We start from the raw sequence: 135,000 nt of genomic DNA, 5'->3' as shown, positions 1-135,000 counted from the left end.
AACATTTTAATGTGGGAATTCACAAATATGATAAAACTAAATAAATAAATAAAAAATTGAAATAAAAGCTAGTATTTAGTATTTATTCACTCTTTTTATTAGGTTTTTCTTGATATAGCATAATAAATATATTCTTCCCCTTATGAAAATAATGTACAATTACATAAATATATTATAATTAAAAAGAAATATGTCAAATACATACATACACATATACAGTACATACGATGTTTTTACACATTTTGTAGTTGGTTTGTCAATTGGAAAGATCTTAAATTGTTATTCCTGTTACTATGATTGTTTACAGAAACAACTGATGGTTAGAAAGTAAATATTTGTAGAAATATCCCCATTAAATTATCTTTCTAATAAACACCTTGTACTAGTGTCATGACATGAGCATAAATATACCTAAATCAACCGTTACTGTTATAAACGCATAGACACACCCCAAACAATTCTGCATTTAACTTGAGATGGCACAGTGCAAATCAATAACACTTGTAATGTATAAAATCAGTATTTTAAAAATCACCTTTTAAAATGGAAAAAGACACCGTCGATAACCCTCTAATCTTTCAACCCCCCCTAGTGGCAGAAACCTTGAAATATAGAACATGATGTACATGATTTGAGTTAAAACTCAATTATATATTCATGTCTTAACAGAATCTGAATCCATTTTCTTTGCAGAGCGAGCTTCGAACCGGCGTCTCCGGCACGGGAGATGGGCGTGCTAACGAGGAGGCTACCGTTACACTCAACTACAGCTAAGTAATGCAGATTAATATGTCGCAATAAGCAAGACATCTTATTAATATGTGAACAAAATTCCCTACTTTTAAGGGAGTAAATAAAGGCAATAGGTGTCGTAAGATCTAACTATTGTTAAATATTCTAGTCAGAAGGGAATGCTTTTGTTTTCACACTAAATGCCCTCTAGAATTCCTCAATCTAGAACACACCGGTGATGTAATGGCATAGCTATCCCACTGCGACAGCGGCCTTTGACCATATTAGGGCAAGGGGGAAAAAAAGTAGACACGCAGTAACTGTTTTTCCAGCAAAGGAATGCTGCTCTCCATATCAGAGCTGCACACACAAAGATCTCTTGTTCCAAGTATTCTGTGGTTTTGTATTTTCCGAGGTAACGACGAGTTCTAGAGTGAATTCTTGGACTTAGAGAGAAAATGAAAGTGTGTGAAGAAGCCTATGATTTATGACATAATGTGAGAACTTGAAACCTTAATGGAAAAGAGATTGAAAGAGACACACACACACACACACACACACACACAGAGAGAGAGAGAGGAGAGAGGATTAGCATTAACTTTACTTTATCCAAATACCAGCTCCTCCTTTTTTACTGTTATTGTACAAACTTGGATTTCGATTTTTTTTCCTGAAAATTCTGTCACTATTTACTCATTGCTTTATCATTGAAGTTTTATTTTTTTTGGCGAATATCTGAGTTAAGGTTCATAAAATGAGGTAAATTGGTCTTTATTTAACAATAAGCATCCCCGGGATCTGGGTAGCTCAGCGAGTATTGTCACTGACTATCACACCTGGAGTCGTGAGTTTGAATCCAGGGCATGCTGAGCGACTCCAGTCAGGTCTCCTTAGCAACCAAATTGGCCCGGTTGCTAGGGAGGGTAGAGTCACATGGGGTAACATCCTCGTGGTGGTGATTAGTGGTTCTCTCAATGGGGCGTGTAGTGAGTTGTGTGTGGATCGTGGAGAGTAGCATGAGGCTCCACATGCTGTGAGTCTCCGCGGTGTCAGATGCGCGGATTGACGGTCTCAGAAGCTGAGGCAACTGAGACTTGTCCTTCCCCACATGGATTGAGATGAGTAACCGCGCCATCATGAGTAGAGTGAATTGGGCGTTCCAAATTGGGAGAAAATGGGATACATAATTTTTTTTATAAACGATAAACATTCCCATCTGCTGTAACAGTAAGATCCCGACCCGTGCTATATTAACCTTCCTTTTTTAGGTCATTCTTGACCTAAATCAATTTTTCAGATGTAATAAAAATAGTTACAGGACTAAGTGGCGTTTCCTCCAATTGGCATCTGAACATACAAAAACATTTGAAATTGATTCGATAAGTCTAAGTGGTCGTAAAAATAAAAGTGACACCTTTGCTGTTCGCGGTCAAAATCGACCGATCATAGGGAATTAAAGTGACTTTTTTTCAGCTACAATGCAGATAAAATACAAACAGAAATTAAGGTGTGAGACTCTACAACATGCAGAGTGCAGAACATACCCCCGCCCCCCACCCACACACACACACACAAAAATGAACTGGTGGAAGGTTTTAGGTACTTCTCCCTTGACGAGTACTTTTCGTTGCTTTTGCATCTGAGAAACTTCAGTACTACTGAGCCGTATTGGGGGATTTTTAGCTCCTACTCTGGGGTAGGTACTTTTGGGGTATATAAGGACTGTGGGAGACTGTGGGGGGTCCTGCCACCTGTGATTGGGCAAAAATCTATGACACACCAATAGCTTGGCTTTAAGAAATGCAAGGAGTCTGCAGCCGCATTAGTAAACTAAGTTTTGGCTGCTAGCTTGCTACTCAGAGGATTGCACTAATTCCCTTAACAGAAATAACATATAACAATCAAAGTATCCAAAGAGGGTTATATGGAGACATGCTTTGTGTGTTCATCTCATCTGAACTGTTTGTACTATGTGACTATATAGAAAATAAAGTGATTTCTGGATTACTACATTGAGCTTTTCCTGGGATGATGAATATAAATAATCAGATGTTTACGAGAGTGGGTAATTTAACTCAATGGGAAGTATTGAGGCTGGTAGATACTGTTTCAGATATGGGTAGTGCAGCGAGCAACACACGCACACTTTGGTTCCGTCTCTAGAGCCCCCGCAGCAGGGCATTTGGGTGACGCCTCGACACCACTCTCCCATTCCTATTAGGGATTACAATCGATTCTCCCCACTCACTGATGCACCCATTGAGAATCATGTTGAAAAAGCCTTAATAATTGATGATTCAATTGTAAAGAATGTGGAAATAGAGACTCCAGCCACCATTGTTAAATGCATTTCCGGGGCTCGAGCATCTGACATCAGATCAAATATACAAGTGATGGCTAATGCTAAATCCTAATGCTAGGATTTATAGACAATTGGAAGAGTTTTTGGGGAAGATCTGAACTGCTAATGAGAGACGGACTCCATCCCTCCAGGGAAGGTGGCACTCTCCTCTCTAGTAATTTGGCTCATAGTCTTAATAATTATAGTATTTGGCTAACTGGGGCCCAGGTCAGGAAGCAGACAAACTGGTTAATCCGAACATCTGCTAGCTGCCTTGAGACATCACACAGGTCACATAAACTACAACACATAGATACTGTATCACCTTGATATCCCATAGAGACTGTGTCTGTTCCCCGAACAACCAACCACAAAACCCTCAGTAAATCATTTAGAAAAAATTTAATTAAGGTCAAACTTGAAAAAATAAAATAAACATCATATAAAAATAGGGCTACTAAACATTCAATCTTTTTCTACCAAAGCACTAATTGTTAATGAAATGATTACAGATCATAGTTTAGATGTGCTCTGTTTGACTGAAACCTGCTTAAACCGGATGACTATATTAGTTTAATTGAATCTACTCCCCCAGGTTATTGTTATAAACATGAGCCTCGTCTGAAGGGTCGAGGAGGAGGTGTTGCTACAATTTACAGGGAAGTTTTTGGTGTTACTCAGAGGACAAGATATAAGTTTAAGTCTTTTGAACTAATAATGCTTAATGTGACACCGTCAGATATAAATAAAAAAAAACTCTTGCTACAGTGTATAGATCACCTGGACCGTATTCTGATTTCCTTTTGAATTTGCTAATTTATCAGATCTAGTAGTTACTGTAGATAGAGCTTTAATTGCTGGTGACTTCAACATTCACATCGATATTCTCAACTCTCTTGGAGTCAGACAAAATGTGACAGGACCAACTCATCGCCATAATCATATGCTAGATTTAATTCTGTCATATGGGGTTGATGTTGATACTATAGATATTCTGTAGCAGAGCGATGACATCACGTATCATTACCTCGTCTCTTATATGCTGCAATCAGCTAATGTTACTCAATCTACACCCGCTATCGTTCAGGTAGAACGATATAATGATAGCTTCACTAATAATCTTCCAGAATTGTCTCACATACTCAGTAAGCCAAAAAGTCTATAAGAACTTGATGTAATAACAGAAAATATAAAAAAGTCTTCTCTTGTAATCTTGATAGTGTCAAGGGGGGCCCCCCCCCCCCCCCTCAATAAAAGAAAATTCAAGAAATTTGGTTTTGGTTTTGGTTTGACTAAAAGTTGTATGTATTTGCACAACACAACTTTGTATGATTTATCCATCTCGTACAAATAAAACAATATTTCATGAGATCAGGTTGGCTATTACAACTACAAGGTATTTGAGGTATTTGAGTTCATAAATGTGTAACAAAGGAAACTCTGCGGTTTGACACCTTGAGACACACAAAGTTTTCTATCTTTGTAGGCACAGAACACCTTTTCCATTCCTCAAACTATCCTGCTGTCAAAAATGTTCATATTTCAAAGACATCAGCATGATTTTATCTGTCAAGAAAAAAAGACGAGTATGTTGAAGAATTTGTGATGCCTTCTACATTAACCTGCATTAAAAGATTTCTTCTGCACATACCTGATCACACAGTGTTTCACGACTGAATGTGGCACGTTGCCACAATTTAGAATTGTAACACTCAATCTGTAACAGACTTTACAAAGTTGCGATTTGAGATTTATTACTTTGTTACAGTGTGACATCATCATGAAATTAAAATTCTTTTAAAACTTTTTGGGAGACCTCCATTTGAGAAATTAAAGATATTGCTTGTGTTATTGTTTCAACAGGGCAAATGCAAGCCATAACTTTCATGAAGTTTTCTAGAATATTCTGTGGCTTTCAGCTGTGTGCAGAGCATGACATGCAGTCTATCACAGGAAACATGCAGAGGGACTGATACAGCGCATGTGTTTTCATTTCAAACACAACTGACATCAAAATCCAATTTTTACACCACCCATGTCACCATGTACTCATGAGCGTCCATGAAAAAACAACATTTTAGTGACACGAAAAGTGGGCCGGTATACACCTTGGTACGCTGTCCCAGCAATGATGTGCACTTTGTGTCATAGTAATGGCAGCTATTCTTACAACTAGTACAATGACATCAGCAATGCAATTCCTACAAGTGAAAATACTCATTTTTGTTACCTGTTAATTAATTTTTAACATGTAAGATTCAGTATTTCAGATATCGGTAAATTGCAAAGTAATTCAATACCTTAAAATTAAAAAATATTAGTAGTAACAATAATATTAAAGATAAGTAAAATCAACATTGCAACAAGTGAAAACCAAATTGCAGATGTCAAAAAATGTGTCTTTTTGCTATAGTTGTAATTCTGTTGTTGATATCAGGAATGGACATTTGCAATAGTTACAATGTAATTATTGATATAACAAATTATTGTTTTTACTAATAATTACTACATTGCTGATATGTGTATTTGGAATTTGATCATGTAAGAAATTAATTATAGATCTCTGTAACTGCAGTTTGAACAGGAGTGAATGAGAGTTACAGGCACAAAAAAAATCTTTAAAAAAGTATTTTATTAGTTAAAACGTTTATTTTAATGTAGGTGATGTGCTCGTCCATAGACATTCAGTCTAATGTTCAGTTCAAGCAGCACCCTCATTATTTCATTGGATATCTCGGCCTCTGAGTGGACTACAAGCTCGATCTAGGGGTCTTTAGAAAGCTGAGGCCCTCTTTGTGATTATATATAATGTTTTATCATCAACAGTTGAAAACATTTTCTGATGATTTGTTTTGCATGCTTTTCCTTCTGGATGGCATATTTTGTTCTGGACGTCTAAGATATAACATTTGATTATTCAGCCAAGTAAGCTCAGAGACAAGTTAAAAATTACTTATGTTTTAGAAAACTGAGGTAAAAGCCGATATAAAGTTTTTAGGTATTTGTAGCTGACAGCAGAGCATAAAAGCATAAAATCAGAGCATAAAAGAGACGTTTGTATTTGATAACTTACAGAAATCGTATGTCACTTTGTGAATCTTTTGACAATCTTTTGAACTGTGATATTACAGCAAATAATAATAATAAACTTTGCAGTCATTTTCCTGAGATTAAGAGCTTTCATTTGATATATGACTTGTCCATTTAGGTGCTATGTGAAGGACTTTTATTTTCAGATAAATATAATTACCTCTAGGGGGCACTCATTTTCAACATAAAGGATTTGGGGCTTTTCTTTGTTATTTTAAGTAACATAAATGCAGAAGTGATGGTTATCTCTGAAAAGTTCACATTCTAAGCTTTCAAATGATACCTCACATGTCTGACTTATTTATACAGAGACTTTAACATTTTAAGCGTAAACGTTTTTCACGATATAGCGCCGCCGGTGGGTCAATATATTTTAAGGGATGTGAAGATTAGAATTTTAATAAAAGCAGGTACTTCTGTTAAAACTCACTCTATCATTTGACCTGTAAAGCTGTTTAAATTGTTTTTGCGCGATTATAGGATTTACTACATTACATCGCCATGGCAATGATGTTTTAAAATTGTACATAACTTTACACAGAAAAGGTTAGTATGAGATTTTATCACATTAAAATCATGCAAACACATGTTGTTTACATCTTGTGTCTATACTTTTGAAACAGTGAGTATTTGAATGTGTATGGATTGAACCCCATTGACATCCATAGAAAGTGTCTCATCATAATACAGATTTTTGCTTTATTTAAAGAAAATGAGAGTACTGAGAGTAATTGTACTCTACTCAAGTACATAAACACAAATGATTCTAGCAAAGCAAGCTGGAATACCATGTGTTGTTATGTCCCAATGTGTCAGACCACAATTCACAACAATACAACCACACGTTGCATTATTACAGCAGTATTTTAACAGTGTGAACTATCTTGTTCTTCAGTCAGTTTTCTCTTTAAAGTCAAGTACTGTCATGGCGGAGATAAGGAACTGACTTGGAATCAACATGTCAACATGTTATAACAAGCTTCCTGAATACTAACAGATCTGGTTTAATGGCACAGAAACATCTGAAGGAAGCTCTATCACCCCCTTGAGTTCTGATGATTGCGTACAGCATGTTTCTGGCCTGAATCCCAACAGTGCTCATTTGGAGTGTTACACAATGCACCACTGTGTAAATACATGTGCATTTTGTGGCATTTCCATACTCCAAAATGTGATAGGAAGTTTAAGTGCAAAATCATCGCAGTCACGTCAAATAATCACGACCAGGCGACGGCATAATAATCACAACAGCAGGCACTAGCGTGCAAAATGGCCTTATTTGCAGACGAGCAGTTTCAGTCTCAGATCAGTGTGCTAGATCCCAACAGGAAGTGCAGTGTTGACAGAGTTTAACAGACCTTTTAGTCTAGCTGACATCACTTCCTGTATCTCTCCCTTGAGGAGGCATTACACTTCTCCAAACGAGAGCAAATTAAGTAAAATATCGCACAAAGTGTGAGGATTGAGAATATGATATTTTTGAGCAATGTATATTTAGCATACTATACAACTATTTGCATTCATTTATGCATATTAAGTGTTCAAAATGGCCGTGGCAATCACACACAAATCGTTCACTATGTTCTTGGCATGTTCTATATATTTTCTTTGCATGTCAAACATGAGGATGTGGTAATGCATAGAGGCTTCACAGTGATAATGCCACTTAAACCAGACTGTGCTCTTGCAACTTCATTTAAGATGTGTCCTCTGGAAATAAGTTGTATCCTCAAGTAAACTGATGCTGCCAGGGATGTTGTCAGGGAAATCTCAGATAGAAGAGAGAGTTGTGTGTGTTTGAGAGTGTGCAATTGATCAAAAAACATTTTAATTTGTGTATATGAGTGTGTGGATCACACGTCTGAGCAGCGCTGCCAACCAGCTGAGCTTCAGGGAAGTTCCTGCGACACATACTTTAAAGTGTTTTTGCTCGGTAACTTCCTCCATCCGCTCTTTGTGTGTGTGTGTGTGTGTGTGTGTGTGTGTGTGTGTGTGTGTGTGTGTGTGTGTGTGTTTCTCTGTTCCTCCTACATGAACTTATTTCCTGTATTTACAGCATCAGCTGAAAACAACACACAGATCATGTTCAGTTCAACCGAGCACAACAGAAACAAACTTCAGCTTATAAATGTCAGATAATGCAGAATTATTCCTGATTGTTTGCAGCAGTTAATGCACCTTTGTTGCAGTTTGCAGAACTAGAGCACTCAGTGAGGAAGTGAAAGACGCCATTTAATGTGTCGCGCTTTTGTTAGCAAGGGTCCCCAAAAGCACACTTGACATGATATCACAACCATCAGCCAATCCATTGTGGCAGACCCCTTATATTACCTAAAGAGACGCTGGCAATTTGGAGGGTCAGAGTAACAGTTTTATTTTATTTTATTTTTTTATCACGGCCATGTGCATGACACGTATCTGAACAAATCTATCTTCATGTGTGTTGAACTTTCACATGTAACACTTCCTCACAAACCTCAGTTTAAAACCCACAATGGCTTTTTTCCCATGAGGACAGTTGGTTTCATATCTGTTAGATGTTCTCTTTATACGGGAGGATCACCATGATGCGGAGGATGCATCTTTCACCGGTTTCCTAAGTGTATTTGACATTCCTGAGACCTGGGAGGAGGACATGACAGTCACTAAATGTTTTGAAATAAGCAAACTTATCTTGATAAGCAAATTATAAAGAAAAAAGCCACGAGAGCTGAGCATTACAGTTCATACGATACAAAATGTAGTGTCTAAAACCTCCTTAATTGTGGTAAAATCACTAACACAAGGCCTCAAGTGGCTCATTGCTTTTATAAAGACACAAATGTTCAATAACTTGAAGGAGCTTTCGTCTGATGTCGGCATGACGTGGCGATGCCAGTGTAGACAGCATTGTTAATTATAATAGGAGCTATTTGCTTCTTGCACGATGCTCGCGTCTGGTGTAGACAGTGTGTTAGTATGTGTTCTTTACGGTCACCAAGCAACTCGATGCATTAATATTCACAGTTTTCCTGAGCAACCTCTGAGCAGCCATGATGATTCTGATTTCTCCATAAGAAACTAAACTTAGTAAAAACTACCAACATGAGTGATCCAGGTAGAGAACAACAACCATTTTAAGTGTTAGTTGGAGTAAAAAATGAGTTCAGGCTCAACTTGCCCATTGTACAAAGGGGCCTCAGTTTGTTCCTGGGAGGCAGCAGATGCCCTAACCCCACCCTAATCCTAACCATAAGGTGTACCCTGCCAGGAACAAACTGAGGCACCTTTCTACCCTCATCGGTCAACTTGTGCAGTTGTTGTCATAACTAGGAATCACCAAAATGGTTTTTTAATGACCGATACAATACCGACACAATACTGTGTATAAGTGTCCTAAAACCGATATGCATGACGTTTGTTTTTTTTTTTTTACTTTTATTTTATCCCCTTTTTTCCCAATTTTGGAATGCACAGTTCCCACTACTTAGTAGGTCCTCATGGTGGCGCAGTTACTCTCCTCAATCCGGGTCTTCCGCTTCTGAGACCGTCAATCGGCACATCTGATCACGTGACTCATTGTGCATGACACCGCGGAGACTCGCAGCATGTGGAGGCTCATGCTACTCTCCACGATCCACACACAACTCACCACACGCCCCATTGAGAGAACCACTAATCACCACCACGAGGAGGTTACCCCATGTGACTCTACCCTCCCTAGCAATTTGGTTACTTAGGAGACCTGGCTGGAGTCACTCAGTACACCCTGGATTCAAACTCACGACTCCAGGGGTGATAGTCAGCGTCAATACTCGCTGAGATACCCAGACCCCCTGCATGATCGATTTTTAATTCTTGTTTGGCACATTAACAACTTTATCATTTGTCACTATTCTCTGGTGAACTGCTATACCAAACTAATATTGCACACAGTCTACAAATAATTACTTTGACTAGTTTTAGTTGTAATATACAAGTCTTAAATATCACAAAAAAGACATTTCTGTCTGCAAGTGCTTTTCGTGTGGAGTTTAAAACACCGCATGACGCTGGCGTTGCCACCCTGATGCGAATCAAGAATCCGGCTGCTTGATTGCTGTAGTAAAGCGGATTGTCACCGTCTTCCGGCAGATTATTATTGTGAAGATGAGAGTTTAAGAGATTTCATGTGCTTTGCAATATATATGCAACCTATGTGAGGACTAGTTCTTTCAAATAGTCAAACTTCCACTTAGACTTTGGGAAACATTTAATGATACATGAATTGGTGATATTTGAGTGCATTTCTATCTTTATACTGTGGAAGGCAGGAAACCGATGGAGTGCGTACTCCAGGTAGGGAAGGAGGTATTGCCCCAAGTGAAGGAGTTCAAGTACCTCGGGGTCTTGTTCACGAGTGAGGGGACAATGGAGCGGGAGGTTGGCCGGAGAATCGGGGCAGTGGGGGCGGTATTGCACTCACTCTATCGCACCGTTATCACGAAAAGAGAGCTGAGCCGGAAGGCAAAGCTCTCGATCTACTGTTCAATTTTTGTTCCTACCCTCACCTATGGTCATGAAGGCTGGGTCATGACCGAAAGAACTAGGTCACGAGTACAAGCGGCTGAAATGGGCTTAATCAGAAGGGTGCCGGGCTTCTCCCTTAGAGATAGGGTGAGGAGCTCAGTCATCCGTGAGGAGCTCGGAGTAGAGCCGCTGCTCCTTTGCGTCGAAAGGAGTCAGTTGAGATGGTATGATTAACTGTGAAAATTACGTGATTAATCGTGATTACAAATTTGAATCGACTGACAGCAATAATATCAACGTAACTAACCTCGGGCCTAATGTCATCTACCCACTCGGGTGAGGCACTGTAAAAATATGCTCATCACGACAAGTATCAGCATTATGGAACCATATGTTTTTATATGGCACATTTAATACACTAAACATCACAATCTAAACATCTGGGGGTCGAACCAGCAACCTTCTGATTACCAGTTATGTGCTTTAGCCCACTACACCACCACCACACCACCATAAAAGTCAGTATAAATCTACTTAGTCGTTTTTGAATACTTGGCATGATAAGTGAACGGCATGCTTGGGTTTGTTCAACATTGAATGGTTGTGGTCTAAAACTGAGCGCTCCCTAAATCCAACAGCTCAGGCATTCTCTGGGAAAGCTTTTCTTCTATTGTATGTATTAAACCAGGCTGAAAAGGTTACATAAAAGTGTGAAATGGATCTTGTAATTGATATGTGATGCCAATTTTGTGATATAGTCATTTGCTTTCTGTCGTCTATAGATTAACAGCCTCTTTTTACCAATTGTGTAATCCATTTTCTATGTATAACCTTAATTTTACAACCAAACATCTTTGTCCGAAAAAGTCCTGAACCGTACTCTACATAAGTATGTAAACACAAACACTTCTAGCTACACAAGCTTGATTTTGTGGGTTGTTGCATCTCGAAAGGTGTCAGATTGCAATTAATAATGCAAATAATATCTCTGCTGAACAACTTAAACTGTTGGCATGGTTACAGCTAGCTAGCTGAACAATAATTACATTTAATTACATTAAAGCCACAGATTTTTGAAGGAACTCTATCGCCCCCTTGAGTACTGAGGTTTGTTTCCGCCACAGTAACACAAGAGCGCACGTTAAGCGCCAACAGGCAACAAACCAGTGAATCTGTTGATTTGAATCGTGATGATGTGTTGGATGGATGTACAGGGAAAATTGACCCTGCATCATGTGACCAAAAGTTGAGAAATTTTCACTTTTGCTGCAATATTTTCAAAGAGACAGGTCCAGTTGTGTTTTCAGTAGAGCTTTCAGAATTAACGCATGCACATTTATTGCTAATAAAGCATAAACACTGGTGTAAACGGCAGAACATTTGTAATGTGTCCGCCTGGAGTCATTACACGGACACACTCACCACAGTGCCAAAGGCCTTCTACTAAGAAGAGCCTACAAGCTTAACATATGCGGCGGCCCCGTTGACATTCTCTGGGAGGAACATGCTAAAGTTGACCGTTATGCTCTCTCCTATGATAGAGCCGTGAAGGTTGATAGTGCTTCCCTGTCAGTGATAAAATGATGGAGAAAGAAGCTCTTAGAGCCATTTAATGCACAAAACAACCAAGATGGGACTTGTGATGAAATCAAGCCTATGTAAGGTGCATGGTGAGTTCAAAGCGGCGCTCAACCCTGGTGTGAATCACGAACGCAGCTTCACGATTGCTGTAGGAAAGTGGATAGCCACAGTATACCGGGAGATTAATATAGGGGAGGAGTTTAAAGGGGTCATGACATGAGCAACCAAATTTGCCTTGATCTTTTGGTATATAAGAGGTCTTTGTATCATTAAAACGTCCTGCAAGTTTAATATTTTAAGACGTCCTCCCCATTCTAAACGAATCATTTATTTAATCAAGCTCAAAATACAGCTCGTTCTGGATTCATGGTTAGAAGTGACGTGACGGTTAGAAGTGACGTACCAGCGTTTGCATATGACCGCCTCCAGCACAAGATAACTACGCTTTAAGCGCAAGACTACGCTCATTTCAGTATCGCCGTGCGCCTCACAAGTGTTCAGTCGATGGACAGCGAGCTCTGACAGAGACTACTTGTGCACAGGAAAATTACGATGCCACACAGATGTGCTGTTCCTGGCTGTGGTCAAACAAAACCTCTGAATAAGCTGCCGAAAGATCCAGACGTCAGGGAAAAATGGATGCAGTTTATTTTTTGCGGACGTCCCAGTCATGGCAGTGTTAACTTAAGCGTTTGTTCTGTACATTTTAAGGATGACTGTTTTGAGAACAAATCTCAATATGATGCTGGCTTTGCCAGAAAACTGTTGCTCAAAGATAAGTCCGTGCTGACTATTCTGGGAACAACGACGACGCTAAACTGTAAGTAATCTATTTTAAACTTGAAACTACTTTTTAAAGCGCAATTTCATTCATTATGAATAATCACAGTGTTTTTACTTAGTTTACTTGCATATTGTTCTGGCTGGGAGCGTCAATAATTGATACATAGGCACTGACGTTAGCCAATCATAACAGTGGGCGTTAATACTGAAGTCTTAAATGGAAAACGCCCCCAAAACAGACTGTTTGAATCAGAGGATGAGAAACAGGGTGGGAAAAGGTCATAAATCACTAGATTTTAAAAGTTTTTCTTAAAAAAAAATATATTAATACTATAATTGCACCTAAGGGAACATAATAATACAATAAAAAAACCCATGTCATGACCCCTTTAAGAGATTTAATATGAATATGCAATCTATGTGGGGACTAGTTCTTTCAATTATCAAACTCCCACTTAGACTTTGGGAAGCGTTTAATGTTACTCGAATTGGTGCTATTTTAATATGAATATTCATATGACTATGAATACAAATGTATTGCTTCATATTGTTTTGTTTTCTTCCTAAAATGGAAATAAATATATTTTGTCAAGAAAATAAGTATATATAGTGTCAAATCTGTGATTTATCGCGATTAACAACAAAAATATGCGATTAATCGAACTAGTTTTCAGGAATCCAATTCTTGGTATTTCCGCCTGATTTCGACATCCTCAAAACACGTTACGAAGTCCTTTCGTCACACGCTCTGTCAGTAGTCTTCATTTTCGGTCCAGAACTCGCCTTTCTAAGTATACTCTTTTAAAGCAGAAGTCCTCCCTTACAAAAAAACTAAACTAGCTTTTTATTTTCACATGCAAATTAGCTTTTGATTCGCTGCAGAGGTTTGCCAGAAGTTTGCAGCTCTTCGCCGATAGTGGTGTAACCTCCGGCAAACCTTTGGCAATAATAGACAGTTTTCCGCAAATTTGGCATGAACTCTACATTTTCGTAAGGGTGGTTAGCTGGTTAACTTCTGAAGCTAACTAGCATTAGCATTAAATTTTTCTCCAGTCCAAGAAACAAAATGTACTGTATGTCGAAGAGGTTGCTCTGCCGTATATATTTTTTAAATATCAAAATGAAATCATCGCAAGTTTGATGCAAAGCTCATTTGCAAATTTGCCACGAACTCTCGATTTTCGTAATGGCTTATGGACGCATTCGACACGTGCAGCTTTGGGGCGGCTGTGGCTCAGGTGGTAGAGCGGGTCGGCCACTAATCGCAGGGTTGGTGGTTTGATTCCCGGCCCACATGCCGAAGTGTCCTTGGGCAAGACACTGAACCCCAAGTTGCTCCCAATGGCAGGCTAGCACCTTACATCATTGGTGTGTGAATGTGAGTGTAAAGCGCTTCGGTAACCTCTAAGGTTAAAAAGGTGCTATATAAGTGCAGACCATTTACCATTTACATGCACTCTACAGTAGGACTACATTTTTACACAGGTACCAACCATAGACTGTAAAAAAAGATGGCCGACTCCCCTTCGCTCTTTTCCATTGGTGAGAACTGAAGCCGCCAGTGTCCCGATATGGCGCTGACATCTTGGGATTTGAGTCTGCGCAGTTGCGATTTTGGGACCAGACCTGCGCAGTAGTGAGCAGGAAGTAAAGCCGCGAAATCAAGGCCCCGCCCTCACTCTCGCTGAATCAATCGCAAGCACACGCCCCTGCACTTTTGACTTTTGACTTATGACGGTGTGAAATAATTAATTATAGAAATTTCGATATTAAATTTAAAGCTCCAATCTCCTCAGTCCTCCGAAGATCCCGAAAAAAAGTCAGTTGGTGCTTCAGTGACTACTTCGCTCAGAGAACCTGTCAATCACAGCTGTCAATCATGATGTCACAGCAGCGTTTTTATAGCATCAAATACCTAAAAACAAACTTATTTTGAAAACAAACACTTGAAATGACATCAACGTGATAGAAACGACAGTAAATGACAGAAACTATCTTTGGAAAAAAGATATGTGAAGTGTAATTTAATTGTTTAGTTGGCCTCACGTCCCGTTGAATAACATGGGGAGGCGGGGTTTATGACCTATACTAGGACCAGCCACTGGGGGGGCGATAGAGACGTTTTGGCTTCACTTTTGAGGGCTTGTGCGGCACACTTGGTACCAACAGGTGCACACATTGACAATGCGCAAAAACATGCTTACTGTTGCGAATTTAATAAACTGTGGCCTTTAGTATGTTAAACAGGACCACACAAATACCTTGACATAGAGTAGCCCATTTTTCAATCATACGAACGATGTTTTCACAATATTTTGTTAATTCTTAGTCATAAAATCTGAGATTCTGTGTATAACTATATTCTCTTCCACAACCAAGAACAAACACCTCTTTGACTCGTCTTTGTAATGCCCTGAATGCACTACAGGACGCTGGCAGTTCACATGAGGTTATGCAGCTACAGTACTCTGTCCGGTGTATTTGTGTTTTGTGTTGAGCTGGTCTGTGCAGATGCGAGCTGCAGGCGGTCAGATGCATTGGGAGCAGCACAGCGACAGTAACAGCTGTCCTCTTGAGCACATTCACACAAGCAGATGGACAGACAGGAAGAGACGTCCCACTGCCCATCCCCCCACTTACGTAACACAGTTTCACTCTTTAATGGTTTGTCAATAAGTAAAGCAGTTTGAAAGTTATTTGAGTGGTGCAAAACATTGGTAATGGGGAGGCGTGTTTTGTGTGGTTGTTAACTGCTGATGGATGTGCACAATCCCAGTAGACTCGCAACAACAATCGAGAGCACAACCAGGAAATGAGACATTAGAATCAGTTCAGTGGCTCTGTTCCAAAACACATCGACCTGCCTACATAGGCTGTACTTTGCTCTACGTGTGACGATTGTTTTTGAAGGTTGGCATTATAATTATGATATTAAGTCGCCTCATTTTGACCAAAATCTGAGGCAGTATTGCATGTATACTTTACAGAGAAGACATGAGAGAAATGCATTGCAAAAATGGTGGACAAAGCAAGAAAAATTATGATAATATAAATCTATAGAGGCTATTAGCCCTTTCCAAGGTATATAAATATACTCATAATTCACTCAGGAAAGTATTTATTAAAAATAGCTTAATCTAATTCAAATCATGTATTTTGATATTTATAAAAAGCTATGGTAGAGCAACCTATTAACAACACATCTTTCCTCTTGGACAAGAGCAAAATGGTATGCTAATGCGTTTAGCTTCAGGAATTTACCAGCTAATCAGTGCTGTAATCTATCTACATTGAAGCTATGCTAGAACAACCTTTTAACAATACATGTTTCCTCAAGGCAAAAGCAAAATAGCTTGCTAATGTTAGGATAGTTAGCTTCAGGAGTTCACGAGCAACCACAATCTGCATGATTTTATTTTGATACACATTTTTAAACCTCTTAGGAAGTTGCCCCTTTCACTAGCGCAAAATGGCTTGCTAATTCTTGTTAGCCTCAGGGGTTAATCAGCTAGTCAGTGCTATAATCTATACATGAAAGATATTGTGGAGTGACGTCTAAGCAAACATTACCTCTTTGACACAAGCAAAATGGCTTGCTAATGCTAGTTAGCTTTGTGAATTAACCAGCAGTGCAACAATGTTAAAGGATTTCATTATGATATATATATATATATATATATATATATATATATATATATATATATATATATATATATATATATAAATATGGTAAAGCAAACTCTTAGCAAACATTTTTACTCTTGCCCTTACAAAAAAATCAAACCTTGCCACAAACTTGCCATTCGTTATTTTGACAATTAGCTTGTGATTTGCCACAGATGTTTGCCAGAAGTTTGCAGCTCTTCACCAATAGTGTTGAACCTCTGCTAAACCTTTGGTAACAATGGTTAACAATGGTTGTTCTTCTAACAACATGTTGCCTCTTGGACAAGAATAAAATAGTATGCTAATGCTAGCTATCTTCAAAAGTTAACCAGCTAACCACCATAACGGAAATTTGCGGCTAATTGGCCAGTGATCATTTTTACATGCAAATGAGCTTTACGGCAAACTTGCGGAAAATTGTCCATTGTTGCCAAAGATTTACCAGAGGTTCACCACTATCGGCAAAGACCTGCAAACTTCTGGCAAACATTTGTGGCAAATCAAAAGTTAATTTGCATGTGAAAATAACAAGCAGCAAGTTTGAGGCTAGTTTAGATTTTTTTGTAAGGGCAGTGATGTGTTCCTAATTGGATATTCATATTAGCGGTGGACAGAAACGGGGCTTCAGTGGTCTATTCTTAAACCAGTATAATAAACATTAATTAAAACATTTATTAAAATGGTTGGATTTATTGTATTAGTGTTTACTACAAAGCAGGAAAAAAGAAAATGCATATTCATTGCTTTGTTTGAGTTTTAGCAATGGCTGTAATTTATCTTAAGATGAATATTGATAGTAATAAAATTGTCATTATATATAAAAATGGATATGGGACTGTTTATTTTGCACTCCCTTGTTTCAGTTGCTTTACTTGAAAAAATATTAAACAATTAAGGCAAGTAAGATTCAAAGTTTGTTAAATTTGCTCAATGCTATAGGTTAGTCTCAGATGGATTTTTCCGAATATTGACGCTGACTATCACACCTGGAGTCGCGTGTTTTAATTCAGGGCGTGCTGAGTGACTCCAGCCTGGTCTCCATAGCAACCAAATTGGGCCGGTTGCTAGGGAGGGTAGAGTCACATGGGGTAACCAAATTGGGCCGGTTGCTAGGGAAGGTAGAGTCACATGGGGTAACCAAATTGGTCCGGTTGCTAGGGAGGGTAGAGTCACATGGGGTAACCAAATTGGGCCGGTTGCTAGGGAAGGTAGAGTTACATGGGGTAACCAAATTGGGCTGGTTGCTAGGGAGGGTAGAGTCACATGGGGTAACCTCCTCGTGGTGGTGATTAGTGGTTCTCTCAATGGGGCGTGTGGTGAGTTGTGTGTGGATCGTGGAGAGTAGCATGAGCCTCCACATGCTGTGAGTCTCCGCGGTGTCATGCACAACGAGTCACGTGATCAGATGCGCCGATTGACGGTCTCAGAAGCGGAGGCCCCCGGATCCACCACCCGGATTGAGGCGAGTAATCGTGCCACCACGAGGACCTACTAAGTAGTGGGAATTGGGCATTCTAAATTGGGAGAGAATGGGATATTTTGTTACGTAATTCAAATCCATATCTTAAAAATAAGCTGAACATTTTATGTGTATTGATGTTACTCTTTTAGTGAAATAAATACTATACGTATAGTAGTTTCCATATCAAACAAGGAGTAAACAATCATAAAGAATATGTTTTATTTCTTGTATGATAAGTTCTTTGGTCATTGATCAAGAGTCCAGGAATATTAAGGGGTCGAGGTGGCAACCCTAGCTATGGTAGGGTCACGTATAAGCAAATATTGTTCCTCATGGACATGAGCGTGTTTTAAAATGGCTTGCTAATGCTAGTTAGCTTCAGGAGTTATCCAGTAAACGACTGCTTGAATGATTTCACACAAGCCTAATATCCACTATCTGTTGAACACTTGCAGGTCAGCATGGCAGTGTGTACTGCTTCTCTCTGATCAAACCTCCCACTCAGATCAGGATGTGGTCACGTTGAGGTTTCGAAATAACTCTTTACTCATTCTGCCTCCGCTCCTTTTATAGGCAAAGACAGCGAGAGACATTGTGTTTTTTTCTCATTGTTGCTAACAAGCGATTGTTGTACAGTCAGTCATTCAATCTGGGTCTTGGTGCATCATCAGCTCTTTAATTATAGAGCATTATGGGAACAACCATGTCTGAAGAGAGTTTCTCGCGGAGCTGTTTTTGGACTTAAAATGTTATTAATCAGAAGTTGCTCTTAATGGAGCTCAGTTGTGTACTTTGTCTCACATGTGTCATCTAATATTCGAATAAAGCAATAGTGGGACTCATATAAAACAGCAAAGACACACAGTAATATGGAGTTATAAAAATGTAAGTGGATAGAAGTTTCACATGCAAATGAGCGTTTGATTTTTGAAGTTTGCCGCTCTTCAACAGTCACCAAAATTCAGCATTATTGCATTAATGTATGTTTTCTGACTTGATTTCCAAAATGGCTTGGTGCTCAAACAACACAGTGTGTGCAAATAACTTGAATTTCATTCATTCTCGCTGAACTCCCCCTGGGAGAAACAATAGAGATATTAAAGAGATCTGCATTGTGATTTTTTTTACTCTCATGGGGTGATTTGTTTTCAGTAGGCTGTTTAAATTACTCCAGAGAGACTCATTAGCACAAGACTGGCGAATATCGAAGGTGCTCGTCTTAAGAAGGAACAAATAATATGGCTTTCCTGCTCTGCTTCATTAAACTCACAATGGTTAATGATTTTCGATTGTATCAGACTCCTTCCCTGTTCAACTTTAAACCTGCTGAAGGCCTCACAATAAATATCTGAACATCTACTCTCTTTAAACTTCCTCAAATCAGCAGACAGAATGTTAAACAGAGAGTGACCTCTAGTGATCATCTAGTCATCCGGTATATATCCACTAGTTTAGTCTGGTAAAATTCCATTACCAATAACCTACTGACAGCAGTTCCGGCATCTACCCGTAGTGACTTACAGGGACATGCAAACCAGCTAATTCCTGACCCCCTGGTCTGAGTGCCCATTGTATGAAGGTGCCTGGAATTGTTCCTGGCAGACAGCATGGCTGAGTAGCCTATCAGGAACAACTCAAGGCACTTTTCTACTATAGTGGGTCTGAGTGTGGCTTGAGAAAATATGTGCAAGGACCAAAAACATTTGCTGACTGCTGACCCCTTGTGGATGGATTGCAGTCATACAGGAGAAACATTGAGCATCCTATTAGTACTTCCAGTCTGGCAGGTTGCAGGTCTGTTCTTGATAGAGTCATGAACAGCATGGTAAAAATGCTAAATCCAATTAATGAATCTGCATAACATCCATAACACCCAAGCAAAATGGCTATGCACGCATATTTTCTATAGAAAATGAAAAGAGCTACTTTACATTTTGCTATTTCTTTTTCCGGTGCTGATGCGCTTCATTCTACGTCTCCAAGTTCATGTCATCACAGTGTGAATCATGCTGCAGTTAGCTGATAGCAAAGGTCAAACGTTTGTGACATCATTCACATGCCAGGCTGGGCATAGAAATGCATCAATTCTTTGACTACAAACTCTTCAGACATGTTTAGTAAGTTATGTTCTCTGTTTTGTGTGCAGTTGTGTTCTGTTGTCACTATCACTGTTTTTATATAAATAAAACGAGTTTTCTCTTGAACGCCCCAATGTCGTGAGGGGTGCGTGAACTGTTGCTCTCGTGTCCTATCATGAACACACACAGGAGATCAATGGTCAGTGAACATTTACACTAAATATCACATTATATTTCAGTTTCTCATCAAATCTAATCATATACTTTCATAACAATCATGAGTCTCATGAATAATTAATTAGACTTCTGAATGATACTTTTGTGTTCTTTTGAAGCTTGAAGAGGTGTCACCATAAACTGCCATTGTATGACATCACTTGAACACAACATTTATTCACAGTTTCTCCCTTGTTTAGATTTGTTAAAACATAGGGATGAGTAAACAATGACTGAATTTTAATTTGGGGGGGAACTTATACTTTAACATTAGTACTTAGTAGTTAAAGACACCTAATATTAAGTTGGACCAAGAAAGAACAAACTCCATATACTTTCAGGATTCAGACATCACCGCACCTTCCTTCTAAGTACATACCAGTTTAAACACAAACCATGTTCTGCAACTATAATGTCTAACCTAAGATAATTTAGCCTGATAGAAAATGATGTTCTTTTGTTGTTTCAGTCTTACTCTTGGTGTCAGGTAGCGGCATATTTCAGGCTCTTGGACAAATTCAAGCTTGTTTCTTCCTCGTGTTGCACTGAAAATAATCTGCTCTCTGAGCAGCTCTGAGTCTGTCTCTGCCTCGAAGGAGCAAACGAACAAAGAAAACATTAGGAACTTGACTGCTGGACGTTTAAAGAAACCTGCAGCTACATGTAGGCTTTCCTTCCAGATACACCTCACCAGATGCTTTTTAATGTGTGGGTAATTTCATTCATGGAAATATGATACATGATGTCACTTATTAAAGCCTAAAATGAAAGTTCTGTCATCATTTATTCACCGTCATGTCATTCCAAACATTCTAAAACCTTTAATCATACTGTCCAAGGTCACTGGCTAGAACCTAATTTGAGTGACAGAAATGTGTGATTTTTACATGAGATTTTCAACAGGGTTTCGTTCAAGGGTGCAGAACCATAAAAACGTTTTAATGATTTATATTCTCTTCTCTTGAACAACTAGGCTTGAGACTTAATAATTATGAGAAACACTTCAAAGAACATTCCAGCTGGTGACGACAAGCCCAAACAAGAGCTCTGCTGATAACCGAACAGAATGCAGCCAAATATAACCAAAGACAGTCAAGACCGTTTGAGGTAATGTGAACTACAATGTGCATTATACTGACTATTCCATTAGCTGGAACACATGTTAAGTGGCTAGATGAGTATGCAGGAACATGAACTGTAGGGTACTATGGGTCTTGAAGCCCACCTTAAGGAAAATTCACTTTTTTTTCTGGTCAAAAAGTGTATATAAAATTATTTTTATTGAACATTTTTCAGAGAACCCTCCAAGTAATAAAAAAAGACTCAAATTATTCATAAATATATTGTATGTGTTAATAATCTTATGAGAAACATAAATTTAAACATGTAATTCTGGTTCTGTTCACTCTACCTCACTTTGAAAGGTTTTATTTTATTCCACTAGAGGGCAGAAAGCACTAGAATTTATTTTCTCTCTAATATATTCCATCACAATATACAGATGTGAACTGTAGGTGACGCTCTAACACATTTTATCCCTCACAGATGTGCTCGTCCATGGACATTCAGTCTAATTTTCAGTTCAAGCAACACCCTCATTATTTCATTGGATATCTCGGCCTCTGAGTGGACTATAAGCTCAATCTAGGTGTCATTAGAAAGCTGAGATCCTCCCCTTAGCAATGATATATTTGTTGTAACATCAGTAGTCTAAAAAATATGTTTCTGATCATTTCTTTTGCATGCTTTTCCTTCTGGATGGCATATTTTGATATAAGATTGTATTATTCACACAATCAAGCTCACAGACAAGTAAATATTGACAATTTTTTTTGAAAACTGTCTAAGGTAAAAGCTCCTCAACATGGCAGTTCCTGCTCCGCCCCACCACGAGGCCCCACCCACAGGTTCGTCAGATGCGATTGTCCCCTTGGTGCCCCATGCTCAGAGCTTGGAGGCATAGCTAGCACTCTCCAATCTGTCATGCTGGCTGGCAGGACGGCGTCCACTTCATCTCGGTGAGGGGCGAAAATGCCACTACCCTGCATGCTGAGATCGTGATCATTCTGCAGAAGCCTGTCCCTCCAGCTGAGATGCAGAAGGGGTTCTACAGCCCCTAGTTCATCGTGCCAAAGGAAGGCGGTGGGTTGTGGCCAATCTTGGACCTGCAAGTGCTGAACTGGGCCTTACACAGACTCCCGTTCAAGATGCTGATGAAAAAGCCCATTCTGTCACGCGTCCAGCATCAAGATTGGTTTGTAGCGGTAGATGTGAAGGACACGTACTTCCACATCTCGGTTTTATCTTGTCACAGACCCCTTCTGCAGTTCGGCATCGAGGGCCGGGCATATCAGTACAAGGTCCTCCCCTTTGGTCTGTCCCTGTCGCTGAGCATCTTTACGGAAGCCGGTTGGGGCTTCGGGTCAACGGGGAAAAGAGCAAGCTCTCCCCTGTTCAGGCATCTCTTCTTGGAATGGAGTTAGGTGAGTTAGGCTCAATCTCTATGATAGCGCGACTCACAAACGAGCACACGCAGTCGGTGCTGAACTGCCTGAAGTCATTCAGGCTGAGAACGGTGGTCCCACTGAAACAGTTTTAGAGTCTACTTGGGCTCCTGGCGGTGGTCACACCGCTCGGGTTGATGCATATGCGAGCGCTCCAGCACTGGCTTCAGACTCGTGTCCCGAGATGGGCTTTGCGCTGCGGCACGCATCGCATGGCCATCACGCCGATCTGCCACCACACGTTCAGCTCTTGGACGGACCTTGCATTTCTGCAGGCAGGGGTCCCCTTAGTGCAAGTGCCCAGGTGTGTCGTTGTTACGATAGATGCCTCCAAGTTAGGCTGGTGCACCATGTGTAACGGCATGCAGTCGCGGGCTCCTGGACAAGGCTGTGACTGCGTTGGCATATGAAATGCCTTGAGTTGCTGGCAGTTTTGCTGGCCTTGTGGAGGCTTCGGCCATTGATCCATGGCAAGCACACGTTGGTCCGGATGGAGAACATGCTCTTTTCGCCCCATGCGAGTTCACGAGACTGTGAACCCTGGATGTCTTTCCTCCCTAGCCCTGTTGCAGGACAATTCGGCAGAGGAATTCATAGCCGGGCCCAGTACGTGTGCTACTATGCCCTGTAATGGGATAGGTGCTCAAACCTATTTATTTATTTTATTTTTTTTGACCCTGTGAAGTGAGATGTAAGACAAGAAGCCATTAATCAAGACGTCATGGATTAAGTTTCAGAGAGCAGAAGCCTTAGAAACCCTTACAAAAACACTTCCTCCCTTCTATCACTCAACTCAATGACATCTGGGTTTTCAGGAGAGAGAGAGAAAGAGAGAGAGAGGACAGAGAGAGAGAGAGAGAGAGAGAGAGAGAGAGGAGACTCCTTAGAGTTTGGTTTAGACTTTTTACAAAACACTTGTAGGAATTAAACTACAAAGAGAAGAACAACAGAGTCAAAGAGCCCAAACTGGGATTGTTTCTCAAACATGAAATATTTCTCTTGGATTTGTTTTCTCCCATTCCTGTCATACTTTTCATTTAGGACGGCAGATTGCAGGTAAGTGAACTTTTCCTAGTAAAACTTTGCATTTCTATCTTTCATGTAGCACCCCAAAGCAAAGTTTATATCTCACATAAAGACTTTGTGGAGTTGTGTTTCTTTAAAGTATCATCATTGTCTGTGATGTTTCGCCTTGAATTCCTGAGAAGAAATAGAAAGGTTCACAAATGAGTCAGTTGTTGAAATGAATGTGGATAGCATGACTCTCTTGGGATAATTTGATAATACATGTTTGAGTTCATATTGATATCTCTAAGCTTTGGATTCTTGGCAAATCTGAGCACAGTTTGAGACATTGTTGAGACCCTCAGTTTGCTAGTTTCAGCTAGATAGACCTAGAATACAATATCATAAAATATATCAAAGCAAACCAAAAACAGAGGACATTTTTTGCCAGCACATTTGAAATATTTGTGGCATTTTTCGAATTTTTATTCACTTTGATTACGTTTTTGTCCTGTGCCCTGGTTAATTTCTGGGTTGTGGGATTTACAGCACATAGTGAGTTGTTGTGGTGGTGGTGTTGTGTTCACACTTTAAAGCTGTCTGTGGTGATCTGCTAATTTTGGCAAACTTTTAATGTGCAGAGCCACCTGTTCACACCAAATGAGTGGCTCCCATTTGCCTCTTTATGAAGTGTCTTGTAGGAAAGAGTTTATTTACGTCGGTTCACAGATTCCCCCAGTCTCTCTAGACCCCATTCCAAATTTAGGTGCCAACATGAGAAGACATCTGGAGCACTGAATTAGGAACCAGGATAGAGAGAGGATGTTGGTAAAACATTCAGTTTTCTTGGTTATATTGATGTATTTCACTTTGAAACCAGAAGTTGGGGCAAGACAACTTATATACAAACACCTTCCCCTCAAGAATGTTCATTTTTAGCATGAAGAAATCTTTTACCTGCAAAACATCTCATTTGTGGTCATATTTTAAATGGACAATTGTGCTGAAATAAATCACAGATTTTTCAACCAGCTAGTTGGTCGAAATTTTTGCTGCTGCAATCGGCTGTGATTATGCCCCCAGTGGCCGAAGCTGGAAGTGTTACGAATGAATGGGCACGTGTGAGCTCAAGTTCTGTGTGAAATGTCCAGAAAAATGAGTTATAAATTATGTAAAACAGTCAATAGGAATGCTAATTTAATTACCAATAAGCCCAATCCTTAACCTAACCGTCAGTTGAGTAAAAATGTCCTTTTAGAGTAAAAATGCAATCTACGAATCACACTCACCATTGTTTATTTGAACATGATTATTTCAAAGGGACCAGAATGCTTGCCTCAGAGGCTGTTTGCGCAATGCGCCATTAGTCACACCCACCGGTGCCGGAACAGGTTTTGAAGTTGGGGGGGGGCAGCAATCTGGGCTGGTTGTGATGTCATCACAACAACATTCCACAGTCAATATGGCCAATTTATACCAGAACAGCTTCCAAGATTGTCAAAATCACAGTGACTGACTAATTATTTACGTACTTCAAATGCTGACACAATATAACTACAGTAATCAGTCCTGCTCGCCCTGCTCCGAACGGGACTTGAACCGACGTCTCAGGCATGGGAGTAGGATGCGCTAACAAGGAGGCTAAAGGCTACAGCCTCTAGCGACAGTTGCTAATGCACCTCTTGAGGTCAGGAGAGTGAGGTTTATACACTGTGCAGCTATCTAGCCCCCCCTAAACCTCACTCCCATCTGGGTCACGGCACCATTGTAACCGGTCCTGCTCGCCCCGCTCCAAACGAGACTCAAACCAACGTCTCCGGCGTGGGAGTAGGGTGCGCTAACAAGGAGGCTAAAGGCTACAGCCTCTAGCGACAGTTGCTAATGCACCTCTTGAGGTCAGGAGAGTGAGGTTTACACATTGCACAGCTATCTACCAGCTGGCTCCCGTTACACTCACCCCCCTAAACTTCACTCCCATCAGGTCACGGCACAATTGTAACCAGTCCTGCTTGCCCCGCTCCGAACGGGGCCAAACGTCTCCAGCGTGGGAGGCAGGTCCTCTAACAAGGAGGCTAAAGTCGCTAATGCACCTCTTGAGGTCAGGAGAGTGAGGTTTACACATTGCACAGCTATCTACCAGCTGGCTCCTGTTACACCCACGTAGGTTTTAAATCACCGTTATGTTACTTGATTAGCCTGATAACATTGTGCAAACAGTAAATTGGTTCCGGCGCCCCAGGTCCCGCCACAGGAAAAGGTAAACATATTTAAATTGATGATTCGGCTGAATGGGGTACATGAAGTCAGGTTGTCTTCCTGTGTACCAAAATAAGATGAACAATACCCGATTTAAACCTGTTCTACTGACAAATCTCAAAGACAGATCTCATCCAGGTCCAGTTTTCAGTCTTCTCTAATGCACAACCCCAGCACAAGAGAACTGAACTAGCTCACGTTCCATGATCTGCTGTTGAGATGTCCAAGGTTTAATAATAGCTGAAATGTGGTCAAGGTCAATTTGAGGAATCTGTCAAACACTTCAAGAAAGTGTCATATATACAGAGGAGATGCTAGAGGTTCCTACATCCTGTCTGCTCAAATCTACACTGGATTAAGAACTTCTTCTGGATTGTTTCTCTGGTTTAGCGGCGTTTACAGCTTATAAACAGCCAGCTTCACACATTCACTTAGAAGTGCACAGTACGTGCAGACTATTCTTTGTTTATCTAAATTGCAGCCTTTTGCTGTTACTTAACCACACTAAGACAAATCACGATTTTAATTCAATAAATTGTGCATTCAGATATTCATCTTTAACCCATATATGTCAAATTCCATACATGTTTTATGAATTCAATATTTATGACTGTATTCCACGATTCTGCATCGCAGAAAGCCTATGGTCCTACATTAGCTGTCACAGGTCATGTTAAAAGATGTTTACCTTGAAATCATCACTCGCCATGGTGTAACTTTAACCTGTAAAACAACCTTGTGTCTTCTGATAGCCTAACATATCCCATGATGGTCTGGGGGTTTTTCAACCACTGGGTGGAACCCAAAATTGGGATCTTTTCTGTCATGAGAACTAATGACCAATTAGATGGATAGAACTGGACATTTGCTGTGTTTGGGGCAACAGTTACCGTCAGAACAAGGTCTGTCAAATTGATCTTGTTTTAAGGATTATTAGATTTAATTATTAGATAAAAACAATAATAAAATTCTCATCAAGAATATGATCTTACTAGAGAAAAACAAATTATGATCCAACGTGAATTTTCTTGATAATAAATATGATCGTGTCTGGTAACGTGGATGTAAAATGGCTAGAAATAGCATTTTAGCTTAGCGAAAAGCTAACACTTTACGCAAGGTTTATTTGTATTTCTTCTGCTCCAAACTTACTTCAAACGTACTTCTCTGTCTGCTCGTATGAATGTCACACATCATCAGAAAGTGTTTCACCGCTGTTCAAATGCACTTTGGATCATTTATATGTTTACATGTTTTCCATCTGAAAGCACTAAATATTAAATACAACAAATGACAATAACATGCAAAGTAATCTCAACAGTAATCTAAATACTTTTTGAATGTAACTGTACTCTAATTACCAACTATTTAAACTGTAACTGTAGCGGAATACAGTTACTTATATTTTGTATTTTAAATACGTAATCCGGTTACATGTAATCCATTACTCTCCAACACTGCCCTTCTTGCATCGCTGTATAAAACTGACCTCTTCCTGCTTTTTCAGTAACAGACAAAGAAGACAAATCCCAGCTCGGGGTTTAGCAGGTGTGTGTCGCTATGGCAGCCGACTGGAGTGTTGCTACGGCTGGAAGAAAAACAGTAAAGGTCATTGTGAAGGTAAATGAGTAGAAATGTTGTACAAGAACAGTTTTGACAAGAATCAAAAGCTTTTCATGATTGAGAATATTTCATTTGAGTTTAGCTGGTCTTACACTTCAAAACATGGAAACACGGGGCAAATTTTCCATCCACAAACTAATGTGTTATCTTTATTTTTCTGCTGTGGAATGGTGCTCTTACACCACACAAAACTATCTTGGAGACACAGAAGCTAGTTTCCAGACATGGATGGTTTTGTGGTGTCTGTGAACAAACTTGACCTTCCTTTTCTTTACTGATATATCTCTACCGTTGAATGTATTACCAGCTCAGTGCGACTTGGGATGCAAACACGGCGAGTGTGTCGGCCCTAACAAATGCAAGTGTTTTCCTGGATACACCGGAAAGACGTGCAGTCAAGGTTCGCCAGATTATTAATCATTGGAGTCATCTGATGTCGTATGCAGAACTCACTTTATATTGCAGAAATAATAGGATGGCAGTATGTTATTATTATAAAACATTGAGTGTTGTTCTTTTCAGATCTGAATGAGTGCGGTCTGAAGCCTCGACCCTGTGAACATCGCTGCATGAACACGTTTGGCAGCTATATGTGCTACTGTTTGAACGGATACATGCTAATGCCTGACGGGTCCTGTGCAAGTGAGTACTTCTGTTTGAATAGGTGTTAATGTTTAACCCCTACTTGGTCTTAATGATCAAGTCCCTACGTTGTCCTTAAGGGTCAAATTGAATTCAAATTCAATTTCAACTTTTCAAAAACGATCACCTCTGTGGAGGATGTCATACATTGTGCACTATATCCCAAGCCTTCTGAAGCCATACGATAGCTTTGTGAGAGAATCAAGCTCAAATTTAATTTGTTATTCACTTAAAATCTTCCCAATCTACATTAAAAATGTACACATTGCACAAGATTTGATGTTATTGAAGACAAGTGCCACTGGTTCTCACGTGTGTCGTAACAAAACATAATGTGCCAGTACAAATATGTGAAATGGAGAGTGAGATTTAACAGCAATCAGTGATTAATGATATCGTATGGCTTCAGAAGACACGTAATATAGCGCACTAGTTGTATGGACTGCTTTTATGGCGCTACGTGTCTTTTTTGGAGCGTGTTTTTATTAGTGTGATCACTGTGATATGTTGTTGTACGGAGCTGATATGTGTTGTTCTGTGGGCACCTCTTCACAGTGACAAATGTGTTTTGTTGATGTTTTTACGCAGACTCGAGGACGTGTTCTTTGGCTCATTGTCAGTACGGCTGTGAGGAGGTCGAAGGAGAAATTTGTTGTCTCTGTCCTTCTGCTGGTCTTCAGTTGGGACCTGATAGGAAGACCTGTGTCGGTGAGAACAACCAAACAACACCAGCACTTGCTATAACAACCGGACTTTCATTGATGTCAATTATTGGAGCGCTCAATGCAATATAGTTTATAATGCATTCACTAATGCATATGTGCTTAATGCAATTAAAATGTGTTTTTTTTTTTGTGCATATACAACTTATCATCATTTTATTTTAGCAAATGTGAAAATTAACATAAACCAATATGAAAATAGTTTTCACTGTTAGTCATTTTAGTTAATAATGCACACTCAAAAAAATATTTTATATTTTTAGGATTTAAATTTCATTACAAAATTCCATCAAATTGAATTGTGTAATTTAAAAACAAAAATTAAGACGTAAAATATTTAGTTTTCTTATTTATTTATTTGTATTTATTTTTAATCTATTCAGTTTGATGGACTTTGTTATGAAAATGAAATGTGTCAATCTTAAAATAATTTTTTGGGTGCAAATAAAATGTTTAATCATTAAAATGATCATATGTCAACATTAACCAAGATGAATACGTGGTGTAATTAATAATACGTACTGTTCATTGTAAGTTCACGTTAAATGTAGTTAAAGAATACAACTTTACTGCAAAGTGTTATCGAAATGTATTTAGAGAATATATAAACATGTTTTTAATATCATCATAATGTAATTGCAAACAGAATAATCATAAAGCAATTATTACTGTAAAAACATAACTTTATAATCTGATTCTATTGTTTGGCATTAATTAATACATTAGTTATCATGAACTAACAATGAACAATATATTTTTACAGCATTTAATAATTTTAGTTAATGTTCATTTTGTAAATAAACAGCAGGTCATTGTTAGTTTATAATGCATTCAATAATTAACACACTAAAAACACACACTAATAATACAAAATTTGTCTAATTTTAAGATTTACACATTTCAATTTAATTGCAAATTTCCATAAAATCTTATTTTGTAATTTTTGACAAAATGTTATTAATAAAACTACAAATTTTTTATTTATTTATTTTATTTTGATTGCTTAATTCAATTTCATGGAAATCTTAAAATAATGTGCATATACCACTTTTGATCATAAAAATGTTTTAACATATGTTGAAATCAGCATTAAATAAGTGTATAATATTACATTTATCCCCATTTCTCCCAATTTGGAACGCCCAATTCCCACTACTTAGTAGGTCCTCGTGGTGGCGCGGTTACTCGCCTCAATCCGGGTGGTGGATCCGGGGGCCTCCGCTTCTGAGACGTCAATCGGCGCATCTGATCACGTGACTCGTTGTGCATGACACCGCGGAGACTCACAGCATGTGGAGGCTCATGCTACTCTCCACGATCCACACACAACTCACCACACGCCCCATTGAGAGAACCACTAATCACCACCACGAGGAGGTTACCCCATGTGACTCTACCCTCCCTAGCAACCGGGCCAATTTGGTTACCCCATGTGACTCTACCCTCCCTAGCAACCGGGACAATTTGGTTACCCCATGTGACTCTACCCTCCCTAGCAACCGGGACAATTTGGTTACCCCATGTGACTCTACCCTCCCTAGCAACCGGGCCAATTTGGTTACCCCATGTGACTCTACCCTCCCTAGCAACCGGGACAATTTGTTTACCCCATGTGACTCTACCCTCCCTAGCAACCAGGACAATTTGGTTGCTAAGGACACCTGACTGGAGTCACTCACCACACCCTGGATTCAAACTCACGACTCCAGGTGTGATAGTCAGCGTCAATACTCGCTGAGATACCCAGGCCCCGCATATACCATTTTGAATCATAAAATGGTATTAGCATATGTTGAAATCAGCATTATATAATTCTCTACTTGAGTGCAATCTCTATAAAAGTATTTTTAAATATCCTCATACATTAATTACAAACGGCTGGAAAAATCAAGGAAATTCATTTGTCCAAAAGTGTGTGAACTCTGGAGCAAATGACTGCAGACAATAATAATAAGCTGTTGTTTCTCGTTTTCCCTTTAAGACATTGATGAATGTGCAACTGGCAAAAACCAGTGTCCGTTCAATCGGCAGTGTATCAACACGTTTGGAAGCTACTACTGCAAATGCCAGGGCGGTCACGATCTCAAATATATAAATGGCAAATACGACTGTGTTGGTAAGAAAGATGCAATGGATATATGGCCTAATTGTCAGTGGTTTAGTTTGATTAACCACATTTACAGATGTGTTGAATAAATCTAATGTGCAATATAAATATGCTTTTGTCTTGAACATTTCAGTTGGATTAATTCATGCTTTAAATGAAAAACAAAATATATATATATATATATTTTCAGATATAAATGAGTGTGCTGCCAGCATACATAAGTGTTCTCATCACGCTGAGTGCATTAACACACACGGATCCTACAAGTGTAAATGCAAACAGGGTTTCCGTGGCAACGGATTCGACTGTTCAGGTGAGCGATGACAACATTCCAAACTAGATGCAAATCTGAATGAGACACATTTGTAACATGTGTGCATATGTATGTATGCGGAAACATACACAACCAATTGAAACTGAATTTATGTTTCTCATGATTTAATCTAAATCAGGGTCCCATGGGGACGCAAGGGGGCTCTCGGGGGTCCGCAATAAATTTCAGAAAATGTTGATATTATTGTGCATTATTACCGTATCATTCTGAAATCATGAGATTAATTATTATGGTTATTTTATTGTATTTTATTGATTATTTACAGCCATAGAAAAAATAAAAACAGAAATAAAATAACAAATAACATGATATATATTATAATAAATATTTATATTAATAAGAAATAAGAGTTGTAATTAAAGCTGCTTTGCAACATTATTTATTGTTGTTATATACTTCTAAAAATGTATTTAAATAACGCTTTTCATTAATTAATATAAATATTTAAAATTAAATATTATTTTCATTAAATTATTGTTATTTTCTATTTAATTTTAAATTAATTTAATTATATTTTAACATTGAAAATGTTGTTTATTGGGTTTATTCATCTAACATTACTCCAGCATAACAAAGATACACTGTCAACTTAATAAGAAGTAAATATTTTCCGGATGATATGTTAATCATTTATTTTGGTTTTAGTAGAAAGAAAATATAAAAGCTATTTATTTAATTTGTATTATTTTTCTCACACAGGGGATCATCAAGTTTAGGGGTCCTGGGCATCAAAAAGTTTGCAAAATCCTGATCTAAATGTTTAAATACTTGAATTTATTTTTGAAACCAAAAATAAATTGTGCTTGCGTACGAATTACTTTAAAAAAGCAAAAAACGAAAAATTATAAAGTAGAACTTCTTTTATGGTCGCTACATTATCCCATTTATATTATTTCACAGATTTGATCACTTCTGTTCTTTTTATTTATCGATTATTATCTATTATTATTAAAAAAGTATAAAGCAAGTGTAAAATTTGCCATTTTACTCGTGATTTGAGTGAAAGTGAATAAAAGTCGCCTCTGGTGTTTATCTCACCAAGGAGCTGCCACGATACTTACAACGAGCCACGTGAAAATAATTGTGCTGTCGATTTAAGCTGTTAATTCAGTGTTATTATTATTATTATATGGAAAAATAACATGCTTAAAAATGTACGCAATTAACTGTTAGGAATTTTCCTACCATTGGAACAGTTCAAGTTTGAAGGACCGTGTTTTTGCGAGTCTCCGTCAGCAGCAGGGGGCAGTAAGTGCATCTCCAGCTGTATAGGCAACACACCACAGCATACAGCACAAAATGAGGACGTGTTTTGCGTTCGAACCAAGTGTGCCGCACAAGCCCTCAAAAGTGAAGCCAAAACGTCTCGATTGCCCCCCGGTGGCTGGTCGTAGTATAGGTCATAAACCCCGCCTCCCCATGTTATTCAACGGGACGTGAGACCAACTAAACAATTAAATTACACTTCACATATCTTTTTTCCAAAGATAGTTTCTGTCATTTACTGTCGTTTCTATCACGTTGATGTCATTTCAAGTGTTTGTTTTCAAAATAAGTTTGTTTTTAGTTATTTGATGCTATAAAAACGCTGCTGTGACATCATGATTGACAGCTGTGATTGACAGGTTCTCTGAGCGAAGTAGTCACTGAAGCACCAATGGACTTTTTTTCGGGATCTTCTGAGGACTGAGGAGATTGGAGCTTTAAATTTAATATCTAAATTTCTATAATTAATTATTTCACACCGTCATAAGTCAAAAGTCAAAAGTGCAGGGGCGTGTGCTTGCGATTGATTCAGCGAGAGTGAGGGCGGGGCCTTGATTTCGCGGCTTTACTTCCTGCTCACTACTGCGCAGGTCTGGTCCCGAAATCGCAACTGCGCAGACTCAAGTCCCAAGATGTCAGCGCCATATCGGGACACTGGCGGCTTCAGTTCTCACCAATGGAAAAGAGCGAAGGGGCGTCGGCCATCTTTTTTTACAGTCTATGGTTGGAACACAGCTGGACGGAGCACAACTCTGAATGCGGGCATCTCGAGTTTGCACGTGTTTTGCTAAGTTTCGAACTACATTTAACTTGACACAGCTTTCTAATACGCTGTTTAATTCAACGTGAGACGCTCCAAAAGCATCTGTCTGACACCTGCACATCTTTAGAAAGATCTTTACATATTTATTTATATATACAGTAATGTTTTATAATGATATAATAATTCTACTTTGATACGTTTTTATTTGGGGGCCTTTCTCTGGAAATACTGATACGTGTGATTAATTGCGATTCATTTTATTAGTCGATATATGATGTAATTTATTCAATTAAAAATGTAATCGATTGATTGAAGGATGCATTTTTATTAATTACATTATCATTGTTCCTCCCTGCTTTCCATGACCTGCGACCCACCAATTGAGAACCACTTTGTTGTCGCAAAGCATCTGATTGCAAATCTTTTTTATGGCTCTGCAGCGATTCCTGATGCCCCCAACAAAATCCGTATACTGGGGGGCAAATTTGACAACACCATCCCAGAGCCTGTGGTGACCGAGTCTCCACGACATCACATGCAACCCTTCGACTATGATGGCGAGGTCTACATCGGCCCTTCTGATGAAACTCCATTGTTTCCTGAGGGAAAGAAGTTTTACAATGAGGAAGATGAGGAGGAAGAGGGAGAAGACACAGGAAATCAGCTGGAAGGCGAGGAGCTGAACGCCAGAGGAGATGTTTTCTGTGAGTTATCTTCAGCGCTCACTATAAATACTCCCTCCTCTTCATACTGTTGACATGGATGTTCCTTTTAAAGGGCACGTATAGCGATCCCTTGAGACGTGAGTAATGTGCTGACTCAAGTCATAGCAGAGGAAAGTTGATGTGCTTAACAAAATATATTTGGCTACACTTATAGAGCACAACAGTCGGGTTCCAGAAGTAAAAATAATATTGATTTTCTCCTAAGGTGGTGAACGGATTGTTAACAGTAACTTATAAACATATAAAGGCAGATCTACCATGAGCTCCGGGCTTGATAATTGATGGTATATGCTTCTGTTGAAGCCATCAGAAAAAACAAATCTTCTTTAATAGCAGAATTCCTGGTGAAGAACTACACTACCCATAATCCTAAAGAGAGATCCACCAATCAGAGAATCACATCAAAAGAGCTCCGCCCACTCCCATGATGCACTGTGAACGATACGATTGAGTCGCTCTCCCTAACTTCTTAATATATCTGAATGTTTTGCATTGAACTTATAGATTTAGTTTTATATTTTTCCATTATTTTAATTTGATTACATCATTCGCATGGGATTGTAGTTCAATCCTTCACTAAAGATGTTAAGTCTTTTATCTTTGTCTTTTTGTCTGATTTTCTGATACGTTTGAGTTTCAAATCAAAGTTTGTGATGTTGTGATTCACCTCGGAGCTGGTTGTTTTGGTTTATGGCTTGCAACTCTTTTATGAAGGATTTTATGAAATCCCAATGGAAAACATGAATGGGGAAAATACTTTCGGACCCAAGACAGCTGAAATAGTAGACGGCTAATGTTGTGCACTATTAAAGCAAAAATGCACAACAAAAATCAGCTGCAAAATATAAATGTGACCTACTTCTTCATTTTGATTCACATTGACCTAGAATCACATTTAGCATTTTATGCAATAAATGAATTGTTTGTGTATATATATATATATATATACAGTATATATATTTCTAGCGCAAATAGTTTTCCTAAAAATGTATGTCCACATATGTGGACTGCGGGACTAAGTTGTGAAATTTTAAAAAACACCAAGCTATAGAAAGTCAGATTTATTTAATCAAATTAGCATAATTAATTCAGATTCAAATTAACATCCAGCATCATCCAATCACTGTCAACCATGTTCAAATAAAATGATCCATTATAAATGGTGAATCTATGTACTGATGATCATTGTCCCATGTGTGTCAAACATGTTGAGTGATCCAAACATCATCTGCAGCCTGAAACTGAACTTATGATCAGATTTTAGGAGTGAACGCACTTAACTAGAGAGCTATAGAATGCTCCCTTGCTCCCTATTTAGTGCATGACTTAACCTCCAGTGTGCTGTCTGTCTGCACTGGTCTCAGAACAGTTATAGGAGAGATATAGGATGCTCCCTTGCTCCCTATTTAGTGCATGACTTAACCTCCAGTGTGCTGTCTGTCTGCACTGGTCTCAGAACAGTTATAGGAGAGCTATAGGATGCTCCCTTGCTCCCTATTTAGTGCACGACTTGACCTCCAGTGTGCTGTCTGTCTGCACTGGTCTCAGAACAGATATAGGAGAGCTATAGGATGCTCCCTTGCTCCCTATTTAGTGCACGACTTAACCTCCAGTGTGCTGTCTGTCTGCACTGGTCTCAGAACAGTTATAGGAGAGATATAGGATGCTCCCTTGCTCCCTATTTAGTGAATGACTTAACCTCCAGTGTGCTGTCTGTCTGCACTGGTCTCAGAACAGTTATAGGAGAGATATAGGATGCTCCCTTGCTCCCTATTTAGTGCATGACTTCACCTCCAGTGTGCTGTCTGTCTGCACTGGTCTCAGAACAGTTATAGGAGAGTTATAGGATGCTCCCTTGCTCCCTATTTAGTGCATGACTTAACCTCCAATGTGCTGTCTGTCTGCACTGGTCTCAGAACAGTTATAGGAGAGCTATAGGATGCTCCCTTGCTCCCTATTTAGTGCATAACTTAACCTCCAGTGTGCTGTCTGTCTGCACTGGTCTCAGAACAGTTATAGGAGAGATATAGGATGCTCCCTTGCTCCCTATTTAGTGCATGACTTAACCTCCAATGTGCTGTCTGTCTGCACTGGTCTCAGAACAGTTATAGGAGAGTTATAGGATGCTCCCTTGCTCCCTATTTTGTGCATGACTTAACCTCCAATGTGCTGTCTGTCTGCACTGGTCTCAGAACAGTTATAGAGAGCTATAGGATGCTCCCTTGCTCCCTATTTAGTGCATGACTTAACCTCCAGTGTGCTGTCTGTCTGCACTGGTCTCAGAACAGTTATAGGAGAGCTATATGATGTTCCCTTGCTCCCTATTTAGTGCATGACTTAACCTCCAGTGTGCTGTCTGTCTGCACTGGTCTCAGAACAGTTATAGAGAGCTATAGGATGCTCCCTTGCTCCCTATTTAGTGCATGACTTAACCTCCAGTGTGCTGTCTGTCTGCACTGGTCTCAGAACAGTTTGAAATGCATTTTACTTTCATCATAACTCCATATAAAGCCTCTGAAAGACACATTTTCCAGCTTTTGGATGAATACATTCATTCTCAATGTAAATTTAGGATTTCTAAGGAAAGTATGGTACATTGTGTTTATCAGCGTGCCGTTTCACGATATATCACTCAAATTTTTAAAATGGCACATCGGATGAAACTAGAGACTCTAATCTTTAGACTCAAATAGGTTTCAATGTAAAAACTTAATCAGGTTTCTCACCAGATGCAGTTTTGTTGCCGTTTCTCCCAAAGACAAACTCCGCTGTGGTCAGCGCCATGTTGTTTTGTCACATGACTCCGAGCGTTGAACCCTTTACTGAGTCTCCTGAACTGAGATCAGTCAGTTTAAATGAAATTAAATTATGCGTTCTGTATAGTGAAGCTAAAACACAACGTCCACGCATGTGGGGGGGGGGTCGCACGAGGTTGTAGTTTGAATTTCATGACAGCATTAACATCATTTGAAAGCTGAAACTTTGTTTTATCAAAAACAATAAAAAACAAATAATAATTTGACGTTTTTCCAAAAATGGCCCATTGTGATTTCTGACTCATTTCTGATAGAGGACATCACACAAATTCACACCCTACTGGCATCTTTACTGTAAACTTCATTGGCATGTTAAAAAATCAAATTATATAAGGCTCAAGAATCTTGTGCAGCTTGATCTGAAGATAATCTAGAGCAAACCTTTGTGTAAATTGGACAAAAGTTTAATTTGCACTAAAACGTTTGACCGTAGATGGGTCAGGGGTCTATTCTGACCTCTTCCAACCATTGTGCCAAAGTTCATATCTTTCCTCCAAATGGTTCTATGGGTGGAGCTTGTAAGTGTTGGACCCCATTGACTTGCATTGTAAGGACATTCTTCAAAATATCTCAGTCTGTGTTCTGCAGAAGAAAGAAAGTCATGTGAGTTTGAGACGGCATAAGGGTGAGTAAATGATAGGGAATGATCATTTTGGGGTGAACTATTCCATTAAAGTTTCCCTGAAGAGAGGAGAAGAGCTGGATAAGTTGCAGGATAAGTGTTAATGTTTAAGGTAGGAGGAAAATAACGGGTTGTCATGAAATAACTGCTTATTAAACTCGTCTCATGTGCTTGGAGCGGATGTACAGTAGGTGTGGAATGCATCAGAACACCATTATTCTGGAGATTTGATTATGCGGTTGCCAATACTAGAAATAAACTAACCAAAAAGGAAACTGGAGGGTTATTGTGGATTTTGTTATTGTGGATTTTGTAAACTGGCTTTTGGCCATAAGGTGGCTGTAGCGATCACAAAGGCGAGTGTCATTGTTTTTGATTAATTAAAAGTCCCAAGCTGGTCTCATATATAATCATGTTACTACAGTACTTTTTGCAAGATGATTTTATCATGGCTCGTTAACGTTTGCATTACATAAGCAACTACATTTACAAGCTTATGATGTAAAGGAGCGGGATACGAGTCCTGAAGAGCACACGAGTCCACACGTGAACCCAAAGTGTCATAGAAACACCACAAATGACATTCATCTCACATTTGCCCTTTCTGACACTATCGGTTAGGTTTAGGTTTAAGGTTTAGGGTAGGGAGGTCGTTTTTTACTAAAACTGTTTGGGAGAACATTTAACTCGCTTTTAGTGCCACACAGTGGACATTTCTCCTCAGAACTGCCGCGATACGCGTCATGAACTATGTCATGTAATTTTCCGAAAATGTTGCCACATAATTTTCATGAGCTCAAACTCCGATGTCTCCAAGCCACTCTACAATTCTTGCCTATTTCTGGTCTAATAATTTACGTCTATTATTATTATCCTATTTTTAACATTGGAAGCATAATTAACAGCGCGGGATGGGTAAAATTCAAAATGTAACAATGTTTGAAATTATTGGGCCTCATTCATGGAACACGAACAGAACAAATATTTGAGTAAATAGTTCGTAAAAGCATTTCTGACGTAAATTCTCAGATTCATGAATGTTTTCGTATTTCCGAAACGTTAGTTGGTACGAAGGAAATGTACACCTGTGTGTAAGACATCAGAACGTGTTGTGTTGTTTCAGGCAAACTGTCATGACTACGTTTGGATAGAAGTGAAATTAAATAAGTAATGAAAAATTTTAATTAAATTTTAATAAAAATCTAAAAAAATAACATAAATAATTTTTTTTTTTAAAGACGAAGAAATAAAAAATATTTTTAAACTATAGCCTGTTGTTATTTAGAAACTTTTCTTTCCTGCTTGAATAAATGTTTTCGAAGTAAATTTTTTTCTCAACTCTGCTTTTCGTTTTTCCAGCAGAAGTGTTTGATTTTTCTCAATGAAGTAATGCCCACTAACGTGACTGGTTGGACCGTCTTTATATATGTATGATATGAGCTCTATAATTTAGGTTTCATCATTTAATAGGCATCTGTAAATCACGTTAAGTTGATAACGGATGTTCAATTCTAATGCTGTTAAACCTATAAATAAACACATCACAGACAGGAGCGTACACAATACAATGAGGACAATATAGAAACAGCTGCACATAGTTGAATAGCTTGTAAATCTGTGACATCATCTGGCGTTTCGGTCGAAGATGCACTTCATCCATAGAAATAATTTCATTACTGTTCCACATAGATGTTTACTAGCGAGTCTGGTGCCGTCCTTATATGGTGTTTTCATGGGCGTGGATTATGATAATTGTGAATGAACATGCACACGCCAATCTATATACGAATGTTTGGAATTCATTAACATACACACGTTTTACTACCATGTTACGTGCAAATTACTCATACCTTTATGAAAGTTTCATGAATCAGGCCCAATGTGTGTGTTTTTTATTGATTTTGGCCATGCACAGTTGGAGGAATTTACATAAGAGTAATTAAAAGCTAGATGTGTCAAATATGTCAAGACAATTTTTGATGTTTGTTTAAGAATATATATATAGTATGTTTGAATTTTACAGATGGATAAATAGAAAGAAACTAAGAAAGAAAAATATGCAAGAGAGAAACTTAAAGGGTTTGTTTACATTTGAATTTTTAAATGTTTGGAATGTTGGATTTTAATATTCTTGGCCCGTTTGAACATTCCGTCAGTGTAAGTCTATGGGATTTGGGGGATTTTTGATCGCCTCTTGTGTGAAAACCGTAAGTCCAATCGGCTCGAAAAGTCAAAGTAACATGAGTCAGAACAGTCTGAAGGTCTGTGCCAAGTTCAGTGGAAGTGACTTTAAAGCTGTGGGAGGAGTTACAATCAGAAATGTAAGTCCATGTCTGTAGAATAACAGTATGTTGACTTTGTTAAAGCATGTGCAAATAAATGATGTCATGAAGGAATGCAATTCATCCTTCACAAATTCCCCCTCAATCTCTCAACAAGACAAAACTACAGAATCTCCCCTCTGTCCTTGAGAATGTCAGAGAGAAGGCAGGAGGAGACAAGCCCAAGATATACATGAGCTCTGGGTAGACATTCCTCCTCAGGGCCCGTTCCCTTGCCGGAATAACCTGAAGCCTGTTATTAGAACATCTGTTTGACAGTGTGAGGCTCAGTGTCTGTCATCAGTCCAGTAATCTTCTATAAACCCCTGGTTTCTCTTTCAATTAGCCTGAGAACCTCAGAGCTTCAGTCAGACTGCACTTACAGACATGAAGCTGCAGGCAAGTGTCCACTTGCACATCCAAAAAGACCATTCTTGTTTTCTCCATAAGAGGAGATATTTGCTTACTAGTTGGGTTTTCGTTTCTTAAAAAGAAGATTAATCATGCTTATAGTGTTTGCAAGGCAACACTGTATTGATATTCTTCACACATTTGATTAGGATGTGTTCAAAACCTCTAACCCAAAGTATTCTCCAATGAATTCAGCTTGAACTACTTAATCAATATAAAAAAATCTAAATTTAATTATTCATAATGCACTTTCTTGGTATTTTTGTGAACGATTCATTGTCAAAATATTAATAACTTCAGTCTTGACCAACACAAAATAGGTGTCGTTTGAAAGCTTTAGAAGCTCTGGTCGTGGTCACTATAATGTAGCTGTCATTCTTGGTTGGGCGTGTGGAGAGGTGTGTGTGGATTCCACGGAGTATAGCGTGAAGCCTCCATGTGCGCTAAATCTCTGCGCTAACGTGCTCAACAAGCCATGTGATAAAATGCGTGGATTGAGCATCTCAGATGCGGAGGCAACTGAGATTAGTCCCCCGCCACCCAGATTGAGGTGAGACGGGAGAATTTATTTACAAACTTTTAACCAGTTAAAATCCACGATCCCGGTTCCGGGATTTAAAATTACGTCAGTAATAATGTACTTCCAATTTTAAATGTATGCGGAGGAGTTATGAGCTCATATCTGGTACCATTAGAAAGCTTAGAATGTCTACTTTCTTGAGATATGCATCAATTTGGCATTTGTTTTACACTAAGTAACTTATTTACAATAAATTACATAGTTCCACCCATCAAAAGTCGTGTCATAATTATGTGCGTTTTTGGATACATATGTCTCATATCGCTCAAATATGACGCACATGTACAAACCATGTATCAAATGAAAGCTCTCATTGCCAGTAAGAAGTTCCAATAAGTCTTTTTATTGAGGTATTATCACATATCTAATACACTTCGAATGAATCATGAAGTATACAATCATACAAGTGAAATTATTGAATATTTGCCGTGCTACTCGCACTAGACAGCACAGTTAGCCACAAATGCTACATAATCCTTTACTTATTCTCTGCAAAATGAGCCGTTTTTCAGTGTTTTCTGTGGCTGTGTGCCCAAGTAATCCCTCGAGTGCAGAAACACCACAAAGTAATGTTATATGATATTCAACAATCCAGGAAAATATGTAAACATCCGATCCGGATAAAGCATATATTGCCGTAAAGCTTAGACCCTCTGCTTTCCGGCAATGTCTCTCAAGATCAGATAGACCAATCAGGGGCTGTGATATTGCATCCAGACTGTGAAGTGATCACTGGGTAGGTTACGTGCCCAAAACGCACAGACGCGTCTCACCAGACACCAGAGCGCATATTTACCACTTTCAACAGTGTTTTATGTAATGACAAAGGGTTTTCTGTAAAATTACACTGGGATTTTGCATTTATAGCACTGTATATGGGTATGGGGAGACTTTAGATTTGGGTAGGCAGAAAGTACACCAAAAAAAAGGTAATATTCCTCCCTTCAAATAAATTGAAATAGATATTAAATAAAACATGATACAGACAAAATTCCTTTTTCAGGTATTTGCTGACATCTAGTGGAAACAGCCAAAACTGTCTGCTTGCTGCTAGGGTTTACAGGGCTTGAGTTATACACTTTCAAAAATGAATTTATATAAAAAAAATCAAAAAGCGCCTCTTTTTTTAGGAGGGTTATTACTGTTCAGACAACATATATTTAATTTTTTTTTAATTTTTAGCAGTGTTTTATGCAACTTCAAAGGGTTTGCTGTAAAATGACACCAAAACTGTGTATTTAGGCCAAAGTATGTGGGAATGGGAAGCTTTTTAATTTGGGTAGGCCAAATCCAGGCGGAAATCCCCAAAAATGGCAAGGATTTAAAAAGACAAAGAGGGATCAATAAATTATGAACAATTTACTACTTTTGCCTGATTAATATGTAATCATATAATCAAAAAAGTAACTGTAATCTTATTACGAGTATTTTCAAATGTCATTTAATCTAATTACAATTACTTGATTTTTGTAATCAGATTACATTATCCAGATTACATGTGTAAGGGGCACTTATTATAATGTAGAGTGAAGTGCTGCCTTTCTAAGGAACTTTTCACAAGAGGAGTAGACAAATGTAAGTACCAAAATAGTTTACTCAGAACATAGAGCCGGCATTTACTGAACATCAAATATCAACCAGTATAACCTTGTTTATCTTTTCTTTGTAATGTCCTTTTAGTTGTGAAAATTAGTATTTCTCTTAGTTCTCAACTTTTTTTTACACAAGTTGCGAAAATATGAACTAAAATTAACTCAGAGTCAATCTACCCGGGTAGTATGTTTTTTTTTAAAGTGGGGTGAGATCTCGCGCTTATCTGTATGATGCAATGAAGAAATGGTGAGTAGAAGCAGGCAAGATGATCATTCGCGCCCTCCGCAATTCTGCCTCACGTGTCCGATGGTGAATTTGTCCAATGGAACTCCCTCTCGAATCATGCATCAAAAAAACCACCGGAGAAAAATCATAAAAGTAGGTAAACTCCTTGTCGTAATTTCGACCCTTTGCTCTGTTATTCCTGCCTTAAAAGTAGGTTTGGTGGGAAAAACCCTTTTAACTAGCTCTTAAATGTTATTTTATTTTAATTTTTAACTTTATTACTCAGTGTGGAAAATCGAAATAGGGCTTCAGCTCTATCGTTCTGCTGTTCACGATTTCTGTCTTCTTCTCCGAAAATCAGTGTAACAATTTCCCCTCTGTGCAGCGCCACCACTGCCACCTACTGGACAAATACGGTGTGCAGGGAAAACATTACGTAGTTAGTAGGCTATTTTCGAGTGGGTTACACATGTAATCCGTTATTGCCCAGGACTGGCTACAGCACAACTCATTGAAAAATGATATTGTGAACAGCTGAACTACTGTCGCGCTATTGAGAAATGTAGTTACGCTTGTAACATCGCTAATTTTAGTTGACTACTTCCCAACACAATGGTGTCATTGTGACGTCTCCATACTGAATTGCTATTGGTCCTGTCTCTATTTGGTTATTTCCTTCTTGCACAGCCAGCTCATTTTCACTGCAAAGAAAGTATTTTCTTCACAAAATGCAAATGTAGTCTGTGGTGGCAAAGAAATGTTCGGGCAGCATTTTTATATCCAATGACACCTGTGATGGAGAGGTTTGGCGACATTGGCGTGCACACATGTTAAGTTTGTGCATTTGTATAGAGATTTGTATAGAGATGATTACACCTCTAAAGAACTAAATTGTGCCAAAAAATTATCAAAAGAATTGCTAAAACAGCAATTGTGAGTGGGGTGGCCAATGGGGTGGCAAGGCTTCGGTCCATGGTGGCCACGGCCACCCCTGGCCACCCTCTAGCTCCGCCACTGGTGTTAAGTTCAAGTTTATTTAGAAAGCACTTTAAAAACTACAGTGGATACCAAAGTGCTGTACATTAAGATTTGTGTTTTTTATGTGCCGTGTTTATTTTTTATCTGTTCTAGTTCCAGACGACTTTGTGCCTGTTTATGGTTCCGACACAGAGCCGAAAGAGAGTCAAGCGGCGCCACTGAGGGAAAGTAAGAGAACATGAAATCCATTGTAATAAGTATGTGATTAATACGTACATTTTTCAACAATTTTGTGTTTTGTTTGATTAGGGTTCCTGACAGATTGTAATTTTGATCACGGTGCGTGTGAGTGGGTTCAGGATAACGATGATGATTTGGACTGGACCATCAAGTATCATAAAAATGGTACATATTGAACTCTGCTTAAATGTCCACATTTAAAAATATAAATTGTAAGTATGTACAGCCAGGGGTGGATTAAGGGTCAGTGGATATTCGGGGCTGTGTCTAGACCTCTGTGAATGCTTATAGGGCCGTCCTTTGATGTAATATCCGAATATAGTCAACTTTATATTAAAGGTTTAAATGTCATTTATATAATAAATCTTTAAATATTACTAAAACTAAACGATAACTTTTGTATTTGCCTCAGAAAGAACATTTTTACACAGGTGTTTGTTTAGTCATAGTTTTATTCTTTTCTTTATATCTTGCAGTATTATTTATCATCAACATTATGCTTTAATACAAAAGTTTAATTATCGTCATGATTGGGGGTCTGGGTATCTCAGTGAGTATTGACGCTGACTATCACACCTCGAGTCACAAGTTTGAATCCACGGCGTGCTGAGTGACTCCAGTCAGGTCTCCTAAGCAACCAAATTGTCCCGGTTGCTAGAGAGGGTAGAGTCACATGGGGTAACCTCCTCATGGTCACTATAATGTGGTTCTCACTCTCGGTGGGGTACGGGTGAGCTGAGCGTGGATGCCGCGGAGAATAGCGTGAAGCCTCCACACGCGCTACATCTCCACGGTAACACGCTCAACAAGTCACGTGATAAGATGTGCGGATTGACGGTCTCAGACGCGGAGGCAACTGAGATTTATCCTCTGCCGCCCGGACAACGCCACCACGAGGACTTGGAGCGCATTGGGAATTGGGCGTTACACATTGGGGAGAAATTTTTTTTATTATCCTCATGATTAACGTCTTTCTCTTCTCGTATGATGTTTTCATCAGCAATCAGGTTGGCGAGATTAACACCTGCTTTAAGATCAGAATGTGCTTTTATCACAATGTACTAATGTGATTTTAATTTTTTTAAACAATGTTGTCCCTTTTGGCTTTCCGTAGTGCAATTGACAGCTTTTTTCACGCAGCGTCCCGGGCTAGTTCCGGTCTGCTCTGTTGAGTGTTTGTTGGGTATAGAAACGTTCGGTAAGACCACAGGGCAGAATTGCAGTTGCTTTTAATGAACGATTCATAACCTGTCTGTCTCGGGTTCAAATGATTTCCCAGAGATGATGAAACAAAGATGTTTATGTTATATGACTGTATTTATGGTTTCAAGCGAGAGAGTGCATGCATGTGTAAACAACGGAAGTTTCTACACACAACAAACGCTCAACGGAGCGGACCGGAACTAGCCTGCGTGTAAAAGGCCTCATTGATTCGGCGGGTGTTTTAAGTTCGTTTAGAAGATAAAATATGGTGCCTATAAGGAAAAAAAATAATTGTTAGATTTGCCAAAGTTTGCAAGGTTCGCTGGCATCGTGTCTTAATAATAACAGTTTTGCAAAAAACGCAGATGTCCTGCCTTGTGACTTCAAGTTAGTAAATTCCTTGAGCACATCTGTATGTATTACTCACTGTTGTCAGGGTTACATATATTATTGTCTGGTACTTACTGCATCAGGAAGGACCAACTCAACACAGTTTCCAATATCGCAAGACGTTTGTAAACACACATTTTGAGTGTCAACATCCTGCATGCGTGCAGCCACGGTTGGGAACGTCACTTTTAAAATGTATTCCACTACAGATTACAGAATACATGTAATGTAGTCTCAATACTTTGGATTACTTTTTCAGCACTGTCAGATTTTACATTTGGGGCTTAAGCCCTAGCAGCCCATCCCCACCGCCCATGTGCTCAGCCTTGATTCCAGGAGAATTTTCCCATTTATTTTCAGATTTTTATGTAAAAGATGCCAGTAAATGTCATGTACTTTATCATTAGCCTTACTAGGCCCTTTCTTATTTTTAGGAAGAGAATACTTCCTGGCTCTGCACGGACTTATTGGCAGCAGGAAGGAGCAGGCGAGGATGAAGCTGCTTCTGGATGATTACATGCGTCAGAGCGTCTTCTGTCTTAAATTCGATTACCGTATCCTGGGACAGAACATGGGCATCTTACGAGTGACGTGGGACAGCAGCGCCTTTGCCATTTGGGAGAGAAGACAGAGTCACAACCAGGAATGGCAAACAGAAAATATCACAATTACCTGGACGGGAACAGCTCCAGAAGCGGTAAGGATCCGCCAGTCACAGTTTGGTTTTTTTTTTCCGAATTGAGAAGATAATTTATATTGAAATTCTTGAAACTGACAATTGTGTCAATTCTGTACCAACAGCTGCACCAAACAGAATCGCAAAAAAAAAAAAAGCATTTCAGACGCTCCCCTCATCTATCATTGGTCAGGCAATTAGTTAGCCCCGCCCCAAACTCACGCCGTTGGCTGAGCCAGTGTGCTTATGCCCGGCAAAGTCAAGCCGCTCAAATAATCAGATTGCTAATTACTGTTTTCCGCAACTAATGGGACATACGTTGACTGCTTCATTAATCTATATGGAATTCAAATGCAGTTTACTTAATTTATATTTTGCTGCAATGAAAATGAGAGTAATTCACTTCCTGTCATACCTGCTGGAGGGGCATTAAAGGGTGCTTAAAGTCAACATGAAACAGCGTCTAAAACTAATTTGACTTCTGTAGTTTATTCAACGAGAAACAAATGTAGGGAGGAACTTGATTTTATTCATCAGGAATTGATTGGATGGTGAAAAATTGACTCTGTAAGACAAGTAATAACATCTTGAACTTTGTATGGCCATTTTTGATAGACAGACAGATAGACAGACAGATAGACAGACAGACAGACAGACACACAGACAGACAGATATATAGGTAGATAGATAGTCAGACAGACAGAGAGACAGACAGACAGACAGATAGATAGACAGACAGATAGATAGACAGACAGACAGACACACAGACAGACAGATATATAGATAGATAGATAGATAGATAGATAGACAGACAGATAGACAGACAGACAGACTGACAGATAGATAGATAGACAGACAGACTGACAGATGGACAGACAGACAGACAGACAGATAGATAGATAGATACATAGACAGACAGACAGATAAATAGATAGATAGATAGACAGACAGACGGACGGACAGACAGACGGACGGATAGACAGACAGATAGATAGATAGACAGACAGACTGACAGATAGATGGACAGATAGACAGACAGACGGACAGACAGATGGACAGACAGACAGATAGATAGACAGACAGACAGACACACAGACAGATAGACACACAGACAGACAGACAGACAGACAGATTGATCCCCATCTATATTTACATTTAGCCAATGTGTAAACAAATCATTGGCATTGAATGAAAATAATTTGTGACTGTTTTTATTATTCTTCAGCTCATCTTTGAGGCCGAGCGGGGGAAGTCAGTCACTGGAGAAATTGGGCTGGATCATGTAGTTCTCTTCTCAGGGCCCTGTTCAGAAGATAAAGTATTTTAAGGGCACTTCAATGGACATACTTTTGTGTTTGTGTATGTGCGTCCTGTTAAATCATCTTGACAGCAACAAAAAAGACAGATCTTGCTGCTGCTCTTATAATAATAAGCATATATGCATATGAAAACAATGAGGACACATTCATGAAAGTCTTATTAATATTATGATCTTAAGTTTCCTGAAAGGTTTGTTGGTAGTTTCTATTCACTGTTTGTATAATTATATAAACATTTTAACATTATAACAGCTGTAAATTTTGCTTTAATGTTGCCTTGCATTAAAATGTTTTTAAGAGATTCATCATTTTTGTAGATTCTTTTTAATAGTTCAATTCCAAACCAATATTGGGTAGAAAATGTAAACGTGCTGCCTGATTTTCTGTCATTAACACCACAAAGTTGAGTTTTCTGCTTATGGTACATTTACATTCATGCACATGGAATTTAGGGGGGAAAACACACATATATTTATAACATATTTTCACATGTGATGTGTCTGAAGTTTTCAACAGGGGTACATGAAGGTACTGGAGATCATAAGCATTGCTAGAACCTATTTATGAAGGCTAAAGTTAATCTCAGCTGCCCTAAATTTAATCTCAGCTGCCCTAAAATTAATCTCAGCTGCCCTAAAATTAATCTCAGCTGCCCTAAAATTAATCTCAGCTGCCCTAAAATTAATCTCAGCCCCCCTAAAATTAATCTCAGATGCCCTAAAATTAATCTCAGCCCCCTAAATTTAATCTCAGCTGCCCTAAATTTAATCTCAGCTGCCCTAAAATTAATCTCAGCTGCCCTAAATTTAATCTCAGATGCCCTAAAATGAATCTCAGATGCCCTAAATTTAATCTCAGCTGCCCTAAAATTAATCTCAGCCCCCCTAAAATTAATCTCAGATGCCCTAAAATTAATCTCAGCCCCCCTAAAATTAATCTCAGATGCCCTAAAATTAATCTCAGCCCCCCTAAAATTAATCTCAGCCCCCCTAAATTTAATCTCAGATGCCCTAAAATGAATCTCAGCCCCCCTAAAATTAATCTCAGATGCCCTAAAATTAATCTCAGATGCCCTAAATTTAATCTCAGATGCCCTAAAATGAATCTCAGCCCCCTAAATTTAATCTCAGATGCCCTAAAATTAATCTCAGATGCACTAAAATTTATCTCAGCCCCCCTAAAATTAATCTCAGATGCCCTAAAATTAATCTCAGATGCCCTAAATTTAATCTCAGATGCCCTAAATTTAATCTCAGATGCCCTAAAATGAATCTCAGCCCCCTAAATTTAATCTCAGATGCCCTAAAATGAATCTCAGATGCCCTAAATTTAATCTCAGGTGCCCTAAAATGAATCTCAGCCCCCCTAAAATTAATCTCAGATGCCCTAAAATTAATCTCAGCCCCCCTAAAATTAATCTCAGCTGCCCTAAAATTAATCTCAGCCCCCTAAATTTAATCTCAGATGCCCTAAATTTAATCTCAGCCCCCTAAAATGAATCTCAGATGCCCTAAATTTAATCTCAGCTGCCCTAAATTTAATCTCAGATACCCTAAATTTAATCTCAGATGCCCTAAAATGAATCTCAGATGCCCTAAATTTAATCTCAGCTGCCCTAAAATTAATCTCAGCCCCCCTAAAATTAATCTCAGCCCCCCTAAAATTAATCTCAGATGCCCTAAAATGAATCTCAGCCCCCCTAAAATTAATCTCAGATGCCCTAAAATGAATCTCAGCCCCCCTAAAATTAATCTCAGGCCCACTAAAATTAATCTCAGCCCCCCTAAAATTAATCTCAGATGCACTAAATTTAATCTCAGCTGCCCTAAAATTTATCTCAGCCCCCTAAAGTTAATCTCAGACCCCCTAAAGTTAATCTCAGCTGCACTAAATTTAATCTCAGCTGCCCTAAAATTCATCTCAGCCCCCTAAAGTTAATCTCAGACCTCCTAAATTTAATCTCAGCTGCACTAAATTTAATCTCAGCTGCCCTAAAATTCATCTCAGCCCCCTAAAGTTAATCTCAGACCCCCTAAATTTAATCTCAGCTGCACTAAATTTAATCTCAGCTGCCCTAAATTTAATCTCAACTGCCCTAAAATTAATCTCAGCCACCTAAAGTTAATCTCAGACCCCCTAAATTTAATCTCAGCTGCACTAAATTTAATCTCAGCTGCCCTAAATTTAATCTCAGCTGCCCTAAAGTTAATCTCAGCTGCCCTAAAGTTAATCTCAGCTGCCCTAAAGTTAATCTCAGCTGCCCTAAATTTAATCTCAGCTGCCCTAAAGTTAATCTCAGCTGCCCTAAATTTAATCTCAGCTGCCCTAAATTTAATCTCAGCTGCCCTAAAGTTAATCTCAGCTGCCCTAAAGTTAATCTCAGCTGCCCTAAAGTTAATCTCAGCCCCCTAAATTTAATCTCAGCTGCACTAAATTTAATCTCAGCTGCCCTAAAGTTAATCTCAGCTGCCCTAAAGTTAATCTCAGCTGCCCTAAAGTTAATCTCAGCCCCCTAAAGTTAATCTCAGCTGCCCTAAAGTTAATCTCAGCTGCCCTAAAGTTAATCTCAGCCCCCTAAAGTTAATCTCAGCTGCACTAAATTTAATCTCAGCTGGCCTAAATTTAATCTCAGCTGGCCTAAAATTAATATCTTCTCTCACAGACACACACTCACACACACATACACACACATATACACTCACAGACACACACTCACACACACATACACACTCACACACACACACACACACACACAACACACACAAACTTCCTGTCTTCTGGATGAAATATGGCTCTTTTACCACATTATTGAAATTATTGTACAACAGAAACATTCATACAGCTTTACAACAGACCAGCAGTTTAAATGAAAGAGTGTTTTCTACCCTTCTCTCCATGCTTGCACTTTTTAATTAAGTGTGTGTGTGGCTTGTTAAACTTTGGCTGGTGTGCATGTTGCCTTCATTCTATTGGACTCTATTGCATGTGATGTGCAGGACAGAGAGGAGCACATGACCGCGAGCAGCTGAGAGTAACTGTGAGTGCATCCTTGTTCTTTCTCAATAAATTTAAAAAACTTTTCAGCTCAAATAATACACAAGATTAACAGAAGAATGAATGTAAGTGCTTTTATAAAATGATAAACTTCACATTTCTGACTTTAAACCCTCCAAAAATTGGCCCCATTGACTTCCATTGTAAGTGTAACACAGATTTTTGCTTTTTATAAAACACTGAAAATTCCTTTAATCGGCTGATATATTATATTTTGCATTTTATTAGTTTGAAAATCTACCAACAGCCTCGTCAGTGGACCAATTTGTTTCTTCTTAAATTACTGTGAATTTTTGATAAATATCGTGTAAAATACATTTTCAATATTTATATATTATTGTGCATCTCACTTGCATTAATTAATTCATATTAAATCAAATATCTGCAATTTAAAAAACATTTTTTCCAATCACTGTATATAATCATCAGGTTTGCTACTGGAAAAATGTTTTTGCTTAATTTTGTTTGTACGGTATAATTGTATGGTATAATGGGACACAGTTTCCCCCAATCCTCAGAAAAAAGATTTATTATTTAAATTGTAAAGTACTTCCATCATAATTGTGATTTTTTTAAGAAATTCCATATACAACAGAATTATTTATTTATTTAAATTGTTTTGTAATACAGTAATAAACATTATGGTATTACAGTAATTAGACAATGGGACTAATTTAAGTGTCCTGAAAACAATGTTAAAATGTATTAAAAAAAAACATGTAGGACCATTTCTTTATGCAAAATAAAATGAATCAGTATATTTGTCTAATTTTCCAGTATAAATACCTGAACATCCTTTAAAACATGCCTTTCCTGAGAAGCAAAACTGTATAAGATGTTCCCCTTCAGAGAGGTCTCTCTTGAGAGCCTCAGTTGCCTTTGAGCTTTGAGGAAAAGCCAATGAGAAATTGGCAGACAGAATTTGCATGTCCCTCCCTCGGACATACGGGTATAAAAGAAGGGAATCGTGCATCTGTTTAGTCAGATTTTTTCTTCGGAGCCGAGCGGTTGTGTGTTCAGCAAGCTGGTGTTCCACGACTGTTCCACTCGCCTTGACAAGAGCTTTTGCTGTTGGATCTTACGGCGCGTTACCAGCGGCTTTCTCTTCTCTGCAGGCCAGTGCAGTCTACGCCCCTGGGCGTTTCGACAGTGCTTCTAAAGGAGCAAAATACTCTAAAGTAACACATTTGGGGTTGAACTTTTTTAAAGACATGTCTTTTTTAAGATGTCCTTCCGTCTTTGTGTAGTTCCTGGATGCAGCAGATATCTCTCCGCCTCTGACGGTCATAGACGTTTGTGGATGGTTCTTGTTCTAATTGCGAGAACTTGACGATGGAAATGTTGCGGTCACGGCTTTCCTTTCTGAAAGCCCCCCCCCCACACACACACGCTTGCTTGCTTCCATCCAAGGCTAGACTGGAACCCTCCGTCCTCTCCCCAACCCTCACGGCTAGATGATTGGTTCCTCGGGTCAGGGTGCTGCTCACAGCCACGCTTCCCGGAAGTGCACGACGAGCTGGCGAAGTCGTGATGGGCACCTTTTACCCGAATCCGACCTCCTCGATCGTCTGCTCTCTGGGTCCACCAGGTGGACAAAGCGGTTGCGGTGGATCGCCCGACACTTCCCTCCAAGGCCTGTAGGACAACATCGTCCCTGACGGCAGAAGCCTATGGTGCCACTGCGCTAAAAGATCTGCACTTGGGTAGTCCTGATCCTGACGTGCTGCAGGAACTGCACTCTTGAGCTCACTCTCAAGAGTCACTGTGTGCCCACAGAGACCAGGTGCTCAGGCACCTCAGCCAGTTAGGGCTTTGGGTCAACTTGGAAAAGAGCAAGCTCTCCCCGGTTCAGAGCATCTCTTTTCTCGGCATGGAGTTAGAGTCAGTCTCAATGACAGCGCACCTCACAAACAATCTTGCGCACTCAGTGCCTAATTGCCTCACCTTATTAAAACCAGGCACCACAGTCCCTCTAATGCAGTTCCAGATGGCATCCTCAGTGGCGGACGCGGCGCTCGGGTTGGTGCATATGAGATCGCTACATCACTGGCTTCAGACTTGAGTCCTGAGATGGGCATGGAGCCACGGCACATACCGTGTGATTTTCACCCCCTTCTGCCATCAGCTACTCAACCTCTGGACAGACCTCTGCTTTCTGCGGACAGGAGGTCACCACACACGCCTCCAAACTGGGTTGGGGCATCGTGTGCAACGGGCACGCAGCCGCCAGTTCCTGGACAGGACCACGACTGCATTGGCACATAGAGTTGCTGGCTGTATTTCTTCCAGGGCAAGCATGTCTTTATCCGTTCAGACAGCACCACAATGGTAGCATACATAAATTGCCAAGGCAGCGTGTGCTCTCGTCAAATGTCGCAACAACAGCGGACACACTCTCATGACAGGCCACGCGCAGTGGAGAGTGGAGGCTCCACCCCAGGTGGTCCAGCTGATTTGGGACAAATACGGCAAAGCACAGGTAGACCTGTTTGCTTCCCAGGAAAACTCCCACTGTCCTCTCTGGTACTGCTTGTTGGAGGCTCCCCTGTAAGTTCCTACATATATATGTAGGACCATTTCTTTATGCAAAATAAAATTATTATATATTTTTTACTATTGATTTAGTACTTCTTTTTTCAATATTTATCAAGATATATTTTTACTACATGAAAAATGAGAACCAGTTTTAGAGCCCTTTTCACCTAAAACAATATTACATAGGTTTGCTGTTAGAAAATACACTAATTTGTGTTAGTATAGCCAAGATTTTGGAGCTGTTCTTAAATGTTTTTAAAATGTCCCATAACTTTAGTTTTCAGTTAACCAGGAAGAGGACAACAGCAAAGATCATGACATCCAAATCATCCTTTCTGAAAGTCATTCTTCTGGGTGACGGTGGCATTGGCAAGAGCTCCCTCATGAACTGCTACGTCACCAACAAGTTTGACTCCCACCTTTTCCACACCATTGGTGTAGAGTTCCTCAATAAAGACCTGGGGGTCGACGGCCGTACTGTCACCTTGCAAATCTGGGATACGGCCGGCCAGGAGAGATTCCGGAGTCTGCGAACACCCTTTTACCGCGGTTCTGACTGCTGCCTGCTGACCTTCAGCGTGGACGACAGTCAAAGCTTCCACAACCTCGTCAACTGGAAAAAAGAGTTCATCTACTATGCCGGCATCAAGGAACCTGACACGTTTCCTTTTGTGGTTCTGGGCAACAAAGTCGATGTGCCGGAGAGGCAAGTGACGAGTGAAGAAGCTCAGGAATGGTGCAGGGAGAACGGCGACTTCCCGTATTTCGAGACCAGTGCAAAAGATGCCAGTAATGTTGCGGTAGCATTCGAGGAAGCTGTGAGGAGAGTTCTAGCCACGGGGGAGCGGCACGAGCATTTGATTCTGACAGACACGGTCAATATGCATCGGAAGCCACGTAGCGGCACCCCCTGCTGTTAACGGACATGAATTATATGCCTCAATGATCTATTTACATTAGCTATTTAATGCTCGCTGAATGAACTGGAAGATGCACTTACTTGGATATGCACTAACCAACACTGGGTTGGTTTCTTTGGGTGACACTCATGTGTATATTTACAGTTTATATATAAATTATGGGATTTGAATGGGTTACGGTGTAAATTTACAGTACTGTGCAAAAGTCTTATAAGATGTTTGACAAAAGCATTTGTCTTAAGTTTGTTATTTACATCTTCAGCTTTAGTGTGTCAATAGGAAATATACATGTTAGACTCCCAAACATGACTTTTGCAAATAGAAAAGATTAGAATAGAAGAACAGGGAGCCCTGCAACAGATGTCATGACCCCCACAGTGACCCCCACTGAACATCGGGTCAGTCTGAGATTATATAAAGAGACAGAAGCGATTGAGACAGCACAAATAGAAGAACTGCGCAGAATTCTCCAAGACGCTTGGAACATCCGATCTGCCGACAACCAAGAGAAACTGTGTGCAGGTGTAACTTGGAGAATTGGGGCTGTTTTAAAGGCAAAGGTGGTCACACCAAATATTGATTTAGCTTTTTTTATGTTTACTGGACTTTGTATGACATTAAATGATAAATGAAAACTATTTATGTTGTTATTTTTGAAGACATTCTCACTATGCAACATTTTACACAAGTGCCTAAACCTTTTGCACAGAACTGTATATCATTCTTTCTCCAGCTTGATAGCTTAATAAAGAGCAAATGCAATAAATACACTGCTAAAATAATTTTATTAATCAGTATTTTTGTCTTGTTTTCCTCTAAGAATACCTGAACATCCTTAAAACAAGATACATTTACTAGAGAAGCAAAACTGTATAAGATGTTTTGTCTTGTTTTCAGAGAAATCTGACAAAATGTTGTGACATTTATGCTTTTTACAAGAAAAACTATTTGCCAAAAACATGATTCAAAGGGGAAACAAGATTATTTTTCTTAGTCCATTGGCAAATCGTTTTTTCTTGCTATAAGCATAAAGCGCACCAAATTTGGTTAGGTTTCTCCAACAAAAAAAGTGTTAAAATCTCATGCCATTTCTGCTTCTCAAATAATTGTTTTCTTGTTTTAAGAACTCTTTGATATTTTTGCTAAAAAAATAAGACAAAAATATATATATTTTTTTTTTGCAGTGGACTTAATACTCTTGAACAGATCTAGAATTAAAATAGCTTTTTCCTTTTATATATATATATATAATTTTAAGATTAAATTTCACTAAATTTTTGCTTTAAATCAAAAGTAAAAAATTCGGAATGCTGTAGAAAAGTAAACTTAATTCACGATATATCCTCTGAAGTACCTTAATCTTATTTTTCTACCCTATTCGCAAACTGTTTTCTGTTTTTATGCAAGAATATAACAAAATGTATCAACAGAATTAATGTAAGCTTATATCAAACCCAGAATATTCCTTTAATGTCCTATATAAATAACTTTTAATTTGAATTTTACTCATGCAAATGTATCTTTTTTTTTAAGGTTTGTTGAAATTTGTTTACTGTCATTAGGACATAAAGAGCAAGAAAATTATTTCTGTGTGTTTTATGTAATTTATTTTCCTATAAATATGATGAACGTTGCTCCCAGCATGCAGGAGAGCTTCATACGTCTGATTTTCTAATATATTAACTTTATGAGATTGTGTAAAGAGTGCCAAATATAAACAATTATGAACATAGATTAATTAAAGTTGAACAACTACATTACCCATGATCCAGCAGAGAAAGTTCAACCAATCAGAGAACTGCCGCCAACAAATAAGACCGGAAGTAACCACCCACTCCCGTGACGTGTTGAGTGACGCAAACGAGTCAATCTTTCTGAACGCTCAAACTACTGATATATTTGTGTTTATCGTAAAGTTTCACAATAAATATAAAATATACAGTTTCTATACTGAACAACTCTTAATCAACAGTTGTATGTATTTCCATAGTTTCATTTTTGATTATTTCATTTGCAATGCTTCATGGGATTGTAGTCCGTGCCTTTATTAAAGACGGTAAGTAGCCTACACAGACTTGTATCTTTGTCTTTTTGTCAGATTTTCAAATACTTTTTTGCCTTAAAACTAAGTCTGTAATGTTGCGATTCAACTCAGAGCTGTTTGGTTTGTTTCATGCTTTACAACTCTTAAGGGGAGATTTTTATTTCTATAGAAGACATTAATGGGGAAACTTCTTCCGGAACCCTGGTGGCTGAAAAAGTGGGCGTGCACTGTTGCGCTCTTCTGGTGGCACCGAATTTAAAGGGATAGTTCACTCAAAAATGAAAATTCAGTCTATGGGTGTTTCTCAATTCTAAGAACGCAGAGAATAGAACTGCCAAGCTACCTTGGAAGAACAAACTCAGAGAACACATTAAACTAATAAGTCTGTAAACTTATGTTTACTCCATGTTTTTACTGCATTAAAATGATGCCCAACATTTTTGGGAGTATAACAACCATAACGAGTATAGCGAGCTAACAGTGGGAAACTCAAAACAAAATGATAAATGTCCTTTGTCTGCCACTGTAGTACTGAGTTCTTGCCCACAAGTCACCATCCAATGCAACCTCGATTTCAAGGACACATCCGGGTAATTTCCTGTATTCTCTGTGCTTTTTTTTAAACGTTGCCAGTTCACAGCGGACGGAGTTACCCAACTGATGCTGAAAATAGCAATCGATAGAATGAACCGTCACTCGCCATGGCTGGTTAGGAGAAAAATTGTGATTACCACAGAAAATATAACTTTTATTGCGTGACATTTGCCATCAGGTTAGGACACGGTGTGACTGTGGCATTCAGTAAACAAGGCTGGGCATAGAAATGCATCAATTCTTGGACTACAAACTCTTCAGACATGTTTAGTAAGTTCTGTTCTGTGTTTTGTGTGCAGTTGTGTTCTGTTAGCACTATCACTGCTTTTAGATAAATAAAACGAGTTTTCTCTTGAACGGCCCAATGTCGTGAGGGGTGCGTGAACTGTTGCTCTCGTGTCCTATCATGAACACACACAGGAGATCAACAGTGAACATTTACACTAAATAATACATCAGATTTCAGTTTCTCATCAAATCTAATCATATACTTTCATAACAATCATGAGTCTCATGAATAATTAATTAGACTTCTGAATGATACTTTTGTGTTCTTTTGAAGCTTGAAGAGGTGTCACCATAAACTGCCATTGTATGACATCACTGAGCACAACATTTATTCACTATTTCTCCCAAGAAAGTCATGTAGTGTTACAACAACACACGGGTGAGTAAACAATGACTGAATTTACATGTTTGGGTGAACTATCCCTTTAAGTGCTTCACTTTTCCAAATATTCCCATTATTCCCAGAACTTCAGCATTCGTTGCACAACATCAGGTGCAAAATGATCCAAGTTGCATCCAAAATGATAAGACAGTTTAGACAACACACCTGTTTATTTATTATGCATGAGGGTAAAATGAAAGCACAAATATGTACACTTGATAAGTATAGTAGTAGAGAAAACAAATCAACTAATGAGATGCTTCTTCCCAAGGAATTGAATTTTCCTGTCGAAGGCAGTGGAGCGGATCGGAGCGTTGGCTTCATAGAAGGGATTCATTGCAAACTGTAAAAAGGCATAAAAGTTTTGAAACAAGTTCATTGCAAACATGTGGGACATCATCAGTATGACATAAGAGTTGCTGTACCTTGATGTACAGGTCATACACATCGCTGAAGAAGTTCTTGATTCCATCCTCTTGCCGAACATCATGCAGCATGATAAATCTCACATGTATACAAGCAAACATTAAGGAATAATCATTGAAGCTACAGTGAGATCAGCAAGTCAAATATTACGTAGGAGACCTTACAAATCTAGGATCTTTAAATCTGGAAATCAAGTTTTAGGATTTTTTGAGTTATAAAGAAGAAATCTGTATTTAAGGTTCTTCACTATTATTAAGTCACTAACTGAATGAAAGCAAAGGTTCCTATTGGAGCCCATTGTACATAAATTAAATTATTGAAACAGTTTAAACATCAATCAGTCTTTTTCTGTCTGCTTATCATTTATTTACCTGTCTGTCTGTCTCTCTATGTGTCTCTGTATCTATCTGTCTGTCTGTCTCTTTCTATCCGTCTGTCTGTCTGTCTATGTGTCTCTGTATCTATCTGTCTGTCTCTTTCTATCTGTCTGTCTGTCTCTCTATGTGTCTCTGTATCTATCTGTCTGTCTCTTTCTATCCGTCTGTCTGTCTCTCTATGTGTCTCTGTATCTATCTGTCTGTCTGTCTCTTTCTATCCGTCTGTCTGTCTCTCTATGTGTCTCTGTATCTATCTGTCTGTCTGTCTCTTTCTATCTTTCTGTCTGTTTATCAATTAAATTCAATCTGTTTATTTATCTGTCTCTGTCTGTCTCTCTATTTGACTATATCTGGCCGTTTGTCTCTGTCTGTATCTCTACCTGTCTGTATGTATCTCTATGTGTCTGTCTATCTCTCTGTCTGTGTGTATCTCTACATGTCTGTCTGTCTCTCTCTCTGTCTGTCAATTCAATTCAATGGGTTTTATTGGCATGAAAGTTTCAAAAACCATGTTGCCAAAGCATCATATAGAATAAATAAAATAAAAGCTAAATACATTTTGTCCAATAACTTGGACAGTATATGATATAATTATTAGTAATATATAAATAACAGCAATATATACATTATTATTATTATTATTATTATTATATATTTGACCACATCACATCAGATAGAGTCTGTTTCTCTGTCTGTTTTATTTAATGTATCTATCTGTCATTTATTATTTGTCTCATTATTTACATATATATTTGTCTGTCTGCCTGTAACTATTGGTTTTAGACTTTTAGAGCCCATTTTACAAACTCTAAAGCTTTAAAAACATCTAAATCATGTACATGTCAATCGATCTTTAATAAGGATATGACCAGCAGTGACAAATGCAGACACAGACCATTCATTGAACTTGTCCACCGTCTTCAGGTACATGTTATTGGACAACCACATGTTTTCATCAACTAGATCAAGAGCAGCATGAGCGATGAACTGATTCAGGTGTCGGTGGTCATCCTGTCACAACACATACAGAACTAGTTAGTCATTACTCTTATCTAGTAATGTTAGTTAATATTCACATATTACAAACCTTTAATTCTGTCTTTCCAGGAGGGAGAAACTCCATCTCAAACACTGGATTATCATGATGACCCACCATAACAAAATAAAAACTGCCTGACATGATTAATCCTCAGAATTCACAGCTTTAAAGATGAAATAAACGAGTCAGTCAATGCACAACACTGGACATATTCCTAGTAATGCTTTTAAATAACTAATATTTAGCACAGAAATAACGCCTTTAATTTCACAGGACGGATGCCTTTCTCTTTAAATAGGACACATTCTAACAATGCAAGTCCTTAAACACAAAACAAGTGTTATAAATGTTGACGTATAATAGAAAAATAAAGATTAAAGACTTGACTGACGCCGGTCGTGTATTGAGAATCACAACATTTCCCGTTTCCGGTGCTCTTACGAACAGCCAATGAGAGGAGTTGATACGCGTTTACGTCATAAAGACGCGCGGGAGTCTTGTTGCTAAGGAACGGCGTGAGTGAAAAACGGATGAGTGTAAAGAGTAGATGCGACAGAAGCTGTATCAGACCTTCAAGAGAGACTCACTCTCATGTTTAACTGCATTTATATTCAGTTGTTGAGATTTATTATGTCGGTTTGACCGAGCGAACATACTGTTGCTGTACAAACTATCTGTCTATCTATCATCTGCCTGCCTGTCTATCTATCAATCATATGTCTGCCTGTATTTTCCATCCATCCATCCATCTATCTATCTATCTATCATCTGTCTGCCTGTCTGTCTGTTCATCTATCTATCATCTGTCTGTCTGTATTTTTTGTTTGTCTGTCTGCCTGTATTTTCCATCTATCTGTCTGTCTGTCTGTCTCTTTATTTTCTGTCGGGCTGTCTGTCTGTTGTTTTGTTTATTTATCTGTCTGCCAATCATTTATTTATTTGTCTGTTTATTTACCTGTTTGTCTATCTGTATTTCTCTCAATCTGTTTGTCTCTCTGTCTATCTCTCTCTTTATCTGTCTTTCTATCTATTTATTTATTTGTATGTTTATTTCCTTGACTCTGTCTGTCTGTCTGCCTTTCTATTTAGCCTACTTATTAATGTATTTATTTATCTATCTGTCTATTAGACATGTAACGATACACAAATTTCACGAGAACAGTGCCATGAATGTTTAGCTTAAACATATTAAAAGGTTTGACATACATGTATTATATTCAGATCTTAAATGACAGAAGTGTGATGAAAAGCAGAACTCTATAATAAAGTGATTTATAAAACAGCTCTGCAATTACCAACAGATTATTATGAGGAAATTATCACATGAACTTCGTTCAAATATCCAGAAGAGAGAGAAAGGTAAAAAATATAATTCAACTACTTTGTTTTATATTAAAATGAAAGCGTGATGAACATCATGGAGTTGACATTTCTACATGATTTATTGAAAATTGAAACCTCATTCATTCAAATAGATTTCTCTGTTGTTGCGTGTGACTGATCAGTCCTGCAGATGGCGCTCTTGCGGTGTTTGTTTTTTCAGTCTCTAGTGAAGGCAACTCATTTTATTCCCCTGATGTGTTTCTGAGGGGATCGGGGTATTCAAATAGAAAGATAATGTAGAATGAAACTTGATTTTATTCATGAAGAGTTAACTGGATGGTGAAAAGCGTACTCTGTATGATAAGTGTTTGAGAAACAACAGCTCTTGATGACGTCATCCGAAAAGGAAAGAACAATTTTATCTTCGGTTAAAGCAACATTTTACACGTGTAATTGTACCATGGGGTTATGAAACCCTGCTTCGGTGCACGGTGAAGGTGTTTTTAAAGATTTCCTTTTTCAGTGACACTGAAAGTCTTATACATTAAAGGCTTATAACTTGACACACACACAAAAAAAGAGGAGGTAATAAAAATAACTTTATTATATAGATTATTATGCATTCTGAGACTCTAAGAATCGCACACACACACACACACACACAAATTTGCCAAAAAATAAACTTTTTTTAAAACTAATTTTTCTGATTTGTCATTATATATCTCTGGGTGTAAATAAGGTCAAATAATCTGCTTTTGTTTTGTTCTCAATCATGTCGACTGTATCTGAGAGAAAGTTTGTGTTGATACGACAAAGCGATCAAAAGTTCCAACATTACAAATATAATTGATCATAGTGTCCAAAAACATCTCCAAACAAATAAAAGATAATAATTGTACATAAGAACTAATTACACATGCAAACACAACAATGACTAAAGGTTTGCATAGCATGCACACATGATTTTAGTCATGAGATTTCACAGAATGAGTTTCATTCTGTGTCATTTGAGGCATCATTTAGATGTATTTGTAAAACTGACACTTCAAATACATTTTAAAATGCTAAACTTTGACAAATAATAGTTCGATAATGTTTAAATATAAATATTCAAATGTATATCTTGTGATAAAATATAAAATTAGGTTACAACAGTGTGTCAGTCATCTACTGTCTGTTACTGACATCACATGATGTTCAACTCATTATTTATATTTTGTTCATCAGATGACAGAAATCTGCCTCCAATTTATGTCACATTCTCAGATTTTCTTCATGTTTAACTTATAGAAGCGTTGGTTCTGAATTGTCTTATTTATTATATGCAAATGAATGGTAAAATATAGAAATGTGCATGTAAATAAGATCCAAATAGTATGTAATCCCAAAAGTAATGCATAGATTGAAGATATGGTATTTTTATCATCATAAAAAAAAAGGGCTACACATCTAAATCTTCTGGTCAAAAATGACCATGAACACGAAAGTGAGGTGCCATTTTTGAACAGCATAAGAGGGGTGTAACACGCTGACAATTAAGCATGCACTCCCTTTAACTTCATGCTGTATTGCAGGAAAAATGACATTATAATAATCTGCATACAGCACCACAAATACTGCATTCTTAAAAACATCTGTTGTTGTGTTTCACTTGACGTGTGTGAGCCCAAATAAAGAGGCGTCACAAGAACAAAGACGACAGGTCAGTTCTGTGGTAAATATACGCTTGTACATGAGACATAATTCAGTTTATTCTGACTTTTACAAACCTTTAGTTCTGCATGAAGAACCTGATGATGAGTTCTGGTGAAACGCTTCCAAGACCAGCAGCGTCGCCGTGTAGATTTGCATGTTTGCTGCTGATTTCCTGTTTGTTTATATCAATGTTCTGACTCACACAAAAACCTGCGTGTGTGTTGTGTGTTTGTGCGTATATGTATGTTGTGTGTATGTGTATGTATGAATGTATGTATGTATGTTTGTGCGTGTGTGTATGTATGTTTGTGCGTGTGTATGTATGTGTGTGCGTGTGTGTGTGTGCGTGTGTGTGTGGTATGTGTGTGAATGTATATGTATGTGTGTGTTGTGTATGTATATGTATGTGTGTGTATGTGTGTGTGTGTGTGTTGTGTGTGTATGTGTATATGTGTGTGTATGTGTGTGTGTGTGTATGTGTGTGTGTATGCATGTGTGAGCGTGTATTTATCACTTTGTGGGGACCAAATGTCCCCATAAGGATAGTAAAACCCGAAATCTTTGACCTTGTGGGGACATTTTGTCGGTCCCCATGAGGAAAACAGCTTATAAATCATACTAAATTATGTTTTTTGAAAATGTAAAAATGCAGAAAGTTTTCTGTGAGGGTTAGGTTTAGGGGTAGGGTTAGGTTTAGGGGATAGAATATAAAGTTTGTACAGTATAAAAACCATTATGTCTATGGAAAGTCCCCATAAAACATGGAAACACAACATGTGTGTGTGTGTGTGTGTGTGTGTAGAGTCTGGGAACCTCACTGGGGAAACAATAGTACAATCTCGAGATTTACAGATAAAAAAGAGAAAAGTCTATCTAGAAAGTATTTTTGTATTTTATTTTATTACAAAGAACTGAATACATGTACAGTGCAGCGGAACATGAAATAATTAGTTTTGAGCTTAAATCTGATTCTACATCCACTTTGAGTGATTTCTAATGGTCAAGCATCACTGGTGAATATTACCAGTTTTTAAAGCCTTGGGGAAACACATGCCGTGTGCATACGTACATACATTTTGGTCTATTTATGAAAACAAAAATAATTGTCTAATAAATGATTGAGGTTTATAAAAGGGAGTTATGAATTATATAAAGGTTTGGGAAAATCATCATTGTCAGACATCGTTTTTCATCTTGTATGAAAAAAAAAGCTTTTTTTTTTATTTATTTTTATTTACTTTTTTTATTCTTATAATGGTTTACATAAAAACAAAGGGAATCCCCTAAAATGAATTAAAAATTACAGAATACTATTAGGTTACAAAAGTGGCATCATATATAATGAATATACAGTGCATTCAGACCCCTTCTCCTATGCTACAATGCTTTAAATGATTGTTTTTTTTTTTTCACATTAATCTACACTCCATACCCCATAATGACAAAGCAAAAACCAGATTACTGAAAAATTTAAACACTACATTGACATAAGTATTCAGACCCTTTGCTATGACACTATCTTGGCACTTTTCCTGGACTCAACTTGACTCTCTTTACTTTTCTGAGCTTGCATTTCCACTGCAGTTTAGTGCCACATCACATGGGCAGGATTATAGGCTGATCGTCATAGTTGCGCCACCTCTACTGTTATAAAAAATAACAGGACCGCTAACTGTTAGCTGTTAGCTCATTGTGCTGCATAAAGCAGTTGTGCATGGTGATTTTACACAAGTGTAACCGCTAAATTGGGCTGGTTCTTTCAGAAGCTTTCCAGTAGCTGGTCAACAAAATAAAGTGAAGCATTCAAGCAGAGTATAGAGTTAACGTAACAACACATACTATCCTCCATCGTGGACTCCAACAACGCCGTGACCGAGTCCAGCGCACTTTCCGTCCCATTGCTCGCCGGTCTATTGCCATAGATAGTGTCCATTTGGTCGAACCACTTCCACTTTCTTCTGTTTGAACCACTCCGGCTGTTGTGGTCCTTGATGGTTCTGTAGTCACTTTTAACAACAGCTGAGACAATTTCGTTCGTCCCCAACGAGTGGACTGTCTGCACCTTGTTTATTGACCACGGCGGAGCACAGCCATTTCTTTTTACAATTCAAAATTTGCGTAAACAAATTATACTGCTGTCCCTGTAGCTAACTTTAAAACTAGCAGGTTGATGTCCCGTGTCGCAAATCCAGTGACGATTCTCTCTGACCAATCGGTGATCTGCAGGATTTTGATGACACATTTAGTATCGGCTCGGCTCGCTTGGAACCTCGACCGAGGTGGCACTAAAAAAGTACCAGGAACTATCCACAGTGGAAAACCCCCAAAAAGCAAGCAGAGTCGAGTCGAGCTGTACCGTGCAGTGGAAAAGCCCCATTTGATTGGAGTCCACCTGTGCCATATTCAATTGATTGGACATGATTTGGAAAGGCACACACCTGTCTATATAAGGTCCCACATCTGTAAATGCATATTAGAGCAAAACCAATCCATGAGGTCAAAGGATCTGCCTGCAGAGCTCAGAGACAGGATTCTGTCGAGACACTGATCTGGGGAAGAATACAAAAACTTTCCGGCTGCATTGAAGGTTCCCAAGAGCACAGTGACCTCCATAATTCTTAAACAGAGGAAGGTTGGAACAACGAGGACTCTTCCAAAAGCTGAGCAATTGGGGGAGAAGGGCCTTGGTAAGAGAGGTGATGAAGAACCTGATGGTCACTCTGGTTCTCCAGAGATCATCTGTGGAGACGGGAGAAACTTGCAGAAGGACAACATCACTGCAACACTCCACCGATCTGGGCTTCATGTCCGAGTCACCAGACGGACGCCTCTCCTCAGTGCAAGACACATAAAAATGCACCTAAAGGACTCTCAGACTGTGAGAAACAAGATTATCTGGTCTGATGAAATGAAGATTGAACTGTTTGGCCTCAATTCCAAGCATCACATCTGGAGGAAACCAGGCACCCCTCATCACCTGCACTATACCATCCTAACGGTGAAGCATGGTGGTGGGAGCATCATTCTGTAGGGGTGTTTTTCATCGGCAGGGACTGGGGACTGGTCAGGGATGAAGGAAAGCTGAACGCAGCAAAATACAGAGATATCCTTGCACTCAGGACCTCAGACTGGGCCAAAGGTTCACCTTCCAACAGTACAATGACCCAAAGCACACAGCCAATACAATGCAAGTGTGGCCTTGGGACAACTCTGGGAATGTCCTTGAAGGTCCCAGCCAGAGCCCGGACTTGAACTCGACTGAACATCTCTGGAGAGATCTGAAAATGACTGTCCACTGACAGTCCCCATCCAACCTGACAGAGCTGAGAGGATCTGCAGAGAAGAAATGGCAGAAAATCCCCAAATCCAGGTGTGCAATGCTTGTCGCATCAAACCCAAAAAGACTCGAGGCTGTAATCGCTGCCAAAGGTGCTTCAACTAAGTACTGCGTTGAGGGTCTGAATACTTATGCCAATGTGATATTTCAGCTAACCAGTTTTTTGCATTGTCATCATGGGCTATGGAGCGTACATTGATGTGAAAAAATAATATTTTAAAGCATGTTAGCGTAAGACTGCAACATAACAAAATGTGAAAGAAATGAAGGGGTGTGAATACTTTCAGAATGCACAGTATGTTAATTAATACAAAGCAATGAACACAAAACTTGAACTAAACTAATTCTAATTAAAATATAAAAACACTAACCACACATTATATAGATATATATAAAAGCCAGGCAAATGATGCCTACAATATTGGTCAGTACAAATGATCACAGCTGTATTACCACAGATTTATCCTTCATTAAAAGTGGTCAAACATTATAATAATGTCTTCAACCTATTATGAAACAGGACGGCAATTTTCGTCAGTATTTACAATTGCACATTTTGTTGTTTGTTGTGATACATCGCCAAAACAAACATACAAAAAACACATTTCGTTCCACTTTGCATTCACATAGGTGCCATTTTTACCTGCTGGGAAAGAAGAAGAATACAAAGAAAAACAACAAGATGACAAAAGAGGCGAGATGAGCCTCTACGGGACACTTTACACTACTGTAGAGTTTCTTACAAGTAAAACCATCAACGGAAATCAAACTGTGCTTCTGCATAGTGTCAAACTCCTCTTCTGAGATGGTTTAAGATGTTTAAGATATGCCGAGAGCACTCGTGAAAATGCTTTTCTAATTTAATACTAAACATCAACGTAACATTAGGGTGAAAATTGTCATTTAAGAAAGATACTATTTCTTAGTGGCTGGAGCTACAAATAGTCCCAAATCTGAAATATTTCTTCATTTTAGAGCATTTTGAGTTTTTCAAAATCTGTTTTCTGGTTTAAATGAAGGAGGAAATATTTTTGGATCCACTGTAAATAATAGTAGTTATGGGCTTTATGACATCACATAGTGGTGGATGTGAGGTACAGGGTAAATCCATGTGCCTGTCGAAGGTCATTTTAAGGTCAATGCATAGAAACATTTGCATGTTTTCAACAATAGAAACCAGCTGTACAGTCTGATCCAATTCAATCATACAATATTCACATTATAATAACTGCAGGATAATCCGCGATTATTCTTCTTAGAAATAGTATGACAAAAAATTAAGCGAAATGTTTCCAAATTTGAAAGGAGGCAAAAATCACTTGCACTCAAGCCAACATGAAAAAAAAAAAATCAATTTAAAATAATAATAAAAAAAAGTTATTTTCATATTTTAAGACAACTCACATCATGTTATGAAGAGAATCTGATTTGCATTTGTTTTATTGTCATTTGAGGGCAGTTTCTTTAATGAACGCACTTCATTTTTCACAGCAAAAAATTTTGATTTGTCATTTTATTTTAGTACAAAAATATCTAAACATCCTTAAAACAAGATACGTTTACTTGAAAAAGCAAAATTGTGCAAGACGTACATCTTGAAAAAAAAAATTATCATCATAAAGTTTTTTTTTTTTTTTTTTACCAAAAATCTCTATTAATTTTGTAACATTTAATCTTAAACCAAGAAATCAATTATTTGCCAATTTGGTGAAATACAAAATAAACCTTGTTTTAAGCCTCAGAGACCCAAGCATAGAGATTGATCATATTTTGTTTATTTTCCTCCTTGATTGAGTTTTAAGGAAGTCACTGATTATACAAATGTAGATTTTTAGGCATATTTTGTTTTCGGGGAGAATGTTGCGTGACCTTAGCAAACGGTGACCTTCAAATTGCCATTTTTTTCCCACTAAAACGGCTGTTGTGATACAATACATACTTTTTAATTTTAAAAGTACTGTTTAATTGATGTAAACAAACTTTGCAATTCTTCTACGTTGGGTCGCAGAGGGTGTTTAGATATTTTTACCTGAAGACACAAAAATATTGATCACGATTTATTTTGAATAGTGCAACGTTTCACACTTTTACCAGCCATCACTGGTTCAGAAAGGGCGACAGAAGGACAAATGTATATAAAACGTGAAGAACATAAAATACATGTTAGTTGACAAAGAAAGCAGTAGATGCATTAGTGTGTTAGAGCTGGTTAGTGTGTGTCGTTGTGTCCCTGGTTTGACCTCTTGACCCCCGTGAGGGACATTCTTACGAGTACGAATTGAGGCATTCTTTGGAGTGTGACTGGATGTCCTGCAGTTCTCGCTCTTCCTTCATTTTAATGTCCTGGTAGGCGTGCAGGTGACTGGCGTCCTTCAGATACGCCCAGTTTGCCGAGAGGATCATGAGGTAATGGATCTGGAAGAGAGAGGTCGAGGAGGAGGGCCAGTGAGCATGTTAATGACGCAAAGCCAAACACTAAACTAATATGTGAAGGTGGCGGGTGAATTCAGCCAATAAACATCCGACTCGGTGGCAAAAGGTCGGACAATTTTCAGAAAGTATTTGGACACTTAAAAATGTCTGAATGTCAGTGTTTCTTTTTCTCAGAATCAACATTTTTGCTCGATCATTTTTAATGAACTGGTGATTTTTAGTGGATGTATGAAGTCAGTTCAGCTCATGTTGTCCAAACTAGCAACTAGTCATATTTCAGAATAACCGCGATTACGATATCAATTCTTAAATCATGACGTCAATCTCACAGGCCAAAAGGAAAAGAGAGTAAACCGAGAAACTACACAAATAACGTCAATCTTGAAGATCGTTTCGGTATGTGAGCAAATGCTGATATGTGCCTAAATGGTTATTTACACCATGATAAATATATAATATATTAAACGTCTTGGTGAGGTATTAATGTAAACACAGTCCGTTATGTGTAAAGTGAACACAAACACATAAGTGACCTTGGGTTTTAGAAAGGCGCTATATAAATCAAATGTATTATTATTAAACTGCAGGATAAGAAAGTGGATTTGTATCAAAATAACAGACTTGAATGTAAATGCACATTTCACTGTCTAGTACGTTGTTAATATTAATCAAACAACAAAAACATACAGAAGCCCTGAACCGCACTGTGAAAAAACTAATTTCTCAAAAAAGAATTCGTCTCAAATTTGTTTTCGCTATAAAAAAAATTTCCCTAAAAAAAATGTATATATATATTTATTTTTAATTCTAAATGTTTCCCTCTCAAAATGTGTTTTTTCTCAAAAATAATTTTTGCGTGCTCGCTAAACAATTAGCATGCAGTACCAACCTCGGCCACCAGGTGTCACTGTGACATCTGTTGATTTATGGTTGTATAATACTCTAACAAGAATGTTTTGCAAATCTTAATCAAGGAAAGAAACATTCTCCCTCTCTCTCTCTTTCTCTCGCTCTCTCTCATATATATATATATATAATAATGTTTGAGAGACTCTTAATAAATAAAATCCCACAATTAAATGCATATACCTCAGGTTACATACATTTCATATGGCATTTGTTGTCAAGTGTTTTTTTTTTTTTTTTTTTTGATTTTTAGATAAAATGGTAATGAAAAATTAATTTTTCACAGAAAGAAAAACATTTTTGACTGGAAGGGTTAGATAATTAACAACCCATTTTTTTTTTCTTTTTTTTTTATGATGATGATGATACCATTTCTTCTTCCCTGAAGTAAGAACAATACAATTATTTATTTATTTTGGGATTAAACATTTTGCAATAATATTGAAGCTTTCTATAGTAAAAATGTATTTTGCAAATGTGTGTGTTATCGTCTCATTGATTAATTTCTGAGTGTATGTGTTTAACGTTGTGACTTATTTATTGTTTTTTTGACAAATATAAAAAAAAAAAAAAAGAAAAGCTCTGTGTTATAGTCTCACCAGTTCATTTTTGAGTGCGTTTATGTTTGGGTGAGGATGTTTTAGAGTCTCACCCTGTCATTTCTTAATTTTGCATTGTGGCTGATTTATTGATTGTATTTGACAGATTTTAAAAAATAATCAGTTTTTTGGTCTTTCCCATTAATATTCAATGGTCGGTCAGTTTTGACCGTGAATACCAAAGGTATTGCTTTTTTTAAAAAAAATATATATATATATACATCCACTTAGACTCAAGCCCAATTTTTTTGTATGTTCAGATGGCAAATGGAGGAAAATTCACCAAGTCTCTGAAACCATTTTTATTAAATGGGGAACATGTGTTTCGGCCAAAAATGACAAATTACCATAGGAGGGTTAAGAAATTAGTTTTTTGAATTGTCAAATATACCAAAATAAATTGGAATCTAATGAAATCCAATAGAAATCTGAATCCAATCAAGAGCTTATTAATCAAATCAGGAAATCTGAATCAATACCAGCCCTCGTCCTAACAGAGTCACCACACGTGTAGCTCATCACATTAACTGTAAACATGAACAATTAAATACTCAATAGATTCAAAACTCAATATGACATTCAGACATGTTTAAGTGCTTCTTAAGTCTCTAAATACCTTTTGCCGCCACTGTATTTGAATTCACCCTATATGTACAAGAAAGTTAGACACAAACGTGATTCAACAAGAGACTACACCTACTGTATCTATTCATAAACACAGTACACATACTTCAATACACAAGCTAATTCATATTATTAGAATTACTGAGGAATGGGATGTATTAGCGTGTCGGGTGTGTGCAGACAGAAGGATGAGAATTTGATGCAAAGCAGAGAAAAGCAAGCTTGAAATAAAGGTTAGTAATGAAAATGCACAGCACAACACAAACTGTTTTTAGAAATAAAAGATGATCTTTTCAACCCTCGTGAGGTCCTCAAAATAAAGACGATTAAGGATATTTTGTACACAAAAAGGAAGTTTATTTTTCTTATAGAAAGTCAAAACCCACAGTCATCAAAATCTTGGGCAAAAAATTAAAACTAAGGAAAAACGAAGCATGTGATCTGTTAATTCAAAAGTGTTTGAAGTATTTTTAGAGGTAATATCTGAATAACTAAAAGAGAAGGAATCGTGAACCAGCAATACAATGCAAAAAACGAATCTGTAATTTCCCGTAAAAATATCAAAACATCCTTAAAAATAAAAGCAGAATGGCATGAAATATTAAAGACTTGTTCTTGTGCTTGTAACTAGAAAAAATAATTTGTTTAGCAACATTGCAACTTGGAGCATTAATACCAAACAGTTGTGTGCGTTCAACATAAACTCGTCCAATCAGAATTTACTGTTAAAACTTTTTTTGGTAACACTTTCTATGAAGCCCATATTTATAATCATTCATAATGTCTCATAATTCGTCTTATAATATGTTAAAACTTCACAAATAATTACAACTATAGTTATAATACATTATAATATTTAGCTTATTCAGGGGCATGCAGGGGGGCTCTGTAGCGCCACCTAGAAGATGGGCATGTTCGAGGGGGCTCTGTAGAACATCTCTTTTGAGCTAGTCACCAAACTTTGTACACATATAGATCTCGACAACTTTCGCACTGACAGTCATGAGCTCCGCCCAACAGGACGTCGGCCATTTTGGATTGTTTGAAAAATGCAGGCTCTGGAATTTTTTATACTCCTAGGGATTTCATGTTATAGGTACCGGCGACATCATGCCAAGGCATTGACGATGCTACATTTGCAAACGGATGTTTGATATATCGAACGGTGTTGCCATGGCGATTCGCTGAAGTAACATTAAAAAAAATGGGAAACAGGAAGTGTTTCATATCTTCTGCGTGCATCGTGTGATTTACATACAAATTGAGCCATATGTTTGGCATTGTGGGCTGATCAAATTGATGTGGCTATTGTGGGTCACGATCGTAGCGCCACCAACTGGCGGAAGGAAGTGTGGCACTTTAAACATACTTTGAAATATCCCTTTTATGTTTACCTGAATTGCTTCAATTTTTTTTTAATAATGTCAAGACAGTGCAGATTTAAAATTCTGATGGGATTCTTGATATCTTAAATAGTGTTCCCATGGCAATGCATTAAATGTCATGATTCCTTTTTATGTATATTCACATGCTTTTGAGGTACTTGGCATGCTTGAATATTCATGATATGTTGCAGACACATCAGAGTTGTCGGGCATTAGGCCTGGGCAAAAGTTAACACATGGACATGGCCGGGGAGCTCTCTAGCACCACCTTTTGACAAAAGTGGTAGGGTTAGTTTCTTCTATGGTCACCAAACTTGTTACATATATGGTTCTCATCAAGCCAGACAACTTTCAAAATTACAGTCATTAGCTCCGCCCAACAGGAACAATTGCAGGCCCTGAACATTTGAATACTCCTCCTAGGGGATTCATGTGACTGTCACCAAATATAGGCAACCTTATGCCAAGACACTGATTATGCTAAATCGCAAACAGATTTTTGATATATTGAAGGGTGTTGCCATGGTGAGGCAATAAAATAATGGAAAAAGTGGGAAACAGGAAGGGTCTCAAATCTTCTGTGTGCATCGTGAGATTTACATCCAAATTGAGCCGTATGTTTGGCATTGTGGTTCACGGTCTTAGCGCCACCAACTGGTGAAGTGTGCCACTTATATTTACCCTCTCAAATGCATGCACCCACCATGCTTTGTTTTCCTAGTGCCACCAGGTGGCGATGGCACTGCAATGCTTGGGCATGTCATCGCTGCTTGCAGCTATATTATTCATAATAAAAATGTATTGAAATGTATTATAATTGTGGTTACAATTATTTATGAGAAGTCACAACATATTATATGAGAATTTATGCATGAATTATAATGCATTGATAATGCCCTTATGGTGAATTATTAATATGGGCTTCATAGGAAGTAGAGGTAGACGATATATTGTTTTACTGATTAATTGGTGCCGATAGTCACATTTTATTTTTAAAATAAAGTTCCTGGTGTATTTCGGGATTGTTTATAGTATTGTCCTACTTTAAATCAAAATAGTTTGGGTTATTATTGGAATTTTAGTTGCACAATAAACCGCTTTTGGGGATTGTATTCATTTTGGACTCTTGTAGCCTCAATGTACGAGCCCTTCATATTAAGAAAAGATCAAGAAGTCTTTGATCATTCAATAAATCAATTTATAATCGATTAATCGGTCATCGACTTTCTCCACCACCTTAGTTATAGCATCGGCAAAATTCACTATCGGTCGACCTCTAATAAAAAGTGTTACCTTTTTCATTCCCCATCTATATATTTCTTTATTTCATAGCCTGAATTATTAACACCAACTGAAAAGAAACTATGTGAATAACCTTCAGAGAGAAAAGCATAAAACCTATCGGCATTCTCAGGCGTGTGGCATAAAACCATGTACAATCACTAGCTTTTTGCTTCATTTCTCCAGGTATGTTCTTTTGAAATGTTTTTAATTACCTTTAAAATATGCAGTCATTGGGATAGTGAATAACAATTATGAGCAAGTCAAGACTTGCCTTATTGTGCTCTGATTATATAGATTTAGTTTTGAATTTAATCTGGTTTTGTCAATGTGTGTTTTCTTTTTCTCGAGTACATAGCTAAATAGTTTTATGCATCATTAAAAGGAATATTCCGGGTTCAATACAAGTTAAGCTAAATCAACAGTATTTGTGGCATAATGTTGATTACCACACAAAATCCTTTTCTTTAAAAAAGCAGATATCGGGGGTTACAGTGAGACACTTATAATGGAAGTGAATGGGGCCAATTTTTGGAGCTTATGTTTATGCTGTCGGTTGAACTTAATTTGTTTAATCCTTTACACTGATGCACCAAAACATTATGACCACTCACAGGTGAAGCGAATAATGTTGATCACATGTCAAGGTCTGGGTAGTTTAGATTGTAAGCAAACAATAACATAGTCAGCGTGTTGAATGCAGGAGAAATGGGCAGGAGTAAAGACCTGAGCGACTTTGACAAGGGCCAAATTGTTATGACCAGACGACCAGACGCATCTCTGAAACGGCACGGCTTGTGGGGTGCTCCCGGTCAGCAGTGGCGAGAACCTACCGACAGTGGTCCGAGGAGGGACAAACCACAAACCGGCAACAGGGTGTTGGGCACCCAAGGCTCATCGATGCACAAGGGCAACAAAGGATATCCTATCTGGTTCAAACTGACAGAAGGTCTACTGTGGCACAAGTCACAGAAAATGTGAATGATGGTTACAGAAGGAATGTGTCACAACACACAGAGCATCACATCCTGCGGTGTATGGGGCTGCACAGTCCGGTCAAGGTGCCCATGATGACCCCTGTCCACCGTCGAAAGCACCAACGATGGGCATGTGAGCGTCTGAACTGGACCTTGGAGCAGTGGAAGAAGTTCGCCTAGTCCGATGAGTCCTGTTTTCATTTACATCATGTGGACGGCTGTGTACGTATGTGCCATTACCTGGGGAAGTGATGGCACGAGGATGCACTATGGGAAGAAGACAAGCCGGTGAAGGGAGTGTGATGTTCTGGCCAATATTCTGCTGGGAAACTCTTGGATTCATGTGGACGTCAGTTTGACACGTGCCACCTACCTAAACATGGTTGCAGACCAGGTACACCTTCATGGCAATGGTATTCCCTGATGACAGTGGCCTCTTTCAGCAGGATAATTCGCCCTGCCACACTGCACACATTGTTTGGGAATGATTTGAGGAACATGATGAAGAGTTCAAGGTGTTGCTCTGGCCTCCAAATTCCCCTTATCTCAATCCGATAGAGCATCTGTGGGATGTGCTGGACCAACAAATCTGATCCACGGAGGCTCCACCTCGCAACTTACAGGACTTGAAGGATCTGCTGCTAATATCTTGGTGCCAGATACCACAGGACACCTTCAGGGGTGTTGTAGAGTCCATGCCTCAGCTGGTCGGTGCTGTTTTGGTGGCACACGGAGGACCAACACCATATTAGGCACGTGGTCATAATGTTTTGGCTCAACAGTAAAGTGACAGCAATTAACACATTATTAATCACTTTATACTAATATTTAAAAGTTATATTTGATAGAAAAAGGCCTGGACTTAAAAAAAACCCACACTTCTATACATTTTATTTTAATTACATTTATGCCAAGAACCGCACCATTTTAACCAACCATCAGGTAAAAGAACAACTAAGTTAGTTTTGAAGCATCTGTATAGTGTCTTCATGTCATTTAATTAAGATTAAAAATACCAACAACCTTCATAATACTGCTCGCAAACAAATGCATGGAAATGATAAAAAGCACAACAATGAAAACTGTAAACAAGTGTGAAAGAAAAATACGATAAACACACTGGAGGGCTTCAATGGCACTTGTAGAATTGGCACATTTCTAAAAAATAAAATAAAAATAGATTTCTTCCAGTCGGGTTCCGTAAGAAAAAAAAATCATTCATTTTCTCCATAGCAAACGTTATTTTAAGTAATAACATAAAAACATTTCAGAACAGACCTACTGTATTTTACACTTACGATCAATAGGTTTTATTGTACCATTAGGATAATAGTTCCCTCATTAAAGTAGAACACTGTTATGTTCTTTTATCTTTACAATGATTTTTAAATATTCAAAATTACTGTGGAGAAAATGAAAGGGAAAAATACTTCCGGAGCCAAGACGAATCACTACTGTGTGTTATACTAACTGATGATAATCCTGTAGCCCAACACGATTCAGAGAGGAATTTAAAGGGGCTTTACGCTATCCTTAAAATTAAGCAAAGTTAGTGGTTAAGCAAAAAAAAAAAGTCTTGCCCCTGATAAACATGTTTACAGACAAGCGCAGCACCTGCATCAAAAATGCTACATCTGTATACAATCCTATATTTACACATTATAAGTCAAAAGTAATGTTTGCTTTTGTTTCTATGCTTTTAGTCCATATTGTCAGTGGCTGCTCATTCTAGGCGACTTCATGCAAAACATTTAAAATTTAGTGCAGCAGTCCTCCCGACTCTTAAACTTCAAAACAGCAAAGTTATATGTGGTAGCCATCATGTAGATGAGCTGGTGGAAGAGAAAACAAGGAATGAGACAACATGGTGGACTGATAAACTTGTGACAATTAACTCTATTTGAAGTCTTTTGGTCCAGAGATTCAAACTCAAATTCAGTGTCACAATCACAGTCAGATGGCTTTATTATATATATATATATATTTAAGATAAATTACTATCCCTTAATGGATCAGTGAAGTATATTAGTCTGTCTATATTGACTCCTGTAAATTGCTTTACTAAATCCCCAAAAAATGAAGAAAATATCTCATGATTTCAATGCAAATATTCAGCGACATTTAGGAAAAACAAGCAAGTTTCCACACTGCTAATGCAGCCGTCTATGGAGCTACATATGTGCCAAAACTAAACAAACAAATATAATGTTGTGCAAACAAACACAATCTGCTTCACAGATTATATATATTATAAAAATAATAATAATATAGATAATCAATTACATTATTTTGGCTCACAAGTAAATCATTAATAGAATGCAATATATTGTTTATTTACATATTATTGAACATGACACCATCATTAGCCGCTTTTCCATTATTTCAAGCCAGGGCTATCAACTGGCCAATTGCCTCGGACCTCGAGCCACAAGACTAAAATCGATCTGCGTTCCCACCATCGGGCCAACAACTCCTCAGCGTTGCCCAAAAACACGCCCTTAATACACAAAATGCTGCGGTGCCAACCTTCACACACCCTGCCCATTTCACAAGCGAAAGGGAAGTTCAAGCTGAGGTATCATGTTATCTAGTTATCTAGAATATCGAGCTTATATCGTTTGTAAACATTAGCTAACTAGCAAGATAAGTTAGCATTGACAACTCACTGACTATAACTCCAATGGTGTCCCGAGTGGTCTCTCCACTATCAGTGGGACGATGTCCGAGCACACAGTCTATGAAAGTTCACTGAACCATGGAAAGTAATTTCTTTGGGCACCTCTTTGTCCATTGGGCATTTTAAAGAATTTGTACTGTGCCCACATTATATATTTTTCATCTTTCCCAAATCTGCACAGTTGTGCGCTGGATAAACAATCTGGGAAGTTTGGCAAAACTCCGCCTTTGACATTAAACCCACCTCAATCCCCGGCTGGCCTTTTTTGGTCCAAGGGTAATTGGCGGGTAAGCAGGCCTCATTTGGCCCGAAAGTGAAAACGCAATCCATTTTACAACTGAATTCGTCCATCAGTCTGAGATTTATTACAATGGCTTCTCTAAGGACGCGTCAGTGTACACCCGCATCAGTCGGACGCTTTTAGATCATCTCGGTTAAGCATAATGTACCGTTCTTAGATTGCGGTGTCAAGTTAAACAAAGTTTAAAACGTAGAAAAACACATCTTGAGATCCCTGCGTTTGGATTTGCGCTCCATCAAACTAGAACGTGTTCTCATCTTGTGCTGTCTGGTCTCAGTAGTGTGATTTATTCTCTGTATAAGCTGCGTGTTGCCCATATAGCGAGTTTTGCTTACTGCCCCCTGGTGAAAACATGTGGTACTTCAATCTGAAATTTCTCATATTATGATCCGAGGACATGATTAATTGCGATATTTTATTTTTTGTATAATGAATTGCTCCGAAGGAATGTGATAAATCAACATCCCTCATAAAACAGTGTTTCATATGAGCTTACAACATATCCCACCAATAAATAAAATCTATTCTACAAATTCTACAGGATCATTCAACAAATACAAAACTCAATGTGAACAAATTCATAGCACTTGTGAGTCATAAGCACAATTTTCTCAGCCACAATCTACATTTTCTGTTCTAATTGTTTGTTTAATTTTTGGCACAAATATGGCTCCATAGCATCCCACTAGCCGATTTTCAGCCAATTTTCGTGAGCAGTTCTACACTTAAATTAAGCAGAATGGTATGTGGTTATTGAATAATGTTGTATGAATGTAAACTGTCTAGGGCAAACCACCGAAGGAACAGATAAACAATCAATCTGTCTTCTAATTCAATCTAGAACAATTGCTTATGTTTGTATCATGTTCTTGTTTCAAAGACAGGGAATTGAGGAGATTAATCTGTTACCCCCCTCAAACATCCCTAATCAGTGAGTAAGACAAACCTACGACCGAAGAGGGCGAGACAAAACAGTTGGTAGGTTTGACACCATGTGTCGATCAAAATCACGTATTTTCAAGTCGGCTAGTGAGACGCCATCATTAGTGAACCATTAGATGTGGGCTGTTGAAGCACATGGTTTGCAGTGGATGGCTCTGGGAATGAAGGGAGGGGTGATTCTCAGGGAAACAACGAAATAAAAGGGAGAGGAGCAAACACCCCATATCTGACCATAACAGTCCCTCATCAAGAAAGAGACATGATCTTACCAGAGCGATGACTGTAGCTCCGGCTCCAGCACAGGCAACAATATATAGATGATACGACAGGTAGAACTGCAACACACAAACAGAAAATACTCTTTATTAATGACCTTTTAATGAACTGATGTTCACAACAATAATTTATGTAAGTAGGTCATTAATAAAGATCTATATAGAGGCTACTGAAAGTCTACTGAATGTTTATTGAAACACTGTTTACTAGCTATAGCAAGTAAGTCGATAAGCTGTTATTATGCTGCTGTTATACAGGCTATTGATAGTCTACTGAATGTTTGTTGAAACACTGTTTACTAGCTATAGCAAGTCAGTCGATAAGATGCTATTTTGCGGCTGTTATACAGGCTATTGATAGTCTACTGAATGTTTGTTGAAACACTGTTTACTAGCTATAGCAAGTCAGTCGATAAGCTGTTATTTTGCTGCTGTTATACTGGCTATTGATAGTCTACTGAATGTTTGTTGAAACACTGTTACTAGCTATAGCAAGTCAGTCGATAAGCTGTTATTATGCTGCTGTTATACAGGCTATTGATAGTCTACTGAATGTTTGTTGAAACACTGTTACTAGCTATAGCAAGTCAGTCGATAAGCTGTTATTATGCTGCTGTTATAGAGACTATTGATAGTCTACTGAATGTTTGTTGAAACACTGTTTACTAGCTTTAGCAAGTCAGTCATTAAGCTGTTATTTTGCTGCTGTTATACAGGCTATTGAAGTCTACTGAATGTTTGTTGACACACTGTTTACTAGCTATAGCAAGTCAGTCATTAAGCTGTTATTTTGCTGCTGTTATACAGGCTATTGATAGTCTACTAAATGTTTGTTGAAACACGGTTTACTAGCTATAGCAAGTCAGTCATTAAGCTGTTATTTTGCTGCTGTTATACAGGCTATTGTTAGTCTACTGAATGTTTGTTGAAACACTGTTTACTAGCTATAGCAATTCAGTCGATAATCTGTTATTTTGCTGCTGTTATACTGGCTATTGATAGTCTACTGAATGTTTGTTGAAACACTGTTTACTAGCTATAGCAAGCCAGTCGATAATCTGTTATTTTGCTGCTGTTATACAGGCTATTGATAGTCTACTGAATGTTTGTTGAAACACTGTTTACTAGCTATAGCAAGTCAGTCGTTAAGCTGTTATTTTGCTGCTGTTATACAGGCTATTGATAGTCTACTGAATGTTTGTTGAAACACTGTTTACTAGCTATAGCAAGTCAGTCGTTAAGCTGTTATTTTGCAGCTGTTATACAGGCTATTGATAGTCTACTGAATGTTTGTTGAAACACTGTTTACTAGCTATAGCAAGTCAGTCGTTAAGCTGTTATTATGCTGCTGTTATACAGGCTATTGAAGTCTACTGAATGTTTGTTGAAACACTGTTTATTAGCTATAGCAAGTCAGTCGATAAGCTGTTATTTTGCAGCTGTTATACAGGCTATTGATAATCTACTGAATGTTTGTTGAAACACTGTTTATTAGCTATAGCAAGTCAGTCGATAAGCTGTTATTTTGCAGCTGTTATACAGGCTATTGATAATCTACTGAATGTTTGTTGAAACACTGTTTACTAGCTATAGCAAGTCAGTCGATAAGTCACTTATAGTCAGTTAAATATCTACTTGGGACCATTCAAATAAAGCGTTACCCAAATTTTCAAGGTGAATTAAGTTTTGGTTACGTGTTATTGATTTAATTCTGAAGGCCCAATGAATGTTCTGAGTTGAATACAATTTAAGCTCTATCAACAGAATTTTTTGGCATAATGTTGATTACAGAAATTAAAAAATTAGGTTTACAGTTATGTACTTACAACGGAAGATACTGTATAATGTATAATAATGTTTAAGACTTATGTTCCTACTTTTGAAACTGTGTGCATTTAAATGTTTATTGTCCAGATCTTTGTAACACTCCTTTAAAGATGTGGCCACATCCTCACCTATTAATCTCCTATTAAGACTCTAAATCTGTGTGTACTTAAATCTACGTATTTGAGTAAGTACTCTGTTAATCTGAAACATGATTGTGTGAATTTTGCTAAAACCATGCATGGAAACTATTACCATACCTCACTGGTGTTGCAAATATCTTCAAGCGTTGAGCCGCATGCTTTGCCCGGTGTTGCGCTCCATGGAATAATCCCTGTATCCCAATACAAATGAGAGTTACATGTTGTTTCACTTACAGACCAAATATATATATATAAAGTATAAAGCCTTGAAAGTACAGAATTTATAAGTTGTAGACATATGTTTGTCGTGTTCTCGCTTATAATTTCATATAACATGAACAGAATAAAATAGAAGATTCTCCTGATTCAGATGAGCTCAAATACAATGGGATATGATGCATAGATCTTGCAATAATCTTGGAAGAAAATGTTATCTAAGCTACCTTTTTTTTAACCTTCCTGCTTGACGGTCTCAGGTTACAAAGCAGACCAATCACAGCTGTGTAGATGCGACGTATAATAAAATTTTGGAGGATTCAACGTGGTTTGACAGAGAAGTATAAATCGGCCTGAAGCGTTCGGTTATTCCAAGCATTCTTAGGCACGAAGTGCGGCTCATGGATCAATTATATCATTCAGCTGAAAGACTCCTTACCGTATTGACGCACATCCACACAGATCGTCTCAATGGACGTGAGGTTGGCCACCGGTGAGCGCATGGCAGCGCAAGTTGACCACATGTTGTAAAACAGGAACACAGGAACCGCAGAGAAGCCGAACACACCCAACCATGCAATGCCAAGGATGTATGTGAGGAATACAAACTGAGAAAGACACATTTAAAAAACATTTAAGCATCTTAGTTTAGGATAATTTAAATGAATTATTTTGAGGAGATATATATATATATATATATATAAAATACAGTTAATGATATCTTTAAGAATTTTTTTTTTTTCGCGTTTTGCTTTTTCATCAACTGTATGCTTTAATTAAAATAGTATGATTATCGTCATGATGCTTCTTTTGTGTCTCTTTTTTTATCGTTGATTAAATCAAAAACATCCTTCATCAACAAACATTATGTCAGTAATTTAATTGATGAGATTAACACTGTGGGAATAGCCAAATCCATTAATTAGCAGGGGGTGTCCATATACATTTGAGCGATGTGGTGTAGCTTTACAAGAGTCGAGAATGTTGTCCATAGACATTATTTTGTGATAGAGTTACAGTCACATCGTACCATTCCACTTATGCAGCGTCCACAGATGGTGGTCTTGAATTCACTGTGGAGCTCCTTCACAGCACTGGTGGTGTAAAATCCCTCCGCGAGCAAAATGATACCATACAGGAAGAAGAAAGAGGCAATACCGTATATAACATACTGCATCAGCTGGATTCTGGAAAGAGAGCAGATAGACAAGAATTCACAGCTGTTTTTGCTCATGTGTGTTTACTTCCTGTCCAAACCATCTGGACAGGGCTCTTTGCGAAATCAAGTGTGTTGTCATATGCCCCCAAAACCTTGTTAGTGCAAGGTGATTTATATTGTTAACCTCTGCCCTGAAGGAAGAAGTACTGTTTGAGAACACCTCATCATGGCATATGACTTTAATTAGTCTCAAGATGGTGAATAGAACAAATGTGTAGCCCAGATGAATTATCAACACATGTGAGCTTTAAGTGAATGCAAAACAAATAGCCCTAAAAGCCAAGACTTGATTTTTTTTTATTCTAAGAGACAAAACTACCTCACATTTTACATGCATGTACTGTATCTAATAAAATATTACAAATTCATATTATGCATATGTTGTGAAATATACATATCTTATATATATAAGAAATATAAAGTTACTAAAAGGAACAAAATGCCCTTTTAAGTTCTATTGTGGTGTAATGGATAACGGATAATGGCGTCCAGACCGCTAGAGGGCGCCGCTTGCTCACACAGTGCTGACTGAAGAGCTGAATGCAGAAACGGCATATTGCGATTTCAATCTTAATTCAATCAATCGTGCAGCATTCATGAATATCATACTGATATCTCAGAAGTCAAAGTCTGCTGGTTTCAAAGCATTTTGGATGGTTTCTCTCATGATTTAGCCTAGTGCCGCTTTCACAACTAACATGTTTGTTTATGGGGATTTTTCCTAATTATCGTGAAAACGAGAGAGAGAATATAAAATTAATATTACATGTTCTTATGATTGCCAACCCTTCAACATATTGTGACTATTATTATTTCAGGATTGTGCATTTAAATTCACAGAGTTTTTACAAAGTTTGTTACCATTCAATTATAAATCGACCATCTGTTTTTAATTTCTGCATTTTCATGCCGATGGTTGTTAATTTGGGCAATACTTGCTCAATAAATATCGGCAACCGATACATCGGTGCATCTCTAACTGTGAACAATTAATGTGACAATGCAAAAATATTTGATCAAACAAAGTAACATTTCTTTTGAATTTATGGTGCAACGTGACGTTGACGTGGTTTAGTGAGACTCATTGTAATTTCACAGTGTATTGTTGTGAGACTCACATGTCAGTCAGCATTGCGTGATCCGTGGTGATCTTAGAAAAGTGGTTCTCCAGGATGGTGAGGGTGCCCGTCAGGGCGACATGCCCGCAGCCGCAAAAGAGCGCCACACCCGAGAAGCACAGGATGGTAGCCAGCAGTGACGCGTACGGCACGCCACCAAGACATTTAATGCAGCATTCAAAACAACCTGCAGAGAAACACAAACACATTACAACACTGTTCATTACAGTTTCAAGAGTTTTACACTGTTTAAATGAACAGATTCAATTTCATGAATACTGTAAGATACTACAAAAAAGTATCATAAAAGTAGTCCATTTGACTTGTGTGTGCTATATGTGTGTGTGTGTGAGTGTGTGTGAGAGAGTGTGTGTGTGAGTGTGAGAGAGAGAGTGTGTGTGTGAGTGTGAGAGAGAGTGTGTGTGTGAGAGTGTGTGTGAGAGAGAGAGAGTGTGTGTGTGAGTGTGTGTGAGAGAGAGTGTGTTAGTGTGCGTGTGTGAGTATATGTGTGTGTGAGTGTGAGAGAGAGAGTGTGTGAGTGAGTGAGTGCGTGAGTGTGAGAGAGTGTGTGTGTGTGTGTGTGTGTGAGAGAGAGTGTGAGAGTGTGCGAGTGTGTGCGTGAGAGTGTGTGTGTGTGCGAGTGCGTGTGTGAGTGTGAGAGAGAGTGTGTGTGTGTGCGAGAGTGTGTGTGAGTGTGAGAGAGAGTGTGTGTGTGAGTGTGTGTGAGTGTGCGAGTGTGTGCGTGTGTGTGTGAGAGAGTGTGTGTGTGTGTGTGTGTGAGAGAGAGTGTGAGAGAGAGTGTGAGTGTGCGAGTGTGTGCGTGAGAGAGTGTGCGAGTGCGTGCGAGTGCGTGTGTGAGTGTGAGAGAGAGTGTGTGTGTGTGTGTGTGTGAGTGAGTGAGTGCGTGAGTGTGAGAGAGAGTGTGTGTGTGTGTGTGTGTGTGTGTGAGAGAGAGTGTGAGAGAGAGTGTGAGTGTGCGAGTGTGTGCATGAGAGAGTGTGTGTGTGTGCGAGTGCGTGTGCGAGTGTGTGTGCGCGAGTGTGTGTGTGAGAGAGAGTGTGTGTGTGAGTGTGTGTGAGTGTGAGTGTGCGAGTGTGAGTGTGAGAGAGAGTGTGTGTGTGCGAGAGTGTGTGTGTGAGTGTGAGAGAGAGTGTGTGTGTGTGTGAGAGAGAGTGTGTGTGTGAGTGTGAGTGAGTGTGAGTGTGCGAGTGTGTGCGTGTGTGTGTGAGAGAGGGTGTGTGTGTTTGTGTGTACTATTTCAGTCTGGGCAGTTTAAGCTTTAAACTAAATCTTTATGGCATGCAGATCACAAACTTTGATTAAGTATTTGCATACTTAAACGTTTTTGTACCACATCTTCACAAACAAAAATAAAAAACATGGATCTTTGTATATAATTTAATAGATTTGGGTCTTTCTATTGTGTTTGTTTGTATAAAAAACATTGATAAATAAAAAAAAAAACATATATGGATCCTTTACCATTCAATTCAATTTTGATAAATTAAACTCAAATAAAACAAAATTCACAGTGCTACAAAACAGAGATCATACAAGAACGAGGACCTAAAAAATAACACTGCCAAAAAACTAGACTACATAATAAATATATTGCAAACAGCCAATGTTATTAAATAAAGGATACATGTTTAAACGTCATTTAAAGAAATAAAACAAATGTGAAGCATTTTAATACTGTGGGTACTCTCACTAGAAGTGGCCATCCAGCCAAGGTTAATCAAAGGGCACACTAGCGTGACAGATAAAGATTTGAAAGAGTCATTGGAAACGGTTAACATCTCTGTTCAGGAGTCAGAATCAACAAGACAGAGATAATGTACAAAACCAAGGGAATGTAATGGAAGAAGAGGTAGGATATGTTGGAGCCCTTTCCTCACTCTGGAGGTGCCCAGTTCTTGAAGGGAGGGCAGGGGGCAACCAATAATCCTCTCAGCAGTCCGAACTGTCCTTTATAGCCTTCTAATGTCTGATTGCATTGCTGAACCAAACCAGACAGTTATTGAAGTGTATAGGACAGACTCAATGACTGTGGAGGAGAACTGTATCAGCAGCACCTGCGGCGAAGGAAGTACAACCTCTGTTGGGCCTTTTTCACAATGGAGTCAATGTGGGTCTCCCACTTCAGGTCCTGTGAGATGGTAGTGCCCAAGAACCTTCCTCAGTGCCAGTGCCCATCCTCATCTTGGATGAGGCTGATGACAATGATGTCATCTGCAGACTTCAGGAGCTTGACAGAGGGATCCTTGATGGTGCAGTCATTGGTGTAGAGGGAGAAGAGTAGTGGGGAGAGCACACATCCCTGGGGGGCAGCAGTGCTGATTGTACAGGTGCTGGAAATGGAAGTGGAGCGTAGTTCTAGTGGGAAGACCAGCAGGTGTACATCATCACATCATTAGCTGGGTAACTCCTAGCCAATCGCACGTAAGCCAATGCTTTATAAGTCCGCTCACAATCTATCACATTGCTGTTTCGGTGTGCTAACACTGCAACCTCCACCTCCCCACCACCACCAGTTGAGCCCTGTCCCGCAGGGGGGTAGGCTCCTCGCCCCTGCCTCCCATCTCCGGCAGGACATGACGGTTCCGGGTACAACTCCCTCGGACTGCCGGACGGGGCCTACGCCAAAGAGAGAGACATCACCTCCCGTTTTACATCTATCAAATAAATGGCATCTCAAACTTCACTCAAGCCTGCGTGTCTTCCCGATAGAAGTGAATTTCCCCTGTCTCACTAACTGCTGCCTATCTATCAGAAAGCGGGTGATCCACTGACAGATAGACGTGGGAACAGAGAGTTGGTTTAATATAGAATAGCTGGGATGATGGTGTTGAAAGCCAAACTGAAGTCCATAAAAAGCATCCTTGCAGATGTCCCGGTCTGTCCAGATGTTGCATGATATGATGCAATCACATGTTGACTGCATCATCCACAGACCTGTTTGCTCGATCAGCAAATCGAAGGGGATCTGGAAAGGGTCCAGTGATGCTCCTCTGTAGTCATTAAGTCTTCTGATTTTGTGTCTTTGGGACAGGGATAATGGTGGAGCATTTGAAGCAGCAGGGAACTTCACACTGCTCCAGTGATCTGTTGAAGATCTGGTCAGCACAGGATTTTAGACAAGTGGGTGAAACACCATCAGGCCATGTGCTTTCTTTGTCTTTTGTTTCCGGAAGACCCTTACTACACGGAAAACATTAAACGGGCATGGTTTGAAATGAGTGAATGATTTAGTGCAGGTTTGCATGGCTTCATTCGAAACTCAATTGACATCCGAAATGTGAACATATTCTACAACATATTTGACAAAGAATATGAAGCTTAATTTATGGACACCTTTTGCATTGTAACATTAATTAAACTTCCCCCAAAATACTTTTTTACTTATTTTGTAACTCTCTATTCTTAATGTAACTCATTATTTTCAATGGTGATTCATATTAGATTTGAATTACTAAATTTGTACAAATATTTTTATTTAAATCAACACAATTAAAGTAGTGCAACAAATACTACCATTATGTATTAATGGGTCATTCACAAATGAGGTTGTCCGAGATCATACATTTTGAAATAAAACATTAAATAACATTTTAAAAAGTGTCAAGTTCGTAGAAATGTCATCTTTTAGTCCATGTTGGTTTCACACATTCACAGCAAGGAAATGTATTTAATCACTTAAAATGTCATGTGGTGTAACCATCAATTACAATTAAAATACTTTCCTTGCACCTTGAATAAATATGTGTAACTTAATCATTAATTAAAAAAAAAAAAATCTAAAAATGTTCTTGGTAAAAATATGTTTTTACAAATATCATGAACTTTTGAGTCATGAATATCAAAGTTTTCTTAGAGTTAAACCAAATGAACAAAATCGGTCTTTTCATAAAAAGGTCAAAATATCAGATATTTTACGTCTTGAGGGTCTGAAGGTCTCCTCTTTGTTTTATGTTTTTTTTGCCATATGACAACAAAATGGCAACCTACATATTAGTAACACCACATGATGACTTTGATTTGGTACACAAAAGTTTTTTTAAATATAAATCATATTTTGAAACTGAATAAAACTGTTTTACTGCTTAATTGTTTAAAGAAATTTAAATATATATATATATATAAATATTTTTTGCACTACTTTAATTTCAGCTTTTACTGAGACTTTGTTTTTTCTATTACTGTCTGGATAGTTACACCACGTGACATTTTGGCTTAAGCCTAAGAAAAAATATCAACCTAACTTTGAATTAGTTATTGATTACATGTTCATGTTTTGTGTGCATTGCATTTTGAATGTATTTTTGCATAACTAGTAAATAGATCCAGACAAAAAAAATGACAAATTACAGTACTGAGAATTTGGAGGTGAAATTCATGAAAATTGTCACTACGTAAAAATAAGCCTCTTTCTCTTTAATCTCTTAACCAGCAGGTCCAAAAGGGGGCGCTATGTCACGAAAAACGTTAAAGTCCCTGTGTACATAAGTCAGGCATATGAGGTATCATTTGAAAGATTAGAATCTGAACTTTTCATTAATAACCATCACTTCTGCATTTATGTTACTTAACAAGGCCTCAAAACAATTGCGTTGCAAATCAGCACCACTTAGAGGTCATGTGTTTAAAATATTAATATGAACATAAAAGTCATATATCAAATGAAAGCTCTCAATCTCAGTAATGTTCTACACAGTTCGCAAGACTTTCAAAAGAATCACAAAGTTACATATGAAATCTGTAAGCCATTAATTTGCCATTTTTTAATTGTCTGTGAGCTTGTGTGAATAATACAATGTTATATCTTAGATGTCCAGAACAAAATATGCAGTTGAGCAGGAAATGCTAAACAAATCATAAAAAAAATATACACTTTTGACTATTGATAAAATGTTATATAGCATGGCAAAGGGGGGATCTCAGCTTTCTAATGACACCTAGATTGAGCTTGTAGTCCACTCAGAGGCCGAGATATTAAATGAAATAATGAGGGTGTTGCTTGAACTGAACATTAGACTGAATGTCTATGGACGAGCACATCTGTGAGGGCTAGAATGCAGAATTTGCATGTTTACACAGTTAGAACAACAAAAAAGTTATATTCATCATAAGATTGTAAGCCAATTAGCCAACTTTTGGTAGTTAGTTCACACTACATGGTGAGCTTTTAAATGGCAGGCAGCAGCCTAAAAATGTCCCACAGTTGAAGAGGTTAAGCAAAACTTCATGTCTTATACCTTCCTTTTGATTTTGGGGTGAAAAATTACACATACTTGACATGTTTCATGAAATTCACCCATATATAACATGCATAACCAGTCTCATTTAATGATTCTGAGTCTAATATATATATATACACACACACACACATTTATCAGCTTCATCTGGGGTGAGAAAACACAAGAGTGATTTAATTAAAGTCCTCATTGGGCACAGTTTGAATCCTGAAGGTTCCTCTCTGTGGAGGTCTTTTTCCCAGCACACAAAGGCAAAATGAAGCAGATATATGAAGGAGCAGAGAGAAGCTCTTTCAAAGCCAGTCTGTGTCCAACAGTTTGTGCCCGGTTTCTATGAGGCACATGGGGGTGAATGCATTCTCTCCCAACTGGTGAATAGCCGTTGCCATAGCAGCGAGTTAACCACAACCCAATGAGTATGCCCACGGCACAGTCTCTCACGACCCACAACACACACACACACACACACACACACACACACACACACACACACACACACACACACACACACACACACACACACACACACAGACTAGAAAACACACTTATGAAGCCACTTAAATGCTCCCATCTCAAAAGGAAACGCTAGAAACTATTCCCACCCTTCAGAAACACTGGGGAAATCTTGCTTACTGTCAGTAAATGTTTAAGAGGTAAAGGGAAACATCCAGAAGTTTTGGTCAACTAGGGGTGGGTGATATAATCGTATGAGTAATTTGACTTTGTGGCAACATTGTATATCACAAAACAGTTGCGAGTGAAAACACGTGAGATTGGGAAACGAAAACAGGCTTTCGTTTTGAATTGTGGAACTATTGTGTTACAAGCTGACGCTGTATTTAGTATCGTAAAAACACCACTTACATGCGGTTATTACACATCTCTGTTAAAATGCTACTTACAAACGCATGCATTATTCATTCTTTCCAATTTTCCATACAAGTTTACAGCAGTAATTATGCCTGATTCTTGACCGCAGTCGTATTTCACTGCTGTTTTCAGTCAGTTTTCCACTCAGATTGGATAGTCACTGTGGTCTGAATTCAAATTGGATCATTTCTTTAGCACAAATTGACTTTGCATGTGTGTTGATTTCGGCTTTAAAGATCACGGTCAGAGTACGAGTCTTGTTATATGAGACAGGCCTTTAGAAAGACAACATTCACAGCATGGACTGTCACACAAATAAAATACAAAATGAGAGTCATGTTGATTCTCAAAACCTTCCCCCCACTCCAATGAACCTCAAACACTCTCAGGGCACTCAGTGAACATCCTAAATAATGTCCAGCTGTTATCATCTTACCTTCATCAACTCCAAAAATGAGCGAGAATAAGAATAATAATATAGGGGATGACAAAGAGGAAGATCAGAGGTGAAGCAGGGGTGGAAAAGATGATGGAGGAGGAATAGGGGAAGAAGCAGGATAAGGAGGAGGAGAAGAAAAAGAAGGATATGAATAAAATGGAGAAGAGGACAGCAAAGTAAAAAAGGAGCAGAAGAAGAAGTAACAGAGAAACACGAATAAGCAGGAGGAGAAAGAAAAGAAAGAGGAGAATGAGAAGAAAAAGAAGAAGAACCACCAGGAGATGAAGGAGAAAAAGATTAAAATGGAGAAGACAACGAAGAAGAAGTAAAAAGGAGGAGAAGATGGAGGAGGAGAAGAAAAAGGAGGAGGAAAGGAGGAACAGAAGAAGACAAAGTAGGAGAAACAGGAGGAGAATAAGAAGATGATGATGAAGAAGAAAAAGAAGATGAAGATGATGGAGGAGAAAGAGAAGACAACGATGATGGAGAACAAGGAGAAGGAAAGGAGGAGAGTGAGAAGATGATGGAGAAAAAGTAGATGATGATGAAGATGAAGAAAAAGGAGGAGAAGACAACAATGAAGGAGGAGAAATGGAGAAGGAAAGGAGGAGAAAAGGGAGGAGAAGAAGAAAATGGAGAAGTAGGAGAAGAAAAAGAAGACAGACAAAGTAGTAGGTGAAAAAGGAGGAAAATAAGAAGATGAAGAAGAAAAAGAAAAAGATGATGACGAAGGAGGAGAAAGAGAAGACGAAAAAAGGAGGAGAAGATGATGAAGAAAAAGAAGACGATGATGGAGAAGAAAAAGGAGAGTGAGAAGATGATGGAGGAGAAGAAGATGAAGGAGGAGGAGAAGAAAATAAGAATAGAAGACAGAAAAGATGGAGGAGGATCAGAAGGAGAAGAAGAGAGAGGAAGATGATAGAGGAGGAGCGTATGAAGTAAACATGAGGGCGCAGCTGCAGTGACTCCGTGCCAAACTAAGGTTACCTCATCACCACATTTCATGCATTAGAGTCCAAAACTCCTGTTTCCAAAATAACAGCAGTCATAGAGACAAACACACAAAGAGTCCAGTGTACCAGATCAGAGAATGTGACCCTCATTGAGCTACAGAACAAGATCAGAACACTCTGAGAGATCTGTAATGGGACGAGAGCCATAGTATGAACCCCATAATACCACGATTTACTCTGCCAACTTCCTGCTGATGTCCCGACTGATTTCCTCTGCAGTTGATTTGAGGCTTTAAACAGATGCATTCTTAAACACATGAAAAATCCTTCATACCTTGTTTCTCCTTACGTTCATCCTCACCGTCATCGTATAAATTTTCCATGACCGTTCTGCATAAATCAACTTTTTTTGGCAGTTCCCTTCTTTTGTTCACTGCCTCACTTTCTCTTGCACCCTTCCACAGTTTTTCTCCACTCTCTTCCTGGACTTAGCATCACTGTCTTACCCCATAAACCATCAGACACCCACTCTGTGTCCAACTAAAAGGGTCCCAATCACGTCTGCACAAAATCACGGACACATTCCCAGACCAGCACAATGTAAGAGGAGGGGGAGACCGCCACAACACTGAAGTCCACCATGCATATATTAACATATTTAAAATCCACTGGCCACAAACTCGCCTTCCATCTGCTGCCTGACCCCTGAGAACAAGGAAGAGAAGCACCAGACACCAGGAAGAACCTCCGTTGACAATGAAAGACACGTATGGTGGATGGAGAGGAGGAGGGAATGCTGGAAAAGGAGGAGATGGGGACAGTGAACGGTAGAAAGAAAGAATAAACAAAAGAAAAAGACAAACTAAATAAAAAAACGAAAGGCTGAAAGAATAAAAAAGAACAAATAAACAAATGAAAGAAAGAATAAAACACAAAATGGACAAACAAAAGAATGTAGAAAAGAAACAAATAACAAAAAATGAAAGACAAATAATTTTCAAAAAGAACAAACGAATGTGCAAAAGAATCAAAGAAAGTCTGAACAAACAAAAAGAACAAAAATGATTAAACAAAAGAAAAATTACAAATTTAAATTAAAAGATGGCAAGAAAGAATAAACAGAATTACAAACAAAATAATTTTAAAAAGAAAAAGACACAAAGAACAAATTAAAAAAAATAAGACAGAAAGAATGAAAAAGAACGAACGAACAACAAAAAAGAATGTACGCATGAAAGACAGACAGAAGAACAAAAAAAATGTAAGAAAGAATGTGAGAAAAAAGAACAAACGAAATAAAAATGAAAGACTTCATTCTTTTTTTAAAAGAACAAACAAACGAATGTACAAAAGAATAAAAAAAACAATAAACAAAAGAAAACAAATAAATAAAAATATGGCAAGAAAGAATAAACAGAATTACAAACAAAATAATTTAAAAATGAAAAAAGAATGAATGAACAAACAAAAGAAAAAAATATATAAATTACAAATATGGCAAAAATGAATAAAGAACAAATGAAAATAAAAAACTAAATTTTAAAAAGAAAAAGAAAGAAACAAAAGAACTAATTAAATAAAAAATACAAAACAGAAAGAATGAAAACGTATGAACAAACAAAACTAATAAACAAAAGAATGCATGAATGAAAGACAGAAAAAGAATGAACAAACAAAATTTACGAAAGACTAAAAGAATTTTTAAAAGAACAAATGAAAGTGCAAAAGAATTTAAAAAGTCTGAACAAACAAAACGTACGAAAGAAAGAATAAACAAAAGAAAAAAGAAAAAGATGAATAAAAAGAACAAAACGAAATTAAAAACACAAGACAGAAAGAATGAACAAACAAAATGTACGAAAGAATGTGTGAAAGAACAAACTAAATAAAAAACTTTTATGTTTTTAATAAAAATTGTTTTTGTTTTGTTCTTTTAAAAAGAACAAACAAACGAATGTACAAAAGAATCAAAGAAAAATTTTTAAAAAATAAACGAAAGAAAAGAAAATGAAAAAGCTGGCAAGCAAGCATAAAAAGAAAGAACAAACGAAATTAACAAACAAAAGAATGTAAAAAAGAAACAAAGAACAAATTAAATTAAAAAAGACAGAAAGAATGAAAATGAAAGAAAAAAGAACAAATGAACAAAGAAAGAATAAAAAGAAAAATCACAAATCAAATAAAACAAAGAATGATAAAAGCATGAACAAACAAAATGAACAAAAGAATGTCAAATAGAAAAAGAACAAAACAAAGAACAAATTCAATGATAAAGAATGAACAAATGAAATAAAAAGAAAAAGCAAGAGAAAAGAATGAATGAAATAAAAAAGGAAGAGAGAAACAATGAAAAAGATAAAAGGAACAAACTAAATTAACAAACTTGAAAGAAGTTATAAATACATCCGTTCATCAGAATCATTCTGAATAATAAATATGGCCAAAATGATAGGCAAGAAAGATGAAGTGTGTGAACTACATTATCCTTTGGTTGCGGGGTTTGACAGGGCTCAGTACAGCTGATGGGGTGAACAGGCCGGTGCATTGTGTTTTTCAACGAAGGGTGAATACTCGCCCAGCGCTCACTCACCCGTAAACATCAGACTGTCTGACACATAAAGCAGAAAGTTCTCATTACCACGAGCTCCATTCCTCTCTCATAATGGACACACAACTAGAAACATTTCTCAAGGCCGAAGACAGAGCAGAGATTTCCACAAGCGGTCCACAGGACGAGGATAACTGAAATCAGATCATGTGTCTAACAGCTCATCACAGAACATGAAAACATACATAAAACTAAACCAATCCCAGCTAGTGTCATTAATCATTCAGTACGGATCATTCGGGTGGTAAATTCTGATTATGAATAATAAAGATTTGGTTCATTAACACACAAGGGACTCTTATTATGCAATGACAGAGACTTGGCTCAGTTAAAATGCTCTATATTTAAGTATTTACCAAATTAAGCTTTTATAGCCTTTATATTCAATAGATGAAGAGTTTGTGTTTGTGTGTGTGTGTGTGTGTGTGTGTGTGTGTGTGTGTGTGTGTGTGTGTGTATATATATATATATATATATAATGGAATAAGGTTTATTATTATTCACAAGACATGAAGTCGGAGACATAATGTATGTGCTGATGGGGCACGTCTCGCATATTTCTTTGCATGACTTGACTTAAATTTTAGATAATTTGATTGTCTAATCAAAATAGCGCCAGCCACAGAGGAACAAAGAGGAATAAAAAAATGTTTAAACAATCGGCAACTATCGGTATACTTTTTTGCCGATAAACGATAGTTGCTAAAAGCAAATATTGGTACCTATTAATCGGTAAAGCGGATATATGATCTACCTCTACTACAAATCTTTACAAAGTTTACATCCACCTTAGCCAGATGCATTTAAACTCAGTTTTTCACAATTCCTGACATTTAATGGTAGAAAACATTCTTTCGGCTCTTTCGGCTTGCAAGCCTCCCCCTTTTTCCTCCAAACATAACGATGGTCATTATGGCCAAACAGTTACATTTTAGTTTCATCAGACCAGAGGACATTACTCTAGAAAGTAAGATCTTTGTCCCCATGTGCACTTGCAAACAGCGGCTTCTTCCTTGCTGAGCCTTTCAGGTGATGTCCATATAGGACTCATTTTGCTGTGGATCTAGATACTCGTCCACCTGTTTCCTCCAGCATCTTCACAAGGTCCTTTGCTGTTGTTCTGGGATTGATTTGCACTTTTCACACAAACTACGTTCATCTCTAGGAGACAGAATGCGTCTCCTTCCTGAGCGGTGTGATGCCTGTGTGGTCACATGGTGTTTATACTTGCGTACTATTGTTTGTACAGATGAACGTGGCACCTTCAGACATCTGGAAATTGCTCCCAAGGATGAACCAGAGTTGTGGAGGTCCACAATATTTTTTCTGATGTCTCGGCTGATTTCTTTTGATTTTCCCATGATGCCAAGCAAAGAGGCACTGAGTTTGAAGGTAGGCCTTAAAATACATCCACAGGTACACCTCCAATCAGAGCTAATTGGCTAATTGTCTAAAGGCTTGACAAACATTTTCTGGAATTTTCCAAGCTGCTTAAAGGCACTGTTACTTGGGGGGCCTGGGAAGCTCAGCAAGTAAAGTGACTCCAGAAATGCTTCCTATGCAATCAATTGGCCGGTTGCTAGGGAGGGTAGAGTCACGTTGGGTAAACCTTCTTGTGGTCGCTATAATGTGGTTCTCGCTCTCGGTGGGGCGTGGTGAGTGGTGAGTGGATGCCGCGGAGAATAGCGTGAGCCTCCACACACGCTACGTCTTTGCGGTAACACGCTCAACAAACCATGCGATAAGATGCACGGATTGACATCTCAGATGCAGTGGCAACTGAGATTCGTCCTCCATCACCCGGATTCGAGTCACTACGCCACCACGAGGACTTAGAGCGCATTGGGAATTGGGCGTTCCAAATTGGAGAGAAAATGGAAGAATATAAAACATAAAAAAAAAATGTAAACAGCACAGTTATCTTAGTGCATATAAACTTTTGACCCACTGGATTTGTGATATAGTCAGTTAAAAGTGAAACAATCGGTCTGTAAACAATTGTTAGACATATAACTAATATCATACACAAAGTTGATGTCCTAAACAACTCGCCAAAATTATAGTTTGCTAATATGAAATCTGTGGAGTGGTTAAAAAATGAGTTTTAATGACTTCAATCTAAGTGTATGTAAACTTCTGACTTCTACTTTATTTTATGGAATGTTATTCAAAATCTTCTGAATAAAAAAGATCTCATGTTCATTGCAATGAAACAAAACAACTTTATCAATAATATATACATATATATATTTGTTTCATGTTTATACGTATATGTACTAGAGGAAGACTGATGTATCGGTTTTACCAATTAATCTGTGCAGATAGTTGTTTTTTGGAACTATCGGTTATCGGCAAAAATGTCGATATTTGTCATTATTTTTTCATTTCAAAATAAAAGTCCCGGTGTGTTTCAGGCTTGTTTATACTTAAAAGTCCTTTATTATGGACTAAATCTTCATTTTTCTGTTTACTATTGGGCTTTTAGTTGAACAAAACACTGCATCTGGGATTTTATTCATATTGGACCCTATGTCTTTGCCCGCCATAGTAAAGAAAGAATACAATTTTTATGACATTCTATACATTTCTAATAAAAATCTATCTGCCTATTAATCGGTTATCGCCCTTTCCCACCACCTCAGTTATCGGCAAAATCCACTATAGGTCCACCTCTAGTATGTACAAGAGTACTCATATCCATGAGACCATGAGACAAATGCATCTTTTAATGCAAATATTAGTTAGGAATAATGCATGGCGAGGTGTATGCTAAACTATTTTAATGCACGACGTGGAGGCAAAGAACCACCCGACACGAATTGGAGCCATTTGCGTGCTTACTAAACTGCAAAAGCATTTTAATTTAACTATATTGACCACTTCAATCAGCAATGTCAGCAAAGATGCCTTCAATAAGTCCCGGTGACTTTCTCTCTCCATCTGTGTAAAACATAGATGAATGTCAAACCATACTTTCCTAAAAAGCCCTATGGTAATACAGATAAAAATACTATAACAATGCTAATAATATAATAATTATTTGCAGTGATTTTGCAGTGCACTGATTGCAAACAGCTTCCAATCCGTGCATGTTGCAACACTGACCCACTTTCTATTGTTTGAAACAAATATTCAGGATCAGGTCATCGATTTCACTGTCAGTCACAACCCAGAAACATTTCTGTCAATCAACGTGTGTCTGTTGACCCATTTCATGGCTTGAGTCAATGGCAGAACTAATATAAATGAATGACACACTTAATTCCATGTTAAAAACACATTGTGTCCATTACCAGCACCTCAAAGCGTCCTTGAGTGTACAACACACAATATACCAGATTAAAGTAAAATATTTAGTTAAATGAGGTTGTTAATTTAAAAAACTGCTCTGATTAATTTATAAATGATATAACCTGATAATCTGAAAAGATATTGCCTCCCTTAACAGCTTCAAAGAAAGCTATATCGGTAAGTTCAAGGTTACCAATGTTACTCTGTTTTTACTATTAAATTAGAAGGAAAATTAGGGATTATATACTATATTATTTAGTTTAACCCTTTAAACTCTGATGGGTTTTGTTTGAAAGCTGAGAAGCTCTACTTTCCAATGCATGTAGACAATATGACCAAAACTGAACAATTTGCAAACAAATCAGAATTGCTCCGTTTTGATAATTTATTCATAATTTTGCACTGTTTATTATTGTAATCGGTAAACTCATAAACTGGTCAAATAGTCATGTGTCATATGTTGTTGGAAAGCTCTTAAAGCATAGAATACAACCAGAATATTTGTTTTACTCACAGACAAAAATATAGCGAGTAATAGCTAATTATATGTCTTTGGCAAACATGCTACATGTAAACAGGTGTTGCTTATATGCCGCATTTCCGTTTATTATTTGACGAAAAATAAACAGAAGATAAAATATCACACACCATTATTTAGAGGAGGGGATTATCTTTAAAACAAGCCCACACGCAACAGAAAATCCATACAAAAGCACAATGTGCACACAGAACATAACGTGCTATTTGGCTAAAAACACATTAGCTTTTCTGGATCACATAACTTTATCGGAAATTACGAGGGTACGTTGTCCAACATCATGGAACACTAAAGCAATCGTATTCGGATTCAGATCACTGCAACCAGAGGTGGAAGGCATCCAAATATGGGCAGAGAGGATCACTGTAATTACATATGGCCACCAGGAGATGGCACCAAATACATGACACAGACTCAATGATGACTCAAATGACACAGAATGAAACTGAATCAGACCTCGTTACTCATTCCTGCATGCTATGGAGAGAGAGCAAACCTTTTGTCATTGTTGTATTTGCATTTGTAATGAATTCTTATGTACAATTATTATGTTTTATTTGTTTGGAGAGGCTTTTGGACACATTGAGATGTTTTTGGACACTATGATAAATAATTTTTGTTATGCTATATATTTTGGTTGCTTTGTCATATCAACACAAAGTTTTACTCAGTTACAGGGGACATGATTGGGAACAAAACACTTCATCAAATTTTCAGCTCAAGTTTTTTAGTGATATTTCAGAAGTTTCTTAGGCTGAGAGTCTCAGAACATGTCATTATCATAGACTGTAAAAAAAGATGGACGACGCCCTTTCGCTCTTTTCCATTGGTAAGAACTGAAGCCGCCAGTGTCCCGATATGGCGCTGACATCTTGGGACTTGAGTCTGCGCAGTTGCGATTTCGGGACCAGACCTGCACAGTAGTGAGCAGGAAGTAAAGCCGCGAAATCAAGGCCCAGCCCTCACTCTCGCTGAATCAATAAAAAAAATAAATAATTATAGAAATTTAGATATTACATTTAAAGCTCCAATCTCCTCAGTCCTCCGAAGATCCCGAAAAAAAGTCAGTTGGTGCTTCAGTGACTACTTCGCTCAGAGAACCTGTCAATCACAGCTGTCAATCATGATGTCACAGCAGCGTTTTTATAGCATCAAATAACTAAAAACAAACTTATTTTGAAACCAAACACTTGAAATGACATCAACGTGATAGAAACGACAGTAAATGACAGAAACTATCTTTGGAATAAAGATATGTGAACGGGTCAATAAAATGTGAATAAAGATATTCAACGGGTCTCACGTCCCGTTGAATAACATGGGGAGGCGGGGTTTATGACCTATACTAGGTCCAGCCACCAGGGGGGCGATCGAGACGTTTTGGCTTCACTTTTGAGGGCTTGTGCGGCACACTTGGTCATTATCTATATCATTAAAAACATTTGAAAAGTTATCCAAAGTTAAATGATGAAAGCACAAAATGAATCTGATCTAAATTCATAAAGAGTGAAAACTAAGTATCAGAAACTTACTTTAAATGGTCTAAATATATATATATAATTATTTTTATAAAGAACATATATTAAAGATGCTAATTAACCCATGATCCCCGGCGATTATCAGTGTTCTAAAAGACTTGTTGTATTCAAACTATTATATAAATAAAATTGGCTTTTAGTGTCACTGTGTAAACTGCACATTGGCCTGCCTCCAAACCATTATTATTTTCTTTTTCTGTAAAATGATGTGTTGGGGGGTGGGGGGGGATCCCTCCTAAATGTAATTTGTAACCTTCAACCGAATGTTCCCCAGGATCTCTGAATCAGCATGTCTGTAATTACATGTTTGTGTTGTTGGTTTTCAGGGCTTGGGGGAAACTGAGCTGTTCTGAGGTTGTTTTAAAACCAAAATTTGGCCCTCTCATGTGACTTTACACCCGCTGGCTGGCACCTCAGAGAAGACAAAAATGATTCTTAACAAAACATGAGCACAGATGTTCCTCGTTCCCCGTCTTATAACAAATGGGAGGAAAAAAACTATTCTGAACTATTCTACTTAAAAAATTTTTTTAAAAAAATGGACAGTCTTCACTTCATCCGAGTACAAGCCTCAAATGTTGTCCATTATTTGTTTCACATCTCAAATGATCAAGAATAGTAGACTTGTTGAGCATTGAATCAATCCAAGAGGCTGACTCAGTCTGAGCTCATTGAATATTCATGAGCACAAACAGCTGCCCTATTGAACATGTTTTAAAAAGCACTGAATTGAATGGCTAACTCCTTTATCCTGTGAGAGCGTTGACATGCAAGTACAGCCAAATTCACATGTCTGTGCACGGCCTTCGTGAGAACTTGGTTTGTGTTAAAGCTGTTATTGAACTTTGTTCACTTGTTTAGAAATATGACTCCAAAGATGAATTGGGCTGGAGATGAAATGGCTATTGATAGAGTAAATTAACAATAGTTCTCAGTTCTTGTGAACAGCAGTTTCCTAGATCACTAGATCATCATAATATCACTGGAAGTGAATGGCGCGAATCTGCCAACATTAAAATATTCACTGTTTTAAACGTATAGCCACAAGACGTAAACATGATGTGTGTGTGACGAGGAGGAGGGCGTGGCCAGGTCGTGAGGACACACGGCCGGCCCTGAATCGGGCTAATCAGCCAGGAGTGGGATAAATAGAGCCGGAGGTGCAAGTTCGAGAGAGAGAGAGAGAGACATACGCGGCCGTATGTTTTAAGTTATTTAAAGTTCATTTATATAATTACATTTTATGATGACAGCCCGTTTCTGCCTCCGAAACCATGGAGGGAGGAGGGATGCACGGTGGCAGAGTCCTCGCCGCTGTCATCCTCCAGGGGAGCAGTCTCGGCCGTCTGCCAGGGGACGGAGGGGTCGCTGCCGGCCGGCGAGAGCAGGAGGAACCGCGGCCATTCGCCGCAGAAGGGGAGGAGCGATTCTGGCCGCCAGGGACCGGAGGACACGCTGCTGGCCGCCGGGGACCGGAGGAGCGTTTGAGGACCGGGCGACAGTGCATCCCTCCTCCCTCCCGGGTTTTGGCAGCACTGTAACAGTATAAGGATGGGCAAGGAGGAGGCGGGAACCGCCTGAACAGTCAACATTAACTTTAATGTTATAAATGAACTTAAAACAACATAAAACATAAACGAACAGACACACATGCAGTGCGGCCACGTGCGTCTCTCTCTCTCGAACTGGTGCCTCCGGCTCGTCTTGATCTCGCTCCCGGCTGATTAGCCCGATTCAGGGACAGCCATGTGTCCTCACAGGCCGGCCCCGCCCTCCTCCTTGTCACAGTGTGTTAACATGATTTTAGTGCAATAATATTGTTTATATAAAATTGTAAAACCTGCCATGACGATGTAATGCAGTAAACCCTTAAACAACAACAAAAACAACAATATAAATATCTTTTATAAAATTACAGCTTCACATTTCTGCCTTTAAACCCTCCAAAAATTGGCCCCATTCACTTCCATTGCAAGTTTCAGATATAAGTAGAGCTTCAAACTGAAAATGCCTGTGGTTGCCTGTAACATATATTGAATAAATATGACAGCTGGGTTTCAACCGTGGCTAGAACTTTCCCACCAATTCCCTCTTTGAGATCGATCACCTTATAATAAAACACATTATATGGGTCACATGGTGTTAAAGCACCAATTCTACATTTCACCCACACTGTTTTTTCCAATTCCCAAAACTGACAATACTCTGATAACTCTCACGATATAACATTTCCTCCAGCTGTTGTTTCCCATCAAGGGAAGCTTAATAATCCGGGATATGTTCATTCAATTGGCACACATGATCTCTACACACTTTAGCTCCTTGTTTCATACTTCAAGGAAAATCCGGAACAATTTTGGCTGGGAAATGAACATGACACACCCGCTGAAAGCGGCCCTTGTAAACCCAAGTGACACAGACCCAGTCTCACATGCAATTGCAAATTTTGATACAAATATCGAAAAAGAAGCTGAATCATGGACGTTACATAACATCCTTTAGTTCTGCTGGAGGGACTTAACAATATGATTTGTACAAACTCCAAATCTAATTAATATCCAAAACTTCAGCACGGTTTGTGCTATGACGTGTATTACTTTTCTAAGCCATCTGACTATAGATAGACTATAAAATTGGTGAAAAAAACCCCATTGACCGATCCATATCTAGAGTTACAATGCACAGTGGAGTGCCCATTAAACCTCGGGTGTGCATTATTTTGTAATAATTCAATGGGATGGAGTGCATTATTCGGTTTATACCATGGTTACCACAACTTAAGATGTCCCTCAGGGTTTTATCTCAAGACATTTTATGGTTTTCATCCCTAAATGCTCTTGTGAGTAGAACTACTTTCTTGCACCACGGATTCAGCGTCTAGCTTTGATACAGCACAAGTCTTCATTGCGTGGACTGCGCTCGCTGCTTTTAAGGACTTATTGGAGTAGCAATTTAGGATATTATATACATTGTCATTTTTATTCGATGTACCTAATCAATGTACCCACCAATGGAGTGGTGGTGGTATAGTGGTTTAATGCACATAACTGGTAAACTGGTAATCAGAAGGTTGCTGGTTTGATCCCCACAGTCACCACCATTGTGTCCTTGAGCAAGGCACTTAACTCCAGGTTGCTCCGGTGGGATTGTCCCTGTAATAAGTGCTCTGTAAGTCGCTTTGGATAAAAGCGTCGGCCAAATGCATAAATGTACATGTATTTTGTTTAATTGGTTATTTTGCTGTGGTAGCCTGTAGTGTTATGGAACCGTTATGCGGTCAAGAACTGGAACTACTTCATAGACGTGCGTTTCCTGGAAAAATAATTGCACGCCTTAAAATGTCCGTCAACCAATCAAAATCAAGCCTTCAAACAGACCCATGGTCTAATTTTATCCCTTTTCTCCCCAATTTGTCATGCCCAATTCCCACTACTTGCTAGCTCCCCATAGCGGCATGGTTAATCACTTCAGTTGCCTCCGCGTCTGAGACAGTCAACCCGCGCATCCGATCACGTGACTCGTTGTGCATGACACCGGAGACTCACAGCATGTGGAGACTCATGCTACTCTCCACGATCCACACACAACTCACCACACGCCCCATTGAGAGAACCACTAATCACCACCACGAGGAGGTTACCCCATGTGACTCTACCCTCCCTAGCAACCAGCCCAATTTGGTTGCTAAGGAGACCTGGCTGGAGTCACTCAACACGCCCTGGATTCAAACTCACGACTCCAGGTGTGATAGTCAGCGTAAATTCTTGGAACAAAAACAAGAGCCAACCACCTTTTAGGGACAGGCATCGCCTGTCAATCAACTTGAGAATGAGCATGCACATTAGCTATACAAGGTGGTAAAATTGCATATTTTTTTGCATAATCAGAGGTAAAGAAGCACAATTTAAGATACCAGTATTGTCAGATTTTACAGCTGATTCTAAATATGTTCTGTGATTGTAATATTGATCAACCATTTTAGAGATTTTGGTCTTTCCCCATTCAAGTAGATAAGAGCTGTACCTTAACAACACTTGTTTATATAGCAAATAGCTGCCCGAGAGCATTCCAAACATGGCTGCAGAGTGGACTGACTTGCTAAAAAGACTTCCGTGTGGTCATTCATATGGTGAGAGCACATCAATGGCCAAATAAAGAGATTCAGAGCCTTTTGTTTAGTGGCAGCGACAGTAAATGAGAGCAGCACAAAGAGCTATCTGTGAAGACTTGAATGTGCACTCCCAGGCCCAGTGCCAACAACTCCAGCCCTTTAGACTCCCTTTAAACCAACATTAACAATAACGTTCACTCCAAGACCACGGAAATCTGAAAAAAAAGCTATACTCTTCATTTCTATGGCAAACGAGTACAGTTGGAGTTGGAAGGTTTGACAAGCTTAAAGATCGCTGCTACTTGATCGTGTTTTACTTCAAATGCCGTTGCAGTTTTTGATAAAGAGACAAACAAAGTTGATGCAAAGAGTAAGAACTAATTTCAACGCCAAGAATTAAGAGTGAAGGAGGATAGAGGATATCATTTCATGCAGGGGTTTGACATCTGGCCAGTTGGAACAACTAATAAATACTTTGAAGAAAAATAGCAGCTAAAAGACCTCATTCAAGCACAGCAGATAACAGGAAATAGGTTGCATACTAAATACTAAATGATACTAAATGTCTCTCAATTTCCATTTAAACCAAGAACCTTCTATTAAGAAGTGTTAATAATATAAATGCATTGTTATTATTGTATCTGTTAGTATTCTTATTATTATTATTCCTCTGGCAACCCATAAATCATATGGTAAAAAGTTGTGAAATTTGGCACACTAATAGAGGACACCTTAAACTATTACTGACCCAAATTTGGGGTCTCTAACTTAAACCCTCTAGCGCCACCAACTGTTTAAAGACCGCAAAGCCTACTTTTTCTAACCCCTCCTAGGCTGCAAGTCCGAGTTGCATAAAATTAAGCATGTATCATCTAGGGAAATTGAAAACATGAAGTTATTAAAAGCTATTTGAAAGACCAAACTGTTCTCGAATAAAGTATCAATGAATTCAAAGGCGAGCACGCCGAAATGGATGTCAGGTTTATATCTTCGTAACGCTTTGGCGTATTGAAACAAAACGTAGTATATGTCAGAGAAATCGTGAATTGAGGGTACCTGCACAGTTTCAGCTAGTGGTTTGCTTATAACGTCTGAATAGTTTGGCATAAAATTGTGAGACTGGTCTTTTTAGATTCCTTGGGGCATGCAGAGCGGATACCTAATTTTCATATGTCAGCCATATTTGTCGTTGGCCATTTTGAATCTGGTCATAAAATGCGGTATTTTACAAACACATTGGCACATTGTTACGAATCTTGGTATGCATCATCAGCATTATATCCTGAGGGTTCCTATACAGAAGGGGCCAGCACCACCTTGTGGTCAAAAGTTATAATGAAAGTTTATAAATGCTTAATAAACATTTGACTAGTTCGGCCTATCGTCCTGAAACTGCCCTCCTTAAATATCTTGGGTTATGTCGAGTGCGATAATACCCAATTTGCCATGGTCAGTCATTCTTCCTGTCTGCAATTTTCCCTAGTCCATAAGTGTGATCCACAAAAAAAATTGTCATATATCATCTAGGGATCCTCAAGACAAAAAGTTATCAAAAGATTTTCAATAGGCCCAACAGTTCTCAAATAGCACACCAACGAATTAGATGGCAAGACACCAAAAGCATCTGAGCTAGTGTCTCGACAAAGCTTTGCTGTTTTGACATGAAATGTGTATGCGTCACTGTGACCACACCCTAAAAGCATCACATAAATTAGTGCCACCTATTGGTCAAAAGTTATAGTTAACTGTATAGTAATATTAGTAATGCAGCTATATTTATATACAGTATAACAGTGATACAAATTACTGATATCATGATGTAATATTTTGGTCATACAACCTAACCCCCTACAATGCAGCATCCAATCATGTCCCTTAATTTACATGATTGACAGGCCAGTTTACAACCTGTATTAAATGGCTAATCAAAGCCTTGATTCCCCTCGTCTTGTTAACTTATTCTTTACTCGTATGTCCTGGTTCCCCACTTACAGGAATGTAATTAGGTCAACCCAGAAAAAAGTATAGATTTTTTTCATCCTTCCTCATCGATACAGTCTATACAATAGAGTATAGCGATGCTTAATGGTGTCATGGAAAGAAATGTGCCCTGATATACAATGTGAACTCAACAAAGCTTTCATGAAACGAGTGTGTTTGTAATGCATTCAGTGCAAGTCAAAGCATATGATACTCACCGTTAGAGCCACAGAATTTTATATTTCTATTGCAATTTCTGTAATTACAGGCGTTTAGCTTTTATTTTGAATCGTGCTTTTATTTTGACGTGTGGTTTTGACGGAAGCTTCACTTCTATTTCTGACAGAACTGACCAATAAACAGTTCCCTACATGGCCCGGTGTGATCATTAAACCACAAATACTGTGATTTAATTATATATATAGTCTAGCTGTGCTGTGATTGATTAGTGGTTTGAGTCAGATCGAGTCGGCCCTCGGTACTGGTACTGCAGAAACACTGGCATCATGGCATCTTTTTTATTTTAGTACCGACTTGGTACCGAAGTACCCGCCCTTTTGACATTACTAGGTCTGGGTAATTACAGACAGAAATCTCCAATTGAGGTCTAAGGAATATCTGATTAGACCTTAAAACCCTCATCGGTTTTTGAGAACATTTAACTCACTTTTAGCGCCACACAGTGGACATTTCACCTCAGAACTGCCGCGATACGAGTAATGAACCACAAATAATATCATTTTGTCAAAATGTCGCCAGTCACATAATTTCATGAGATCAGGCTGAACTTTAATAACATTAAGCTATGCTAACAAGATTCATTCGGGACTCACAAAAACACAAATGAATGTTCACAAGAGGTGGATATAAATATTGAACAATTCCTTGAGGATAACAAGTTTGCCCTTTGGCGTTTTCACTGACATTTGGCTCGGAAAGGCCAAGAACAACCAGTAAAGTCTTAAAGGGGTCATGTCATGAGGAATCGAGAACTTTTAGATTTTTAGCACTCAAGACTTAATCCCCAATGCAATACAAGCATTTATTGAAAACAAGCTGCAAAAATGCCTCGTTCTCTACATCCACGCCTACTTTACGTCACTGCGTCCTTGGCCCCGCCCACTAGCGCTCCTTTTGTATAGAGAGAGACAGAGAGAGAGAGAGAGAGAGAGAAGGTACATTTTCCTGAACACCAAAGTGTACCCATCTGGACTATTTTTAATTATTTTTGTATATAAACATGCACTAGACAGACATCTTTGACCATATTCATGTATCTTGCACTGCTTTTAAAAGACGTGGTATCAAGTTACAACTTTGAAAAGGAGACGCCATCATCAGCTGCTTTACCTCTTGCTGTTCTGAGAACAAACGTGTCCTTCTTGTACCCATCCAATTATTGGTGTATGAAAACATGAACTAGATGGACGCTTTTGACTGATTTGATGCGTTTGGCGATGTGTGTCTCAGTGCCTCATCGCCATCTTGTTTCAGCATGCTTTGGACCTTGTGTGGGGTCTTTTAATTTCAGATTAATCATCGAGGATTGTTTGTGAACCAGTCATAATATGATTTAAGCTTTGCAAAGGAACTGTTATTGAAGGATGGGGCAGTTAAAAACACTATTGGACCCGATCACAAAACCCTGTGTGCATTATATGTAAACCCTGAAATTTAGTTTTATAACGTTGTGGACCTTGTTGATTGAGTTTGCTGAATTTGAGGTGCTGCACGATGTTAGCCAATCACAACAGTTTTTAAAGGTGTCATGAATTGTATTTTTATTTTATAAGGTTCCTTGAGGTCCAAATTAGTCGAAATTTAGGAATAATAGGTCATTTCTATCCAGCTTTTGCAGCTCTGATTCAAATTCTCTGTTTTTGGGGGCGTGTTCTTGAAGACTTCAGTGTAAACGCCCACTGCTGTGATTGGGTAACATCTCTGCACGTGGATAAGTGTAAACGCCACCGCCATTACACGCATGTGGGGTCGTTCATCATAGAATCATCTTTCATCATATATTCAGTGTAGTGACAAACGCACATGTTGTTCGTGAGTCAAGTTTTCATTAAAAAGGATTGTCTAAATTGTCTAAATATATTGATATCAATCCTCTTTTGGTGCATATGTAGCAATTGTACCATCATGCCAACAGAACAAGAAAATATATGCCGCTTAGAGATCCCTGTGCATTAACACTAATGCACGAGCGTCTAAAATCACTAGGATCAAATCAAATACTCAGTGCACATCTAACAGTCTGTAACATGCAAAGCAAAACAATTAACATGGATACACGCACTTGTGTGTTGCAACATCACAGTCGGGTCCAATATAGTTGGCACTGCATCAACTTTTAATTTAAGTCACTGCATCAACTTTTAATTTAAGTCTCTCTGCAAAACCTGCTTCAAACCGTGTCTTGTTTGTTAAAGAACCATCAGCAAAATGAAGCGAGCAAACGAACACATTTTTACCATCGCGTTCCAGGACTTCATTAAAAATAAACATCAGCCACTCTTTCTTAATCTCGGGATCCTTGAAGCAAATGGAAAGGCAAGAGATATTGACAGTGGTGGCTCAGTGGTTGAAGCTCAGGGTTACTGACCAGAAGGTTGGGGGTTAAAGCCCCAGCACCACCAAGATGCCACTGTTGGGCCCTTGAGTAGACACTTAACTCCAGGTTTCTCCGGGGGGATTGTCCCAGAAATAACTGCACTGTAAGTCGCTTTGGATAAAAGCATCTGCCAAATGCATAAAATGTCAAATGTAAAGAGATCTAGTTTCCCACAAACTGGCACTGCACAACGTCTTCGTGGCCATCGTGGCACCTCATGTTGCTCCAAAAATAATCTCACCACTCTCCTCTAATGGCAAGACCGGTGGGCGGGGCTAAAGTATCGACGATAAAGTAGGCGTTGATCTGTTTATGCAGAGGCTGGCCTGTGCTGATGTAATACCTCAATATGATGTAATAGTGAGGAGGAAGTGGAGAACCAGTCGTTTTGGCACATTGGTTTCAATGTTTTTTTTTTTATTAACGAAGACGTTTCAGTTGTACTAATTTAGACAGCAAAACTTATTTAGATGAACATCTTGTTGTTTAGCTCTTTGCTATCTCCAACAAGTGGCACTGAACAAGGGCAAGCTCACAACGATCTTATCTTATGCCTGTGAATGGGTCTTTGATGCTCAAATGTGAGGAAAATTGGCCATGCTTGAGCAAACACTCCCACTCCACACTGACGCTTCCATATCATTTCATATCACAATTCACAATGTCCCTCTTTGTTCCCGGTGATGATCAAGAGAAACAAATGAACATAACGGGCAAACGACGAGAAGAGATTATGAGCACATACCAGAACTAACCATATTCACAACTATGGAGATGATGACGCTTGTCATGCAATCTTTGTTTCTTTTTTGTCACGCTGCACGGTTAATCAGCTCAGCGTGACCTTTGCTTTGAACTTTCCATCACAATATCTTGAACTCAAAGAGCTGGAGGAACGATATCTCACCTTCTCAGCTGACATGCTGTCAACCTTTATAATGTAGAAGCCATGAGTCTCAATTAGTTATGTTTCATATTTCAAGATGATGACAAAAAATAGATCAGATACAGTTTTACAAAAACACACACACACACACACAAACACACACAAAGCTGCTGGAGGTGTGTTATGTGTTGGAGAATGTTTATGCAGGATTATTCTGTCAGACATTTGACGTACACAATGGACATACATCATCACTATTTCACTTTTAACACTTTTCAGACAAAAAGTACAATGGGGGTATTAAGTGGGTCAATGACGTGACGCTAATTGTTTTGTCCGCATCTAATACATTATTCAAAAACACACTACAAATGCAATTCACACTAAACAATCACTAGACTTCACCTCTTCAATGATGAACATTGCAGAGTTTTCAATTACGGAGTTCAAAGTCACTTTGATCTTTGTTTTCCCCTTAGTCAGAAAATGTCCTGTAGAGCAACCGTCCGGAGACAGTAAAACAAATCTCATTAACCAGTTGATACGCACCCCTTTATGAGCACAAACCATGAAAATGACATACCTGAACTTAAATGGTTGCATTTACGGGACTCTTTGGAGTTTGGACACAGTTGTGGTGTCTTTAGAAAGAAGACCCTTTGGACTATATTTCACAAGTTTCAGACTTAATACATGTTGTTATTTATTTAAGTTAGAGAAGCTGAAGTTTATGAAGCGACCGTCTCTCTACATAGTGTAGTCACATGACACAACAAACTCCACCTTGAGTCAGCGATTGTTTTTTATTTAACCTCTAGAGGGCTGCGATATACTGTCGACCCCCCCCAGTGCCAGTCACGGAGGAATACAAAAAAGGGGTGTGTCTGGGTATCTCAGCGAGTATTGACGCTGACTATCACACCTGGAGTCATGAGTTTGAATCCAGGGCGTGCTGAGTGACTCCAGTCAGGTCTCCTTAGCAACCAAATTGGCCCGGTTGCTAGGGAGGGTAGAGTCACATGGGGTAACCTCCTCATGGTCACTATAATGTGGTTCTCGCTCTCGGTGGGGCGTGTGGTGAGTTGTGTGTGGATGCAGTGGAGAATAGCGTGAAGCCTCCACATGCGCTACGTCTCCATGGTAACGTGCTCAACATGTCACATGATAAGATGCGCGGATTGACGGTCTCAGACGCGGAGGCAACTGAGATTCGTCCTCCGCCACCCGGATTGAGGCGAGTCACTACGCCACCACGAGGACTTGGAGTGCATTGGGAATTGGGCGTTCCAAATTGGGGAATGTTGTGTATTGAGCCGTTGCTTCGGCAAAGCATCTCTTAACCCCACCCCCACCCCCACCCCCCGACGCATCAGAAACACCAAGGTATTTTGAGGCCCTACAACCAGTGTGTTTATAATTACTACTTTTTTACAACTAGAGCTTAAAATTGTTTACAAGAGCACAACTGCACATAATAGGATCTTTTACTAAATGTATTGTACAATTTTTTTTTATTTTGTTTTTTTTTTATTTGTAATTTTATTCTCTTTTAGGGTGACTTTTAACATCTGTCCGGGGACTGCAGATGAAAAATAGCCTTCTGGCTAATTCTGGCATATTGGCAGCAATGTTAATTAATATGCACTGTCCCTGTAATAATAAATAAATAAATAAACAAAGTTCTTCATAGATCTCGCCTCGTAATTTTGCTCTCAAAGTGCTCCAGATTGATGCATTTAACTTTTAAATGTACAACATTTTCCTCATGGGGGATGCGGGTGGACCACCCTAAAGGGTCCGAGGTCCACCAACCACACAAAATCCTGTGGGAAACACTGAAATAGGGTCAGTTTTGATTAAGATATCCTCAGTGGCACAATTCAAATGTGCATTAAAAGACACAAAAATGACACAATGCTTCCGGCAAATAGACTGAAATACTTCCCCACCAAACCTGACAAACTACATCAAACAACATAAATACAACCACACCCATGACATTTTAAATATATAAACTCTCCTGTGACACCAAATCATAACATTTCATTACAAGCCAACATGATTACTGTTGATCTGAATGCCGTAAACACTGAGGAAACGCTGAAGAACGCTGAAGAAATGTAAAGTGACCAAGAGTTCATTATGCTGCTGCTGAAAAGTGAAGAAAACGAAAACTGTGGAAAACATCGAGGCTGAAGTTCAGCTCGTGATTTGTTGATTAGTTCCTCTAACTCGCTGTAGTCACAAGGCAATCCTAAACAAACAAGACTACAGTATTTATTGGTCTCATTGAAGAAGCTAGTTCATCTAACATGTCCAGAGTCTGTTTAATGACTGTCTAATACATATTTCATGGACAGATGGCAAGAGCAGGCTGAAATCACCAGTTCCAATCTGATTGGTGACACTATGCAACTTTCGGGTGTAAGTAGGTGCACCAGCAGGGCTGGACTGTAATCTGGCATACCGGGCATTTTCCCAGTGGGCCGACGCACTTTGAGGCCGATCAGAGGCGAACTGGCCATCAGGAGCACCGAGCAGCTGGTGGGTCGGCCGCGAAATGTGCCGAATGGGCCGTGATAAGCTAAAAACATTGTTTTAAAGGAGTTTTATATATATATATATATATATATTGGAAAACAAGCCAAAAAAGATGAATCAAAAACACGTTTTGTTGCCAGGTATAATGGGCAATGACTTCACTCTCTTAATTTTTGGTCACTTCGATCCATATTTAAATGGATTGCCAATTTTCTTCATGATAATATACACACTGTGACACACACAGTATATTATAATTCAATATGTTTTAATCCAGCTGCAGAAGAAATGCAGAATGTGCAGTTTAAATCTCTTCCCCTTAGAGCGGGACACTTAGAAGAGGCGCTGACCGCACAGAGAAATGTTAATTTCTAATAATAGAGTCTGTTAATTTGCATTAAAGATATAAATGGCGGGTTGTTTCTTTTTAAACACTCTGACATGCAAGTTTTGCTAAAGTGGAATGTCAGATATTCCCAAGTCATCTTTCACAATGACACCGTATTTACTGCATTTATTATTTTGCATTATAATTCCCTCTTCTCCCCTTTAGGTGTTTGGCATGTGTCAGCATGTAAAGAGGGGCGGCTGTGGTTCAGGTGGTAGAGCGGGTCTGCCACTAATCGCAGGGTTGGCGGTTTGATTCCCGGCCCACATGACTCCACATGCCGAAGTGTCCTTGGGCAAGACACTGAACCCCAAGTTGCTCCCGATGGCAGACTAGTGCCCTATCATGACAGCTCTGCTGTCATTGGTGTGTGTGTGTGTGTGTGTGTGTGTGTGTGTGTGTGTGTGTGTGTGTGTGTGTGTGTGTGTGTGTGTGAGCGTGTATTTATCACTTTGTGGGTACCAAATGTCCCCATAAGGATAGTAAAACCCGAAGTGTGTGTCTGTGTATGGGTGTATGAGTGTGTGTATGGGTGTATTAGTGTGTGTGAGTGTGAGTATGGGTGTGTATGAGTGTGTGTATGGGTGTGTGTCTATGTATGAGTGTGTGTATGTGTGTGTGTGTGTCTGTGTGAGTGTGAGAATGGGTGAATGAATCACAGTGTAAAGCACTTTGAAACCCGCTAAGGTTAAAAAAAAGCGCTATATAAGTGCAGACCATTTAAAAACAAAAACTCAGATTGATCGCTTTACATGTCAGTCTGACAGTCTCTACATGGGCATTTCTTGGCTGAAATAAGCTGCAAACTGGTCCAGATTTTAATGCCAATTGTCATAAGTCTGACTATGCAATACAGATAACTTCCTCTTTCAAAAAAGGGAAAACTTTTCAGCACTTCCCCAGACGCCTTTTCCAAAAATGATTTGCATGTTCTTCAAAATTACTGGATGACCATCCACTGTACAGCCCCTAATTATCCATGCTGTACATCGGACCAACAGACTGCTGCATGCAAACAATTTCAGAACACTGATGTCACTAAATGAAGACACCTCAACGTGTTATTATTTGACTTTATTAAGTTCTGAAACATCCCACCATCTACAATGAACTCGCTGTATCTTCTATACAAGTTATAATAACAGTAATACATTAACTGTGAATTAAACAATTAAAACCTTTACACTAAACGTTAAGGGTGCGTTCACACATGGCAGGTTTGGTTCGAATAAAACAAACTCTTGTGCGATTGCTCTGTTAGTGCGGTTCATTTGGACAAGTGTGAACGCTGCCATCCGATCCACCAAACAAGCGGACAGAGACCCCCCTGAATAGCGGGTCCCGGACGATCCGCTTCCAAACGGACTCTATGAACGCAGCATGGACCGCAGACGTCTAAACGGACCAATAACAGGATGTGATGTCCCTAAAAATCACATGACTTGATAACAGAGCGGTAAGAGCGGTGTATGCAAAACAAAATGAGCAGAGGACAAACACGGGCAATGAGGTGGTCCGACGAGCATATTTTAAGTATACTGGAAAAAAACGCACAAAAATGCTTAAGTGTTCAAAACGTTCAGTGGTTAAGGGCAAGTGGGTCCAACGAGCACCTTGAGCCCAGCAGCCAGCATTGTTTTGGGTGTTTGCAAAGTTCTGTCGCAAAATATACGTCATAACAGCAGTCCAATAAGGTTGTGACCATTTGCATGTTTAATAGGTGCTACTAGTTACAAATTAGAAAGGGAAATGGGAAAAGAAATGAAGCAAATCATTAAAAAAAGACTATTTAATAGAATCCATCCATTTAAGTGCTTTGCACTGATAAAATAATGACCCACTCAGAAAGAAAGAAACTTTTATAATTATTTTGTCAAAGCCGCAACGCTATGGATACCATGCAGCTGCGATGCAGGACGGACTTAATTAAAGGAGGCCCCTCATTTATGTATCATTCGTCTCAGGACGTCCCAGCTCACTGGAGCTACTTCAACGCTAACAGTCTCCGGAGTTGCACAAAGGCACGGCGGATGAATTAGACACACAAAGCCAGTGCTGTGAGAGAGAACAAACCAAAGCTCTCACACATTCTCACACTGTCAGCTGCGACGGGGCAAATAAACCCAGGTCTGTTTTTCTCCAGAAAAAATTCTGAAAAACTCAGAACACACGGTTCAGTTCATCCCGTAAAAAGAAAGCCCCCTTGGGTTGAAACAGCGTCAACTTAACAAGGAAATTCTGCTGAAGGATAAATAAAAACAAGATGTTTTAAAGGGACGGTACACCCAAAAATGAAAATTCTCTCATTATTTACTCACCTTCATTCCACCCCAGATGTCTATGACTTTCTTTCTTCTGCAGAACACAAATTAAGATTGTTAGAAGAATACTGTAGATCTGTAGGTCCATACCATGCAAGTGAATGGTGAGCAGAATTTTGAAGCTCTAAAAAGCACATAAAGGCAGCATAAAAGTAATCCAGTGGATAATCCATGTCTTCAGAAGTGATATCAGATCAATATTTAAGTCCTTTTTTACTATAAATCTCTACATTCACTTTCACTTCCACATTATTCTCCTTTTGTTTTTGGCGATTTGCGTTCTTCGTACACATCGCCACCTACTAAGCAAAGCTTAGAATTTATAGTAAACAAATGACTTAAATATTTATCTGTTTCTCAACCACACCTATCATATAACTTCTGAAAACATGGATTTAACCACTGCATTACTTTAATGCTGCCCTTTTTGTGCTTTTTGGAGCTTCAAAGCTTTGGTCACCATTCACACACATTGTATAGACCTCCAGAGCTGAGATATTCTTCTAAAAATATTTTTTGGGTTCAGCAGATGTAAGTGACTCATCTGAGTACATGATAATATTTTGGGGTGCACTATCCCTTTAAGAGCATAACCAAGTGATGAGACATAGTTTATCAGATTCCTGAGGTTTGAACGTGAACACACACACACAGAGTTGATCTATGTCTCAGTGCTTGCCCATCTGGCCCACAGCCCTTCTTAGTGTCCCAGAGCCCATAATTCAGTCAGGACCATTTAAAAAGTGTTTAACATGTGTGTGTAAAGGGCACCTCTTTTGCATGCTTCAGAGAGGGAACACAGAGAGCAAAATGACACACTGTTCTCTTCACTCAAAACTATACAAAACTGAATAGGACATATTACAATATTCTCTAAATTTAAATGAAGATACCAGCATTAACCCTATTGACGAGTGCTCTCTAATTTCGCTGCATAGAGAGCAATAGGATGCTCCCTTGCTCCCTATTTAGTGTATGACTTAACCTCCAGTGTGCTGTCTGTCTGTCTGCACTGGTCTCAGAACAGTTATAGGAGAGCTATAGGATGCTCCCTTGCTCCCTATTTAGTGCATGACTTAACCTCCAGTGTGCTGTCTGTCTGCACTGGTCTCAGAACAGTTATAGGAGAGTTATAGGATGCTCCCTTGCTCCCTATTTAGTGCATGACATAACCTCCAGTGTGCTGTCTGTCTGCACTGGTCTCAGAACAGTTATAGGAGAGCTATAGGATGCTCCCTTGCTCCCTATTTAGTGCATGACTTAACCTCCAGTGTGCTGTCTGTCTGTCTGCACTGGTCTCAGAACAGTTATAGGAGAGCTATAGGATGCTCCCTTGCTCCCTATTTAGTGCATGACTTAACCTCCAGTGTGCTGTCTGTCTGCACTGGTCTCAGAACAGTTATAGGAGAGCTATAGGATGCTCCCTTGCTCCCTATTTAGTGCATGACTTAACCTCCAGTGTGCTGTCTGTCTGCACTGGTCTCAGAACAGTTTGAAATGCATCTTATTTTCATCATAACTCCATATAAAGCCTCCGAAAGACACATTTTCAGCTTTTGGATGAACCGATTTATTCTCAATGTAATTTTAGGATTTCTAAAGAAAGTATGTGCTAAAGTACACAGTAATGTACGTTGTGTTTATCAGCGTGCCATTTCGCAATATATCGCTGAAATGTTTAAAATGGCACATCAGATGAAACTAAAGACTCTAATCTTTAGACTCAAACAGGTTTCAGTGTAAAAACTTAATTAGGTTTCTCACCAGATGCAGTTTTGTTGCAGTTTCTCCCAAAGACAAACTCCGCTGTGGTCAGCACCATGTTGTTTTGTCACATGACTCTGAGCGTTGAACAAAATTACTGAAAGCACAGAGTCTCCTGAACTGAGATCAGTCGGATTAAATGAATTGAAATTATGCTGTGAATATAACGAAGCCAAAATATAACGTCCACGCATGTGTACACAGGGTTTGCATAATATTGTATTATTTTAGGTGCTTTTAAACAATCCAAAACACAACATTAGAGTTATTTTTGTACATAATAATATAATGCAATTACTATTAATTTATTATTAGTAGCAGTACAGTACTGTGAATATTATTATATATATATTTCTGTTGTACATTTTTTTGCATTTAAATTGAGCTTTTATTTTGAAACCTTTCCATTTCCGTGTGCTTTTGATGATAGCTTCTCACTTCCAAAAAAGCAGGTCACTATGTAAACCAATGTGACTTTTATAGCGCAAAAGGCTACTATTTTATTAAATAAATATTACAGGTCGACCGACAGTGGATATCGCCGATAGCAATAACTAAGCTAACGTTTATTTGGACGAAAGTTACATAATGCTGGACTTTTACGTATAAACAAGCCTGAAACACACAGGTGACTTTTATTTTGAAATGAGAAAAAACTATCGGCAACTCTCGACAGATTATTGCCAGTAACCGATAGTTCCAAAAAGCAACTATCGGTACCGATTAATATGTAAAACCGATATATCAGTCTTCCTATAATAAACATGTAGTCTGTATGTGGCTTGTGCTACAAAGTGAATTAGCGCATCTGCTAACAAACAAGCCGCGCAATGCTTGTGATGTTTTCCACGTATGAGTCGAGGATCTCTTAAAGGTACAGTACGAGCACTTTCTGTCTTTATATCGTCACACAACCAACTCCACATGTTCACAAACGCTCACATTTGAAGCCAAACCCTATCTCATGAAAAGTTGTATGAGTTTGCTAAATCGTGAGAAATCACACGAGTTTGTTCGCATGAATTCATGCAAACGCCTGGATGTGTAATGTAAAAGTAAGCGAAAGTTCTGCGTTTCATACGCTGGTATGTGCTTGGCTAATTTTATGCCATAAACAAAACCCTGTACATAAACCTAGCCAAAAAGTACAGTCTGTAAGGATGAGTTGAAGTGTAAGAGTATGTTTTGTATGACGGAACAATGTCGCATTTTAGAAGGAGACGATGAAGTCACCTGATTGACTTTTACAAAAGTCGTATGAATTCTTACGAGCTGTACAATTTCTCTGCGAGAGCACAGCATATTAACTATTTTTTCTTCTACTTCAAACAATAACAGAAGGGCAAAGATTTGCTGATGCCAAAGGAAGAGTCCCATATAAAGCCACCCAGTAGTTCAACTAAATTCCTACAAAAGCCCAACAGTCTCTATACACTCCTGTTCACTAAAGTTTCGCTTGTTGTGCTGGTTTAGATGCAGCTGATGTGAGTGAAATCCCTTTAGTCTAATCCATAATCTCGCTTAGTGGCCCATTTACCGCTCCAGAATAATGCCACTCGCAAACCCGTGTCAAATACCCAGAAACTCACAGACTTTGCAAAGAAAGGATGAACGAATTATTTCTCAGACAGTTGTTTACGCGCGTCCTGTTGCAAATTTAAGTTGAACTGTTACAGTGTGGGGGGAAAACGTTCCATAAATTGTTACAATGTAACGCTACAGCGTGACGGAGATTTAATAACGTCAGTTTTAAGTTTACATACCCATTTTCAAGCGTCCCAGGACTTCTGCTGCAGTCGCATCAACTGAGGAGAGTTTAACGGTTTAACGGGAACGCTGATTCCGCGAGCTCTGACTGAAGCATCTGCACCGGCGCGTGACGTCAGCGGCAGGGATGACCCGCCCCCACCAGGCAGGAACGCCCTCTTCATCCCTTATGTGCTATAATAATAATAATATAATAATACATTATTTTTGCTGTCGTTATTTATATGATTATTGATCAATTAAATTAAATGTATCCATAACATTTGATGAAGTGTCCTACATACAAAATGCAATTTAATTGGCAAATTTAATAAAATGTATTAAAAATAATAATAATAAACTTTCTCTATTAAAATCTGATTTGATGTGAATAATTTTTATAACAATTTTAAATGAGTAATTATGTATTTTTATCTTTTCTAAACAGCCAATCAAGGTTTTTTCTATGTTAAAGTAAGTTTTATGTATTTAATCCAACAGTTTGCCATGATAAAATGTGTTTTATGTAATTTTTGTATACAACATTTTTTGTAGGTTGCCACATTCACTAATCACAATCACGATCACAGTGTGTTACGTACACTTAATATATATATTTAATATAACACTTAATATTTATATATATATAAATAAGTTTATTAGTTTAATTTACCCCCAAAAATTACACTATTTAATTTGTTATAGTTTTTTTATGAAAATGAAATGCGTAAATCATGTTAAAGTTTTATGTTTTATCAACATCAACAGTTTGCCATGATAAAATGTGTGTTTTTTATGTGAATTATTCCTTGAATCATTTTTAGATTACCACAATCCCATCACAGATGTTGGTTATACAATAACATTGAATTATGTCATACTGTATGTTCCAGCAGTAGTGTTGCGTACACTTCATTTTATTTAAAAAATGTACATGTTAAAATTTCATAACAAAATTCCATTAAATTTAATTAAACAATCTTTAACTAAATAAAATAGAAAAAGAAACTAAATACATTTTATTAACTTAATTTCGTAAAAAATAAAAAAAAATACACTATTTAATTTGATTATTTGGTTATGAAAATTAAATGTGTAAATCTTAAAAATATATATATATAAATATATATTCTTTTTTTTTAAGATTTACACATTTAATTTGTAAATTAAATATATATATATATATATATAGTATTATTATTTATTTATTTATTATTATTATTATTATTATTATTATTATTATTTTTATGTACACATACAATTTTAAAATGTGAAGATGAGATCTGCGATAACGAAATAAAAAGTGGCTTGTTCATTTGGCGTTAATAATATTGGATTTAATGTTAACCATTAGCTGCAGTTCATTGATTTGGATGGCAGAAAGAACAGTCCTTTGTTGAATTGTTATAGTTTTTTTCATCTTATTTTCAAAGCTATTTTCGTAAAGTTGAGCTGTAATCTCATCACTATTCCTTGTGCACTACTGTCAGACTCAAGCTCTTTGGTTCAGTGTTCGATGATCCAGCAAACTGCAATTTGGTATCCAAGGAGCCTGAAGGACCCAAACTGCAACCCCTTTCAATAGATGCCAAATGGCTTTAGTGAATGGAAAATCTGAGAATCAAAGAAATTGAAGGCAGTATTCCCAGGAACAGTTTAAAATGGCATGTATGCGTGATTCAATGTAGCTTATATCATCCAGTGAAAACTAAAGGAATCATTAACGACCCGTGAACATCAGTGCATGATATCATAAATATTGCAACTTGCAGTAAATCATTTGCATTTCTTCCCAAAATTACTCATTTACATTTTTCCCAGACGCTGACAGATGGAATACATTCTTCCTCAAAAAGAACAGTACATCTTAGAAATAACTTTTGAGAACTTTTAATAGAGCTATAAATAACTGCTACTGAACTTGCACTGTTTAAACGGTCAACGCGTGTTTAATGTCAGATTTTATTGAGTGATTTGAATATCAAATCTAACTATCTTCACTATATCCTCAACTAAGATCCACAACATCAAGCATGCACAATTAGAAATACAGTAATTTAGCATCATATAGTTTCAGTCACCATTCACTTTCATTGCATGAAACAAGATGTATTGAAAGTGAATGGTGACTGAGTCTATAAGTTGTTTACATTCTGCCCAACATCTCCATTTGTGTTCCACAGAAGAAAGGAAGTTATTTGTATTTGGAAGGACAAATGTTCATTGTTTGTTTGAACTGTCCCTTTAATTGTATCATCTGTCATTATGATGATAAAGACATAATCATTGGCTTGACTTTGTTGCGTTGATGTTATCAAAGACCTTTTAAACTCCTTCAAACCACACTAGCTTAACACTAAACTTATTTTACTTACAGTATAAATATCCAATCTTTTAAATACAGAAATTATGTTAATTAGTATTTCACATTATCTTCTTTAAAGAAATTGTTCACCCAAAAATGACATTTCTCTCATCCTCATGCCATCCCAGATGTGTGACTTTCTTTCTTCAGCAGAACACAAATGAACATTTTGAGAAGAATATTTCAGCTCTGTAGGTCCATACAACGCAAGTCAAAAGTGACCAGAACTTTGAAGCTAAAAAAAGCACATAATGGCAGAATGAAAGTAAAGTATAAGACTCCAGTGGTTTAATCCATGTCTTCTAACATTTTTTTGTGCATATTGCCACCTACTGGACATTGAGGAGAATTTACAACTTTGGCCGATACCGATTTTAACAAACAACCTACTGGCCGATACCAATATTGTCCCACTTACCTTACTTTGTCATCAGATCATTGTTTTGCTCAGGAATTGTGCTTTCAAAATCTAGAGGTACAAAAAGCTTAACAATAAATCATTTCCATTGAACACTGAATGGATCTGTTGAACACATGACAGGCCAAAATGTTAAAGAAAGCCACAATGAGGGGGCCCATGTAGCACAGTAGGTATTGTCGCTGACTATCACACCTGGGGTCGTGAGTTCAGATCCAGGGCGTGCTGAGTGACTCCAGTCAGGTCTCCTAAGCAACCAAATTGTCCTGGTTGCTAGGGAGGGTAGAGTCACATGGGGTAACCTCCTCGTGGTGGTGATTAGTGGTTCTCTCAATGGGGCGTGTGGTGAGTTGTGTGTGGATCGTGGAGAGTAGCATGAGTCTCCACATGCTGTGAGTCTTAGCGGTGTCATGCACAACGAGTCACGTGATCAGATGCGCGGATTGACGTCTCAGAAGCGGAGGCAGCTGAGGCTCGTCCTCCACCACCCGGATTGAGGTGAGCCACCACGAGTACCTAATGAGTAGTGGGAATTGGGCATTCCAAATTGGGAGAAAAGGGGATAAAAATAAATAATAAAAGCCACAATGAAAGATAAGTGGAAGATAAAAAGATACAAAATATTGCAAAAATAACATAATATGTATAATATGTAATATGTTGAAGATTGATTTGAAAATAAAGGTTATTTTAGACTTCTAAGACATTTTTACACCTCTGTTTTTGCAGTACTCACATTTTACATGTTTGTACTGTATATAATAGAACATCACAAATTCATATTATGCAAAAACATAATGTTAGACAATTCCAGGGAAATTATCAATTAAAACTAAAAATGTTCCAAACGAACAAAATGCCCTTTTAAGGTCTGTTTTACAGTGGTTAAATACAATATAACGAATAATGGTTTTACCTCATCATGTATAGGTAATGTCGCTTTCACAAGTGTCATGTAACCTGTGCTGGTTAGTAACGGATTACATGTAATCTGAATTACATAATCAGATTACAAAATAAAGTACTTCTGATAAAATTACATTTTAAATTACTCGTAATCTGACTACAGTTACTTTTTATAGTTTAAATGATTACATATTAACAAGGGAACGGCAGTAAATTGTTAATAATATATTGATAATTTTCATATCTATATCATTATGTTCTTACCCCGAAGCACAACAGTCTTACAGATGAACAATTTGAGCATGTGCTCCTTTAACAGTAAGATATCATATCAGCTATGGAATAGGTCATGGACGATTACTATGTAGTCAGGGGTTAAACGTAAGTGTGTCAGAATTTTGAGCTGTTAGCTTTGACCTGGCAAAGTCATTGCTGTTGATTTCAGGTTCATTAATGTTTATTAATGTAAAGTTTCTATTGTTTTATGCACTTAAAATTAATATATGGATGGTTGAATGGCCATGGGTAGAACTGAGCGGGCCAGTGGATCGGCCACAAAATGTGCCGAAAGGACTGGTAATCTGGCATATCGGGCATTTTCCAGGTGGGCCGACGCACTTTGGGGCCGATCAGGGTTGAATGGCCATTGGTAGAACCGAGCGGGCCAGTGGATCGGCTGCGAAATGTGCCTGAAAGGACTGGTAATCTGGCATATTGAGCATTTTCCAGGTGGGCCGACCAGGGGTGGACTGGCCATCAGTAGAACCGAGTGGGCTGGTGGATCGGCTGTGAAATGTGCCGAAAGTACTGTTAATCTGGCATACTGGGCATTTTCCAGGTGGGCCGACACACTTTGGGGCCGATCAGGGCTGGACTGGCCATTGGTAGAAACGAGCAGGCTGGTGGGTCGGCCGCGAAATGTGCCGAAAGGGCCGCGATGAGCAAAAACAAACCGCCGCGTTATGCAGAACGGACCACAAAATGGCACCGCGATATGCAGAAAAGGACAGCGATAGACAGCGAAAGGACAGTTTTGTCTATTATTAATATCTGTACTGTACTACACTTATCAATTTAAGAGGTGAAACTTGTGATATGGCTGATACGATTTCAATGGAAGACTTTATTATTGTTATATTATATTGTACAGCCTCAGTTAATAATGCAAGTGAACCGTAATACTACAATAGTATGTCTATGCAATGCACACAATAACACTGTAAACTAAAAACATAAAACGAGGATTCAGCAATGATGGGGATTAAATATACTTTATTAAATATGAAAATAATATGTATAAATATGCAATATAACAGTTACAATAAGTCAATTTCACAAGTCATACAGATAAGTAAACATGCCAACATCCTCCGACAACGTAGATGCATTGCGATTGGTTAACACAAGAGTAATGTTCGATTCATAAAAGCATGCCAAGCAATATAAGCTCAATCAATAATGGTAATTTGATTAATGGTCATTTTTAACCATACAATCGTACATCATGCAGCTTTAACTACAAAGTTTTGGACCATGAGATAATGATGAGAGAATAAAACGTTTGGGGTGAACTGTCCCTTTAAGGGTCTAAACTACTGGATACCCATTTGAAGCACCTCTATTGAGGAGGGCATTGAGGGTACTCTCCAAACCTCATTGAACTGAATTCCTTCCTTTAATACAACAAAAGACGCTTTAAAATAAAAAATTCAATGGAAATAGCTCAGAGGTTTCTCCGATAGGCACAAGCTTTAAATGCAAAGGAAAAGTGTGGCAACAGTTGTTGAGAGCGGGGTAAGAGAAAATCCTGAAGAGAGTCGAAATGACGTGACTGGAATGATCACTGGAAAGGAGGAGGCGAGAACCGGCTTGACGATATAAATAATAGTTTAATATAAAACTGAAACAAAAAGACAAACACACACAGGTGTCGGACAGCTGCCCGTAACTCTCTCTCTCTCTCTGTCGCACTGCTGTCTTCAGTCGGTCTTTATCCCTCTCTGAGGCTTGATTAGCCTGATTAGGGGCCGGGTGTGTGGAATCACGACCCCGTCTTCCACCCTGTCACAATCCAATATACTGATATTATTATACTCCAAAACACTTTTTGCCAAAATGCATGAATATCTCTTCACGGTCTGAAAACAATTCCTGCGTTCTAATCAGCCCTGGCTCTGTCAATGGGAAAATACAGCACTGGCAATGGGCGAGCATGAATGTGGGGGGCGGAGCTTCTGAAGGAGCACCGAAGGGAGGGGTTTGTTTGGCTGTTGAGTTCAAATATCAACAGTCTTCCTCAGGAATCACTTATCTGACGCCATCTGGGTCACGGCACCACTGTAACCAGTCCTGCTTGACGTGCTCTGAGCGGGAGTCAAACCTGGATCTCCGGCATGGGAGGTGGGCGCACTAAGGAGGAGGCTAAGGCTACAGCCTAGCATCAGTCGCTAGTGCACCTCTTGAGGCCAGGGAAGTGAGGTTTACACATACCACACACACACACATCACCCGTTTTAAATAAAAAGCTATTTCAAAGAATGGAGCTCATAATAATTACCGAAATTACTAACAAAAAAATATATTGTATAAGAATTTAGGGATACATTTGAATAGCTGTTAATGGAAAAACATGCCTTTTCTGTAAAAGTGTGTTAAATGAACCATTATAACTAGCCAAACCTTAATCTATTGGTTAAATGCAATCTAAAGAGCATCAATGTCTTTGATAGAAGTCTGTGCAGGAAATGAGGCTGATTGAAATGGCATTTTTAACCTTTTTCAAATAAAATGGCCAACTCTTTTGTCTTCCTAAGGCTAATAATTTCATAGCTAACATTTGATGTATTCTAAATACACACAATTAAATTACATTTTCACAATTTTTTTCCGATGTTATGGAAAAGATGCACAATAAAAAGGGATTTTTTTCTTTGTTTTGTCTCATATTTCATCTCAAGCGTGCTCTTCAATGACACTTTGTCAATGTCCACAAGTACACTAACTTTTGACAAAACTTAAAGGTGCAGTAAGTGAAGTGTTGTGAGATATCTCACTGGTCTCTGTGGCAAACAGCAAATTAAAATGTGTCAGCATTTCTGACGCTTTCTGACTGTCAATCATTTTGTGCATTTTCGTTGTATTATAGTTGCAGTGAATTATTGAGGCTTAATGCCATTTTTGGTCATGTTGTTCATAACAGTTGTCAGTTGACGCCGATATTTTGCAGCTGTTTCTGCTCACATTAAAGCTAATTTTGGTATCTTTGGAGGAGTGGTTAATCCAACGGCTCAGTCTCGTGGAAGAAGGACATTTTTTTGGGTGTGATATAAATGACTATACATTTCTAGCATGTTGCAAACATATTTTAGCATGTGGCTAGGCATTGCAAACATGTTGCTTACAAGTTTTATCATGTAGCTAAGCAATGCTAGCATGTTTTAACATTTGGATAGGAATTGTTATCATGTTGCTTCCAAGTTTTAGAATGAAGCTAGGCATTGCTAACATGTTGCTTCCAAGTTTTAGCATGAAGCTAGGCATTGCTAACATGTTGCTTCCAAGTTTTAGCATGAAGCTAGGCATTGCTAACATGTTGCTTCCAAGTTTTAGCATGAAGCTAGGCATTGCTAACATGTTGCTTACAAGTGTTCGGATGCTAGCATGTTTTAAGATGTAGCTAGGTATTGCTAGCATGTTTTAGCATGTGGCTAGAACATTAAAAACATTTGACTTCTTAAAGAAGAACGGAAGGTAAGATATCGCTATGAATAGTGTCACATTTCCAGTGACTTAAAAACATTAGAATATACTACGGTCACAACATGTACATGTTTTTAACTTTCGAAATGTTCAGGTTTTCGTCCTTATTACACGTTTGTTTAAGCATGTATGCATATAATGAGTACAAACAAACCATATATGGTCGTAATAATTTATTTATTTAATACATGTTCTATCAGTCAAAACATGCTTTCATGCTTACGAAGGTTATGATAATATTGGAACGGTATGTGGAAATCCCTGTCATGTGGCCTGTTAACAATGCATGAAGTAATCAATTCTTCTACTAATATTCATTTTTGGCATGAAAAATTATAAGAGCGGCCTCCCTGTTTTGAATGCACGTCACTTTTGGACTAAACATTCTATTAGATGTTGTGCACTGAAGAATGCAAGAGATAAATCATTGGGAGTTACACTATTGAATGGGAATGTGTGTTGGTGTTTTTAGTGAATTGTAAGTTGCTCCTGTGGTGCTCCTCTGTGACATGTCTGTTCCAGTCATTATACGTAGGAAAATTGGTTGAACAGCATTCCAAAAAAAAAAAGGGGTGCACACATTTCCCCTCTCTCTGCTCTGTAGAATTCATTAAAAATGCTCCGTCTGAAAAATGTGTGGAATTTTGTTTTGTCCCTCTCACATCCCGAGTTCTTCACTCTCTCTGCAGTTTCATCTGTGTTGTGAATACTGCTCTAATAGTATGTTCTCAATTAACCACAGCGTATATAAATATATCCAGACATTACATGTGATCTGTGTGGATTTAATAATGCATTGAACTACCAGCATGTCTGGTCCACTTTAAAGCTTATTCTGACCAAGAACTGAAGCCTGTATGAGTGACATGTAAAGCAACAAATCACCGTTTGGCTTGTTTTAACGTTCACTTTGTTTATACCGCAGAGACAGATGAGTTTAGACAAATCTTCTGCAAAATAAAAGAGTCATTATAACCTGATCTCGAGTTATCTTGATAAACTAACTCAAGATGATCTAACTTCAGCCACTTTCATGTCCCAAGAGTTGATTTTTAGTAAAACTAACAGATTTAATTTTTATATGCATCTCATTAAAACTGAATTGTAAACTTTTTACCAGGCCTTCATCATTTATTTGTGGTACTTTTTGAAAGTCTTTTATGTATAGATTTAGTTCTTTTAATTTTGTAATATTGTTACATTTTTAAAACTATGATAACCAAAAACTGAAACAAGCAAGCAATGCCTAGCCACATGTTAAGACAAAGAGATGAAGAATAAGATAGAAAATAAATGGCATGACCTTGCTGCTCTACTAAGTCCACATATTCAGACTACCAACTACACATTTTGTCAAAATTGAGGAATGACACAGGCGTCTGTGTATCTCAGCGAGTATTGTAGTACCTGGAGTCACGAGTTTGAATCCAGGGCATGCTGAGTGACTCCAGTCAGGTCTCCTTAGCAACCAAGTTGCTAAGGAGGGTAGTGTCACATGGGATAACCTCCTCGTGGTCACTATAATGTGGTTCTCGCTCTCGATGGGGCGTGTGGTGAGTTGTGTGTGGATTCCGCGGAGAATAGCATGAAACCTCCACACGTGCTACGCTCCTTGGTAACGCGCTCAACAAGCCACGTGACAAGATGCGCGGATTGATGGTCTCAGACATGGAGGCAATTGAGATTCGTCCTCCGCCACCCGGATTGAGACACTACGCCACCACGAGGACTTAGAGTGGATTGGGAATTGGGCGTTTGATTTCCAAACTTGCAATTCATGCAAGTTTTTGTTAGTGTTGCAAAACTGCGTGTTGCTGACAAGTTTTAGCATGTAGCTAGGCATTGCTAACATGTTTTAACATGTGGCTAGGCATTGCTAGCAAGTTTTAGCATGTAGCTAGGCATTGCTAACATGTTTTAACATGTGGCTAGGCATTGCTAGCATGTTTTAGCATGCAGCTAGGCATTGCTAGCATGTTTTAGCATGCAGCTAGGCATTGCTAGCATGTTTTAGCATGCGGCTAGGCATTGCTAGCATGTTTTAGCATGCAGCTAGGCATTGCTAGCATGTTTTAGCATGCTGGCTAGACATTGCTAGCATGTTTTAGCATGCGGCTAGGCATTGCTAGCATGTTTTAGCGTGTGGCTAGGATTGCTTGCTTATTTCAGTTTTTGGTTATCATAGTTTTAAAAATGTAACAATATTACAAAATTAAAAGAACTAAATCTATACATAAAAGACTTTCAAAAAGTACCACAAATAAATGATGAAGGCCTGGTAAAAAGTTTACAATTCAGTTTTAATGAGATGCATATAAAAATTAAATCTGTTAGTTTTACTAAAAATCAACTCTTGGGACATGAAAGTGGCTGAAGTTAGATCATCTTGAGTTAGTTTATCAAGATAACTCGAGATCAGGTTATAATGACTCTTTTATTTTGCAGAAGATTTGTCTAAACTCATCTGTCTCTGCGGTATAAACAAAGTGAACGTTAAAACAAGCCAAACGGTGATTTGTTGCTTTACATGTCACTCATACAGGCTTCAGTTCTTGGTCAGAATAAGCTTTAAAGTGGACCAGACATGCTGGTAGTTCAATGCATTATTAAATCCACACAGATCACATGTAATGTCTGGATATATTTATATACGCTGTGGTTAATTGAGAACATACTATTAGAGCAGTATTCACAACATGCAACACACTTCAAATGATTTATTAGTGTTTTCAGTGTTCAGGCCCAACTAAAGGTTATCTTTGTTTCATATAAGCGAAGATGCTTCATTGTTTACATTACAAATATTAATAAAATGCATGCAGCTGGTTGCTTTACTTTAAGTTTACTCCGCTTTTTATTTTTTCATGTCAAGGTCAAAATAAAGAAATAAGAAACTCTATTTTACTTGAAGAAAATTAGGTCTATTTTTAGGACAGTTTTTTTGGCCATTGTGATTGGATTATTTTCATGACAATTAAACATCTTATTGCAAAAAATAGAAAGAAAAAAAGCACATTTTAATTCCTAAGATGTGGGATAAAAACTGTAATGTATTATTTAAATTGTGCAGAATGTAATTATCATGGTAGGCTTTGTTGTGGCCAATTTAATTAATGCTGATATATATATATATATATATATATATTTTTTTTTTTTTTACAGTAACGAAAATTCAGGGAATAAAATGTGTTGAAAATAACGTCACAATGCAAAAATCCCAATGGCTCAAAAAGGCTTTATTCCTAATGCAAACGTACAATTTTATTGATTTTGCATGGACATGTTTCTGTGAGATTCCTCTACTGTGTAAGATTTGACTGTTTGTAATCTGACATGACAAGGATTTCATTAAATGAAGTAGAATAATCAGTTCCTGTCACTCAAGTTCACGTAATGATGTGGCATATTTAGATGTCAATAAATGAACCCGTTTGAAAGGCAAATAATCCAATCCTGCTGCTATCTAGTGTTTTATGTTGTCCATTGCGCACTAGACATCTCAATAACAGCTTCATTTTTGATCTGTCAAGTAAAGCATATTACATATGTTATAAAAGTATTATTTTTGTGCTTTTGATTACATGTAAATGACAAACGTGATGAGTCGTCTGTGACAGGCTGCAGTTCTCATCATCTCCAGCAGATGTCAGTGTGTGCTGCTCTGTGGAGAGCAGAATGTTTGTTTTCTATTATTTGTTGACTTTTAGATATTAGCACCTCTCCATCTCTTCAGTCCATAAACTACAGACTTTCATAAAAACATTTGAATAGTTTTGCAAAGCCAATATCAGATTTATTGTGACAAACTTTCCCTTTTAAGACATCTTTGGCACATTTACATTTGCACTTGATTAACAGTGTCAAAAATATTGTTTTACAGAAGAACACATTAATGCCACTCATTAATGAAATGTAATCTAATTACAAGAACTTCATTTAGAGTCTGAATACGTAATCCAGATTACATGTAATCTGCTACTACCCAGCTCTGCATATGCAGTATGAGATATAATCACTGATCTATATATAGATCAGTGGATATAATGCAGCCAGTGTTGTGAAGTAGTGGATTACATGTAATCTGGATTATGTAATCAGATTAAAAATGTAGTACTCGTCACTTAATTATAAAGCATTTTAAAATGTGTGTAATCTGATTACAGTTACTTTCATGGATTACATGATTACATTCTTGATTACATCACCAACCTGCCAACAGTAATAACTAGTGTGTAATTTACTCATAATAAGGGGTGTAAATATTCGATTAAATTATAATTATTTACTATTCGAGTAAATTTGGTAACGATTTCATTATTTTGGAACACATTATAATTATTTGTAAAAGACAAAAAAAAGGAGTATTAATTTCTACTTAATTAAAAATTAATAATTACATTAATAAAAGTAATCCCAAAGTAATCAGATTACATTACCTAAAAATGTATCTAAAAAATTACATTAGCGATAAAAATGTATTCTCGTCTTTTTGAATCCAGTTTTTACGTTTAAAAGCAAGAGGAAGTTAGTTTGTGTGTCACTCTTTATGTTACTAAGAACTTTAGTGAAAAAAGGTGAATGTAACGGGGTTCACGGGACGGGCGAGGAGGAGGCGGGAACCGGCAGAACAGTCAACATCATTTTAATGACACAAATTAATTTAAACAAACATAAACACACTGGCCATGTGTGTCTCTCTCTCTCAAACTGGCACCTCCGGCTCATCTTTATCCCGAATGTCTTTGACTGTTGCATCGCATCCAGCTGTTTTTTTAATGTCTCGCACAGGAGCACCGCGTGTTTTAGGTGCCGTCAGATAAAACGTCTAGGTTACGTATGTAACCTCAGTTCCCCGATGGAGGGAACGAGACGTTGTGTCAGAGAACGACACTAGGGGTCTCTCTTGAGCGCCGATATTCACCTCTGTACTATGAAAAAAGGCCAATGAGAGTTGGCAGCCAGTATTTGCATGTCCCGCCGATAAGGAATCCTGATGGCTTAAATGGGGCATTGGGGAAGGGTACGTGCGGCCTGATACAGTTGGTCGTTCTGCACGTAGGAATACCTGCTCGCTCCTGTATCAGCGGATCACGTACACGGCTCAGCGCATGGCGCTTTTTAAGTGGACCCCTAGTGTCGTTCTCTGACACAACGTCTCGTTCCCTCCATCGGGGAACTGAGGTTACATACGTAACCTAGACGTTCCCCTTCTGTCGCTCTCTTACGTTGTGTCAGAGAACGACACTAGGGGTCCACTTAAAAGCGCCATGCGCTGAGCCGTGTACGTGATCCGCTGATACAGGAGCGAGCAGGTATTCCTACGTGCAGAACGACCAACTGTATCAGGCCGCACGCATCCTTCCCCAATGCCCCATTTAAGCCATCAGGATTCCTTATCGTTACCCCGGAGGGGGAACAAGGTGACGGCCGCCAACATGGGAGCGGGCCAGCCTGGCTGGGCCTCTTTTCTCTCTATGTTTCTCGCATAGAGCAACTACGGCCGGGGCACTTACACGCATTGAGGGAAGGGGGTCTTAGCCCTTGGTAGGGCGGGGAAGACCCTGCGGAGGCCACACCTACCCGGAGGGGAGGCAAATTTGAGTGGCACATACATCACATGGCCTATACCTAGGCCTTATGCTTGAACAGTAGTCGCGGTGGTAGCCCCAGCCTCAGAGAGGGGGGAGCATACAGCACGGCACCTGAGGTAGCTGTGACTGCCTAAGGGAAACACGGCGTCAACTCACGTGAGGGGACAGAACCGTGGTTTTACACACAGGGGGAGTCCGAGCAGGAGGCCTTACCTGTGGGGCCCCTATACCAGTACAGGGTAGCTAGCGGTACCCGCAGTGGTTTGGGTCGGTGAGTCCCTCCGCAGAACTGCGACCCGCAAGGGCTAGGGGAGGAGCCAACCAGTGTCCCAAGCCTGGGATCTCCTGGGAAGAAGGCGCACTGTTTCCCCTGGTTAGGGGGAAGGGCGCTGGGTGCAAGCGATCCACCCGGTCAGATCGTCGGCGTGTCATCGAGTTCTCACGGGCTCGGTACCTGAGAGAACACGGGACGAAACTGACTCAACTCAGAGATTGTAGAATCTACGCAAGAGTGTTAGGTGTTGCCCAGCCCGCAGCTCTACAAATGTCTGCTAGGGCAGTGCCCCTAGCCAGTGCCCATGAGGGCGCTTAACACTCCTGGTGGAGTGGGCTCGGACCCGCAAAGGGGGGCATGGCCTGGGTGTGATAAGCCAGGGAAATGGCATCGACAACCCAGTGGGCGAGTCTCTGCTTGGAGACAGCGTTCCCTTTCTGCTGTCCCCAAAGCAGGCGAAGAGCTGCTCAGAGCGTCTGGTGCTCTGTGTGCGGTCCAGGTAAATACGTAAGGCGCGTGCCGGACACAGCAGTGAGAGGGCTGGGTCTGCCTCCTCCGGGGCAGCTTGCAGGTTCACCACCTGATCCCTGAAGGGTGTGGTAGGAACCTTGGGCACGTAGCCGGTCGCGGTCTTAGGATCACGAAAGTGTCTGCCGGACCGAACTCCAGGCAGGCGTCGCTAACAGAGAACGCATGCAGGTCCCCGACCCTCTTGATGGAGGCGAGTGCGATCAGCAGGGCAGTCTTGAGAGAGAGGCCCTGAGTCCAACTGAGTCAAGCGGCTCGAAGGGGGTCTCCGGAGTCCCCTCAGGGCGACCGAGAGATCCCAGGAGGGAAATAGGTTAGGCGGGAGGGAATCATCCTCCGGGCACCTTTTAGGAACCTGACGATTAAGTCGTGCTTGCCAAGAGACTTGCCGTCTACCGTGTCATGGTGGGCCACGATAGCAGCAACATACACCTTGAGGGTGGAGGGGACAGCCTCCTCTCCAGCCTCTCCTGAAGAAACACGAGCACTGACCTAACTGCGCACTTCTGCGGGTCTTCGGCTCGGGAAGAACACCAGTTCGCGAACAGGCGCCACTTCAGGGTAAGATGCCTGGTCGAAGGGGCTCTGGCTTGGTTAATAGTGTCTATGGCGGCTAAAGGTAGGCCGGCTAGACCCTCAGCGTCCGTCCAGGGACCAGGCGTGGAGTTTCCAGAGGTCTGGGCGCGGGTGCCAGAGCGTGCCCGTCCCTGAGAAAGAAGGTCCTTCCTCAGGGAATTCAGCCAGGGAGGGGCTGTCATAAGGAGCGTGAGATCCGAAAACCACGTCGGTTGGGCCAGTAGGGGGCCACCAGAGTGACTTGCTCCTTGTCCTCCCTGACCTTGCATAGCACCTGTGCAAGAAGGCTCACTGGGGAAAAGCGTGCTTGCGCAGCCCCACGGGCCAGCTGTGTGCCAGAGCATCTGTCCCCAGGGGAGCCTCTGTGAGGGCATACCAGAGCGGACAGTGGGAGGTTTCCTGGGAGGCAAACAGGTCTACCTGGGCCTTGCCGAACCTGTCCCAAATCAGCTGGACCCGATTGGGGGTGGAGCCTCCACTCTCCGCCAGGCAAGGTTTGTCTTGACAGCGCGTCCGCTATCACATTGAGGTTGCCGGGGATGTGAGTGGCGCGCAGCGACTCCAGTCGCTGCTGACTCCAAAGGAGGAGACGACGGGCGAGCTGTGACATGTGGGGAGCGTGCTCCGCCTTGGCGGTTTATGTAAGCCACCACCGTGGTGCTGTCTGTCCTGACCAGGACATGTTTGCCACGAATCATCGGAAGAAATTTCTTCAGGGCAAGGCGAGCGGCCAGCAGCTCTAGGCAGCTGATGTGCCAGCGCAGCGGCCTTGGTTCCACCGGCCTCGCGACTGCTTGCGCCCGTTACACGCAGCCCCAACCCAATTTGGAGGCGTCGGTTGTAACCAGAACGCGACGGGACACCTGCTGCAAGGGTACCCCTGCCCGAAGAAAGCAGAGGTCTGTCCAGGGTTTGAAGGTTTGGAGGCAGGCAGTGGTAATTTCCACGCCGCGCGTGCCGTGGCGCCATGCTCGTCTCGGGACTCGAGTCTGGAGCCAATGCTGAAGTGGTCTCATATGCATCAACCCTAGTGGCGCGACCGCCGCGGAGGATGCCATATGCCCCAGGAGCTGTTGGAAACGTTTCAACGGGACCACGGTGCCTGGCTTGAAGGAAGCGAGGCATTCCAGCACTGACTGAGCACGTTCGTTGGAGAGACATGCTGTCATTGAGACTGAGTCTAACTCCAAATCGAGAAAAGAGATGCTCTGGACTGGGGTGAGCTTGCTCTTCTCCCAGTTGACCTGAAGCCCCAAGCGGCAGAGGTGCTCGAGCACCTGGTCTCTGTGTGCGCATAGTAATTCCTGCGAGGGGGCCAGAATAAGCCAATCGTCGAGGTAATTGAGTATGCGTATGCCCGCTCCTCGTAGCGGGGCAAGAGCCGCCTCTGCGACCTTCGTGAAGACGCGAGGGACAGAGACAGGCGAAGGGGAGGACCTTGTACTGATACGCCTGGCCGTCGAATCGCGAACCGTAGAAAGGGTCGGTGTCGAGGGCGAATTGAGGCGTGAAAGTACTGGCGTCCTTCAGGTCTACCGCTGCGAACCAATCTAGATGCCGAGCGGCAGATAGAATTTGTTTCTGGGTGAGCATTTTGAGCGGGAGTTTGGACAGGGTCCGATTGAAAACTTCGCGAGGTCCAAGATCGGTCGTATGCCACCGCCTTTCTTGGGTACAACGAGTAAGGGCTGTAGAAACCCTTCTTCGTTTCAGTTGGAGGGACAGGCTCTATCGCGTCCTTGATTAGAGGGAGGCGATTTCCTCGCGCAGGGAGAGGGCATGTTCGCCGTGCACTGCGGAGGAACGAACGCCCAGGAAGAGGCGGAGACCTGGCAAACTGAATTGCGTAACCGAGTCGAATGGTCCGGTGCAGCCAGCGTGACGAGCTGGGCAGAGAAAGCCATGCCTCTGCGCTCTGTGCTAGGGGCACCAAGGGGACAAGTATTTTGGATGTACCCGGCGAGGCTCGCATGGCGGTGTGGAACAGGTAACGCAGCGTCGGGAGGCTCTGTGGCGTCCCGAGGCTCTGGTGCTGAGAATAAGCTCAAAGCACTTACATTGTTCAGCGCACCCGGCAGGGGCGGGTTCGTGACAGAGGAGGAGGTCTGATGTCGGCGTCCTCTGGACTCGTCTGAACCGGCCGGCCGGGGAACAGTCGTGGGGCTGAGGGCGGGAGCACCGCATCCTGGGCGCCGGGACTGTTGAGGCCTGAAACAAAAGTGCCGTGAGAACGGCATTTGCGGGCCATGTGACCCAGAGGTAAAGGAAATAGCTCTTTTATTGAGAATTTGGGTACCGCAGCCCCGTCAGGAGTGCGGCAAATGAAAAAACACAAGATTCTCCTCCCGGCCCTCCACCGGGGGACGGAGCGGTCTCACCATCTCCGGGGCTAACTTCTCGTCCTCTGGGTCCGCTGTCTCAGGGACGTTTGGGAGCCTTCCGGGTCCTCGACGGGGTCCGTGAGGCAGGGGGCGTACGCTTCCTGCGGTTTGCTCGACGCTGGGGCTGAGAGCTGGGCCCAGGTTGGGGCGGAGCAGAAGGTCTTCTGGCCGCAGGAGGACGCCCTCGGCGAGCAGATGGGGCCTGGGCCGTGGCGGCAGGCTTGCGGCGCGTAATGATGTGAGAAATGGCCTCCGTCTGCTTCTTCACCAGGGAGAACTGCTGGGCAAAGTCCTCCACGGTGTCGCCGAAGAGGCCGAACTGGGAGACAGGGGCGTTGAGGAAGCGAGTCTTGTCGGCTTCACGCATCTCAACCAAGTCCAGCCATTGCTGACGTTCCTGGACCACCAGAGTGGCCATCGCCTGCCCGAGTGCCTGCGCTGTGACCTTCGTCGCTCTCAGGGCGAGGTCGGTCGCTGAGCGCAGTTCCTGCAGCGTGTCGGGATCAGGGCCACCCCCTTGCATGTTGCGGAGTGCCTTGGCTTGGTGGACCTGCAGGAGAGCCATGGCATGCAGGGCGGAAGCGGCGCGTCCGGTAGCGCTGGAGGCCTTCGCGGTGAGCGAGGATGTTGCTCTACAGGACCGGGAAGGGAGTACAGGGCGGCCCCGCCAGGTTGTAGTGCTTCCGGGCATAGATGGATCGCAACAGCTCTATCCACCTGGGGATCTCCGTGTACCCGTGGGCGCTCCGCCGTCGAGGGTGGCGAGGGCGGATGAGCAGGTGGCACGACGAGTGGAGAGGGGTACTCTCCACGAAGACGTCAGCTCATCATGCACCTCCGGGAAGAAAGGTACTGGGGGCGAGGCTGTGAGCGGCCCCAGCTCAAAACCAATCGTCTAGCCGTGATGGCTGCGGGGAGGATGGAGGGTTCCAATCCAGGCCCACGCTATTGGCTGCCCGGAAAGCATATCGGACAACTGCGCGTCGGCCTCCTGCTGGGCGTGCAAGCCCGAGGCGGCAGCCCAGAGGAGCCCTCAGCGTCAGAGCCCACGCCCTCCGATGTCGCGGCGAACTCATCTGCTTCCATCGCCTGAGGGTAGGCAGACTGGCTGTGAGGCGAGTCGCCGCCACCTCGAGCGAGGACGGGAGTCAACGAGCGTGCCGGGCGCTGGTGGTCCGAGGGGCGTACCGGCGAGCTGCACCCGCTGCCATCCCCAAATCGCCTCCATCGCCAGCCGCATCGTCCTCAATCCCGTGGGAAGAAGGAGCGACACGGGGGGCGGCTGGAGTGGCTTGCTTACGATTGTAAGCAAGCCGCGACCGCAACGTTGTCATGGTCATGTTCTCGCAGTGAGAACATGAACCATCCACAAACGCAGCCTCGGTGTGATCACTGCCCAGACACACGAGACAACGCCTGTGGCCGTCGGAAGCGGAGAGTACTCTACCGCATCCAGGAACAACACAGGGGCGGAAGGGCATCTTTAAAAAGACGCGTCCTTAAAAGGACGTTCACACCGCTTTGTTTTTGCTCTTTTAGAGAAATTACTCTTTTAGAAGAAATTAACTCTTTTATGAAAGAAAGACTCGTGAGAGATCTTTCTTATTTCTGCAACTGTCGATGCGCTCAGGGGCAGGAAGTGCACAGCCGTGCAACCAGGAGAA

At 39.2% G+C, this 135,000-nt stretch overlaps 4 protein-coding genes across 9 annotated transcripts; 2 read left to right on the top strand and 2 right to left on the bottom strand.

Annotated features, from left to right (window-relative positions):
* Window positions 1-23,780: 23,780 nt before the first annotated feature.
* LOC127655368 (epidermal growth factor-like protein 6) lies at window positions 23,781-48,056 on the top strand. Of its 2 annotated transcripts, XM_052143146.1 has the most exons (12): window positions 23,785-23,997; window positions 27,710-27,822; window positions 28,133-28,225; window positions 28,348-28,467; window positions 29,056-29,175; window positions 31,171-31,305; window positions 31,487-31,609; window positions 34,100-34,363; window positions 44,084-44,158; window positions 44,240-44,335; window positions 46,198-46,460; window positions 47,665-48,056. In XM_052143146.1, the coding sequence occupies exons 1-12, from the start codon at window positions 23,927-23,929 to the stop codon at window positions 47,764-47,766; spliced, it is 1,575 nt and encodes a 524-aa protein (XP_051999106.1). In that variant the 5' UTR covers window positions 23,785-23,926; the 3' UTR covers window positions 47,767-48,056. The 2 variants fall into 2 exon arrangements, with proteins under 2 accessions (XP_051999107.1, XP_051999106.1); XM_052143147.1 differs by lacking the exon at window positions 31,171-31,305 and having other exon boundaries at window positions 23,781-23,997.
* Window positions 48,057-50,761: 2,705 nt separating this feature from the next.
* On the top strand, window positions 50,762-55,022 carry LOC127655387 (ras-related protein Rab-9A-like). Of its 2 annotated transcripts, none has more exons than XM_052143218.1 (2): window positions 50,762-50,795; window positions 53,632-55,022. In XM_052143218.1, exon 2 carries the CDS (start codon window positions 53,662-53,664, stop codon window positions 54,265-54,267), a length of 606 nt encoding a protein of 201 aa, XP_051999178.1. In that variant the 5' UTR covers window positions 50,762-50,795; window positions 53,632-53,661; the 3' UTR covers window positions 54,268-55,022. The 2 variants fall into 2 exon arrangements, with proteins under 2 accessions (XP_051999178.1, XP_051999177.1); XM_052143217.1 differs by having other exon boundaries at window positions 50,783-50,795; window positions 53,625-55,022.
* A 2,629-nt stretch (window positions 55,023-57,651) lies between these two features.
* LOC127655388 (trafficking protein particle complex subunit 2-like) lies at window positions 57,652-59,948 on the bottom strand. The gene is made up of 4 exons (XM_052143219.1): window positions 59,466-59,948; window positions 59,246-59,389; window positions 58,001-58,087; window positions 57,652-57,918 (listed from the first exon to the last, which is right to left on the bottom strand). The coding sequence occupies exons 1-4, from the start codon at window positions 59,556-59,558 to the stop codon at window positions 57,820-57,822; spliced, it is 423 nt and encodes a 140-aa protein (XP_051999179.1). The 5' UTR covers window positions 59,559-59,948; the 3' UTR covers window positions 57,652-57,819.
* A 2,523-nt stretch (window positions 59,949-62,471) lies between these two features.
* On the bottom strand, window positions 62,472-116,678 carry LOC127655384 (neuronal membrane glycoprotein M6-b-like). Of its 4 annotated transcripts, none has more exons than XM_052143212.1 (7): window positions 90,894-90,993; window positions 82,693-82,879; window positions 81,386-81,542; window positions 80,795-80,963; window positions 80,257-80,330; window positions 78,167-78,232; window positions 62,472-68,187 (listed from the first exon to the last, which is right to left on the bottom strand). In XM_052143212.1, the coding sequence occupies exons 1-7, from the start codon at window positions 90,898-90,900 to the stop codon at window positions 68,038-68,040; spliced, it is 810 nt and encodes a 269-aa protein (XP_051999172.1). In that variant the 5' UTR covers window positions 90,901-90,993; the 3' UTR covers window positions 62,472-68,037. The 4 variants fall into 4 exon arrangements, with proteins under 4 accessions (XP_051999172.1, XP_051999171.1, XP_051999173.1 ...); XM_052143211.1 differs by lacking the exon at window positions 90,894-90,993 and adding an exon at window positions 90,544-90,814; XM_052143213.1 differs by lacking the exon at window positions 90,894-90,993 and adding an exon at window positions 116,556-116,678 and having other exon boundaries at window positions 62,478-68,187.
* Window positions 116,679-135,000: the final 18,322 nt, after the last annotated feature.

Source organism: Xyrauchen texanus, chromosome 14, assembly GCF_025860055.1.
Source record: "Xyrauchen texanus isolate HMW12.3.18 chromosome 14, RBS_HiC_50CHRs, whole genome shotgun sequence".
NCBI lineage: Eukaryota > Metazoa > Chordata > Actinopteri > Cypriniformes > Catostomidae > Xyrauchen > Xyrauchen texanus.
Note: the sequence above shows the minus strand (reverse complement) of the source record. Positions and strands in the feature narration are given on the sequence as shown.

Coding starts and splice junctions, on each gene's coding strand:
- LOC127655368 (XM_052143146.1), top strand. CDS start 23,927: ATGAAATATTTCTCTTGGATTTGTTTTCTCCCATTCCTGTCATACTTT. Junction 28,226..28,347: donor CGGAAAGACGTGCAGTCAAG/GTTCGCCAGATT, acceptor TGTTCTTTTCAG/ATCTGAATGAGTGCGGTCTG. Junction 31,306..31,486: donor TGGCAAATACGACTGTGTTG/GTAAGAAAGATG, acceptor ATATATTTTCAG/ATATAAATGAGTGTGCTGCC.
- LOC127655384 (XM_052143211.1), bottom strand. CDS start 90,592: ATGGAAAATTTATACGATGACGGTGAGGATGAACGTAAGGAGAAACAA. Junction 81,543..82,692: donor CACGCAATGCTGACTGACAT/GTGAGTCTCACA, acceptor CTCTCTTTCCAG/AATCCAGCTGATGCAGTATG. Junction 80,331..80,794: donor TGTGGATGTGCGTCAATACG/GTAAGGAGTCTT, acceptor ATTGGGATACAG/GGATTATTCCATGGAGCGCA.
- LOC127655388 (XM_052143219.1), bottom strand. CDS start 59,558: ATGTCAGGCAGTTTTTATTTTGTTATGGTGGGTCATCATGATAATCCA. Junction 59,390..59,465: donor CTGGAAAGACAGAATTAAAG/GTTTGTAATATG, acceptor GTGTTGTGACAG/GATGACCACCGACACCTGAA. Junction 58,088..59,245: donor CTGCATTTGTCACTGCTGGT/CATATCCTTATT, acceptor TTTGCTTGTATA/CATGTGAGATTTATCATGCT.
- LOC127655387 (XM_052143218.1), top strand. CDS start 53,662: ATGACATCCAAATCATCCTTTCTGAAAGTCATTCTTCTGGGTGACGGT.